The 144179-nt window shown below is 36.0% G+C and overlaps 5 protein-coding genes and 2 pseudogenes across 6 annotated transcripts; 5 read left to right on the top strand and 2 right to left on the bottom strand.

Moving 5' to 3' along the window:
• The first annotated feature begins 1598 nt into the window (after positions 1 to 1598).
• LOC127176554 (B-cell receptor CD22-like) lies at positions 1599 to 24334 on the top strand (annotated as a pseudogene).
• On the top strand, positions 24313 to 28305 carry LOC127162868 (B-cell receptor CD22-like; annotated as a pseudogene).
• Positions 28306 to 32185: 3880 nt separating this feature from the next.
• LOC127162845 (B-cell receptor CD22-like) lies at positions 32186 to 41176 on the top strand. Its single transcript, XM_051105724.1, has 7 exons — positions 32186 to 32226; positions 32634 to 32693; positions 34390 to 34743; positions 34821 to 35054; positions 40499 to 40762; positions 40900 to 40999; positions 41101 to 41176. Exons 2-7 carry the CDS (start codon positions 32651 to 32653, stop codon positions 41174 to 41176), a joined length of 1071 nt encoding a protein of 356 aa, XP_050961681.1. The 5' UTR covers positions 32186 to 32226; positions 32634 to 32650.
• A 3476-nt stretch (positions 41177 to 44652) lies between these two features.
• LOC127169936 (CMRF35-like molecule 9) lies at positions 44653 to 48325 on the bottom strand. Of its 2 annotated transcripts, XM_051117624.1 has the most exons (7): positions 48192 to 48325; positions 46395 to 46703; positions 46086 to 46226; positions 45971 to 46009; positions 45720 to 45878; positions 45550 to 45596; positions 44653 to 45424 (listed from the first exon to the last, which is right to left on the bottom strand). In XM_051117624.1, exons 1-7 carry the CDS (start codon positions 48232 to 48234, stop codon positions 45269 to 45271), a joined length of 894 nt encoding a protein of 297 aa, XP_050973581.1. In that variant the 5' UTR covers positions 48235 to 48325; the 3' UTR covers positions 44653 to 45268. The 2 variants fall into 2 exon arrangements, with proteins under 2 accessions (XP_050973581.1, XP_050973590.1); XM_051117633.1 differs by lacking the exon at positions 46086 to 46226.
• Positions 48326 to 50006: 1681 nt separating this feature from the next.
• On the bottom strand, positions 50007 to 53709 carry LOC127162837 (uncharacterized). Its single transcript, XM_051105717.1, has 6 exons — positions 53583 to 53709; positions 52859 to 53035; positions 52634 to 52756; positions 51784 to 51897; positions 50542 to 50597; positions 50007 to 50390 (listed from the first exon to the last, which is right to left on the bottom strand). Exons 1-6 carry the CDS (start codon positions 53707 to 53709, stop codon positions 50280 to 50282), a joined length of 708 nt encoding a protein of 235 aa, XP_050961674.1. The 3' UTR covers positions 50007 to 50279.
• A 22484-nt stretch (positions 53710 to 76193) lies between these two features.
• LOC127177567 (putative adhesion G protein-coupled receptor E4P) lies at positions 76194 to 141801 on the top strand. Its single transcript, XM_051129941.1, has 13 exons — positions 76194 to 76442; positions 76540 to 76568; positions 76700 to 76768; positions 77417 to 77606; positions 79684 to 79800; positions 79996 to 80186; positions 80315 to 80476; positions 80552 to 80758; positions 80837 to 81069; positions 81239 to 81305; positions 81420 to 81511; positions 139588 to 139750; positions 141561 to 141801. Exons 1-13 carry the CDS (start codon positions 76307 to 76309, stop codon positions 141663 to 141665), a joined length of 1761 nt encoding a protein of 586 aa, XP_050985898.1. The 5' UTR covers positions 76194 to 76306; the 3' UTR covers positions 141666 to 141801.
• On the top strand, positions 108994 to 127163 carry LOC127177836 (putative DMBT1-like protein). The gene is given in 9 exon segments (XM_051130376.1): positions 108994 to 109044; positions 109528 to 109581; positions 109677 to 109715; positions 110684 to 110728; positions 112969 to 113274; positions 116375 to 116526; positions 116528 to 116681; positions 124433 to 124484; positions 126987 to 127163. Coding segments are annotated over 8 exon segments (858 nt in total). The 5' UTR covers positions 108994 to 109044; positions 109528 to 109553; the 3' UTR covers positions 127069 to 127163.
• Positions 141802 to 144179: the final 2378 nt, after the last annotated feature.

Raw genomic sequence — 144179 nt, 5'->3', positions numbered from 1 at the left:
CCATTTACACTTTGACTGCTAGTGAAGGAAGCTACTGCAAACAAGGTAGGAGAGTTTTATTTGATAAAGAGTTTGTGAAATGCAGGGTTGTGAAAGACAAGAAATTGATAGCTTTTGGTACAAAATGTTTGTGGTTGGGTCACTTCTCACTTATGTGATCCCAAACAAACCTTAGTGGACCTTTATATCGCAGGGCCTGAGGATGCTGCACTTTAAGCTTGGTAAACATGTAGATATTTAATATTATGATGAATATGATTTGGTAACAGTTCAGCTGGGCAATGTATTAAGCTTTAAGCTCTTATTCATTGTTATTGTCCTGTTGACTCTAACTGTGCCGTGCCTACTTAGACGCGGGCAGTAAAGCCAACAGAGCCCATTATAATTAGTGATATTTTCTATACTGGATGTGGCATGAAACAATGACATGACATGAAAAATCCCTGACAGTAAACTGATGCCATCCATTGTAGACACGGTGTTAGAATGTTCTAAACATAATATGTAATAATAATATCTGATGCCGCAAAAAGAAAAGACAACTGAAAAGGCCAGAGGAAAAGGCGTAAGCTAGTTTGAGGCTAATTTTTAACATGCATCAGCAATGTAACCACAATTGAGCAGTGCAACACCACTGCTACACCCCTGGTCTTGTCAGTTATTTGGGTGATAGCGAGTCACAAGACAGTTTCTGTGCTATTAAAAATGGCTCCTTAGTACAAATTAGGGGTTATCCCACACTTATCCCACGAGACGAGACACAAGACTGGGTTCACGAGAACGAGACGAGACAAGATTTTTAAACTTTTCTTAATTCTCAATGATGACATATATAGGGACAATAGTCTTTTATTCAACTGAAAAAGACAAAATGCAAAAAAAAAAAAAAAAAAAAAAAAAAATGTACGTGCATTTTGAACTTCTATTTTATGAATTATATGCAGTAATAAACAACATTTAAACAAGAGCTTCATGATTCTGGATAAATTTAGAATCCCAGTTATTTTTAATAAATTGGAGACCATGATTCTTTCACAATTCTGGAGAAAAAAGATTAGAAAACTAAACAAAATAATGTAATTTACTAGTGGTTCTGACAAACTGTTCATTGCTTAAGTCTTTTAAAAATATATATTTATTTAAGTGTGAACATAAAGAAAACTGTGTCCTTAACACTGGGGTGTAACACAGAAATAATGATTATAATGTGGTTGAAAAGACTGTTTGTGTTGCTCTTTCTGCGTTCACATTTACCCCGACCCTCTGATTCATTAACATGGGCAGCGACAAAATGCTGCTTCTCACGCTCCACTGACATTCGCGATGTGAAACAGTCCTAATATACATAGCTAAATGGTTGTCATTTGGGAGTAAGATCGCGTGGGTGTTTGAATCAAGATCTTGATATTTTAAGGATGAATTGTGCAGTTCTAAACACTGCAAAATGTTTTATGGGGATATCGTCATATCCCTAGTACTAACCAAATACAATAACAAACCCTTTTCAGAAACTTTATTGCTAGATGTGGTGTTTATACAGTGGATGTGTGTGTATTTATGTTTATTTACAGAGCTGTGATGGTTCAAGTGCTGATGAGTGTCAGAATGACTATTCTTTCTCTGAACTTTTTGCTCTTGATATCTGGTGAGTCACAGTTGTCATAGTGCTGTAAGCGTTCTTGTGTTTTTTTAAACGGGTCATCGGATACAAAGCTCAATTTTACATGTTGTATGAACATAAATGTGTGTTGGCAGTGTGTGTACACAACACCGTATTATGATAAAAATCCACCCAGTGGTATTTTTGTAATCTTTATAAGAAATATCCCCTTTTTCAAATCAAGCCATTCTCAGCTTCTTGTCGGTGTGATGTCATACCGACAAAGGACGCTCCCATGATAGTTAAATAACACGACCGTCTTACCTTAGACCTGCGAACAGTGAGCTGTGAACAGTTTTTTTGGGATCAATTTTTTATTGGTTTTGCATAGAAAGGGTCATATACAGTTGTATACAATTGCTTCTTTACAAAAAAAAAAAACAAACAAAAAAAAAAACAGCTCAGTCGGACCCTCTGAACCCCTTCAAACGCCAACCCGCCCCCCCCCCCAGTGGTCCCCCAAGTCCAGGCCATCTTATAATAAAATTGCAATCAAACAAAATAAAATACATACAATAATAATATTATAAAATAAAAATAAATAAATGAATACAAAATACAGATGCAGATATTGTATGTGCAATATAACAGACAGATAAGTAGAGTAACACATAAATCATCAGAGGTTTGCAACTTCAAATTATACCCCAAATTAAATTCTACCATCTTGAATTTTTCTGTTAAGCCATCTGCAACAGCTTTCCATGCAGCTGTGAATAGTTTTTATGCATCTTTGCAAATCGCCTTAATAATGTGCTAGTTAGCAAGTTTTGCAGCTGAATGTGGCTAAAATAAACAGTCTGGCTTGTCACCCTACAGAAGAGAGGGGTGGGGTGAGCAGAGCTCATTAGCATTTAAAGGAACATGCAACAGAATGGCTCGCTCTGAACAGGGCTGATTTTGACAAGGTAAAAAGGGTGTTTTCTACACTACCACTGAGAAATTTTAACCAAAGTATGTTATAGACTTCTCATTAAGACCCTAAAGAATCATATCAGCTTGCAGAAAATGGGCATCCGATGACCCCTTTAAAGCATGCATTAAGCATCCATTCTACACTTCTTCAAAAGCGTCTCAGCCCGTCAATCATTTTTGGTTGGCTGACATTTACATGGCGGAGCTTTGGAGAAAGTGTGTGTGGTTATGTTGGCAAAATGGCTGAAATCTCTTTAAATTCAAGGGTGGTTGATTGTGATTTCACTTTTTAAACTTTACGTTAGTGTGTAATGTTGCTGTTTGGGCATAAAAAATATCTGCTAAGTTATGACGCTGAAAGTTCAATGCAAACAGAGATATTGTCTGTTAAAATTATGGCAGTTTAATGCCTACAAAAATGGCTTGTAGGGACTACAACGAGCTACTTCCCGGGTTGGTGACATCACAAACCTACAAGATTACATAAACCCCACCCCTAGGGGAGCCCCGCCCACCATGGAGCTGAGGTGAGGGGTGTGACATTTCTGAACAAGCTCTATAAGCGTTTTAGCGAATCAGAACAAACTGGGCCAGCTAGCCAATCTGAGCCCATTGCAAATTTCTGAGGGAAGAGCTTCATAAAACCAGGAAATCATCAGAGCGTTCATCGGAGAAATAATGCGTTAAGCATTAACACATGTTAGACTGTACCCCATAAACACAATCTTAAGCTTAGAAAACACCCAGCCAACCATCCCTTCAAATGGCAGATGTATTCAGTTTGCACAGTTCTGTGTCGGCATGATCACTTCTGCTTTTCTGCAACACCCTCTTGCAGTACTTTTTACAGTCTTCACACTGTGTGTGTGTCATCTCTCCAGCAGCAAAAAAATTATTTGTATTCAGCTACATGTATAAATAAGCTTTGATGCTCTGTGTTTTCTATTTCAGGAGTTTTTGGAGAGAACTGGAATGTGATTTATGAAACTAAATCAATATGTGCTCTTAAAGGATCCACAGTAAACATGTCATGCACATATACATACCCTGAGCAGTATCAATTGATTGATACATTTTGGATAAAGATGCCAGATGTAGAGATCAAAAGTTTAAAAGAAAAAGTATAAAGACAGGATTGAATACATTGAAGACAGGCAAAAGAAAACTGCCATCCTCAGACTGCACAACGTCACTGAACATGATGAGACAATGTATTGTTTCAGATTGGAAACCAAAACTGAAGGGAAAAAATGGATTGGTAAAGAAGGAATTCATCTGAATGTTTCTGGTAATTCACTTCTATTACACATTTAACAAAAGTTAGTACTTTTAGAACTTGGTTAGAAGATCTTATCTTTACATTTGCCAAAACTGTACAAAATATCAGACGGTAGATGTGTTTTCTCTTTCAGCTCTTCAGGTAAAAGCACCACAGCTGGTGCTGGAGAAACAAACAGTCAATCTGACCTGTGAGACAACATGTAATCTGACAGACGGATTCATCTGGTACAAAAATGGACAGGCTTTAAACATCCACAACGAAACACTCCAGATTCAGTCAGAGCGCAGTGATTCTGGCAGTTACAGCTGCGCTGTCAGAGGACATGAACATCTGCCCTCTCCTGCTGTCAACATCACTGTCATGTGTGAGTAGGTTTCCTTTTATCTTTTTCTTGGCCTCTGTAAAGCGCAATAAAAAGTTGCCTTCAACCTGTCAGAATAGCCTCATCAGCCCTCTGCTGGTAGATCCTGTCACTACACCATCTGACTGCTCTTTCTCAGTTGAAGTACTGTACATTTTTCTATTCATTAACCATGCATTCCGACTAAATACATAGATGTTGCAAATATTATACTATCATATAGATGTTTATTTTTCTGAAGTGCTTTTAAAAGCATGGAAATGGATATGAATAGCTTACTCCAGGTCTTGGTGTGAGTTGTGGCTGAAGTGACAAAAAAGATAATATTGCTTACTGTTTAAGCAAGTCTAACTCTAAACTTTGTAGCTTAATTGTGACCCTGGACCACAAAACCAGTCTTATGTTGCATGGGTATATTTGTAGCAATAGCCAAAAATACATTGGATGGGTCAAATTATTGATTTTTCTTTTCTGCCAAAAATAATTAGTATATTAAGTAAAGATCATGTTCCATGAAGATATTTTGTAAATTTAAAGGTGATTTTCTCAATATTTAAATTTTCTGGAACCATCAGATTCCAGATTTTCAAATAGCCTTATCTCGGCCAAATATTGCCCGATTTTGTGGTCCAGGGTCACAAATATAATTGTATAAAACATGTTTGACCATTTTGCTTGAAGTTCAAATTAAAGTTCATAAAAATCATGTTTTACCTCTAGATCCCCCTCAAAACACGTCAGTGTCCATTAGTTGGTTTGCTGAAAAAGTGGAGGGAGATTCAGTGACTGCAGCAGTGATTCAAACCCTCCTGCTCTGAACTTCAGCTGGTTTAAAGAGAATCAAACCTCAGCTGTTGGATCTGGACAGAGTTTCAGCATCTCCAGTGTTAACTCCAGTCACAGTGGACATTACTATTGTGAGGCTCAGAATAAATATGGATCTCAGAGATCAGCGTCTGTTTCAGTCACTGTTAAAGGTAGAGCAGCTTTTTTGCTTACATTACTTTTTCTAAAGTGAGACAAATTCCAGTTTGACGTTTTACTCTGTTGTCTCAGTTGTAGAACGTCTGGCAATGTTATACATATCCATTGGAGTGATTTGTTGTGCTGCTGTTATCATCATGATGTTGCTAATTTGGTAAGATGTAATTCCAGATAATAAACTGCATTTATAACATCCAATATAAAGGATGAATTTACTGGACAGACTAACTTTCAATACTGAAAGTCTGAAATGTGATCAAAAGTACATTGTAGCTCTGAAGACTAAATGGCACTGTCAAACACTTTACATTCCTAGTTTTAAGTACCAATTAGACTGGTTTTGTTGTGCAACATAGACACGCGATGAGTGCGCAAACAAGCCAAACCCCTCTTGTGGATACCTGTTTATACTATTTACCACCTCAGTTGTGAGTATTAAATGTGAAAGAGAACGCTTTTCTAACCTACAATTCCTGACGGTCCTGAGAATCAAACCTGTGACTTTCGGGTTACAAGTTCGACTCTCTAATTAGGCCACAACTGCCCCAAAATGCACTGTGGTTCTGTACTGTTTCCAACTGGAAATAAACATTGATTGCAGGGTTGCCAGGTTTTCACAACAAAACCCACCCAATTGCTACTCAAAACTAACCCAAAAGTAGCCCAATCATGTTTTTTTGGTGGGGTTCCCCTGGTAAAATTAGCATTCCAGGGGCTACACACTACCATTGGGGTCGCTTCAATCCAAGGACATGAAAAACAACCCCGGCAACAGTGTTAAAGTAGCCCAATTCCAAGGGAAAACAGTGGACTTGGCAACACTGATTGAATGTGCACTATAGTGCCTTTGTGAGTGAGGCCATCTTCGTTTACCTCAATACCACCAACATTTACCCATCCAAGAAGTGCCATATCCTATAGTGCAGACAGACTATACAGAAATCTCTTTTTTTTCTGGGCTATCAATACCCTTGTCCATTGAGTGGTCCATAATCTCTAACATAAACTATTTAAACTAATGTTTTAATTTGTTGTACTGATTCACTTATGGCTGTAATTCTTGTACAGACAAATTACTTTGAACTGGAAATATTTCATGTCACATCTCATGTCATATCATAACACTTTTTAATTGTTCCCACTGTTATATTCATTGTTTTTAAGGAGAAGCAGGTGGATGAAAAAGAGCAGTGATTCAATGGATCCTCAGGTTAGAAAATGGGTTTGGTTATTGATAGTTTACTCATCATGCAGGAGATGAACTAGCAACTCACACATTCCTGACTTAAGTTGTTTTCAGACACTAGTTATTTATGATCTCTCTATTTTGTTTTTAATGGACAAGATGAATCATCCCAGATCTCATCATGACAAAGCTTGTGACATTACTGAACCTGTGTATGAGAATATAATGGTAAGAGTGCAAGAATAAACCTTTAGTTAGAAGAAATGAAATGCTCTTGGATGTCAGTGTGAAAATGTCAAATGTCTATTGAATAAGTATGGAAATTCAAATAACGCAAAAAGCTTGTCTGAAAAGTTTTTCTTAATAGTTATGAATGTTTTAATTTTCTTTCTTTCTTTCTTTCTTTCTTTCTTTCTTTCTTTCTTTCTTTCTTTCTTTCTTTCTTTCTTTCTTTCTTTCTTTCAGCTTAACAGGAAGAGGCCGTGAAACTAGTGAGCTTAAGAACCTCAGACATTTCAGTCTCCTGAGATACAGATTTGTTTCTCTCACTGAAAGGAGATGCATGAAAAATCCACTTTTCACATTTGTTCCTTTCCCCTCATGTCCATCCCCTTACCCATCTCCCCTCACTTAGCTCACACAGAATGGTCAATAGCGTGATATAATGTTATACATGAACGCAAGTGATATTCACACCCTTACCAAAAAGAAGTATACTTTAAGTTTATTATTAAACTTATTACTTAAGTATATTTTTAAGTATACTCTATGTAGTAAGTTTACAAATATCAGTGTACTAGTAGTATACTTGTAAGTGTACTATTTCAGTACTTTTTGGGACTAAATTGGCCCTCTTTCTAGTATATAAAAGTATACTTTTAAGTATACTTTAAGTATAACCGTAGTAAACTTTGAGTACACAACTAATTTACATCTATGTTTTTAGTTTGTACTGCAACTATACTAAACGTGAACTAGGTATACTGAAAGCTTACTAATTAAATACTTAGCATTTTTAGTAAACAGTCTCAGTAAACTACTAGTTTAGTAGCTTTATACTGCAAGTATACTCGTACGTTTTCTTTAAGTGAATTTTACATCATACTTTAAGTACACTACTATGTTCCTATTTAATTATTAATTTGTATATATATTGTTATGTGAAAATTTGAACGTACAAAACATCAAAAGAAAGAACAGGGAATCTGCTTGTAAACAAAAAATATATATATTCTAGCTTCATGCATTCTTTTATTATAAACATCTGAATGTGGGTAAGTTTCATACATAAAAAAAAAGAAAAACATTAATAAATATTTTGAACAAAAAGCTGAAAAAAGACTATGAATTGGATTCAGAACGATAATCAAAATGTAAATGGATTTGATTCACACTTGACAGCTTGACAGTCATTAATTATTACCTCTTTATGGGTCGACATTTTATTCCATAACGTATAACAGTTTTGATGCTGTTTTTTATGTCTGATGATCCTGTTAGATTATGCGTGGAATCACGTTTCGGTTTCATTTTTGCTTATGTTTTGGAAATTCTGTACAGAGGATGTGTAATACCGTATACCATATGGTACCATATAACAATGAAAATACAGATTCTAGGAGCACAAGTATAGCTCAAATATATTTCGAAATTTTATAAGTACAAGTCAAGTATACTTAAATGTCATTTTAAGTATATTTCTGAGAAGTACAAAACACACATTTCTGAGAAATACATAAAAAGTAGACTGAAAGTATACTTTCCTATTTTTAGTTTAAAAGAAGTATACTAATAGCACACTTGGATAAACTTCTTTTTCGTAAGGGCTCAATTTTTTCAAGAGTTAGACTAAAAGGTAATACAGATCCTAAGAGTTAAGAGATATTTTGCTTACTGCAGAGAGTGTCAATCTTTTACTCTTAGATTTATCTTTGATAATTTTTATGTCTTGTACTGATGATATTAATATTTACCTGACTGATAATAAATTGTTACAGTTGAAATGATTCTGTTTACTCATTGTGAAATCACTGACTCTAGTAAATCACATTGTATCCTTGTTAGGTTAGTAAAGGATCCGACATTAGTTCATGTACTTAGAATGTAATGGCTAAAAAGGGAATTTCCATTTAGATCACCTGAATGTTGTTCGACCAACCTAAATTTGGTTGGTTGGCCTTACCTCTGTTTATTGTAATATTACTCTAGCTAAGTGTACTTGGGAAACCATCGCATGATCATACCTTGTTATAATAGTGACCATTATATCTGTAGTAGTGGTCGTGACCTCTGACTAGGGAAAATGTAGCTTTATTCAAGTGTGTACAGATCTGTGGGGACTGAATAAAAGTTCTTTCAGAATGGAGTGGCCGTCTAAATAGTATTAGTCAATTACCTTTGATCAGGGGCGATTCTAGGATTTTTATATTAGGGGGGCTCAGCCCCCAATGAGGGTATAATAATAATAATAATAATAATAACTATATAAATAAAATAAAAATATTTAACTAATAGGGGTGGTTTACTAAACTTAATGAAGTATTCCACTTTAGCCTAGATAGGTATATTTGAGTACTGAATAAGCCAAAAGCAAGTCTTCTCGATCCCTCTCTCTCTCTCTCTCTCTCTCTTTCATTTTGTTTACAAACACAAACACAACATTTTACTCTTTTCATTTCTAGTACAACCCCCTTTCTTTAGCTCAAGTATGCAAACCTCTTTGCCAAATGCACTGTATTATGTATAAAATTCAAATGAAAATGGCAACATGATCGTTTTATAAAGTATGCGTTCATATGTGTTAAAGGCTTAATTTTTGCTGGAGAAACAGCTGTGGTGTGACGACGGGTAAACGTAGTGAATGGTAAAAATGAATCTTTCCAGACCTCATCATATGACAGATGACAGATGTAAAGCTTGTGTGTGACTGAACATGTGTATGAGAATGTAATGGTGAGCGTTGTCTTGTACAGTAAAGTCAGGAGGTCATTTCACAAATATGGAGAAGTTTTTTTTATTTCAGTTGAGTTACATTCAAAACACATTTGCATAAAAAAGGGAAGTTATTATAATCACTTATCTTACATGTTCTGCCCGAAACAACATTTGCTCTTTGTGTACTTGTGAAAGCCACTGTGAACAAGGTATGAGTTTTTACATATTATTTAATAAAGATCTTGTACATTTCAAATGTGAATTTCAATTTAAGTCATGTAAATATGTAAACATTAAATAAATGTTCTTTCTAGATGATAAAACAAACCTTTTTAGATGCTAGTCTTTGAATACAAAACAAGTCACAAGACAGGATTCGATACTGTCTGAACACTGTTATTCATGAAGTGTCTATTGATCTCTGACACACGATTTGATATAATCAAACTCTTTAACAGAGCAACACATAAACCTCTGTGGACAACAAATGAATTGCAACAAATAAATGATTTGATTAAGGATAAATGACCTGCTAACAATTAATATATTTATACTAATGTGCATAACATCACTAACATAGACTGACAGTGATTGTTACCATCCTGCATAGTATACCTAATGACTGTTAAGTAATTTCATTTGTTGTAACTGTAAAGATTGCAGTGGTGATGAAGATCAGAATGACTCTTTCTCTTCCTCTCATTTTTCTGCTCATGATTTCTGGTGAGTCACAGTTGTTACAGCATCACTTTAAAATGTTTTCTGCAATAGTAAACATAAAATATCCTCTTATGCTCAAACTGCCATCTTAGGAGGTCTGATATTTTTCAGCCAATCAGAAATGCTCTCAGCCTGTCAATCACTGTGTGTTTTAAATGCTTCTCAACAACTGATTGGTATTATTTAGTTACAACTGCAAAAACTCAAGAGTTCATCATTGATCTATGTTTTTGTGTTTCAGGAGATTTGGCACAAAACTGGGTTGTGAGTTATGAGAAATCAATATGTGCTCTTAAAGGATCCACAGTAAACATGTCATGCACATATACATACAGTCAAGAGCTTGTACTGAATGATACATTTTGGATAATGTGTGAGAAACGGAACAAAATCAAAAGTTTAAAAGAATACCCTGAGTATAAAGACAGGGTTGAATACATTGAAGACAGACAAAACAAAACTGCCATTCTCAGACTGCACAATGTCACTGAACATGATAACAGAGTGTACTGTTTTAGATTACCTAAAATAGTTAAAGAAAAATGGATTGTTCTAAAAGGAATTCAGCTGGATGTTTCAGGTAATCCACTTCACTCCTTTATGTTTGTTAATAATCAGAGGTGGTAAGTCCAGGTTCAGAAAATAAAAGTCCTCATCAGTATTTTGCTTCAATCACCTGAATTTGCTAATTAGCACAGTGTTTTAGCCAGGAGATCAGAGATGATTCATTTCAAGTCACAAGCAAGTCTCGAGTCAAATCCCAAGTCCTTAAAGTCCTTAAAGTTAAAGTTAATGAGATAATTAGGTGACTAATTAAATGATGATTGTGCATTAGTGATAAACAAGCAGCATCACTGAAGAAAAGGGAAACACAAGAAATACAACTGAGGCCACATTTACACATAGCCGGGTATTTAGAGAAACGAATATTTCCTCCCCTCCGTTTTCAATAATAACATTGTGCACACAAACTTCATTTTCAAAAAACTTGTCATTTATATCAACCCGCATAAATACGCCGTAGAGCGCCATAATAACTATGCCAAACCTATGGGCAGCAGTATAGGGAAAAGAATAAAGCCATGCAAGCCAATCAAAATCCAAAATAAATAGGGCGCTCACATGACATTAAGCATTTTCTGGCGCATAATGTGATGTTTGAGAACCTAAAACCCCGTTTCCACAGCCTTGGATGAAATCAACTGACAACAAAAACATACATACAAACAAACAAAAAACATTAACCTTGCATCCCAATGTGCATACTATCCACCCTATCTGCCCTAAAAAGTATTGAAAATTGTGAGTATCACATAGAATTTAGGATGGATAGTATGCACATTGGGATGCAGGCACAATCTTTCAAGATCTGATTAAACACCAGCTTCACTCATTACTAGCCAAAATGACTTTTTAATACTTTAATACTTATTTTAAGTCTGCAGAATTTCTCATTGAGAATTAACAGAGGTTTAGATGTTGATGTTTTATTGGCCAAGAAAAGGAAGAAAAATGTGGTCATGGTTTGGTTTAGTTTGTCTCTTGACCCTTTAGTAATTGGTTCTAAGTGACTGTAAAACTGTTTGTGCACATTTGTGCATTGCTGAATCAAAAGCTTGAAGTAGATTAACTTATGCTTTCTACTTAGAACTTGTTTGAATGGACATCATGAAGTGGTTTTCTCTTTGGTTTATTGACTGATATTCAGCTATTACAGAACTGCAAAAAAAAAAAAAAAAAAAAAAAGTCATATTAAACAAACACCACTGTATTGCTTCAGTCTTTAAAAAAATATGTGCTGATGATTCATATGCTGGTTCTTGATGTCTGTGTGTATCTAGATTGTGCATGAATTTAAATTGTGTAGATTTAAAATGTATTCACTATAACTATTAAAACATCACTTTGCTTGCATCCTGTAGTTTCGCAGGGTTGGTAATGCAAATGCTAAACCTAAACATAAAAGAGAGATCTAACACAAGAAGTCAAGAGTACAGAGCCCAACTAAAGCAAACACAGATCTCCATGATGGTGACATCATTTTAATCACTAAAACCAACATCTGATCCTCTGTAATTCTCAGTAACAGCAGGTGCTCATCACTAATGCACAATCATCATTTAATTAATCACTTAATTATCTCATTAACTTGCTTAACTAGATTTTCTGGGGCACGTTCAAGCTCAAACAGGTGTGCAATGTTTTGCTACGGTTTCCGAGTTGAACGACATGTTTCCTGGAAATGGTATGCAACGGTGTTTAAGATGCATGTGTCAAAAACGTCATCCCAATCAGCAGCAACAAGTATATAAACCACGTGGTATTACAGAGACAGGTCACACAATGGCTCCAAGTAAAGTCGTTTACAAATATGACCGCTGCAGCTCGGTATACGCAACAATTTAAAGGGGTCATCGGATGCTAAGTTCACTTTTTCATGTTGTTTGAACATTAATGTGTGTTGGCAGTGTATGTACAAATCTTCCCTATAATGATAAAAATCCATGCAGTGGTTTTTAATTAATCTGTAAAAATAGTATCCCCTTTTTCAAATAGAGCCGTTCTCAGATGCCTGTCAGTGTGCCGTCACACCGACAGAGGTCGCTCCTACGATAGCTGACTGACATGAGCTCTTACCGTAGACCAGCTGTCACAGTCCTGTAACTTTCCATGTTTTGATGCCAGAGCAGGGATGTAAATTAGACAAGAATATCTCTGATTGAGTGATTGAGGTGTTGTGTTGCTGGATGTAATAATGAACATAGTGGTCGTCATTTCCTCCGACATCTGAGCTGCTGAAGATGCAGTAGATTACATTTGTTTGTGAATAGAATGCGCCTCCCAATCTACATATATCTGTCTATGTTCGCGCGAATCATTCATGATCCAGCTTCACTTACAGCAGAAGTGAGTATGAATCTTTGCGATTGCCTTTCCTTATAACGTGGTAGTTAGGAAGTTAGCGGCTAAACGCGGCTAAATGCGGCTAATGTAAACAAGACCGTCTTTCCACAGAGAGAAGAGAGGGGCGGAGTGAGCAGAGCTCATTTGCATTTAAAGGAACAACCCCTTAAAATGAGATGATTTTTGCAGAGCTGATTTTGACCAGGTAAAAAGGGTGTTGTTTTACAAAACCACTGAGAATTTTCTTTAAGACCCTAAAGAATCATATCAACTTGTGGAAAATGGGCATCCGATGACCCCTTTAAGATATTAGAAGACATGTTTGTCGTAAGAGTTTTATAGTAACAATATAGCATACCAACATGATGGTGTAGTTGTTTATATTTTTAGCTTCATTGCAAGGCAAGTTTATTTATATACCAAATTTCGGTAACACTTTACAATACGTCTGCACAAATATGCATTAATTCATGCTTAATGCACAAATAATCACGAGTTAATAATTCATGAAGAACTAAAACATTTATTAATGATTACTACATCAGCAACTATTGAACATTCTATATGATTCATAGATTAAGTAATCATTAAACTGTTATTAGTTAAATGTGTCATAATGTATTCATTCCCTAATAACTAATTTTTTTATTAACTAATGATGTAAATTCATATGTTAATTACCACATTGCTCAAAGCTATGTACTTCAACTTCTAGTTGGCTGCTTTAAATACTCATTAGTTAATGATTTGGAAATATATCATTATGTTGTGACTTTACTTGTTAAGGCACAGACCTATTAACTACTTGTTAAGTAATATGTCAATGTGGTTATGGATATAGAATTGTTTAGTTATGTGCCTCAATGAGTTGGAGCCATGCATTCAACCTCCAGTTGTCTGCTTTAATTAATCATTACCTAATGATTTGCAAAGATATCCTTATGTTATGACTTTATTTGTTGAGGCACATGACTAACTAATTCTAAATTCTAATTCTAAATAAATGGCAGGACTTTTATTTTCTGACCCCTGGATTTTACACCTCTGTTAAAAATTTCATTTCTTGGACATGGTTATAAAGATGTGTTTTCTCCAGCTCTTCAGGTAAAAGCACCACAGCTGGTGCTGGAGAAAGAAACAGTCAATCTGACCTGTGAAACGACATGCAGTCTGACAGACGGATTCATCTGGTACAAAAATGGACAGGCTTTAAACATCCACAACAAAACACTCCAGTTTCAGTCAGAGCGCAGTGATTCTGGCAGTTACAGCTGCACCGTCAGAGGACATGAACATCTGCCCTCTCCCTCTGTCAACATCACTGTCATGTGTGAGTAGATACTTTAAAAAAGACATAAAATCTGTCTGCATTTGAATCCTAGGTGTTTTACTCACTAGCCCCCTGCTGGCCAGTGCTGTATCTACACAATCTGTCTGCAAAGAGCATTATTTTCCATTGACAGACGTTCATAGAAATGCATTCTGATGAAATATGATTTTGTGTTTGTGTATGAAGATTTCCAAAATGGAACGAATTGCTTGCTTTTAATTCAAAATCTAATTATAGATAGTGTTGTTTGAAATATACACAAATGATTCAGAAACTGGCTCTTGTCTCTACTAATGAAGATGGATAAAACACATGTTGTTTTACCTCTAGATCTTCCAAGGAGCGTCTCAGTGTCCATCAGTCCATCTGCTGAAATAGTGGAGGGAGATTCAGTGACTCTGATCTGCAGCAGTGATTCAAACCCTCCTGCTCTGAACTTCAGCTGGTTTAAGGAGAATCAAACCTCAGCTGTTGGATCTGGACAGAGTTTCAGAATCTCCAGCTTTAACTCCAGTCACAGTGGACGCTACTATTGTGAGGCTCAGAATAAATATGGATCTCAGAGATCCGCATCTGTTTTAGTCACTGTTAGAGCACAAGGTAGAGCAGCTTATTTGCTTACATTAGTCTTTCTAAAGTGACTCAAATGAATCTGTTCAGATGTTTTCCTCTGTTGTCTCAATTGTAGGACATTTGGTGATACTGTACATATTCATTGGAGTGATTTGTGGAGCTGCTGTTGGCACTGCGATATTTCTAATTAGGTAAGATGTCAGAAAATCTCTCACATGAAGTATATGAAGTAGAGGAAAGTATTTAAATCAATGGCACAAGATGATTTACTAGTAGGCTGTTTACTGATATTTGCGGCACTTTTTAACGCCCAAAAAGTACGTCTCAACCCGCACGTCCTGATTTTGCAACATATTTTGTTGACCCTGGAACAACATTTTAATCCAAAAATTGAATCTTGACTACATCCCTACACCTAAACCTAACCTTACCCATGAGTAATCCCTAAAATCAGAGGAAATGATAGATAAATGACACTGATGTACAAGCACCAAACACTGATTGTAAGCCTAAACTTCACAAAAACTATAAACTAATAATAATAATAATTGTATCATATGTATATGGAAATACATTGTCTGATTGGTTGCATTGATTAATTTATGGTTATAACTGTTCAGGACATAATGATGTAGGCTAATACAGACATTTTTGTTTCCCACAGTCTTTTTAGTCAGCTGTTAACACTTTGTTTTTTGATAACATATTATATATTCTACATAATGTACTCACTGTTATATTCATTGTTTTTAAGGAGAAGCAGGTGGATGAAAAAGAGCAGTGATTCAGTGGATCCTCAGGTGAGAAAATGGGTTTGGTTATTGATAGTTTACTCATCAGGGAGGCATTAGTTATTTATGATCTCTATTCTGTTTTTCCATGGCAAGATGGATCATCCCAGACCTCATCATAACACACGCAAAGCTTGTGATGTGACTGAAACTGTGTATGAGAATGCAACGGTAAGAGTTCCTCATTCATAATAGATGACACCCTGTTCACCTTTAGCCAGAAGAAATTAAATGCTCTTGAATGTCAGTGTGAACACACCAAATGTCTTTTGAATAATTATGGAAATTCATATAACACAAAAGCTTGTTTAAAAGGTTATCAAATTTAGAAATGGGCAGGATTTAATGTATTGTTACTAGAGTACAGTAACTAGTGGGCCAGGCAGCAGCCGCTTGTGCTTTTAATGGGCACACTTTAACATTTACCTTTACATACTTCAGAATTATTTAAAGTCATTTTTGACTGTCATGTAATTTGGAGCAGGTTAATGAAAAAGAGATACGATTCAGTTGAGTCCTGGGTGAGAAAATGATTTTGATGAACAGTAGTTTACAGATCTTGGAGATGCATTAGTTATAATCTCTTCGTTCTGTTTTTCCAATGGCAAAGATGAATCATCCCAGACCTCATCATGACAGACGTAAAGTTTGTGATGTGACTGAACCTGTGTATGAGAATGTAACGGTAAGAAAGAGTAAACCCTGTTCACCTTTAAGCCTGGCTCACACTACAGGATTTTTTAAAAACACACATAAGGAGAATCTTTGCAGATTATCTTCTCTGAAATCTTGAACATACACACACTACAAGATTTAAAAATTGTGGCGCATTACACACTACACAGTAAAATTCACAGAGTAAAATTAACTCTATTCAGAGAACATTTGGTCCCTCTCTAAATAGAGTTAAATTAACACTGAAGCAGAGTTAAAGTTAATGAGATAATTAAGTGATCAATTAAAAGGTGATTGAGCATTAGTGATGAACACCTGCTGTTAACAATAAGTGATTAAATCTCTCAAGATCTCAGCAGATGATGATTAAACAACTCCACAAACAGCATCACCAGCTTCACTCATTATTAACCAGACTGACTTTATTTCTGTCACACGTCTACAGAAGGTCTTATTGAGATTTACAGAGGATCAAATGTTGATGTTTTAGTGGTTAAAATGATGCCACCATCATAGAGATCAGCATTTGCTTTAGTTTAGCTCTTGACCCTTGAGTTTCGGGGTTAGATCTCTCTGTTCAACTGTGCATATGATGTTGTAAAACAGAGTGGTTAGTGCTTTACATTAAGCACATGTTAACTGATTTTATATGAGGGGATGTTTATTTTGAGCTGATGTAATTAAATCCAGGATAACTTTTTCTCAATTTGTGGTCTTTGATTTTGCATGATCTCACAGAACTTCAAAAAAAAGAAAACCTTAAGAAAAAAGCGTAGTAAAGATTTATTTTAGATTCTTGTAAAGTGTAAGTAAACACCACTATTACTCAGAGACACACAGACATCAAGTACCAGCATATGAATCTCAACAATGGTGACAATGAACAAAATGCTTCATGCTGCAATGCATGCTGGGTAACAACATAGTAAAAACTCCCATCATGCACTGCAGTATGAATAATTATTGTCACCACTGTTGAGGATCATATGACAAGTGTTCACGTCTAAAGTCCTAAGTAGATGTACCTCCCCCCCCCCAATTAAAGCTTTCTGGTGGTGATTGTTTAACAGGACCTTTTTTTCAGCAATATGCCCATCAATAAACCAAAGCGAAAGATCGCTTCATAAAGTTCACACAAATGAGCTGTAAGCAGAAAGTGTAAACTAATCTGTTGTTTCAACCATTTGATTCAACAATACACAAATGTTTGCTGTGAAACAATATTACAATTGCTTAGAAACAAAATTATTGTAAGTTACTAAAAGGGTCAAGAGACAAACTAAAGCAAACATTGACCACAATTATGGTGGCATTATGTTTATTATTATTATTATTATTATTATTACAATAAAGCCAGTCTGCTTAGTAATGAGTGAAGCTGGTGATGCTGTTTGTGGAGTTGTTTAATCAGATTTTGAGATTTAATGTCTTTTATTTCAGTTGATTTAATCTGTGTCTGAAGTCAGTTGTAGTTCTTGTGTTTCTCTGTTCTTTATTGGTTCTGCTTGTTAACAGCAGGTGTTCATCACTAATGCTCAATCACCTTTTAATTGATCACTTAATTATCTTATCAACTTTAACTCTGTTTCAGTGTTAATTTAACTCTGTTTAGAGAGGGACCAAATGTTCTCTGAATAGAGTTAATTTTACTCTGTGAATTTTACTGTGTACAAGATTATCATGCCGGAGGGAGCGCCTCACGTGATCTCATGCAACAGATCATCATTTCAACAACTAATGTTTACAAATGTTAGCTAGCGTGCTAGCAGCTTTATGCACTGTTGAAAACTGAGACGATTTCACTCCAGAGCTTTCCTTGCTCCATGCGGTTGTGGTATGTTTTTAACATATTATACAGACGGTGTTACTACAAAAACACAAAAAGCAGTTTCCTCCATCCCCACTATCTAATGGACCGCACAGCAGCTGTTTTGTGGTCGTGCATTGGCTGTTGTGATCATCCCGATTTAAAATTCTGAACATCAAACATGTTTGATATGATCGGGCGGCCCCGATTTGTGTGAGAACAGATCGGGAGGTGCAAGATTCGATCTGTGAACGTCTCACATTACCAGACAGTCCTTCTGAACATTGGGACCGATCAAGGTGCTCGACAAGATTTTTGCTCTGATTCTAAGGAGGGGAAAATTGGGGCAAAATTGGCCCAACACCGGGCTAAAAATCCTGTAGTGTGAGCCCGGCTTTAGCCAGAAGAAATTAAAGGGGTGGTTGATTGTGATTTCACTTTTTTAACTTTAGTTAGTGTTGCTGTTTGAGCATAAACAATATCTGCAAAGTTGCAAGGCTGAAAGCTTAGTGCAAATGGAGATATTGTCTTGGCAGTTTATTGCCTACAAAAACACCAAGAAGAGGAAGAGTTGTTGCCATGTCGTCAAAACTAGCGGCACACGAAAAAAATCTATTCATATATGAATCGCGATTCTGTCTTCTAACGATTCTAATGGATTCATAAGTTTCAAAATCAATGTTGTAAAGAAGCAGTTCTTAATGTTGTTTCTCGCATGCTTCCTGCTCTGCATCTCTGTGTGTGTGTGTGACTCGAGCCCTCCTGCCCCTTTGAGCTCTGACTGAACTGCCCTGTTGGTCCGGTCTAGGTGCCCCGGGTTCACGATTTCTGCCAAAGGGGACCCGCGATTGTGCCTTCGTACTTTACACTTTTTACACATAGCTACGAAAAGCGTTAAACATGGACGCACATGCACACTGTAAAAAATTGCACTGTAAAATAACAGTAATTTACTGGCAGCTGTGGTTGCCAGCATTATACTGTTATTTTAAAGCTCTCTACCGTTAATTTACAGCTCTTCATTTTTACAGTATGTTACCGTTATTATACCATGTGGTAACTCATTTTATTTTGGAAACCGATTGCTTCAAACCATTTGAGTTTTAAAAAAACTATTGTTTATATGTTGTTAGTACAGTGAACTCATTTAATTTGAGTCCACTAAGAAGAATATTTCTTAATATAAACCCACAAACACTTAAAGTGTAATAAAGAAGCAATCGACTTTTACTCAAATCTTTATAGATTGTCATTAACTAACAAAAGCACAAATTTGTGTAATAAAGTGCTTAGTAAAGAGATTGTCACTATATCAGCAATTCCACAATTACTGTCTTTAAATAAAGCAGCAAAACATCAGTGTTTGTGGCTCATCATTGTCTGAAGCACAAGCTCTACTCTCCAGCACAATGGTGACCCACAAAACTAAATTAAACTGACAGATCTCTCTTGTACAAAAACACATCAGTTAGGCACAATCAAATATTTACTCTCCTTACCAGTTAATGACTTTGCATAATTGTTTTTCTATGAACATTCACTAATATTTTAGTGAAAATAAATTGATTTGCTCGGTAAATCTGACTGTTATGTTTTACAGTATATTACTGTTTTTTCTTGAATTAACAGTAATCAACTGGCAGCTCGGTTGCCACACTGTAAAAAATTGCACTGTAAAATAACAGTAATTTACTGGCAGCTGTGGTTGCCAGCATTATACTGTTATTTTATAGCTCTCTACCGTTAATTTACAGCTCTTCATTTTTACAGTATGTTACCGTTATTATACCATGTGGTAACTCATTTTATTTTGGAAACCGATTGCTTCAAACCATTTGAGTTTTTAAAAAAAACTATCGTTTATATGGTGTTAGTACAGTGAACTTATTTAATTTGAGTCCACAAAGAAGAATATTTCTTAATATAAACCCTTAAAGTGTAATAAAGAAGCAATCGACTTTTAGTCAAATCTTTAAAGATTGTCATTAATTAACAACAGCACAAATTCGTGTAATAAAGTGCTTAATAAAGAGATTGTCACTATATCAACAATTCCACAATTACTGCCTTTAAATAAAGCAGCAAAACATCAGTGTTTGTGGCTCATCATTGCCTGAAGCACAAGCTCTACTCTCCAGCACAATGGTGACCCACAAAACTAAATTAAACTGACAGATCTCTCTTGTACAAAAACACATCAGTTAGACACAATCAAATATTTACTCTCCTTACCAGTTAATGACTTTGCATAATTGTTTTTCTATGAACATTCACTAATACTTTAGTGAAAATAACTTGATTTGCTTGGTAAATCTGACTGTTATGTTTTACAGTATATTACTGTTTTTTCTTGAATTAACAGTAATCAACTGGCAGCTCGGTTGCCAGCATGTTACTGTTTTTCTACAGTGTGTTGCCGTACATTAATTACAGTTTATTACTGTTAAATTACATTTCATGCTGTTTTTTTTCCATCATACATCTTTAACCCTTTAAAACCCACAGCAAAATCCTTAGTTTTAAATGAACACTTATAATGTGTCAACACTACAGAGTGTTTGAGTAATACTGAATTAGTGCTGAAGTTAATGAGATAAGTATATGATTGATCATGTTCTGATTGAGCATTAGTGATGAACACCAGCTGTTAACAAACAAAATTGCTGAATGAAAGAATAACACAAGAACAACTGACTTCAGCCACAGCCTTAGATGACATCAACTGAAATAAAAGAAGACATTAAATCTCTCAAGATCTGATTAAACTCCTAAAACAGCATTAGCAGCTTCAATTATTACCACACCGACTTTATTTCTGTCAGACGTCTACAGAAGAGAGTTGCAGAGGTTTAGGTTTTTTTTCTTTTCTTTCACTACCATGGTAGAGATCAGTGTTTACTTTAGTTGGGCTGTTGAACCTTGACATTTTAAGGTTAATTTTAGTTGTTGTAATTGTGTATGTTTATAACATGCTTGTTATGACAAAAAAATGTATATGTATTTATATATATGTATATATATTTACATAGTTGACATCAACTGACCAGCATTGCTATAACTAATGCATCATAAAAACCCAGTTACAGCAAATATATGTATGTTTCAATGTCAAGAGTCAGGAGCCCAATTAAAGCAAACACTGATCTCCACAATGGTATTGTCAAACAAAACAATAAAACATCATCATCTAAACATCTCTTCATTCTCAATAAGATCTTCTATAGACATCTGACAGAAATAAAATCAGTCTGGTTAGAAATGTGTGAAGTTGGTAAAGCTGTGTGTTGAGTTGTTTAAATGTTCAGTTGATTTCATCTAAGGCTGTGGCTGAAGTCAGTTCTATAGTTCTTGTGTTTGTCTTGTTTCTCTTTCAATCAGTGATTCTGCTCATTAACAGCAGCTGTTCGTCAGTGTCTGAAGTCACTCATTAGTTTTCATTATCTCTGTAAGGTGGACTATATTAGTAAACTCATGTAGGGAACAGTGAATGAGGGTGTAGAGTTTGATTTTAAACAGTCTCTGAGTGTCGATTTTGAACGCTGTTAATTCACGATACATAGCAGCAGGCTACTTTTTCGAAAATGACAAATAATACCCAGAATGCACAGTTTTAATGGAAAACAGCATGTTACTGTCAAAATTTGGCCGTTTTTTTACAGCAATTTTTAACAGTGCAGTTGCTGTGGTATACTTGCTGGCAAACACTTTTTACTGTTACAAAATAAACCATTACTTTACAAAACGCAATCATGTATTCTGCTGTATTAAAGCTTTAATCAGGATAAATCCGTAACGTAACAGTTATATTAAAAGCTATCTCACAGCGTATCTAAAAGTATGATACAACAACAAACAAAAACACATACCATTTTGAAACGTCCTGTAAGAGCTGTTCTTGCACAGGTTCTGGCGCGATCAACTTCACTAATATTCTCTGAGTCTCATTCGGGCTCAAGCAATTGACAAGCAATTTTGACAATGTCATTGTTTACAATACAACCGGATCGTATGTGAGGGGCGTAACATTTCTGAATGCGCTCTAGCAGTTTAGCGAATTACAACACACTGGGCCAGCTAACCAATCTAAGCCCACTGCATATTTCTGAGGGAGGGGCTTCACAAAACCTGGAAATCATCCGATCGTTTATCAGAGAAGGGACAGAACGGTGTAGAATAAAGCTAAATTATGTGAAAAATTACCCAGTCAGCCACCCCTTTAAATGCTCATCAGTGTCAGTATGAAAATATCAAATGTCTATAGGAATTCAGATAACACAAAAAGCTTGTTTGAAAAGTTATTTTACACCACCAGTAATTTGAAGTATACTGTAGGCCTATTATTTAAAGAGAAGCAGGTGGATGAAAAAGAAATGATTAAGTTGAGTCTTGGGTGAGAAAAGTGAGTTTATCAGTAGTTTACAGATCATAGACATGAATTGGCAGTTAAAATTAATGACTCAAGCTGATTTCAGACATTAATTATTTATGATCTCTCTACTCTGTGTTTTTAATGGCAAAGATGAATCATTCCAGACCTCATCACGGCAGACATTGTGATGTAAATGAACCTGTGTATGAGAATGTAAGGGTAAGAGTTCCGCATTCATAACCCTGTTCACCTTTAGCCAGAAAAAATTAAATGCTCTTCAATGTCAGTGTGAAAATATCAAATGTCTCTTTAATAAGTTTGAAAATTCAAATAACACAAAAAGCTTGTCTAAAAGTCTTTAAATTTAGAAACTTTAGCTAAGGCAGCAGGGTGGGGCTGAAATTTACTGTTTTAGATAAAGCAACTTCAGTCATTTCTTTCTTTCTTTCAGGTTGACAAGAGGAGGCTGTAGGACTTGTGAGCGTGATGGTTTTTCAAAATAACGTTTGCTATCTTAAAACTCTTTTAATGTAGCCTATATCTCCTGTTTGAATGTGATTCCTGTAAGGACATTTAAACATTCATACATGTAAAGCCTCTTTAAAACAATTGTAAAATGCCATACAAATAAAATTACCTTGAATTGACATTTACAGTAAAGGCAGTAGGTCATTTCACAAATATGAGTTATTCAAAACACATGTCCACAGAAACAGGAAGTTATTATAATTACTGGCGGTTTAACTTGTCTAACATGTTACAAACTGGACATTTCCCCCTTGTGCGCTTTTGATGGAAGCCACTGCGATTGAGGTATGAGAGTTTTTATATGTTATTTAATAATATGAGCTTGTACATTTTACATGTGAATTTTAATATGCAAATATGTGAAGAATAAAGAAATGTTCCTTGTAGATGAAAACAGATCTTTTCAGATGCTAGACTTTAACTACAAAACAAGAGCCACAGTACACTATTCAGTATTGTCTGATCACTGTTATTCATAAAATGTCTATAGATCTCTGACACATATTATCTGATACTGTATAATCAAAGTCTAATAATGCAACACATAAGGCTCTGCATGACAACACATGAATTATTAAGTTACCTGCTATTAACAGTGTTTATTACTATACTAGCATGCATAACTTCACTAACACAGACTGACAGTGCTTGTTAGCGTCCTGTATACTGTAACTAATAACTGTTGTTGTGGCTGTGAAGATTGCAGTGGTGGTGAAGGTCAGAATGAGTCTTTCTTTTCCTCTCATTTTTCTGCTCATGATTTCAGGTGAGTCACAGCTGTTACAGCATCACTTTAAAATGTTTTCTGCAATAGCACGCATAAAATATATTTTATGCTCAACCTGCCCTCTTAGAATGATATTTTTTAGCCAAGCTTAAATGCTTGTCTTCAGAGGGCGGGGCTTAAAAGAGACAAATTGTGGTTGAAATGGTGAAATTTAGAAATTAAATGATGGTTATATCAACTTGTTTAGTGCTGTGTTGGATTTAGTTGGAATTCATATTTTGTTCTGCATGCTGATGTGCTTCTTGTTCAACATCATCATGATAATTTGTGCTTTTTGGTAATACCTTTCATACTCATCTGCTTTTACTTTTACTACATTACTCGATTCACAATAACTGACCATATATCTGCTATATGTTTTGTGTTGCAGGGGGTTTTGGAGAAAACTGGAATGTGATCTATACAACTGAATCAATATGTGCTCTTAAAGGATCCACAGTGAACATGTCATGCTCATATACATACCCTCAGCAGCTTAAATTGATAGATACATTCTGGATAAAGAGATGGGATGGAGATATCAAAAGTTTAAAAATTTAACAGAATATCCAGAGTTTAAAGACAGGGTTGAATACATTGAAGACAGACAAATCAAAACTGCCATTCTCAGACTGCACAACATCACTGAAAATGATGGGACAGAGTATTGTTTTAGATTAACAACTGAAATAGATAAAGAAAAATGGATTGGTAAACCAGGAATTCAACTTACAGTTTCTGGTGATCAACTTCACTCCTTTATGTCTTTTAATAATTTAATTTCTTGGGCATGGTTATAATAATGGTTATATAATGGCTTTTTTCCAGCTCTTCAGGTAAAGGCACCACAGCTGGTGCTGAAGAAACAAACAGTCAATCTGACCTGTGAAACGACATGCAGTCTGACACGGGGATTCATCTGGTACAAAAATGGACAGGCTTTAAACATCAACAACAAAACACTCCGGTTTCAGTCAGAGCGCAGTGATTCTGGCAGTTACAGCTGCGCCGTCAGAGGACATGAACATCTGCCCTCTCCTGCTGTCAACATCACTGTCATGTGTGAGTAGATATTTTTCACTGAGAATAATTAAAACTGATATCAAACAACTGAGTAAAAATATGGTTACATATAACCAGTCTTCAACCAAACAATCAATCAGAAAAGCTCTCTGGAAGTGAATCCAAGGGATTTTGCACATGATATTTCTACAAATAAAAACTGAGGAAGATTTTATTAACTAAAATTAGAGGAATTGTGTCCAAATTAATTTACTATTATAATTATAGTCCTACTTATGTGTTGCTGGGCCTAGCACATTCTATGTTGATAAAAGGCCCATAAGTATGGAAAAATAGACAAGCCCATATGGTTATTATTTTTTTAGGGCCCCACCAGCAGAGCTGTATCTCATGTTATTTTAGGGGCCACTAAGAGGCTGTTAAGGAAAACCATCTGTTTCCCATGGAAGTGTTTACCTTAGGGGGCACCCGCCCCAGTGATTTAGGTTGACATGCTTGCGTGACTAGACCAGTATAAAAGCTATCCTCGACCAAGTAAAAATTAGTTCTCTATAGACAACTCGGCTTGATTGTCCTCGGCAATAAAGTCTATCTTTTGGCATCCAAACCCAAGACTCAAGAGTGATTCTTAGACGGGAAAGAGGGGAGACCACAACAAAACCAGACTTACTGCAGTAGTCTGGTCTCTGCATATTGACAGATATATCTGCCCATATTTTGGTCCACATATACTCAGTCATCTTTATGTGATTTATTGCTAAGTGTCCTTCATCAGTTTTATTAATAATATATAAGCCTGCAGTCACCTTCCTTAAAAGATGAAATGACACGAAAGGTGAACGTTATTTTTAGGATCTGCAATGATAAGACATAATGATAAGAGATCCTCTGGAAAATTGTGAGACAAAAAGTAAAATCATGCTGATTTACTTCTAGATCCCCCAGAAAACACCTCAGTTTCCATCAGTCCATCTGGTGAAATAGTGGAGGGAGATTCAGTGACTCTAAACTGCAGCAGTGATGCAAACCCTCCTGCTTTGAACTTCAGCTGGTTTAAAGGGCAAACATTACTGGGATCTGGTGACACCTACAGAATTACTAACATTAAGTCTGAGGCCAGTGGAAACTATCATTGCTCTGCAAGAAATGAACATGGACCTCAGGCCTCTGCTGCTGTGACTGTAAATGTCATGTGTAAGTCTGCCTTTATTTTTGATCAGATATGGTTGATCATTTTCCTAATTATTTTTCATAATGCACGTCATTTTATACTTTTGTCTTTTCAGATCCTCCAAAGAACATCTCAGTGTTCATCAGTCCATCTGGTGAAACAGTGGAGGGAGATTCAGTGACTCTGATCTGCAGCAGTGATTCAAACCCTCCTGCTCTGAACTTCAGCTGGTTTAAGGAAGGAAAGTCTGTAGGATCTGGAAAGATCTACACCATCTCAAAGATCAGCTCTGATCACAGTGGAGAATACAAGTGCAGATCCAGAAATAAACATGGAGAAAAGGACTCTGATGCTGTGATACTGAATGTGATGTGTAAGTGAACACTGATGTTAAATTCTCAACTATGATAATAAAATGTCCAGTTTTATTGATTTATCAAATAATTTATCCAATCAGTTTTATTTTTATTTCTTTCAGACAAACCAAGAAATGTTGTGGTGAACCTTAATTCATCTGGTGAAATAGTGGAGGGAGATTCAGTGACTCTGATCTGCAGCAGTGATTCAAACCCTCCTGCTCTGAACTTCAGCTGGTTTAAGGAGAATCAAAACTCAACTATTGGATCTGGACAGAGTTTCAGCATCTCCAGCTTTAACTCCAGTCACAGTGGACTCTACTATTGTGAGGCTCAGAATGAAACATGGATCTCAGAGATCAGCATCTGTTTCAGTCACTGTTAAAGGTATTCACTGTAAACACACACTCTTGTGCTCTTCTTGTTTAACTATATTTATCATCCTGTGTTTAAAGACTTATATATAAAAAAAAAAAAATCTTTTCATATAAATAATTCTTTCTCTTAGGTGTTTCAAATAGCTTGTTTATCATTGCTGTCTGTGTCACTGCTGCAGCTGTAGCTGGATTTGGGCTTTTGTTTCTCATCATCATCATTGTGCACAAAAGGTCAGTGGGCAGAATATAACATTTAAAAATATGCAATTTTAATGTATTCAGAAACTTGACTGGAGTTAGTAAATCACAAACTGTAAAGCAATGGTCTTTTTCAGGTATGTTTAGTTCTGAACAGTGAAAATAAAAAGGAACTATTTTAAAGTGACATTATCTACAAATGTTCACATTTTACCTGCTGCAGCCATTTTTTTTAAGTCTTTGTTTTTAACAACTTTTATATATACATTTGTCCTTAAATATTCAACAACAGGAATAAGAGAAGAAACAATGACTCTAGGGACACTGAGCAAAAAAAGGTGGGTAAGTCACATTCTACAGTGTAAAAAAAAAAACTGATAATATCTTGGCAGTAAATTACCTGTATTTTCTGTTAAATGCATAATTTAAAATATGGGTAACTCCTGTAAAAATCTAATTAATTTGGAAAAGTCCTTCATGTTAACAGTATATTACAGGCTTGAGTGCAGCTAAAGTTAAATTGCTTTATATTTCATTGTATCATAGAATTTGTAGATCTAATGTGACTGGACTGATATTTTTCAGCCCTTTCTAACAGATTTAACCTTGTGAGATATCAACAGCTTATGAAATGTCACAAAAGTTTCCTTTAATATTCACTTGACATTGTTTTGTAAAGTATAAAAATACAAATGGATACAAGATATTTAATTGAAAATACATTATTTAAATGAATTTCTATAGGTAGCGTGTTAATTATACACTTTTAAATATTACAGCTGTGCAGAGTTGAATGTTCATGGATTGTAGTATCAATCACAAAAGAAGTTCCAGTTTATGCCGCAATGATTCTATTGCAGACTTCTGCAGGAAAAGCCTCCGAATCTGGAGATGCTGAAAATGCTTCTGTCCAGGATGGCAGAGATATAGACGCAAAGAAACCTGAAGAGGAGGAGATTGAGTACGCCAGCATTACAATTCACCATCTTGCTTCTAAAGCCAAGTGAGAAAACAGGAATTATTCTGTCTTAGTAAAAATCATTGTTATTTGCAAAGTGCTTCTTATAGAAAACAGTACCATAAAGTATGTAATAAACCAACAGATCATATTATTGTTTCATGAAATTAGTCCAGGACATTCATTAAAGGCCAGTCCTTGCACAACGCCTTTAAAAATCTGTTTGGCTTCATCAAGTTTCATGCTCTGTGATGATCTCACTCTCATCTATGTATTTGTCACTTTTGCAGATCTGCTGCAAGCCAAGAGGATGTATCTGTGATTTACAGCAGCCTCAAATAATCTGGACTGATCTATATCCAGACTTTACGATAACTTTTTCTTGCTTTAGTGTTTTTCATTTTTCATGTACTGTGAGGTATTTGTGGTCAAGGGTACAAGGGTCTCTCGCTCTCTCTTTTAAAGGTTTTGGCATTTTGATGTTTTACCCTGCTGTCTCAGTTGTAGGACGTTTGATGACTATGCTCACCCCAAATTATTAAAATATTTTAGGTTTCATCTAAAGACTGTGGTTTTGTCATGACTGATACGGGAGACTCAAATGCGGGGCAAAAATGGGTTCATTGAAAAAACACAAAAAAACACAATATTCAAGGAAAATAGTCCTCCCAGCGCTCCTCCCTGGAGGTGATCTGGGGAAAGCAAAAAAAAGAACTCACAGTCCAAAAACGCACAGGGAGGAAACTTGACCCATTAGGCAAAACTCACGGAGGATGACGAGGCACGGGGAGAGAATCTCGACCCGGCGTTGAACAATCACAGCAGTAACAAACTGAGAATCCTCGGGGAGCGATCTCGACCCGGCGTTGAACGATCACAGCAGTAACAAACGGAGAATCTTCGGGGGAGCGATCTCGACCCGGCACGAGGAAGCACACTGAGGTTGACACGGCACGCAATGCAGAGCTGCAACACCATCAAGCTGACAAAGCGGAACACCAGCGGGTACTATGGGCAAAGAGCAAAAAATAACAAAAGCCAAAGGCGCGGAGAAAAATTGCAGAGAATAAACAGGACTAGACTAGACTTGGCAAGAGATCAAAACGGACTGACACAGGACAGAGGGGACGAGAGTTTAAATAGAGAGGAAGAAATTAGCAGAGAACGAAAACAGGTGTGAATGTGAAAATGGGAAAAGAGAAACAGCTGGAGGGAGACACGGGGTGGGGAGAGTGACGTAGTCACAGCGCACGTGGCGAGATGACAACAAAACCACAAACAGACACACAGGCAGGAAAAACCCAGACAGAGCCAGGATCACGACAGGTTTTGTGTTTACCCGCGTCTCCTCGCACCTTTAGTAGGCGATTGTGACACTTACGTTAAAAGATGACTCGTGGATTCATCTTAATGCCAGCAATATGAATAATGCTCAGAATTCAGAAATTCCCTAACTTTATGCAAATTAAGAGCGACTTTCGGGAGCGACAGCCAATAGGAATGAAGACAGTAGAGCTCATGTGATCATTCTCCTGTCATCCCTAGATAGGCAATGGAAAAAGTAGGCTCTGCTTCTCATTCGTTTTTGTTTGTAAGTACAGATTTAATTTATATTTATATTATATTTAGTCTTTTGCCTCCAAAATGTTTGTAATTAGCGGCAAGAAAACTGATTCGCTATGCAACCAGTAGTGAGTACGTCCACTAGGAACCTCGTCGCCAGCCACTGGCAATATGCGACAGACGTCGCTGCTAGTGTAAATGCAGCTTAAGGCGCTGGCATTTTCCAGATGACAGCAAAAAGAACTTGAATTGCTCCATCAATTTTGATTGGACACATAAAAGTAGTACATCACCTGAATCTGTAGAAAGTGTACTTTCATTTGTGTATGCTCAATGAACAATGAAATGAACGCCCACATCGACTCGTAAACAAAGCGGCAACGTGTTTGTGTCGGATACTTTCGTTTTTGGAAGAAGACGCTGAGAGGAAAAAGCCTTGTATTTACTCCAGATGAGGACGCGCTGAGAGGAACAGGCTAAGCTTGTTTATCTCACAAACAGAACGCGAGCGCGGCTACAGGCAGATGACGAGGATCTCGTATACAGTGTAAGTAATGTTTCTTATTGACATTAGATAATGTGTTGTTGTGACATAAACTTGAACGCATTAACTAGTTGGACTTTTCCAAAGCTATCATTCCTGACTAAAATGTGTGAAATCAAGTGCAACATTTTAAAATATCATAGGCAACTTTTCAATGCATCTGTAAGGCGTCAGGAATGTTTTATGTTTCATAAACAAATTGACATAAAAGTAGGGCTAATGTTTAGACGATATAAAAGTAATGTCTAAGAATGCTTAGACTAGTTACTACTAGCTAATCAAACGTGTATGTGCTTAATAGTAATTCAGTTTCTCAGATGTTGTTTTTGTTCTGTATAATAATAAATACACAGCATGTGTACATATGATAGCTATAAAATCACACGGGCAATATTAGTGATTGCTAACGTAAATATTGCTCCAGGCCTATCAACATGCTCACTGATTTATTCATTTATTTATTTATTTTAGTGACCAGATACCTATATGAATATTTTTGGGATAGAACTTATAGAACTAATGCTTGTATTTAGCAAGGATGCTTTAAATTGCTCCTGATATTAACATGCTCACAGGTGTTTTTTGTTTTGTTTTAGTTGTTTGTGATCTGATACCTGCACAGCAGATGAATCCTGCAAACTTTTCCTCTGAGCGCACTCTATGAACATCAGATTTTCATCTACACGGATATTCTAATGATAAAACAACTTCCTTGACTACTGATGATGATTTTTGCAAGCACTTAAAAATCAGGTATGATTTACTTGTGTTACTTGTTGAAAAGAATTCAGAAAACAGTTTTCAGAAATTACACAATGTCTGTTCACATCTCTGTGGTTAGATCAGTGTGCTTAATAATGTGTATTTGACCTTCATAATGTATGTTTATATTATACTGTGTTATAAATAAAATACAGATAATCTAAAACCCCAATCTCTGAATCTTCTCACATTGTTTCTACCTGACAGTCAGAGTCTCATTGATGGGCCATTAGGGGAGGGTCTTTTGTCTCTCAGGTGTGAATCACTAAATATTCAGTGCCCATTGTCACTCCCTCGCATATTCCCTTTCGATCACAAAAGACGTCTTAGAAAATTTAAATAAGAATATTGTTTTTTGTGAATGACTGAACAAGATGACTTTCACATCATTTTGTAGAAAAAACTCTAGTCTACCACATCCAGTTCCTAAAGTCTTGTGAACTGTTCAGTATGTGAAATGTTCAGTATGTGTTTCTTGAAAAAAAAATTGATTTTCACTAACCACGCATAAACATTGTTTTCTCAAAAACACAAACATGTACATTCATGTTGCCTACATATTATTGTAGCCCAGTTTGTGCTGATTACAATGTAATTAGACCTCAGCCATTAATATGTTTTTAAGATACTAAAAAAAGCACCAATGTCAGGGCATGTCAAAACTTCTCCAGGGCCCCAAAACACCCTCAGACCCCAGAGGGTTAATGTGATAAAGGACTATTTGATTGCCACCTGATCACTTGTGAGTTTCACCTGTGTACTGGCAGGCCATGACATGCTGTGAATGATTTGAGAAGTATTACGGGTCTGTAGTGTATGCTCTTGACAGGCTAAATAACACTCACATGACAGCTGCCTATAAAGTGCTTCACTTTCAGACTGATCTAGAATTAGCTCTTAAAAATAAAGGTTCTTTATGGGCATCAATGTTTCTATGAAGAACCTTGAACCTCCATGGAACCTTTCAAATGCGAAAAAGGTTTTTTAGATTTTTACAATTTTTCAAAATGGTTGTTTTAGGAACTGATCACTGAAAAGTTCTTTGGGGAACCAAATATGGTTATTCTACGGCATCACTGAAAAAACAGCCTTTCGGAACATTTATTTTTAAGAGTGTACAGAGAGATGAACTGATCTCAGATCTGTGGGAGAAAGCTAACAATGCCACTTTCATTCTTGAAGTGAACTAATCCTTTAATGCAGCCTAAATCTCTTGTTTGAATGTGAGATTCCTGTTCACTATATGGCCTAAAGACATTTATACACTGACATATATGCAAAGATTCTTTAAAACGATTGTGAATTGACATTTGCAGTAAAGTGGGTAATTTTACAAATATGGAGAAGTTTTTATTTCAGCTGAGTTCCATAGAAAGCATTTGCATAGAAACTGGAAGTTATTATAATCCCTTGCAGTTTATCGTAACTTGTCTGACATGTTACAACATTTTCTTATTGTGTACTACTGATGAAATTCACTGCGAACAAGGTATGAGAGTTTTTACACATTATATAATAAAAAGCGTGTACATTTCAAATGTGAATTTAAATTCAAGGTATGAAAAGATGTGAAGAATAAAGAAATGTTCTTTGTAGATAAAAACAAACTTTTCAGATGCTAAACTTAAATATTGTCTGATCTCTGATATTCATGAAGTGTCTAAAGGTCTCTTCAAACTCTTTAAAAGAGCAACACATAAACCTCTGTTAGACAACAAATTAATTAGAATGAATAAATGATTTGACTAAGGATAAATGACCTGCTGTTAGCAAATAATTTTATTAGACCAATGTGCATAACTTTACTAACACAGAATGACTGTTTGTGATTGTTACTATCCTGTATACTGTAACTAATAACTGTTGTTAAGTAATCTCATTTGTTATGGATTGCAGTGGTGGTAAAGGTCAGAATGACTCTTTCTCTTCCCCTCATCTTTCTGCTCATGATTTCTGGTAAGTCACAGTTGTTACATCATCACTTCAAAATGTTTTCTGCAATAGCAAACATAACTTAAAGCTGCAAGCAGCATTGAAAGGGCCCCTGCATCCGGGCTCACCACCACCCGGTGGGTTTAGGAAAATCGCAAACGGTAAGCAATATGCATTTAAGGTGGTAAATATAAAAGGAACATGTCAAAGTCTTTTTATATGTGCCAAGCTTCTTGAACATTGAACATGATATAAACATGATTGAAAATTGAACATGGTATGTTTGAGTTCAAAGCATGCAAAGCATCACATATCCTGTTGCCAACAGGTAGCGGTATAATTATAATCGAATGCTGGCCTTTAGATGTCTTCAGGTCAGGACTCTTACCAAACATGTGAAGTTTGGTGCAGATTGGACATTGCATGTTTAAGTTAGTGTAAAACAAGTAATTTCCTGTTGCCAGCAGGTGGCGTTATGATTATAACAAATAATTGTTTTTAGATGTGTTCAGGCCAGGATTCTTATTGAACGTGTGCAGTTTGTGGCAGAGCAGACATTGTATGACTGAGTTACAACAACTTCTATTACCATGGCGAAAATCGAACTTTGTCAGGCCGCCACGGAACGAAAACTCAAGATCTTTGCAATGTAACATGGCAAAGGCCTTTACAGTAGACTGACCAAATATAATGTTGATATCATTAAATGTTACTTCCTGTTGCCAGCATGTGGTGCTATGGCTATAACTGAAAATGGCCATGTGTTCAGGACAGGACGTTAATCAAACATGTGGATTTTGGTGCAGATTGGACATTGTATGCCTGAATTATAACAACTTCTTTTATCATGGCGAAACATCAAAGTTTGCCGCGGACATGTCCTTCAATGAAAACTGGCAATTTAATGCCACAAATGGCTTTAGATTAGACTGACCAAATTTGGTGTTGATCTGTTTAAATCTCTAGAAGGAGTTTGCTTAAATACAACACCTGAAAATGGCAAAAACTGCACAAAACTTGCAGAGAAAATTCAAAACAACAGACATCCTGTTGGGTTTTGGACTTCGTACCATGGGACTTTTTATAGGTATTGGTGTGTTTCATGTGTCTACTTAATTTAATACATGTATGTGAAACATGGCTCGAGGGGCACTTTGTTGAAATTTTATAGCACCCACCCATATCAGATGTAAATTTTCATCACTTTTGGTGTGTGTGCAAAGATTTGTTAGTTTTTGAGCACGTTTAGGCATTTAAAAATGCGATTCACTTTTGAGAATAATAATAAGAAGAATCTGAGCGATTCCAAATCGGTCCCTTATATTCAAGCAGCCTGACATTTTGTTTTTTTTAGCTAATCAGAAATGTTCTGAGCCTGTCATTCACTTTGCATGTTCATAGTTGCTGAAATTAGTTTGGCTCCCATGTCTTTAGAGGGTTGGGCTTAAGAGAGAGGAAGTGTGGTTGAACTGGTGAAATTTGGAAATTAAATGATGATTATATCAACTTGTCTAATGGTGTCTTGCATTTAGTTGGATCTTATATTTTGCTCTGCATGTTGATGTGCTTCTTGTTTTGGATCATCTTGATATATATATATATATATATTGCAACATTCATCTGCAGGGCTTTTAAAACGTTTCACAACAACTGATTGGTATTATTTAGCTATGTTTGCAAAAAATTAAGCTTCACCATTGATTTATGTTTTGTGTTGCAGGAGTTTTTGGACAAAACTGGACTGTGAGTTATGAGGTTAAATCAATATGTGCTCTTAAAGGATCCACAGTAAATATGTCATGCTCGTATACATACCCTCAGCAGTATAAACTGAGTGATACATTTTGGATAATGTGTGAGAAACAGAACAAAACAGAAGATATCAAAAGTTTAACAGAATACCCCGAGTATAAAGACAGGGTTGAATACACTGAAGACAGAGAAAACAAAACTGCCATTCTTAGACTGCACAACATCACTGAAAACGATGAAAGAGCATATTGTTTCAGAATACTAACTGAAACAGATTTACAAAGATGGATTGGTCGAGTGGGAATTCTGCTGAATGTTTCAGGTAATCCACTTCACTCCTTCATGTCTATTAATAATTAGATTTATTGGACATGGCTAAAGATGTGTTTTCTCTTTTAGCTCTTCAGGTAAAGGCACCACAGCTGGTGCTGAAGAAACAAACAGTCAATCTGACCTGTGAAACGACATGTAATCTGACAGACGGATTCATCTGGTACAAAAATGGACAGGCTTTAAACATCCACAAAGAAACACTCCAGTTTCTGTCAGAGCGCAGTGATTCTGGCAGTTATAGCTGCGTCGTCAGAGGACATGAACATCTGCCCTCTCCTGCTGTCAACATCACTGTCATGTGTGAGTAGATATTTATGCATCTGAACAATAAAAAAATATTAAATAACGTATTGAGTATAAATATCAGACTGAGTTTTTGTCACACAGTTACAACCAAAAAATCGATCAGAAAAGCTCTCTGCCTGTGAATCCAAGGTCAATGCTGTAACTACACCATCTGTCTACAAAGAACGTCTTTCTCCATTAATATCCATTCAAAGCCTTAATGCAATAGTCTGGTCTACATATTGATGAATATACATATGCTACACTACCCACATATACTAAATCAACTCTACACTCTACATAGTGTTAAAGTAACACTGAAGCAGAGTTAAAGTTAATGAGATAATAATTAAGTGATTAATTAAGTGATAATTGATCATTAGTGAAAAATAAATCTCAAAATCTCAGCAAACAATAACTAAACAACTCAACAAACAGCATTATCAGCTTCACACATGACTGACCAGTGTGACTTTATCTTTGTCATATGCCTACAGAAGCTCTTATTGAGAATAGAAAATAAGACAAAAAAAATGTTTCTGCAATAGCAAACTTTAAAAAAACCCTAAACATTTTTTAGCCAATCAAAAATGTTCTCAGCCTGTCAATGCATTTTCCTTTAAAACACTTGTCACTATAAAATGATTAACTTACAGTTACAAAAACTTCAAATCATTGTTGGTTATATATATATATACACAGTACTGTGCAAAAGTCTTAGGCAACTAGTATTTTCACCAGCTAAAAAATGGTTTAAAGTCTGTCTTTTGCTGTGTATCAGTAGGAAATATCAGTTTACATTTCTAAACATTCATTTTTCCATTAATTGTAATAATCCAGGGAGATTTTTGTGTGGAGCACAGGCTGTTGTGCAAACAGAGATCTGATCTCTCCATCATTCAATCCAGTCTGTTTTAAGAAACAGAAAAAACGGAGACAGACTAAATCCAGAAGAACTGTGGCAACATCTCCGAGATGCTTTAAGAGACCTATACCTACAAAGCTACAGTACTGTTAAAATTTTTAGGCAGATAGGCACATAAAATGAGGATGCTGTCAAAAACAATGTCATAAATAGATTTTCTTTATCAATGAACTTCTATTAACTAAAATAAATAAGCATCTGATGTGACCATCCTTTGCGTTTAAAGCAGCTTTTGCCCTATGTGCACTTGTGCATAGTTTTTCAGGTAGCTTTGCAGGTAGGTTACTTGAAACATCTTGGAGATGTTGCCACAGTTCTTCTGGATTTAGTCTGTCTCAGTTTTTCTGTGTCTTCATGTCATTCCAGAGACAGATGGATGATGGTGAGATCAGATGTCTGTGTGGAGTCTGTTGTCAAACAAAAATCTCACTAGATTATTACAATTAATTGGCAAACAGAATGTTTGGAAATGTATACTGATGTTTACTACTGACACACTACAGCAAAAGATAGAAATAACTTACTTTAAACCATTTTTTTAGCTGGTGAAAATACTAGTGGCCTAAGACTTTTGTACAGTACTGTGTGTGTATATATATATATATATATATATATATATATATTTTTTTTTTTAGTTTAGAAAATAACTCATCGCTTCATACGATAAGATTACATAAGGTCCCTCGGCTGGGACTGTTTAGAGCCCTTTGATGCTGCATTGAAACTGCAATTAGGACCTTCAACCTGTTGATCCCCACTGAAGTCCACTATATTGAAATCCTGGATTTTTTTTTTTTTTTTTTTTTTTTTCAAAAGCCTTAATTTCTTTTTGACCGAAGAAAGAAAGACATACACATCCTTGATGGCATGGGGGGGAGTAAATTATCAGAAAATTTTCATTCTGGAAGTGAGCTCATCTTTTAATACATGCACCTAAAATCTCCTGTTTGAATCTTGATTCCTGTTCACTATATCATAGAGATGTAACGGTATGAAAATTTCTGATCACGATTATAGTGATCAAAATGATCACGGTTATCAGTATAATCACGGTATTGTTAAAATGTACTGAAAATGTTCAAAATATACTGACACATAAATCACTTCACCAAGTTTTATATTTAAAATCAACAAACAACAAATAAAATGACTTTTTATTTGCATAATCACTAAAACAACAACAGTAGCCTACTAATGATATCTGGATTTTAAATGACAACATGACTGACAACAGTTTAACTACAGCAGTTCAACTAATAGCATGTTCAGTTATTGAATCTAACTGTTCAGATAGAGCTATAAATAAAAATAAAAGCCAAAGATCACATTTCAGCCTTTAAATAAAGAAAAGGGTTAAGTCAAAATGATAATCGATTTAATAAATTATTATATGTATTTTATCTGTTTCATAAATAATCTAGATAACTGGTCTGACTTATTTAAATGTGTAGAATCCACTTGAGCTTGTTTTTCATCAGTCGGTCAGAATTTATGCTACAGCAGGGCATGCAAATTCGGTCTGTTTTTTGGCCAGACAAAAATGGCACACAAGCTGAATGTAGCATGAAGGCAGCATTGCGGCATGAACACTACTTTAGATACTACATGAATGCAAACAGAGAGGATTCTTGCTGCGACCCTCTCATAATGCACTCTTGACATTTACTATTAAAATAACGCCAAAAACGGCTTCAAATGAACTATGAAAAGGAGAATAAAGTCGTAAAAGTTGCAATGCATTTCTTATTACTTAAAATAAACGGAGACTATCTCGTGTTTTTCCATGTGTGCTTGATTATTTCCGTGGCGATTGGCGCCTTTTAAAACATCAGTCGTCTTTCCACACAAAACGAAACTACTCTGCGTGCCGTGCGCAAATGAGACTGTTACTTAAAACTGTGCTTTATTCTGTACAGTATTTATTTATCATCAGTTATTCAAATCGCGATAATCAAATACGGTTTTAATGATAATTAAAATACGAAACGGTAATACTAACCGTGGGGAATTTTATCATGATTTATCGTCAAACCAGTAATCGTTACATCCCTACTATATGACCTAACAACATTTATACACTAACATGAATGAAAAGTTTCTTTAAAATGATTGTGAAATGCCTTACAAATAAAAACTGACTTTTGAATTGACATTTGCAATAAAGTAGGTCATTTTATGAATATGGAGAAGTTTTTATTTCAGCTAAATTACATACAAAACACATTTGCATAGAAACTGGAAGTTATTATAATCATTGATATTCTTAACTTGTCTAACAAGTTCTAAAGTGAACATTTCCCGGTTATGTACCACTGATTAAAGCCACTGTGAACAAGGTATGACAGTTTTTACATTTTATTTAAAGAGCTTGTACATTTTACATGTGAGTTTCAATTTAAGGTATCTAAATTTGTAAATATAGAATAAAGATGTTCTTTGTAGTTAGATGCTAGACTTTAACTACAAAACACAAGTCACAGTACAGGATTCAATATTGTCTGATCAATGTTTTATCATGAAGTGCCTATTGATCTCTGACACACATAATCGGATATAATCAAACTCTTTAATAGAGCAACACACAAACCTCTGTCACACAACAAACGAATTAGAGCAAATAAATGATCTGATTAAGGATAAATGAATTTTATTATACTAATGTGCATACCTTCACTAACATAGACTGACGGTGATTGTTACCGTCCTTTATAGTGTACCTAATGACTGTTAAGTAATCTCATTTGTTGTGGATGTGAAGATTGCAGTGGTGATGAAGGTCAGAATGAGTCTTTCTCTTCCTCTCATTTTTCTGCTCATGATTTCTGGTGAGTCACAGTTGTTAAAGAATCACTTTTAAAATGTTTTCTGCAATAGCACCCATAAAATATTGCTTATACTTAAGTAGCCCAATTAAGCAGCCTGACATTTTTGACATTTTTAGCTAATCAGAAATGTTCTCAGCCTGTCAGTCACTTTGCATGTTCATAGTTACTGAAAATAGTTTGGCTCACACGCCCTCTTTAGAGGGCAAGGCTTAAGAGAGAAGAAGTGTTGAACTGGTGAAATTTATTAATTAAATGATGATTATGTCAACTTTCTAATGATGTCTTGGATTTAGTTTTTCATATTTTTGCTCTGCATGTTGATGCTTCTTGTTCTACATGATAATTTGTGCAATTTTCAACATTCATCTGCATGGCTTTTAAAATGCTTCCCAACAAATGATTGGTATTATTTATTTATTGTCTGCAAAAACTCAAGCTTCACCACTGATTTATGTTTTGTATTTCAGGAGTTTTTGGAAAAAACTGGAATGTGAGTTATGAAACTGAATCAATATGTGCTCTTAAAGGATCCACAGTAAACATGTCATGCTCATATACATACCCTCAAGATCTTAATTGAATGATACATTTTGGATAATGTGTGAAAACAGAACAGACCGGAAGATATCAAAAATTTAACAGAATACTCTGAGTATGAAGACAGGGTTGAATATATTGAAAACAGACAAAACAAAACTGCCATGCTCAGACTGCACAACATTACTGAACATGATGAGAGAAAATATTGTTTCAGATTAGTAACTACAACAGATAAACAAAAATGGATTGGTCAATCAGGAATTCAACTTAACGTTTCTGGTAATCCACTTCATTTCCATTAATAATTTTATTTATTGTACATGGTTATAAAGATGTGTTTTCTCTTTCAGCTCTTCAGGTAAAGGCACCACAGCTGGTGCTGGAGAAACAAACAGTCAATTTGACCTGTGAAACGACATGTAATCTGACAGATGGATTCATCTGGTACAAAAATGGACAGGCTTTAAACATCCACAATGAAACACTCCAGTTTCAGTCAGAGCGCAGTGATTCTGGCAGTTACAGCTGCGCCATCAGAGGACATGAACATCTGCCCTCTCCTGCTGTCAACATCACTGTCATGTGTGAGTAGATATTTATACACTAGAACAATGAAAACTGATATTAAACAACATATCAAGTATAAATATCATGGACTGAGTATTTGTCACATAGTTACATATAACCAGTCTTCAACCAATCAATCAGAAAAGCTCTCTGCCTGTGAATCCAAGGGATTTTGCACATGAGCCCCTGCTGGTCAATGCTGTAACTACACCACCTGTCTACAAAGAGTGTCTTTCTCCATTAACATCCATTCAAAGCCTTAATGCAGTAGTCTGGTCTACATATTAATGAATATACATATGCTATACTACCCACATATACTAATTCAACTCTACACTCTACATAGTGTTAAAGTAACACTGAAGCAGAGTTAAAGTTAATGAGATAATAATTAAGTGAATAATTAAGTGATAATTGATCATTAGTGAATTATAAATCTCAAAATCTCAGCAAAGGATGACTAAACAACTCAACAAACAGCATTATCAGCTTCATGCATTACTGACTGGTGTGAATTTATCTTTGCCATATGTCTACAGAAACTCTTATTGAGAATAGAAAATAAGACACAAAAAATGAAACCATGCTGATTTATTTTCTAGATCCTCCAGAAAACACCTTAGTGTCCATCAGTCCATCTGGTGAAATAGTGGAGGGAGATTCAGTGACTCTGATCTGCAGCAGTGATTCAAACCCTCCTGCTCTGAACTTCAGCTGGTTTAAGGAGAATCAAAACTCAACTACTGAATCTGGACAGAGTTTCAGCATCTCCAGCATTAACTCCAGTCACAGTGGACTCTACTATTGTGAGGCTCAGAATGAATATGGATCTCAGAGATCAGCATCTGTTTCAGTCACTGTTAAAGGTATTTTCTATAAACACGCACTGTGGGCTCGTCTTGTGTAAAGGCTGAAGTCTATCCACTCCCTACATTTATCATCCTGTTTGTAAAGACTTTAAAAAAAAAAAAAACAAAAACATTGTCATTGCCTTTTCTCTTAGGTGTTTCAAATAGCTTGTTTATCATTGCTGTCTGTGTCACTGCTGCAGTTGTAGCTGGATTTGGGCTTTTGTTTCTCATCATCATCATTGTGCACAAAAGGTTAGCAGGCAGAATATATATATATATATATATATATTACAGTCTTTAACAGTTTAACAACTTTTAAATATATGCATTTGTCCTCAAATATGTAACATTAGGAGTAAGAGAAGAAATAATGACTCTAAGGACACTGAGCAAAAGAAGGTGGGTAATGAATCATTAAAATTCACTTGAATTCTACACTGTAAAAAATCTGAAGAAATATGATAATGTCTTGGCAAAATCATAGACTTTATAGATCTAATGTCACTGTACTGACATTTTCAGCCTTTTCTAACAGGTGGATTTAACTTTTGGAGGTATCTGCAGCTCATGGAAAACTTTGTTTAATATTTACTCAATATTGCTTTTTATATACGTTTCAAAATTAGTAAATTATCCAGATATTAATGCTTATTTATAAGTGAACAAATGGTAATATCTCATGAAATTACATTAATTTAAATGAATTTCTATAGGTAGCATGTTAACTATACACTTTTAAATATTACAGCTGTGCAGAGCTGAATGTTCATGGATTGCAGTAAAATCACAAAAGAAATACCAATTTATGCCGCAATGATTCTATTGCAGATGTCTGCAGGAAAAGCCTTTGAATCCAGAGATGGTGAAAATGCTTCTGTCCAAGATGGTAGAGATACAGACACAAAGAAACCTGAAGAGGAGGAGACTGAGTACGCCAGCATTACAATTCACCATCTTGCTTCTGAAACCAAGTGAGAAAACTATTCTATTTATTCTGTTTTAGTCATAAGTCATTGTTATCTGCAAAGTGCTTCTTATAGAAACAGCACCATAAAATATATGATAAACCAATAGATCGCTCTTTTGTTAAATGAATAGAGTCCACAACATGCATTTAAGGCCAGTTCTTGCACAACACCTTCAAAAGTCTGTTTGGCTTCATAAACTTTAATGCTATGTGATTGTGACAGATCAGCAGAAGCGTTTGGATCCATTTGCAGCTTTATTATCGAAGTAGGGTACAGACAGGGTCAAATCAACAGCAAACAGGGTCCACGGGGAATAGACAGACTCAGAAACGTAAGCCAGGCGAGGTTTCGGGGCAGGCGGCAGAGAAACAAATCCAGTAAACAATCCAAGGGTCGAGGAACACAGAGAAGAATCACAAACGGGTAACAGTCCAGGTATGCAATGAGAAAACAGTCCAGTAATATCCAAAACGCTCAGAAATGACAGCCGGGGCAAATCAAGACTTTGCGGAGAGGAGATGTGTGCGTGTGTGTTTTATACTGTGTGTGTGTACTGAGGTGCAGGTGAGTGAGTGACGTGTCAGTCCCAGGTATGAGGGGTTATGGGAGTTGGAGTCCGAATGAGACCGAATCAATATTCTGGCGAGGGTTCCCTCTGGTGGTGCGGAGGAGGCGGTCCGGAAGCCTCCTCTGTAACAGTGATGATCTCGCTCTTATTTATGTATTTTTCATTTTTGCAGACCTGCTGCAAGCCAAGAGGATTTATCTGTGATTTACAGCAGCATCAGATGATCTGGACTGATCTATATAGAAATTTTCTTGCTTTAATATTTTCATTTAATCATGTTTTTGAGTGTGCATTGTTTATTAAGGATCTCTGATGCATTACATCTCTTGTAAACCAAAGCCAATTAAACATGCAAACACAGTGTGGTCCATGTACTGTGAAGCATTTGTAATCTCTCTCTCATTCAAGTTGCAGCTTAAATGTAATTTTGCAAAGTAAAATACATGTGCTTTTATTTACCTGTGCTTAAATCAACACCAGAGCACTGCAGAAGCATGAAGACATGTTTCAGAAATTGTACAATATCATGTTAAAATGTATGTTTCTGAAGTTTCATCATTGAATGGTGAGTTCTTTGAATGCTATGTCGATGGATAATTGTTGAGTTAAGTTGACCATCTGACAAGGCATCACAAGTGAAGGAATTAATTGATTCATTTTAAGAGAGAACCGACCTTTAACCGTATGCAAATACTGTATGTAGCAATGGAGTAAAAAAACTTTCGTTTCGTTTACAAAAATCATGAAATGTTGTTTGTTTGCTGCAAACATCTTATTTTATGAGCCCTGTATCCACATGTTTCCTATGCCCCATGAGGCCCTGCGTCAAAAGTGGGAGCGTCTTCCGATTCAAAGTAAGCAAGCGAGATGTGACACCCATTTGTTTAGCAGTTGACAGGAGTGACGGGCAAATGAAGCCTCGTGAAGCACCGAGACTTTCCTCTGACTGTTTTGGGAAAAGATTCAAAGCTTCGAAAGTGTTGAAAACAGTGCGATATGGTGGTTAGTAAAAAAATAAAGCAGCCAAAAGACTAAAGCTCCGTCGGAAGAAGCGTTCTCCACAATTTCCATAGATCGGTCTGTTATTTGCACAAATAAAAGCCTAACCGCGTGTGTGTTTGTTTGTTGAATTTCTGACTCTGATAAATTAATTTACCCATTGAACTGTGCGATTAAATGCCAGTACGAATATCAATATGATGGAATAATGAACAGAAGAATAATGTACACATTATACATGTTAATTGCATATGGCACATATTTAATTTTCCTGAAATAATTTGTATTCTTCATATTACTTGTTTGACTGGGTATTTAAAATGTAATTATTAAATAGGTCCCAAGAAAGTGAGGCTTCTTCGAAAGGGATTTCTACATTAACAAGCCACGAATTGAGGCTTCACCTGGCATGCCCTTTAACACAAGCTCATCAGCACATCAGTCTCGGTTTAAATGTCATTTCACTAGTTGACAGTCATTCAAGATTTAGCGATCCAAACTTGCTAATGAAGTGGGAACACAAATTCGAAAAGCATTTGTTGTCCATAAGAACGTAATGACATCTCTCATAACGGTGTGCATCTTTACAAAGTACACAATGGTCTAAATAACCCTTAGCCTCTTCACTAATTAGCACACAAAATACCATTGGTATACTACATCCGCTGCCTCACCGGAAGTTTTACCCACGTTCTTTTTTACAGTAGCGCCCCCCCGGAAACTTGTGGATTACTTTCATTGTTTTTTTGAAATGTTGTAAGTTTCTGATATTTAACATTATTTTAATTTATTTTACTCTTATGTGATTTCTTAGTCTACAATTAAATATGAAGCTCAGTACATTTGAGATGTAGTGTTTTCTCAGCTAACTGAACATCAAAATATTGCAGTTAGAGCACAATGTGAGTTTGTAGTTTTTTTTTTTTTTTTTTTTTTTTTTTTTTTTTTTTAAATGAGCAAATACTGGTCAGTATTTCATCCCTTTCATCGATAAACAAAATTACTTACGTGTTCAGTTATTTCATGCTGTGTTTCTAGAACTGACCATGTTTGGTTACAACTTATGTTTCAGACATTTTTTTTTTTTTTTTTTTTTTCAGGCAAAAATGTTTAGGGCTGTCAAACGATTAGTTGCGATTACACACAGTACACACAAATATATTAGACAAACTCAAACTTTTATTTTATATGCGATTAATCACAACTAATCGTTTGACAGCCCTAAAATGTTCATGAATTAGAGACCAAAGTTTTGGTTTGTCTTCAAGCACAGTTGATAGAGTCGTGATTCATATTATTGCGGATAAGATGGGTGAGTCTACAACTAAAACATGCATCTTAAAGTTAACATGAAGTCATATTTTATTTACAGTTGTAAGTTTATTATAAACATTGGAGCCATTATTCCAGATAGAGAGACTTGGTTACAACCTTACATATCCAGATGTTATTTTTGCCATGATGGCGAAGACCTACAGTAAATATATGAAGCCTGATAAAGAGAGCCTGGGTCTTGCATACACTGCAGTAAACCAACTAAGAATACTTAACCATAACTTAAGGTCTACTCAAGGAGCTTCTTTTTTGGGCAGATGATTATGGGTAGATGCTGCAAAACAAAGTCATATCACTTTTCAGATGGTATATATGTCTGGAAGTCATGGTGAGTAAAAATGTGCTGTACTCATTCTAGATCTGGATACCTCTCAGCAATGCACAACCAATTTAGCAGTGAGTAGATGATGTACACACAACACAGTAACAGTTCTTGACTATTTTGAGTCTTGTTTTAAACTCAGGAATGGCTTCAACCAATTAAGTGCATGAGTCTTTAGATTAAATAGCTCTGTCAGAAACTTTAAAATGAAACAGCCTAGAAGTATTGCAGCCCTTCATTGTTGTTTCACATGTAAACTTTACATGCAAAAGCGATATTTATTTACATATAATGGTGTGAAAATATATATTAAACGTATATATATATTTTTAAAGATTGCCGTAGATAGCTTCTTCCTGGGTAGTGTTGAAGTGTAGGTTCTGGTAGACTGGGTCTGATTGACTCTCATCCTTAGACATAGTGCTGGATTTCTTTATAGTGGCGTAGGGTCTGTCATCAGTAGCGTTCCGATAAACACCATTAGCCTAAATAAAAGACATAGAGCATCATTCTGTTGCTAATAAGCTGATGAAGTGACTTACAAAGCAAGGAGAAGTTGTGTGATTTTGATGGCTCAGATCTTATAATGATGTTCCTGTGCTCCACTCACCTCCTCGCTGTGATGGGAGTTGTATGTAGATGTTGCAGTAACACATCCTGAAAACAAAGAATACAGCTTTTTTTTTTTTCCAATATGCAACAAATTCATGTAATATAAAAAACTTTTATTTTTTTATTATTATTTATTTTTTTGCATGTAGTATTTAAATGTTCACACACTTGATTTATTGATTCTCTTTCTGCACTGACAAACAGTGACCAGTCCAAGTACACATATGATCACCAGGATGGCCAGACCAGCAACAATGTAAGGAATATAATATAAAGGCACTGGGAATATATTATCGGCAGATGAGGATGTGATTCTGTGTTCAGCACCTGTATATTAGATAAAGACCTTTTGGGTCATACCATTTTTAATTTGCATTGCATAATATATGTAAAATGTCAAAGTAGGGGTTGTAACTTGCCTGTTGTTTTGTCTGCTGGACCAGAAGCTTTGGCAAATCCTAGAAAAGGAGGACGTAACAACATCAGTTAACCATTGCGATAGAATCCAGGCACTGAAACAAGACGTTTGACTACCTGTTGTGTTTGAGAGTGTGCTGTCCTTAGTAGTTGAAGATACGAAAATGGAGTGTCTCGTTTTAGTCAAGTACATTTCAGTGCTTGTTTGTGTTTCTGTCATCCTGTGATGAATCACTTTATCCACATTTCCAGTGTTGGCTATTTGTAAGTGTTAGAGTAATTTCAAAGACATGTCTGTATTTCTGGGGTTAGCCTAAAGAATAGCTCTAAAACACTTCTTAGTTGCCATTTAATATGAAACATGGTAGTACTGCAACTCTTAACTGGCAATGCAATGAAATGCATAATAATGTTCATCATTCTTACCTTTAAAGACTGTCAGTTTGACATTCTCAAATGTGTCAAAACCAAATCTGTCCACTGCACACCAGTAAATCCCAGAGTCTGACTCCTGTAGATGAGTGATGTGCACGGTGACGGTGCCATCTCCAGAATCCTTCAGTGTGTATCTCCCTGTAGGTGTCTGGTCAGATTTGACTAAAATGTCCAAGTGTCCACATGGATCTCTGCAGAAATACTTTCTGTTGTTTGCAGCCCAGCGGTGGGAACATGTAATTGTGATGTTTCCTTCACTATATCCTTCTTTAGAAATTGCATCAGTAGTTGAACTGAATTCTGTTAGATTAAATATGATTGTTAGGGTTGGGGATTTTGTTGGAAATATTGTGTTTGTCCTGTCAGTTCCTCTTCAAGACTCTTGGGTTTCAGTTATTCATTTGCAAAACTAACTTTCTGTTAAACATACTGTACTTATGGTCCAATAATGTTACAATAGGAAGTGTGAATGCTTCACAACCACTGTACTTATTTCCTATAAATGTGTTATTTATAGTACAAATGTAAACAGACAGATATAATCAGTGGAGGAGCTATTTGCTAACTAACACACATTTATGACCTTTCTCTGTTTGTTAACAAATAATTTCTAAATTGAACTCATGTAATCAAGTTATACCTGTTTTTTTTTTTTTTTTTTTTTTTTATCACTTGCTTAAGTAGGATGGATAAAGGTTTTATCTTGTTAACAATTATTTGTATGTTTATTAGTTTAGTAACACTGATTGCAAAACGTACAGAAGCAAACAAACAGTATAGTCAATCACCGTTTAATTTCAGGCACTGAAACACATGTAAATATGAATATGACTATATATATATATATATATCACACACACACACACACACAGTAGTAAGCATTTCAAGTGGATCCAAAAAGTTAATCAAAGCTGTCTTAAGAAAAGAACATGTATTGTTTTGGTTTTAGGACAACTTTGATGAAAGGTTTTGATCCACTTCAAAATTTGACTACTGATATTTTATAAGACAATAGTACTTAAGTTTTTCTTCTTCAAAATTTTGTTTTAATCAGCGTATTATTAGCTGTTTCAAAAAGTAAAAAAAAAAAATAATGTTGTATTGCTGTTTGTGATATTCACTAGCAATTTTTGAGTGAAATTTTTTTTCACACTAAATGTTAACTAGCCTAAATTACTTTAATAGCACAATAACCTTGAAAAAAAAAAAAAAAAAAAAAAAAACCCTAATGTGACCCTGAAGAAGATCAGGCCTTTTAAAGGTAGAGGTCTGTGGAAAAACTTGCATGCTGGTTTTTGTTGTTGCTCTTATTTGCTTTCATCATGCCCAACAAATGGAAAATTTCTCATATGACCCTGGACCACAACACCAGTCTTAAGTAGCAAGGGTATGTTTTGTAGCAAAAGCCAAAAATCTTTTATGCCAAAAATCATTAGGATATATGGTGAAGATCATGTGCCATGAAGATATTTAGAAAATGTCATAAATATATCAAAATTTAATTTTTTATTAGTAATATGCTTTGCTAAGAGCTTCATTTGGACAACTTTAAAGGCGATTTTCTCAACATTTAGATTTTTTTTTGCAGCCTCAGAATTCAGATTTTGAAAGTGTTGTCTTGGGCAAATATTGTCCTGTCCTAGCCATAAGAAAACTTGTTTATTCAGCTTATTCATTCAGATGATGTATAAATCTCAATTTCTAAAAAAACTGACCCTTATGACTGGTTTTGAGGTCCAGGGTCTCCTATTCACTAGAGTTTCTATCACACATCTGTAGACAACTTACCTGACAGAAACATCCAAAGCCAGAGAGCACAGAAGAATTTCATTTTGAAAAGTGATCCTTTTATGTCCAGTCTGTTCCAGTTTTCGTTTTCTATGCTTTGATATTGACTGACTGATGGTGATGATGAAGCCCTGTTATACCATCAAGTAGTACTAAACATGTATGCCTATGTCGTCCTGTGCACTCTTTCTTACATGTAGGCTGGTTTCTAGACGCCCACACACTCATATCCAGAACCTGACCACTTCCTCTTGATTAACTTTTGGTTTGAATGGACATTCCCCTTTTATACAGAACCAGGGTCAGGTTAGTTTGCCTGTCATTGTTGATAATGTAAGGTTTGAGGTGTTCAGTCTGATTCTACACTCTTAAAAATAAAGGTACTTCACAATGCCATAGAAGAACCTGTTTTGTCTAAATGGTTCCATAAAGAACCTTTAACATCTGAAGAACCTTTCTGTTTCACAAAAGGTTCTTCATGGCGAAAGAAGATTCTTTAGATTACAAAAATGTAAGAAAGAATTTTTTTTTTTTAATGAATCTTGGACTGAATGGTTCTTTGTGGAACCAAAAATGGTTTTTCTATCGAATCGTTGTGTAGAACCTTTTAAAGCACCTTTATTTTTAAGAGTGTAGGCCCATGTGAAATTGCCCCTTCAGACAGAGTCATGTGCTGTCTGTCTGAATGATATTTCAGTAGTTAGGAAGTATACCAAAAGCTGTTCTCCAAATTCAAGTTTTACAAGCAATAAGCTACATTTTCCAAGAAAATATAGTGACAAAACACTACAATGTTCTTTTTCTACAGTATTGTTAACCTCTTGTGGTCGATGGTAAAATAAGCTCCATGATGGGGCTGTTTTTTTTTTTCTTGAATCCATGGAAAGAAGCAACAAGCACTTTGGATGTACCAGGTATGGTTTACTTGTTTCAACAGTTGAACAGGATCTATTTTTAGGATTGGCACAAAGATGCATCTCTGTGACAATAATCTGTCTTTGACCTTCAGTATATACATATTTTGATTATACTGTGTTGTAAATTAAAAATCCATCTTCCAAACCATGTCTTTACCCAAATACACATTGATAAACTAATAAAAGCATTATTTGTGTGTGGGTGATTAACTAATAATGACTTGACAAGGACAGGAACAGGAATGACCAAATATGGGCAACAGATGGAGAAACCAACTAAACAGTCCACAGGGGTGTGACAATGTCACATTATGTCAGAAAAATAAGTTTTAATGAAATCAGTGTTTTTCATTTTGTTTTGTAGTTATTTCATGCTGTGAACCTACTACTAAACTAAATGATAAAAAAAAAGTTAGCTTTAGTTAGTTTAGCTTTCAGACTGCTATCAAAAGAGTAGCTTGGAAAGCCACAACATTTACTACCCACTTCCCTCAGGTGCTTATGGTCACACTTTCACTTTTCTTTTCTTTTTGGTTTTTGTTTGGTGTTTATATACATAGCTTTAGTCTCTCTGATTGTTTGCAGAAAATTTCACTAATTATTGAGTTAAACCTTTCTTTTCTTAACATATGTTTAGAAACCATGAAATCACCATGTTTATGTTCTTTGGGACACTAAAGTTTATTCATGTAGCAGATTTTTTTTTCAAAAGCCAGATACAAATGATATACAATAGCAGATGAACAGAAGTGATATACCGTTAGGTATTTAAGAGCAGCACATTTTTAACTTAGTAAGTAGTTTAAAATTATAAAGCAACCAGTGGCGTAACACACATGATGCATGTATACATGGAGCAACAGTAAAAAAAAAAAAAGAAAAAAAAAGTCTTTTAACATGACAGTTTTAACAGATTTACAAAATGGATTACAGTGGATTGCAGGCATGTGTTTGACTTTTGTTCAGTGATATACAAATATAAAGCAAGATATTGATATCTAAAGCCACTTTTTAGATTGACTGACTTGGTCTTTAGCTGTTGTTTGAGGGATGCAGCTCTTCTGATTGTATTTTACAGACTTATTGAATTAAATGTACTTGTCTTGAACTTGAGATCTGGGATTGTTGGTCTAGAGACTGGTACTCTGAACCTTATTAATGACTGCTGCAATCAGAGATTTCCATATATTTCATTTGACTGGACCATTCTGAGGTTTAGGGTCTGATAGACAGAAACTGAGTGGCCTTCAGTCTCGTCAGTGGATTTCATCTCTGTGCTGTTCTGTGAGAAAACGAAAGCACATTGTTAATATGGCTGCCAGGGCTTTGCAAAATGATATAAAGATTACACAGTTCGACAAGATCAGATGTGAAGACGTTCAGTTCCTGGTTGTGTTTAGTAACTGCCTTGCAGAATCACTTGCATTACTCACCTCTTCAACCTCTTCACATGTATTGTTTCTGTTGACAGACGTTGCTGTTGCGCAACCTAAGAAATTTGTGAAAAGAAATAAGAGTGTTGGCTTATTTTTTTTTTTTATTGAAATCTATGGGATTATTTTTGTGCCAATAAGAATGAACGTAACTTTGTAAAACTGAACGTAACTTTCCAAGAAACGATCAAAAATATGCCACTGCAAAAGAAGAAAAACACAATGAAAATGAAAAAATGAACTCAGTTGCACGAATTTAACATGCTCTTTAAATATGCTTCATTCTTTGTTAATGATTTTCAAAGAATCGTTTTCGCGAATCATGGATTATGAATGCGTTGCCACAGCCTTTGCTTACGCTTCGCAAATTTTCGTTTGCTGTTTTAGCACAAACCTCTCGTGGGGGCGGGCTTAACAGCGATCTACTGATTGGCTAATGAGCTTTTGATGGACAGTTGCTCTCTGACCTGGAAGCACAGACAGTGACGTCAGTGGCGCACATATTGGAAAGTTGTTGCGGTGTGCAATACGTCGTGCTTTGTTTATAGAAACTATCAGAACTGTTGCACACTGTACATGAATAAAACTTTTATCGATGTTATTGATTAACGTTACTTTAGCAACACGAACTTACTTCAAGCTGCCCTGAGGGACAAGCTGAGGTGGAAGATGATGCCGCTCCGTGTCTGTCCTGGGAGCTCATCTTTAGAAACTAAGAGACGACCGTAGGTGAAATACTAATGACATTAATACTTAATATAAACAAAGCACGACGTATTGCACACCGCAATATGCGCGCCACTGACGTCACCGTCTGTGATTCCAGGTCAGAGAGCAACTGTCCATCAAAAGCTCATTAGCCAATCAGAGTAGATCGCTGTTAAGCCCGCCCCCACGAGAGGTTTGTGCTAAAACAGCAAACGAAAATTTGCGAAGCGTAAGCAAAGGCTGTGGCAACGCATTCATAATCCATGATTCGCGAAAACGATTCTTTGAAAATCATTAACAAAGAATGAAGCATATTTGAAGAGCATGTTAATTTTGTGCGACTGAGTTCATTTTTTCATTTTCATTGTGTTTTTCTTCTTTTGCAGTGGCATATTTTTGATCGTTTCTTGGAAAGTTACGTTCAGTTTTACAAAGTTACGTTCATTCTTATTGGCACAAAAATAATCCCATAGAAATCAGGCATGGAGTTATTATAATTTAGCCCAGTCTGTGTGTATACACATGTGCACATACTTTCTGAAGAGTCGACTCTCTTTCTGCACTGATGAACAGTGGCCAGTCCAACTAAAAATAAGGTTGCTGCTATGACCAGACCACCGACAACATATATTGAAGAGTGGGCAGACACTGAGGAAATGAGTGAGAGAGAAAATTGGCATAAAAATACTTGCAGATCAAATAGGAATGCTTGAAAGCTTCATGTTATATGAATCTTTGGTTATCAAACCTTGCAATCTTGTAACTGCAAAATTTAAATGTTTCTTTTGCGGAAACTTTTCTAATCAGCAAATGAGTTGAATGCATCTAAGATATGTAGTGCTGGGTTTAAACCACTACTGCTATACATCAAAATAAATTAAATGTACATTGTTGCTTACACATGTACATTTTTATTGAAAGATGCAGATATATATATATATACATGCCTTGGTAACAGTGGTAGAGCACAAGTCGCTAGTCCAGGGGTGGCAAATGTCGGTCCTGGAGAACCACAGCCCTGCAGAGTTTTGCTTCAACCCTAATCAAATGCACCTGAACAAGCTAATCAAGGTCTGAAGAGTTACTAGAAAGATACAGGCAGGTGAGTTTTAATTAGGGTTGGAGCTGAACTCTGCAGGGCTGCGGCTCATCAGGACAGGAGTTCGCCACCCCTGCGCTAGTCAACTGATATTCCATTGCCATGGTGTTTCCAGACAGTTTTAGATGTCTCACCAAATAACGAACCTGATTCAGCTTTTAAGTAGTTAAATGAGGAGGCATCTGAAACATTCTGCGAGGCAGATGCCATTCTGGTTTATTTTTATCCTTGGCAAAGGCTGCTAAATGTACTGTGTTTGATTTAAAAAAAGGCTGAAGTTGTTACCTGTTACTAAGGTGGAAAGTTTGAGGGCATCAGGACGTGAATCTCTGGAGGTTAGGCTTGCTGTGATAGATGAAGAATCTGAATGTGCTGCTGGTGTCATTGTGTATGATTCCAGGCATGTTTGTGTAAAAATGGTGATGTTTTCGTTTGGATCTATGTGAGAGAAAAGACAAATAAATACCACCAAAAAAAAAAAATGGAAATACATTAGGGAAAATTTGTCATTCTTGCCTTTAGATACTGTCAGAATGACTTTATCATATGTGTCTTTAACAAATCTCTTCACTTCACACCAGTAAATGCCAGAGTCTGACTCCTGTAGATCAATGATGTTCACGGTGAAGGTGCCATTTCCAAAATCCTCCAGACTGTATTTCCCATTAAATGACTGATCAGATGAGACTAGAACACCAGTTTTATATGTGCATGGATCTTTGCAGAAATACTTGATGTTTTTTAATGCCCGTTCATGGGAGCATGTAATTACAATATGTTTTCCACTGTATCCATGTTTATTAATCTCTCGTGTGATTGCGATCCCAAATCCTGTTGGATGGATGGAAAAAATGGAAAAAAGTTAAATCATTTTAAAAATTTAGCATTTCACTTTAGTTTAACTTCACACTGAGTGATAACTTAAATCAGATTTACATGTTGCTCCACTGTAGAGACAATACACAGTTTGTTAAAGAAACAAATAATTTGCCAACTTACTAGAAGGGAACCTGAAAATGAAAATAATCATGTTGTCTCTTTCTTTCATTTAACACAAAAGATATTTTGACAAATGAAAAGTCAGTGGGGTCTAATCTTATTTAGGGACCCATTTTCCCAAAGTTCCCCATTTTTCAAAATTTTTGTGTTGAGCAGGAAAAACAAAGTTACACAGGTTTGAAAAATTATTTCTTTAAAATACTTCCCTCGCACTGTGAATATGGAGAGAACTGACCTGACAGAAAGATCCAGAGCCAAGCAACACAGAATAACTTCATTTTGAGCAGTAATCCTGTTGTGTGTGAGCTTTCAGCTTTAACTGAGTAGCCTTTAATCTTCAGATAATGGCGATAATGGGGCATGTTTGTGTCTTCACAGCCTTGAAATACCACAGATGCATGCAGAGTTCAATGACCACTTCCTTTGTAATGCTTGATGTTTTGCATTGGTCTGAGCTGTAATGTCTGTATGTACTGAAATGTCAGCAAACTGAACCCATCTGAAAGCTTACTTTCAGGACCTTACTACATCCTGTAATTGGCATTAGTGGTTTTGGTTTAAGACAGACAGTGGCCACTAGCTAGTGTGGAGCTAATTTTGTCCACCCAGAAGCCTTTTTGTTTTTGTAAAAAGAGATATATTTTGAGCTGGTCCATCTGCCTTGAAGCTTAATTACTGTATGCACTGTAAAAACAATTTGTTGAGTCAACTTAAAACAATTTGTTACCCAGCTGCCTTAAAATTTTAAGTCTGGTCAACTCAAAAAAGTTTAGTCAACTTGAAATATTAAGCTGTACTAAGTGATGACTTGGATAAGGCAGCATGGTAACAAATTATTTAAAGTTGACTCAATAAATTGTGGAACATCAAATATTTAGCAAAAAAAGTAAAATAAGAGAAACAGAATCAGACATAGTGCCCCTTGAGGTCATACGAGGAAGTACAAAATACTTAGAATGTTTTCATTAATGGATTTGTTTTTTTTTATTCTGCATAAACTTTTTGCTGGACATGCGTTTTTGATCTTATAACCATCAAAGATTTCCATGGAGTTCTTGTAAATTCTCGTAGACTGAATACATTTCACTGTTTTGCACTTGTCTGGTCATGGTCCTGTTAATGGGTTTCATCGGTGTGCTGTTTGTCTTAGGAGCTTCATTCTCATATATACAGTCATCCTGCATCAAAAAACAAATGGAACACTTGTAATATGTCTTCTGGGCCATCGCAAAATAATATGAAGGGTAATGTGGATCTTTTCAAGGTCAGTGAGTGATGCACAAAGTCTTTGGCATTACTCACCTGTTCAGCTTTACTTTCATTAGGCAGTGTGATGCCTGTCAACAAGCATATGGAAATATTAATGCACAGAAACAGGACAAACATAATGGTTTTATTTAATTGTATTTTAAAAATACATTGGTGAAATCTACTTTTTAATTGTTGAAATTAGACAGGGCTTTTTTAAAAAATATTTGTGCACGTACTTGCTGATGTCTTGACATTTTTCCTGTGTTGATGAACAGCGACCAGTCCAACTGCAAATACAATCACTGCTATAAGCAGACCACCGCCAGCATATAGTATATATACTGTAGTGTTCACAGATGCTGAGGAGGAGAGAGAATAAGATTCTTGTATCATTAAAGTAGCTGTATGTTTTACTGGCCCTGAAAGTACAGTCAGTCAGATACTACTATCATTTGCATTGTTCTGCTTCAATTAAAGGTGTAATTAAAGTACTTATAAAGAGGACTAAATATATAGTACTATAAATATTTGCTTAAACTGGGACAAGTATGTTTAAAATACACCTGTGAGTAGGGTGTGTCATGTCTTTAGTCCATGTGTTTTCAGGCTATTCCTTTAGAGTGTGAATCCAAAAAAAAAAGCAAACAAAAAAACAGCTAAATAAGTTATTACCTGTTGCTGAGGGAGACAGTGTAATGTCATCAGTCCTTGAATATCTGGTGATTTTGCTTGCTGTGGTAGATGGAGTTTGAATGTACTGCTGGTGTAGTTGTGTGTAAATCTGTGGATGTTTGTATGTCTTTGTAGGGTTGTGTGGGTGTAGTGATGCTTTTGCTTGGATCTGTGTATGGAAAAATAAAAATAAAAAAGATTAACACTGGCAAAAAAAAGCAAGATGCTACAAAAAATGTCTGTTATTCTTACCTTTAGATACTGTCAGTTTGACTTTTATATATGTGTCAAAACCAGCTCTCCACACTCCACACCAGTAAGTTCCAGAGTCTGACTCCTGTAGATCAGTGATGTTCACAGTGAAGGTTCCAGTTCCAGAATCCTTCAGTGTATATCTTTCTGTAGGTGACTGATCAGATTTCACTAAAATATTTTGTCTTCACATGGATCTCTGCAGAAATACTTTGTGTTGGTCCAGGCCCAGCTGTGGGAACATGTAATTGTGGCACCTTTTCCAATGTGTCCATGTACCTTAATTTCATCTGTGGCTGAATTCCTAAATCCTATTAGATGAAATAACGTGGAGCTATTAGTTTTTATTTATTTATTTATTTATTTTTTTTTTTTTTGAATTGTCTAAAAAGCTGTGACTAGAATCTTCCATACATTGGGATTTATAGGGGTCCTATTATGCTCTTTTACAAAGTCTTGATTTTGTTTTGGGGGTGTACTAGAACATGTTCTCATGCTTGGTGTGCATTATTTTTCACATAGCTTACATTATTACAATCCCTTTTTTCCCCAGCCTGGCACAAAAGGCTTGATTAGTTCCGGTTTAAAAAAGGCCCGCCTTCCAAAAAACTAAATGTGTTCAGCTGTCCCAGTGCATTGTGATTGGCGAACAGCTTAGACGGTGTTTCAGTACTGCCACGCCCCTAACCAAACCAGCAAGTTCCGTGTACAACTTTTAGCGCAGATTAAAATGAACCTTACATTTTAAATATGGATATTTTTTTTACAAAAACACATTGACTCGCTACAGGAGACCTTTAGTGACTCCCCCAGAGCCGCATGAGGCACTTTTTTATTATGGATAGATGCACTTTATTGGACTTGTTTTGGACTGATGAAGAGAAACACCCATCTAAGCCATTCTAAAGCTTGGGAGTGCCAGGATAATTTTTAAAATAACTCAGATTGTATTTGTCAGAAAGAAGGAAGTCATATACACCTAGGATGCATGGAGGGTGAGTAAATAATACGCTACAGTAGTGTTGTAGCTCCAAAGCAGCCACCGGAGCAGCCACCGGAGCAGGCACAGGAGCCATTGTGGCACATCTAGTCAATGCTTGTGTTTATACCCACCACTCCGTGGCTCGTTGAAGTGTCCCAGAAGCTGCTCTCTGTGCTGCATCACTAAAGTTAGGCTAATCCCCCACCTCATCCCTACCCACCCCCCAACCATTCGAATTTCAGTAGGCGTGATTTATTTTAATGATATTCTAATGGACCGTGTAGTGACATCATAACATCCAGAAAACAAACGCTGTAGTCCAAAGAAGCCATTCATTGTAGTTCTTGAAAAGGATTTTTTTTTTTTAATGTAATATCTCCCATTGGAAATAACTTTGTAGATCTTTTTTATGCCCAAACATACACACCACACAGTGACTAAAATTCAAAAAGTGAAAAAGTATAATAGGACCCATTTAAGAGTCAACATGGAAAATCTGAGATTAATGACCTAATTTAAACCATGAACCTTGCTCCAGTGCTGTTGTCACTGCAAAAAGCTTATTAAGTTTCCTTCCTCTGCAGCATCTTGCTGGTAGCTCAGTGTGAATGAAATCTCACTAGTTATGCTTTACAGTACATAGTTATATATTAAACAGCAGATATGTTTTAGTTGGATGTAATTTATTGCATTATGTGTTGTGGACAGACAAATGAAGCCTAGCTCTTCTTATTGTTTTTCTCTAGAAACCAGCTCTGACAACCCATAGACACTTTGGTCTAATGGCCACTTCCTTTGTTTCTTACATTTGTTGCATGTCTAGCTGTTACCCATTAACACAGAGATAAGTTTTGTGGGTGATTTCAGTCATATAAGTTCAGAATCTGTGCTGAAACATCTGTGCCAGATCAGTATTTTAAGTTGGAACATTCATATTGATATATAAACATGATCTTTTAAATGCACTTAAAATTTTGTTTTCAATCAAACTAAAGTCCCGGATGAACAGACCAGTATAATGTGATTCGTCCAGCATGTATACATCTACTAAATATGTGCATGTCGAACATTTGCTCCAAAAGGTTGTTTCACAACAAGTATTTAAACCTAGAAATGTGCATAAAAACATGCTGATCACACTGCAGAACGAAGTGATTGTATGAAGAAAAACCTGACCTTGACAAAGATTAAAAATAAGTGTTTTACAACTATTATTTAAACCTAGAACTGTGCATGTAAACGGATTTGATTTTCATTTTACAGTGTGATCAAACCAGTAATTTACGAAACAAAGTAGGAAACAAAGACTGACCTGACAAAAAGGTCCAGATCCACAGCACGGGCAAGCACTTCATTTTCATCAGTACTCTTTTAAGTCCCCAGTCAGTTTAGTAGTTTGAAGTTTACCTGATTCTGTATTCGGAACCTTTTCAAATACTATCTGCTAAAAATGCAAGCCTCGTTTTAATATGAAGGAAGTCAAAGTTGCTAAATGCGTATGACATAGGTGTCAAACTAATCACCCGATCTTTAATATACTGTTGATGACTTCCTCTTGTTTTAACACTTAACGTGTATACTGTGCATGCTAACCATTTCACACAGTTCTGAGGTTAGTGTTGGTGCTTTCGTTCATGATTAGAATGAGTCTTTGAACATTGGGCTATCTGATCCTAAATCAGTGTGAAATGCTTGTAACAGTGTGCATACTAAGTAAAGCCATTTTTGACTGCTCAAATAAGACACTGAGACATTCAACAGTCTGACGCCCCACAAATATATTTATTTACACAATGAAAAAAACATTCAGACAGTTCAAACATACAGGTTCTAGTAGGGCTGCAAGATTAATCGCACGATGTCGTGAGGCGCGTTTAGTCAATGAAGCCGGTACTTTGATTAGTAGTAAAGCTCCATCACATGCGTTCAGCTGAAGCGGTAATTAATACACAGAGCCGTACATCACTGACAAGCTACGCCAAAATCGAATTCGATTTGCGCGCGATTTGGCGTAGCTTGTCAGTGCGTTAAAGTGAAATTTAACATTAGATTGACAAAACGACGAATAAAGGTGCATTTATATCGCTTACCTTCGGCTTAGCACCCGTCCGTCTCTCAGATGACCGTTACAGACCGTTACTGTTTACATTTACAAATAGCTGCGTTGCGTCATGAAGGCTGTTCGTTGGTCAAGTTGGGTCCCATCCTCTGTAGGTTTTATAAAGTGTCCTTAACGTAAAGTTAAATAAATTACACGACGGATCTATCGTGGTGGTTATATCTTCAGTCTTTGGTAATACACAATATCAATATCTTCCGTCTTCGCGGCTGCTTGCGCCATCACGTTTACGTCACTACGTTAATGCCCCTCACGCGAGCGCACGTTTAAATAGAGATCTATTTATTAAATTAAATTTAAATGTATTTATTAAATATATTATTATTATTAAAATATACAATAAACAATAATATTGCGTTAATATTCTGTATTATTATTCAATATTTAAATATATTTATCTATTATATTTAAATCTCTTTACATCTATTTAACTTAAACTTTAACTTAACTTAATCACACATAGATGTAAGCGGCTGTTTCTGTCAATGTCCTAGTGAAAAATACTACACATAAAAAAAAATAATAATACTAATACTAATAATATTAATAAAATAATTAAATGGCCGCATTATGTTACTGACATGATGTTTTTATACAAATATTACACTGTTTTAACACATAAATGTTTTATAAAAATGATATTAACATTTTTTTTAAGTCAGAACTTTGTCATGTTTAATTGTATAAAAAGTTCTTAAGTCGATTTCCTGAACCTGTTCTGCACGTTATACAGACGTCCAGGAAAACCCCTTAATAGACGTTCAAATTTTGAACTGCATATCTACGTCCAAGGGACGTCGTAGTCCGACGTCCAGATACTGTACTGGATTTGCACGTCGTGTAGAAGTACAAATATGGTCCTGGACCGACCGACGCAATATAGACGTGATCTGCACGTCGGGTGGACGTCTCATGTTTGTTGGGGGGTATCTCACACCTGTCGCCACGTAATGGTTGCAGGTGTGTGCCTGAGGCTGGCGTGAGTGTAGAAGAAGTTCTAGTGGTGGTGGGAAAAATAGTTGGTTTTGAAAACATTCTCTCGGCATCACGAATGAATAAGGCAGTCATCGTATTCTTAAAAACAGAGCAGTAAATCAGATCACGGAAACTGGATTGTGGATCAAAAAAACATTTGTGCCCGTAACTCCGTTAGCAGCCCCTGCAACTAAAGTTACGATCTCAAATGTACCGCCATTTGTCTCTAATGAGGCTATTGTAAAAGAGTTAAGTCGTTTTGGTAAAATCGCTACTCCTATTAGGAATATACCACTAGGATGTATAAACACTGCGCTCAAACATGTTTTGTCTTTTAGGCGGCAAGTTCTAATGTTTCTTAATTCACCGGAACGCACGCTGGAGATTTCGTTTCGTGTGAGTCACGGTGAAGGCTCATATATGTTGTATGCAACTACGGACCACTTTAAATGTTTTGAATGCGGCGATATAGGCCATAAACGACAATTTTGTCCTCATAAGCAAACGGAAAATGAACAACAACCGACGGCTACACCTGAAAACGTATCATCTAATAAGGACGCTAGCGAGAGTGTGGCCGATACTGCAGGAGATACAGTAACATGGAAGAAAAAACAAGTAGCAAAGAAGCGGAGGCTGCTGCAGGAGGATAACGGGCACAAACAGGTGAGTGAAAGCGATGATGATGCTGAGAGCAGTGAGCAGGCTGGAAACAGCGCTGCTGTTGTTATGAGTGTAAGTGATGTTGTTGCAAAGGTGGTGGAAAATGAGAATGTGACTGATGTACACACGGTAGAAAAAGATGATGATTTGGATGGATTGTCTCAATGTACTGAAGACAGTATGAGAGATGATGAACAGTGGTCAGAAGGTTTAGAGATGTCTAAGGTGGCGAGTGAGGACTTATAAACTGTGGATCAAATTAATGAGTTTCTTAATCAAACTAAAGGAAAAAGTATTGAAGTCAGTGAGTTTTTTCCAGATTTGGAGAAGTTTATCTCATCTGTTGTGAGAGCAAGGAAAGTTTGTAGTTTTGAAGAGCTATCGCAACAGAAACGTTTTAGACTAAAGAAACATATCACTGAGATCCGAAAGAGAATGAATGTTGGAAAAGGGAAACTAAAGAAGGGGACTTTTTAACTAATCACTATGGCAAGATTGTCTTTTTTTCTGACTGTGATCTTTCAACTCTCTCTCCTCCTTTTGGAAGCAATACGGGTGGGATCCTTAAATGTTAATGGGATGAGGGATAGGAAGAAGGCTAACACAGTTTTAGAATTTACCAGGTTAAAAAATCTGGATGTGATTTTCTTACAAGAAACCCATAGTGATGTGGTTAATGAGGTAGATTGGCGACTGTGGTGGAGAAATGAGTGTTTTCTTAGCCATGGAACAAATCTGAGTGCAGGAGTTGCAATTCTTTTTTCTGTCAAAGCTAAGATTCTGTACAAAAAAGAAATTGAACCAGGAAGGCTGTTAGCAGTTAAAGCTGAAATAAAAGGTTTTTCTTTTGTTTTTGTGAATATTTATGCACCAAATAAAGAGACTGATAGAATAAATACTTTTAACGAACTTGGAATATTTTTAAAAGAACAAGAAAGTGATTTAATATTTTTAGCTGGTGATTGGAATTGCACACTCAATGCATTACTTGATAGAAATGGAGAGGAACCTAATTTTCAGTCACCTAAAGTGTTGACTTATGTCATTGAAACTTTTAAATTTACAGATATATGGAGGGAAAATAATCCTTTAACAAAACAATATATTTGGGTAAAAGTGAATGATGGGAGAATCTCAGCAGCACGTCTAGATAGATTTTATTTATCAAATAATATGAAAAATAGAGTGACAAGTATAGATATCATCCCTACATCTTTTAGTGATCATAAACTTATAAGTGTTAATTGTACATTGGCATCAAAGAAACATAAAAGTGCTTACTGGCATTTTAATGTAAAATTATTACAAGATAAGAGTTTTTGTGAATCTTTTAAACATTTCTGGGAAGCCTGGAAAAGTGAGAAAAGCAGATATGAAAACACTATTCTTTGGTGGGAATTCGGAAAGGTACACATTAAGGAATTTTGTTTACAATTTACTTCTCTTTCAACCTTGTGTTTGAAACGGACTTTAAAGAAGCTTGAAAAAGAAATTTTGGTCATTGAGAAGAACATGTTGGGAGATTTTTCTGCTAACATAAAAGAGTGGTCTGAAAAGAAACTGGAACTGAGCTCCTTCTTAAATGAAAGAGTTAAAGGAGCTCTTGTGAGAAGTAAATTTGTGTCATTGAGAGATATGGATGGTCCTACCTCTTTTTTCTTCAACCTGGAATGCAAGAGTGCAAAAGAAAATCAAATGCACAGTTTGAAAAACAATAATGGACATTGTACATCTGACCCTATGGAAATGCGACGCTTAGCAGTGGACTTTTATTCCAACTTGTATTCGGCTGAGAACATAGATATTCAAACTCAAAATGAACTTTTAAAAGATCTTCCACGTTTAAATGAAGAAGAGAGAAATGCTTTGGATTTTGAACTTACTTTCGGGGAATTAACTGAAGCTGTTACAGGACTCTCTATGGGCCGTACTCCAGGCATAGATGGACTTCCTAGTGAGTTTTATAAACATTTTTGGACAATAATTGGAACTGATTTATTTGAAATGTTGCAGGAATGTATTCATACAGGCTTTTTACCTAAGAGTTGTCAACGGGCTATTTTAACTTTACTTCCGAAAAAAGGAGATCTTACCTTATTGAAGAACTGGAGACCAGTGGCAATTCTCTGCACTGAGTATAAACTTATATCAGAGTGTCTTGCGAATAGGTTAAACAAAATATTGTATAAAATTATACACAAGGACCAGTCGTATTGTATAAAAGAAAGATGTATTAGTGATAACTTACATTTAGTACGTGATGTCATTGATTATGCTATGATAAATAACACAAATGTGGGAATTTTATCATTGGATCAGGAAAAAGCTTTTGATCAAGTTGATCATCAGTACCTCTTTAGAGTATTGGAGGCCTTTGGGTTTGGAGAGCCATTTATCAATATGATAAAACTTTTATATAACAATGCCACATGCATGATTAAGATGGCAGGTGGTCTCAGTGTACCTGTTAAAGTACAAAGGGGGATAAGACAGGGGTGCCCAATTTCAGGTCAACTCTACTGCCTGGTTATTGAACCTCTGTGTTATTGTGTAAACTAAGGGAGAAACTAATGGGTTTACAAGTAACTAGTTCTTTCACTAATGACCCTGTTAAACTTTCGGCTTATGCTGATGATATTACTGTTGTTTTAAGGAATGCTGAAGATGTTGAAGTTTTAAAGGATATGTTAATGATTTATGGTAAAGCTTCATCAGCTAAGGTAAACTGGGGAAAAAGTGATGCTCTGTGGTGTGGTTTAAGCCAAAGTAGCCCAATACTTCCTGGTAATCTACAATGGAGTAGAACTGGTTTTAAATATTTAGGGGTGTTTTTAGGGAGAGAAGATTATAAAAGACAGAATTGGGTGGGTTTAGTGGAGAAAGTGTGCGCTCGGTTGTCTAAATGGCAATGGCTGCTACCCCAGTTATCATATAGGGGAAGAGTCCTGATCTGTAACAACCTTGTAGCCTCAGCTTTGTGGCAAAAGATGAGTGTTCTAGAACCACCCGAAGAACTTGTAAAGAATATTCAAAAACATGTAATAGACTTCTTTTGGTCTGGTCAACACTGGATAAAAGCACCTGCTCTGTTCTTACCCAGACCGGAGGGCGGTCAAGGACTAGTGGACATTAAAAGCAGGATAATGACTTTTCGACTCCAAACAGCAAAAAGACTTCTCTATGGTGTGGATGTCAGCTGGTCTGATGTCGCTTGTGCCCTACTCAGAAGAGCAGGAAGGATGGGACTAGATCGGCACCTGTTTCTTATGGACATTCATAGTATTGAGCTCTATGGATTGACATCTTTTTACCATTCAATGTTGAAAGCCTGGAAGATTCTGAGTGTAAAAAGGAATATAGAAGATGTACGGAACCTATGGTTTAAGGAAGAACCCCTACTGCATAACTCTGCTGTGGACTCTGAAATGGTAAAATCCCCATCAATGAAAAGAGCTCTAATGAAGGTGGGAGTTATAAAAATTGGACATCTTTTAACATCAGATGGCTGGATGTCGGCAGAGACATTGAATGCTAAGCTCGGTTTTAAGTCAGTGAGACTGGTGCAAAGACTCTTAAATGAGATTCCTGATGTGTTACCAGTGAACTTAAAACAGCTGTTGGAAACAACCCATGGAGAAATGGACTGCTCCTTCCCAGAATTGGAAGTTGTACCAGCCGTAGGAGAATTTGAAGAAAAAGAAGAGTTTCTACTCAGTTTTAAGACTCCTGAATTGGACACTTTTAAAAAGAAAAAAGTTCTTTATATTACGTGTGTAAAAGTTTCTCACATTTGTGCTTTAGAAGGACTTCAGGAGTCTAAATGGCACGTTTTTTTTGGATCAGGCTCCTCCCCCAAGGGATGCTGGAGGACCTTGTACAAACCTCCCATTGAAAAAAGGTCTGGAGACCTTCAGTGGAGAATAGTGCATGGTTTAATAGCTACAAACAGATACAGAGCGCACATCGATCTCCAGGTAGGGGATGGGTGCCCTTTTTGTGGGTTGACTGAATCGGTGTTTCATTTATTCTTACAATGTGGTAGACTTGTGCCTTTACTCTCCAAATTAGAGGAATGGTGTGGAATTTTAGGGGAGGTGTTTTCACCAATGCTTTTTATTTATGGGCCTAAATACAATTTTGAAAGGTTTAATAACATCAAGGTTAAAGGTAGAATATGCTTTTTATAATGTAACCAAAGACCTTGAAACTTTTAATTGCATTTGGGGTGTAAATCAGTGTATATGTGCAACAGACACTAGTGGATGTTTGGAAATTTATGTATAATTTTGTTTTGTGTCTTTTATATATATTTTATTTTTTATATGTAAAAAAAAAAAACAAACAAAAAACAAAATAGATTTTGAATGAAGGAAAAAATGCACAAATAAAGTGTGTTAAAAGTCAAAGTCTCTCTCTCTCTCTCTCTCTCTCTCTAAGAAAATAGAAAATTAAGTTTTCTACTTGGTAAAAGTGCAATGCATGACAGCAACAAAGGATATGTACACAGTTACAAATGAACAACAAAAAGACAAAGGGGGTGCTCTGATTAATTGGCTAATTGATCGCTATTGGCCGATAATTGCTGTGGAAAGTTTGATTGGCGGTCTCTATAAAGGCCTCAAATACCAATCTCAAGCAGTAGCATGGGTAAAGTAATTATAAATGCTGCAGGTGAGGTACAAATCATATTTCTTCATTAAATAACACATAAAGTAATTTGAAATATTTCTGTGAGATGTAATTTCCCAAACTGCGTGAGTGAATCACCCTGTGCGCTCTTTCTTTCCCTCTTCAAATCACCACATTGCGTTTGCACTATAATGGCGTATTCACACGTGGCGTCAGCATCAACACCTTTTGTTTACTTTGAATGGAGTGACGCCAAGTATTGCGAGGTCCGTTGTGCAGCAGAAGTTGAAAACTTTTTAACTTTTCAAGTTAAATCGGCCAATCAGATCGCCTTATGCACATATACTAGTGCAGAAACTGGCCAACCGCGTTCATGCAACACCAGAAAAGTAATGTGATTGGCTGTTGTCACTATGATGGTTGTGTCAGCACCAAGCTTCAGCCATGCCCTCCGTCAAGCATTGACGTCTGCGCCCATGTGAATGTAGCGTAAGAGCGCTGTCACTTGCATAATCTACATAGTGTCACATCATCACTAAAGCTTATCATTTGCATTTATTTTTAAGTCTTGACAGTGTTTAAACCATTCAGTTTTTGCATGCAGCTGTCCCCCTCAGTAGAAAGAGATCCATTCCCATTTGTAGAAATCACATTTATTGTTATTAATTTATTGTTAGCGCGCCCCCTCGGTATCTGTAGATCAATACCCTTTGGTAGAAATTGCATTCCGATTTCAATTGTGTGGGTGCACAGACCAATGCTGAATGCAGATGGCCAAAGTATACTTTGTGCTTAAAGGAGTATTTTACCCAAAAATGAAAATTCTGTCATTAATTACTCAACCTCATGTCATTTTAAACCCGTAAGACCTTTGTTCATCTTTGTAACACAAATTAAGATATTTTAGATGAAATCCGAGAGCTTTCTGACCTTGCATAGACAGCAAGAATACTACCAGTCACTTTTTGCCCAAAGAAAACTGGTCTGCAACTGTTTTTTTTTTTTTTTTCTTCACAAAAATAATTACTATTCAACAATTCTTTTCCTCCAAGTCACCAACAAGAATTGTTGAATAAAGTCATTATTTTTGTAAATATTTTTGTATTTTTTCTTTATAATGATGTAACACAATAATATAATGTAATAAGCCTATAATATAAAACACACTGAAACATTTAAACTGATAGAATAGAGTAGAATACAAATTGAAGCATTTAAACTGAGATTTGTAAGCTAAATATTTACAAAAATCATGAACGTGAATTTTCCTAAACAGTTATCTATACATCCCCATGTAGTAGAGTTTGTACTGTGTAAAACACCTGTATAACTGTAAATGTTTCGTCTGCAGCCATTAAAATATTTGATTTCAACAGTGACTTATTTGGTGCAGTCATTGTCTTTCTGTGAAACCTGTAAACCACTTTCACTGGTTCTAACTCTGTAGTGACACCAATTATATCACATTTACTACAATTCAATCAAATTGCTTTCCCAACTCCTTTTTATGTGTCCTGTGCGCAACACATTTCTTCTGCACGCATACACAGCCACGGCCACACTTCTTACGTCATGAGCGTGCGTGTTCCCTTAGATTGAACGTTGGTTATGAGAGTCTAATGGCCACTTCCTTTTTTTTAAACCACATTTTAGTTGAGCTAAATATATAGTATATCTTTTTAGTTGTCATATAAACATTGGCTTTTGGTCAAAGGTGATTTGCAACAATTTGTTAAATCCAGTCCAGAATATATTTATTCACACAAGGACGAAAGCACATTCACAAGACCTTAACTACTTACACCAAACACATCCACAACTGACTGGAGCAAATTGAGAGTAGCTTTTGGAAAAGGTGTCTTAGGTCAGGTATTTTCTGACACAATGAATGTACTTAATCCACAACCTTTAGCATGTATCCTAATGGCAGCATATGTAACTGTATCAGCATTGGGGTTTGAAGCTCATTTTGTACAGCTGGGCCCTGGTTAGATGGAGAGGATGGAGTATAGGGGAGGTTCTTGGATCTCATTGGCTGCCGTGCTTTTATTCACAGCAGAATAAATGGTGGTGATTGTGTGTGTTTCAGTCCGCTGTTGGGTCTCCATGATCTCATCATAATCACCAGCAGTCTGTGGATTTGGTAATAAAGTATTGTATTATAAAATGAAGAAACTAACTACATGTTTAATAAAAAAAAAATTGCTACTGTATTGGAACAATAATTAATAAATTAACTTTTTGTTAACTATAATGTTAGCTAGAAGACTTTATTGACAGTCAACTACAAAGTGCTGGGACTTTTTTGTTGTTAAGGTGTAATCACATTAGCGATATTTTGGCAACATTTCATGGGGCAGAAAAGGTCTATTGTCAGTAACATTGAGACAAAGAGGTCGCTTTTTTGGTCAAGGTGGCAATTTCACATGGCCAAAATGAATATGAGTGAAATCTGTGTGCAAAAATAACTTTTCCACATGATTAGTTTAGGTTCGTACAACAAGACTTAATTAAACAACTAATGTTTGGCTCTTGATTTAGTCTTGTTGTATGTATCTAAACTAATTGTGTGGAAAAGTTGCTTTCAGACAAGCTATTTTTTAGATAGGTAACAAAACACATATTGATATGTTAATGATAATTCATTCATAGCTGTAATATACCATAAAAGTTAAGCAAAGAAAACTGATCTTAAAACTAGCATTAGCACAGTTATTGGTCTTTACATGAATCATGAAGTCAATGAAGCTGCCAGCACCCTTAGCATGAGCGCTACTCTTCCACACAGTGGTAACCTCAAAACATTTTCTAATCTCCAAACCTCTTTTATAAAAACTCACCATTACATGTATAACTAACATGTCATTTCCTATTATTATATTATTATTATTATATTGTTATATATCTGCAAAGTTGTGAAGTCGACAGTGCACACAAAATAAAGTTATTGTCTATATATATAAAAAAAAAAAAAAAGAGTCAATCGCCTGAACGAGTTATCAGGAATTCAAATCTTTTCCTGTTACGGCAATACGTCACAAAATAACATGTGGTTTATGTCATATGGAAATTCACACTTACATTATAGAGAAGACGCTGTATCCTACGCTGTGAGTAAATTTGTTTTATATTCACTTCAAAAATATGAATCTACAAAGATTGTATTTTCTAGCGATCGTTCAAAATACGTAGTTGTGTATGTTATGTTGTGTAACAACCCTGCACATGTCTTGCTAACCGGCTAAATCACGCTTCTGTAGTTCTGTTGTTCAGCTGTGGACCCACTGTAGTCTGACAATTCATGATTGATGCAGCTTTACTGTGTCTGTCTCATTAGTTAAAGTAATGATAAAGGATGGCACACGAAGTGGCTTTCACACCAAATGCGGAAGGCCCTGAGCTATGAAACCCATTCGTTTCAATTGCTTCCGTGCGAGGACGGCTTGTTTCTGCCTCGACCAAATGAGTTGAACTTTTGCTGCTGCGCTCTGAAGGGCTGTACTGAACCCACTGGCCAGCACAGCGCTTTCTACGTTCGTTGTGAAAGCCGCTTAATGCATTATACAATGCTGAAGTTTACAACATAGAGATGTGCCCGGTTCGCTTACATAAGCAAATTGCGAGCACTTTCCACGGTAGACCGTGCTAACTTGTCCATCAGCCATTTCAGCCGTTTCATCGTCAGACACTGGGCTCCAATTGCTAAGGTAAAATCGATGCCATCTTTTCTATGTATTGACAAGTATCATTCAGTTAAGACAATGGGCGTTTCATTTTCCAACACACGCTGTACGTGGTAGACCAATCATAAAGGACTGTGCCATCTGACCAATCACAGCAGTGATGGCTCACGGAAAGGAGGGGTTTCAGAGAGACTGATTCTTCGAATGAGTCGTTTATGAATCATTTAGAACTGAGGTAAAATTAGATCTACTTTTTAGGAAACTAAAGTGTTTTTTGACCTTGCATACATGTAAACCTGTTTTGGGAGTCTCATAAAACAATATTAGCAACCTTTAAAATGGCATAATAGGAGCACTTTAATGCAACCCCATGCAAAGCATGCTGGGAACTACACATTCACTTTTCAGTCAGTTGTGTCAGCAAAAATGATTCAAGTAGTCTCAACACAGAATGATTAAGCGTAATTAATTTATAACAAATTTAAGTGGACTAAACAAAATGAAAATAAGTTAGGTAAGAAAATGTCAAGAATTTTGTTGTTTTTGCTCATTTTAACCAAGTAATTTGAACAAGCATTAAAAATCTTTTTTTTTTTTTTTTTTGAGTGATGGGTAACTTTATCACCCTTAGCAAACCTCTCGATCTCACAAATTCCTATTGAAATGATTGTATTTTAAATTTCGCAGAGCAGCAGTAAATGAGAACCTGCTTTAATGTTGTATATCATCTGCAATGGACTTTTACCATCAGATTTGGGCAATATTGCACATCCGTTTTGATTTCAGATGTGAGCATTTTTAATACTGTATACCAGACTATTCAAATGGCGACCTGCGGGACCAATCCAGCCTGTCAATCATCTTCATTCGGCCCAAGGGAAGAGTACACACAGGTCACACATAAGCCTTTAATTGTTTTTGCACTTAGTTTGTCCACAAGGTGACAACACTGGCCTCGGCCATTGTTTTACAGCCGAAACAGAAAAGGGAGGGGACGCAGCAACAATATACTGGAGACCACAACATCAGTTGACGACGCACTTGTGTGAGGTTATGAGATATGCCCAACTCTAGTTTAAACCAGTACAAAGACAATGTTATCGGTCATAACGTCTGGCGAGAAATAGTGCAAACACTGGATGAAGATGATTATCAAATGAAGTATAGATTGAATGTCTGCACATAGCGCTTCAGCAGACAAAAACACACAATTGCGTCAAAATACATGATTTTTTTGGAGAGTGACCTTGTAAACGCGGTCTTAAATGAGTCATAAAGTCGGTAAAGAGTTAAGGGAAAATTGGATGTGTCTGGTTTGCATCACGTGCATCAGGTTTTAAAGAAAATGTGAAATTAGGACAATATAAATATATTAATATGTGATTAATCACGATTAATTACAGAAAATGTGTAATTTTTTATAAATTAATTTATTTTTTTAATCGACTGACAGACAGCGCTAATGTTAACCTTTTATAGATGTTGGTGTTGGTAATGTAATGCTGCTAAATATACATTTAAAGTGAATTTCTAATTTTATAGGCCCCCCAAAAAGAGATCGGGACTGCCCCCATCCACCCCTCCACCCCCATGACCCCTCTCAAATTTTCACCTTAAAAATCCGGCCCTCAAATGAAGCTAATTGGATGGCCCTGCTGTGTATACTTTTTCAAAGAATCAAATAAGCCAAAAAGCACTATTGTAAATTCACATACTATAAGTTATAAAATGCAATAAGTGTTCTGTGTTTCTTACCTCTGTGGTATTTGTAGTGCCTTGGATTTCAGCATTAACTTAAATTAGAAATAGGGAAACGCTTATTAGACGTATTGTGGGCTATTGCATTTAAAATAATAATAATAATAATAATTTGCATTTACCATTGGAGCTGTGGGACTTCCTTTTTTGCTTATTCCATATACAGAGAACCGCTCCAAATATAATCACCATCACAGTCAGACCGACGGCTGTGAATATCAGAGGATCTAAAACATACAGACACATAGGAAACGTGACAGACTGTCTATGATATTAGTCATGTGATTGTCGAAACACTGATGTTACCATAACATCTCACTAGTCAGTCTCCCTGAATGAAAAACAGAATGATTATGAAGTATTCTTAAAGGAAAGAATGTAGCGTGGAAACAGATTACGTGCAAAGAGATGCAGCTGATATCTGTTAATTTTGTTTTGTGGTGTGCAGGGTAACAATTATGAATTCATACCTGAGGAGAGTGAAGATTGTGCGTTCTCATAAAATGCTGGTCTGGATGAAATGACAGGATCTAAAAGAGGAACAACATCATCCCTTAATTTGATACATGGATAAATACATGTAATATCCTGTTTAGCTTAGTGTTACCTGTTGGTGATGATGAGGTTGTGATGTCACCAGATGCTGTAGATGTGGAGAATGAACTTTGTGTCATGGAGGATTGAGAATTTGCTGCTGGTTTAGGAGTTTGGGGTCTGTTTGTGTTTGACTCTAAAATAGTTATTAACATGTAGATGAGTATTTTACATTTCATTTAATCTACACCACATATTATGTATCATTCATACCATTAAGTACTGTCAGTTTGACTTGCATATACCTGTCTAAACCAAATCTCTCCACTCCACACCAGTACATCCCAGAGTCTGACTCCTGTAGATCAGTGATGTTCACAGTGAAAGTTCCAGTTCCAGAATCCTTCAGTGTGTATCTTCCTGTAGGTGACTGGTTAGATTTCACTAAAATATCTTTTTCTTAGCATGGTTCTCTGCAGAAATATTTTTGATTGCTTGCAGCCCAGCTGTGGGAACAAGTTATTCTGACATCTTTTCCAATGTATCCATGTATATCAACTCCATCTGTAGCCAAAATCCCAATTTCTGCTGAACACAATAAACAACATCATATATATCGTTCAAAAGAGACATGCTGTTCTCATTTCTATGCCTGATGTTTTATTAATATCAGATCAATAGATATTTTTAGATCAGTGCACAGTTATACATATCATGGTGGCATGTGTGCTAATCTGACAGTCTGCTGGTATATTGTTCTCTCAAGTTGTTACTGTCACATGTTGATGTTCATGGCTTTCGGTACAGTAGTTTTTGTCTACTTGTTGACTGTCTAGTCTTGCATAGACGGAATAGTGAGGACAGCACACATTGAATAGCGTCTACTATTAAAGTTTGAAAGGTTTGAGTTCATCAGTAAAATTGAAATATGAGCATGAATCGCATCTGATGTGCGGCTGTTTGGGATACTCATTTTAACCAGTTAATCGTTAACCAACAGGAAGAATTTTGACCGAATAATACAATCAGTTAAATGGTTTAAAAGTTTTTTTTTTTTTTTTTTTTTTAATTTTAGTAATTTATCTAAATATTTTAAAATGTTTGCTGGATGGTTAAAAAAAAAAAAAAGTTGTATTTATATACAGAGTTGTATTTATGAGAGAGAGAGAGAGAGAGAGAGAGAGAGAGAGAGAAAAAACACATTTGGACACAAATCTAAATGTTTTCGTATTCGAGATGTATTTGAATGCCAAAATAATATTTATTATGTAAACCTGGTTTTGTAGTTCACTCGCATTCCAATATCCACATAAAACAAATTGTTTGACATAATATCACAGCAGTAAGTTGTTAACGATTAAGCGGTGTGTTTTTTCCATATTTTTGGCTGACTGTATTTTGCATTGTCAAGTTAGCAGTTTAACTTGTGCAGCGCTGACACAATTTATTTATTTTTTTTCTTCTGTCTGTGGAAACAATTCCTTCTAGTTATACAGGTAATCAAAACTGTAAACGGTCTGCTTTTATTTAGGGTTTGCTTTTATTTGCGTACATTCACAATAAAAACAAATATTTGTTTGTAAAACAAAGAAAAATAGGATGCCACTTTCAACTGTCTTCCTTTTGTTCAGCACAAAAATGAACCAAAACTTTCCATACTAGCTACTTGTTGCATTTTTTTCTTTAGTTTTGTTAAGTAAAAATAATTAATAAAGGCCTATTGATTCATTTTATATATATATATTGCCTAGCTTTATGTTTTTCTCCGTTCGCAGAAACGCTGCAGGTGCGTGATGTGTCTATGTGAATCCTCATGTTCTGTTGTTTGCTGCTTTTTGCACATGTAAAATTAATCCCTGGAAAACAAATTTTGGTATTTTAATGGGCCACAGACTCTTATCCTTTCTAAAGTAGTTAAATTCTAATTTTAAGTAATCTTGTTGTTTAACGGTTAATAATAAACGAGCGTCGGCTGTCGGCTGTTTTATTAGGAAAAATAACTGAAATGAACATCCCTAGTGGCTGCACCATGTTATAAATTAGTCACACCCAATGGGTTGTGGCTAGAAGGGATACAGCTCAGACCGGAAACTATCAAATGAAATTAACTGTTCTATTGGATTGTGTTTTTTTTTTAACGTCTACACCCTCCCCAACCCAAAACTTAGCCCTTACTATAAAACAAAAACAGTTTTATTGTTGTACAGTGTGACAAAAAAATAACGTTAGATTGATGTGCGCATGCCCAGAAGCTAGAGCTGTATTCCTTCTAGCCTTATGCTGCGTTCACGTCATGTCGTAATTCCGAGATGAAAACACGTGACATTCTACTGTATCTGGAATTGTGTGTTTCTATGGGAACACTATCAACACCAAGGCCCTCACGTGCTCCTGAACCCGTAATTACAAATTGTAAACTCTGAATGTTCTGATAGGTAAGACTTGGATCAGTGACAGTTGTACCACGTGACCGCTGCCAGGTTAATTTTCGCACTACTTAGGCGCTACCTCTGAGTCAGACAGCATGGAAAGCTATGAGTAAAATGTCACATGTTGTCATCTCAGAATTACGAGAATTACTACGTGGCGTGAAGGCAGCATTAACCCACCCAAAGATACACGCTTCCTCTTCCTCTTCCTGGAGTAAAGAGATATGGCACCATAAATTTGCTTAGTAATATGTTGTGACCAACTACATTGCCGCCCACTAATATTGGTATCCTTGGTAAATATGAGCAAAGGCAACTGTGAAAATAAATCTGTATCATTTATCTTTTTGATCTTTCATTAAAAAATGCACAAAATTCTAAACTTTCATTGAGATAAAACAATTGAAAATAAATTTAAATTTATGGAATAAATGTTTTTTTTTTTCTTTTTTTTTTTTCCCCAAGGCATGTTGGCTACCATTATTGGCGCCCCTAGAAATTCTACATGACCACATGTTGTTCAAATGGGTTTCAAGAAAAAAACCCTGGCTCATCCAAAAACAAACTCCAACATATTTAATTGTCAGACACAACTGGAACTGAAACATATAAAAGAGCTTTCTCTGGCATCATCAGGCATTATAGGAGAAAACTCATAACTGTTATCTTGGGAAAAGGCGTTGCAATAATTGGGTGCCAATAACTGTGGCTATGTGAACTAGACAAAATGTGTTTATTGACTTCCTCACTCTAACACTGATGAGACATAACAAGGGTACCAATCCAACTGATTATTTTAAGTAGAGGAACAAACGCATACTGAAGACAAAGTTACTAAACATGACAAAACAGCAATGTAAATGCGGAAAGAACTCACTTGACAGACAAATCCAGATCCCCAAAACATAGAAGAACTTCATTTTCAATGTGTAAACCTTGTTATATTCCACTGTAGACCACTTTGCATTAGCATTTCCTAGTTCAAGTCACTATTATACTCTTAGCAGCCTTGAAGGCTCTTGCTGGTGTGCAAAGCCTTTGTCATAATTAAAAATGCTTGTCTAAGTTTAATAGACTTTTTTGTTTTTTTTTATCCATAAATGTACATAAATGTACTTGTACAGCATCTACTTCCTTTAACAAATGCATGTGGACAAGTTTCTTCACAGAGATCTGAAGTCTGTGTTTTTGCTTCCTGTCATATTGCTTGTGAAAGAGATGTGACCTGAAGTCTGATTCTAGATCAGTGCTAAAATGGAGGGATGTGCATTGTTGTCACCAAGTCTGTAGACCACAGATGAGTACATGCATGCAAAGAGTAAAACTAACTTGTGATTTTACCATGCTTGCAAATTAATAACTTATTAAAGAGCATATTCTGTGTTGACAGCCATTCAGAAACATGTTAGCTCAGTGTTTTGCAAACAAAATTTAAATAGCTAATATTTTGTTTTAGTATAGGAGATGTTTTGGAGGCTCATAAAAGTCTGAAATGGACTTCTATTTTTTTTAGATTCATGTGGTTTACTGGCAATGACGTGAGCATAAGTCTGTGTGTGGTTAAAGGCCTCAAGCGTTTTCATACACACACTGATAAAGCTAATGACCACATCCTGCTGGCATTGTTAGCTTTCTCATTAACATCTGAGATCAGTTTGTGGTGATTGTCAGTTGTTGTGGACCACATTTGAGCTCAGTAGATCAGTCTGAAAGCAAAGCTTTTATTAGGCGACTTTCACGTGAGCATGAGTTAGCCTGTCAAGCGCATGCACTTCAGATCAGTAATGCTTCTCACATCATTCACAGCTTGTCATGGCCTGCCAGTACACTGGTGAAACCCACAGACCCCTAACATAACATTTTTGTGATTGTGTCAAAAATAGATCTTTCACACATTAGAAACCCAAGAGGCATTGTGATTAGACCGCTGAAACTGCATTCACAGATGGTCATTAGTTTTTTCTCTTCTTGCTCAGGTCAGGAACCAGTCCTTATGATACATGGGCTAAGAAAAATGAGTCAAAATGCACTCAAAATAGTAGATGCTTATTTAAATCACCAGCTCTTGCTTTCCTATTATTTAAATACGCTAGTTATACAGAAGACATGTTTCTTTGTCAGAACATTTCCAACTTGCTGTCAAACAACATAACCATTTATTGAGGCTCGACATCTTCCTGAAATTATGAAAATGATGTTTGACAGAAGCACTGTCATAAAAAGCCACTGTTTTGTTTATGTGAGTTTTTTTTTAACTAGAGGAAGAAATGCAAATGCATCTTTCCTAGGAGTTTGTAGAAGTGTTTATTTCAGTGAACAGCAGTTAGTTTGCTATACAGCAGTGGATGGTGGACACTTATTCTTTTTAGAGGATTTTTTTTTTGTCAATGCAAAGCAAAATGAACATCATCCTTCATTTAACTGGTAAGTATCCTAGCTCATGTTACTATACTACTCCTAAAAGCTATTATTCATGTAAGATTAACTGTCTGAACTGGGCTTGCGTCAACATGCAAAATGAGCAAAACTCGTAGCCGATAGCCTTGTTGCGCTTTGAGCGACTCGAGTTGGAGTCCTCGGTTTTGGTCTTTTCCCAGTCCTTTCCATCTCTCTCTCTCATACTTTGCTTGTTGCAAATTCTCTAAACCATTAAAAAAAAGAATCATGTTTAGTTACTAGTACTGTATTGTAAATTAATTGGCAGGTGTAACAGAGCAACTCATGACACAGTCTTGTGCAATTTAGCAAGAGTTTGCTTTTTTTATTGTTCTCCATGAACTTTCCAGTAGTAGATTTTACTGTAGTAATTCTCTAATGATAAAAGACACACTGTAATGTAGAAGTGATACAATAACTGATGGATTTATCTCTCTAGCGCTGCTGCTGATGATTATCCTAAGTAATGTAGCAATCAACAAATCTCAAAGACCCTGGTACTGCTCTCCTCTGGCTAACACAAACTACTGCGCAAATTCCAGTTACGTGGACTGTCGTGGACAAAATGTCTCTTGCATGGCCTATTCCTGCATCCCTCAGATTCCCGGCTGCTCCTGCATGATTGGATCCTACAAATGCAGTGGTAACTGCAGCTACACAGCTTCTCCAGATCTCTGCAGTTGCAATGCAGATACTTGCAGCTGCCTGAACGGTGTGTACAGCATTTTCCTCATCAGCTGCCCTTATGTGTCATATGCCGTTTTTATTCACATGCATCCTTATAATTTACCCCAATTCTTTCATTCCAGATGTGATTAATAATCCAGACAAGAAAGAGGTGTGTGGAAACAAGTCTCTAAAAGACAGTTGTTACTCTGTAATTGTTATACAATCATTATTTAAAAACTAAGGATAATTAGGATTAACTATGGATCTTTTTTCATCTTTTTTTTTTTTTTTGAGCTGCAGAACACTACAGAAAAAATCATGAATTTGGTTGAACAGATTGCAAATATGACAGGTCTGATGTCTACGGAAGTAAGTAATGTTTCTTGACCTTGACCAATATAGGGGTCATTCTCAAAAAAAAAAAAGGTTTTTGTTTGAATTCAGTTTATTTTTATTTTCTAAAAGTCTATTTGTTTTATGTTTTGTCTTTTATATTTTATCTCACACTTTAGGATTTTTTTTTTTTTTAAATACCCGAGCTGTAACTTCAAAATATTTTTTTTTTTAAATGTAAATCTTTAACACAAACATTAAGCAGTTTAACACCAATAACACATATTTAAATTCTAAAAATTGTAACATTTTCAACATTGTGGAAAATCCCCATATGCACATTTGAACAGCCTCTTCTTACATTCTTCAAATTATTTATATTAGTTATTTAATTTGATATAAATAAATAAAAAATGATCAGACACATGATATTTTCAATAAATAATAAAATAAAAAAAAAACTGTTTAATATTTTATAAACTCTTATGTGATATAAATATGCCTTACAATGAGTTTTTTACTATTTGAAATCTTTTCCATGATTTTGAAGTCAAGGGCCAGGTTTCTAATTTAATTTTGAGAATGACCCATAGATTTGATAAATCTCTTTTGCCATAGAAATCATTTTCATCCCACAGAAGTATTTTCTTTTAGTATTTAATTTTATTTTGGCATTTAATTTAGGCAGCAGAAAACTATTTGAAGATTGTTGATGCCACCCAGTTAACAGTTTCAACGTCGGTCAGTGCTGAAGATGAAAATAAATTGGTGAATTATGGAAACACTTATCTGAATGCCTTTGAGAACCTGGTGTCTGCACTGGTGGTGCCAACAACAAATTACACCTTGCAGAATATTATGCTCAACAATACAGGTAAAAGGCCCTCTTTGTATTTGTGTTTTTGACATGTTCCAGGATCAGTCACACTGTGTGAGTCATATTCAAATAGCTTCTTCTCCAGAAGGGTTTAATAAGCAATTGTCTAAAAGGGGATTTTGCTGGGATGCTGTTTTTTGGGCTCCCTAAACCTTTCATTGAACAGTTTGTTCTAGTGTTAGAACCTTAGAGGAATTATCGTTTCTGCAAGTTTACGTAGTTCTACACATCCACAGATCTTGCAAAACAAAATAAACTTAAAAATGCATACATGATGTACTCAAGCTCTTTTTAACTGATTTGTGTACAGATCTTATGAAACAGGAGAAAATTCCTTTGATGCTTTGAAATGTTTTTCCAGTTTACCAGTGACATTGATTAATAATGTAATCATAAATGAAGCACTAAAATTTGAAGTTCTACTTTCAGCAGAGGGAGCAAAACAAATTATAAAGTTATCATATAATCCAATAAATCATATGTTTTAACTTTATATTGTTTTCTTTTGCATCATTGAGTTCAATAGAGAAATATGCAAGCAAAAACTAGGTTTGTCCCCAAAACACTGCTTACATACAGACAGTTGGCCTACTGACACTCAGCCCTGCAAGAGTCTGCTGGTGAACCAGCATCACCAGCTCTGTTTTGCTTGAGAACAGCGTGGTCCACCAGCACTATACCAGCCCTATACCAGCACTAACCAGCATAGACCAGCAATATAAACTAGCATAAACCAGCCTGGACCAGCTTGGAATCCATGCTGGTTTATGCTAGATTTTTCAGCAGGGAGGACCAGAAGTCCACGTATACTCTTCGGGAATGACAAACCTGAGTGTAAAAAAATTATGCGAGTGAATTAGCTAAATTGTTCCATGGTTGATGGTGATAACTGTTGCAGTGGATGAAATGAACAAGCCGATGTCAAACAGACCTGTGCATTAAATGGGTCATCGGATGCTAAGTTTTTTTCATGTTGTTTGATCATTAATGTGTGTTGGCAGTGTATGTACAAATCTACCCTATAATGATAAAAATCCATGCAGTGGTTTTTAATTAATCTGTAAAAATAATATTCCCTTTTTCAAATCGAGCCATTCTCAGATCACACCAACAGAGGCCGCTCCCACAATAGTTGATTGACATGAGCGTCTTACCTCAGATCAGCTGTAACAGTCTGCCCTCTTTGTTTCGATGCTGGAGCAGGGTAAGTTAGACTAGAATATCTCAGATTGAGTGATTGAGGTGTTGTGTGCTAGATGTAATAATGAACATAGTGGTCGTCATTTACTCCCGACATCTGAGCTGCTGAAGATGCAATAGATTACGTTTGTTTGTGAAGGGAATGTACCTCCCGATCTACATATATCTGTCTATGTTTGTGCATGAATCTTTGCAATTTTTAATGAATCTTTGCAATCGCCTTTCCTAATAATGTGCTAGTTAGCAAGTTTAGTGGCTAAACACGCTAAATACGGCAAGTAAACAAACTCTCCGAGCAGCTCGTCACTCCACAGAGAGAGAGAGGGGCGGGGCGAGCAGAGCTCATTTGCATTTAAAGCAGCCTCCACCAGAATAAGATAATTTTTGCAGAGCTGATTTTGGCAAGGTAAAAAGGGTGTTGTTTTACACAACCATTTTTAACCAAAATTTTTAACTTTTCAAAGTATATTATGGACTTTTCATTAAGACCCTGAAGAATCATCCCAACTTGTGGAAAATGGGCATCCGATGACCCCTTTAAGTGATGCAGAGTCAATTTAGAGTAACAAAACTACAGCAGCAACAAGTCTGTGTTGACTGAATATATTTAGCAGCTTCTGCAGTTAAAAATAAAACTTAAAGCAAGAACTTAAATGTCTTTTTTAATGGTTGAAAAATGTAGTTTAAACTAGTAGTAGTGAACTAAAATCCTAATTTTTATTTGACAAATATCCTACTGATATGCCAAATGTGTAATAATTTGGAACATGTATCTCATTAAAATAAAAAAAAAATATATATATATATATAGCAATTTATAGGAAAACTCTGGCAGTGTGACTCACAGTCCCATTTTGTTGTCTGTTTTTCTTAGAAGTGACACTTCTTGTGGTTGGAATAAACGCATCTGAAAAACAGATCCCTTCAGTCAGTACAGAAAAAGCTCAAATGGAGATTAACCTTTTTGAGATTGCCAAGAACAGCCCTTCAGGTGTGTGAGAAGTGTGAATGTGTCCTGAGTGCATATAAAAATACACACATAAACAGTAGCTTTTTGAGAACTTTAATTTATCATTGTGAATGCCCGATGTTTTATGTTTGTCTGAATGATGTTACTTTGCAAACTGATTCTATTTTTTTTTTTTTTTTTTTACTACATTTTATCTTGTGTTGGACTGCAACACAGGATCAGCTTCTGTGGGTTTCATAAGCTACAATGAAATGGGCAATCTATTAAAACCCAGTTTCTTCAAATTATCAGAAGACACAGTTAAGACCATGATGTCCAATGTGATCTCAGCTACTCTTTTCAAAACCACCAACACTATACCAGTCAGCTTGACTGAACCAGTTAACTTCACTCTCAAACACCTCAAAGTAAGTTACTTTCATTGACTCCTACTAGCCACTGTTCTAATCTAGCAAATTTTCCTGCGAACCCAGAAAAGGATGTTGGAAAAATAAATTTTCTCTGATGTGCTGTATGTCGTGTCTTCCCTTTGCAGGAGTTTAATCCCAGCGCTTCTCTGTCGTGTGTGTACTGGAATATCAACGAGTGGATTGTAGATGGTTGTTCTGTTTTAAAGACCAACAGCAACTACACTGTGTGTTCCTGTGTTCATCTGTCAACATTCGCTCTCATCATGCAAACCAGTCACCCAGCAGAGGTACGAGAACATTTCTGTTGAACACTAAAGAACAGCACAAATTCGACACTCATGTACTCTGACATGTTTTCTCAGGACGACTCACTGCTGGAGCTGTTGAATTTGGTGTGTGTGATCGTGGGGCTGGTGTTCTTCAGTTTGGCCCTGTTGAGCTTTGCTCTTTGTCAGTGGAGTCCTGGAGTGAATAATGTGGCTCGAATCAACATCTGCATCAGTCTTCTGTTGGCTCACCTTCTGTTCCTGCTCACACAGCAGTTCCTGAGCGTCATACGGCCTCAGCAGGTGAGAATGATGAAGGAGCCCTACAGCTCAGCACAGCCTCACTGAGAATCATCATAACCGTCTCTCATTGGTCTCCAGGTGTTGTGTGCCGTGATCTCAGGCCTTCTGCACTTCCTCTTTCTCTCCGGCTTTGTGTGGATGTTCATTGAAGCTGTGATGCTCTTCATCTGTGTGAAGAATCTATCACAGATCAGCTCCAAAAAGAGGGAGGTGCTTAGCAGTGGATTCCTGTGTGTGATTGGATATGTGGTTGCTCTCTTTGTGGTGTGTGTGTCTGCTGGTCTGGTTCCTGAAGGCTATGGCAGCGAACAGTGAGTTGTGTTTGTTTATGAGGTCATTCGTTTAGAAGGAAGTAAAGCGCTTAGGGCTGTTTTCTGCGATGTGATGAAATACTTTTTTTTGACATGCTATAATCTGATTTCAACATCTGAAATAGCAATATTTGATTATTTCTGTTATTATTTGTTTTCCTCTGAACAGATGTTGGATTAAACTAGATAAAGGTTTTATCTGGAGTTTTCTGGGACCTGTTTCTGTCATACTAGCAGTAAGTTCTAAATATAAGCATTTTTCACATGGGCTGTTGGAGCCACTACATTTTGATTAAAAAAATGTGATAATTTCTTTTTTCTTTTTTTTTTTTTTTTTTTTTTTTTTGCAGTTAAACACAATTCTCTTCATCAAGATCTTCATCACTCTGAACTCAACTCTCAAAAAACTGAATGCTGAAGTTTCACAGATGAAACAAACCAAGTAACAAACATGATCAAAACACTGTATAAATAAAGAACATGTAGCCAATGAAGACACGTTAACTCTCGTTCTTTCTCTGTTTCTTTGCAGGGTTATGGTGTTTAAAACACTGGCTCAGTGTGTGGTTCTTGGTTGCCCCTGGATTCTGGGTTTCTTCTCTAAAAGCAATAAGGTGCTGGAGATCCTCTTTCTGATCTTGAACTCCCAGCAGGGAACCTTCATCTTCCTGATCTATTGTTTCCTCAATAATGAGGTCAGACTTTTTTCCATCCCTACTCTATAAACACAACAGTAAACCGCTAGACAGTAGTAGTACAGTAGTTTCTTAGCTGTTTATTATAAACAATTTCCATCCTGGTTCATTAGTTTCAGAGGTTAAATTGATGTCATGAAGTCACTCAGCTCCTCTCATCTCATTCTTGTTCAGGTCAGGCAGCAGTACAGGAAGATCTTTAGATGTCTTTGCTTTGGACGCAATAAAAAACTCTGAGGACAACAGCATCATGTTCAGGAAGTACTGCTGAAGTGCCATTATTATACAGGTGATGTCGTTCTTACAGTAAAATACAGAATTCATGTTATGGATGTTAGCTGTAGTTTCTGTTCCTTTCTGTAAATGGTAAAAATGGACTTTTAAAATGACAGTTTTAAATGCTATGAATGTAGAATGTATAAGTCTTTTTTCTTGGTGGTGGGTGGAAAACATATTTTTTTACAGAATCCACAAATTTTAAAAAACCCTCCTGAAAACTTTTTCATGTGTGCATGGTAAAGGGAAATAAATAAATGATATTTCACACTTTAAGTAATGTATTTATTTATTTTTTGTTTTAATATGAGGCTTGTGTCAAATAGTTAATATTTTTAATATTAATTATTTAATAACCTTGCACACTCATATTTTTGTTTGCGGTTAGAATATTATTACTTATATTACTTTAAATATTTATATGGCAAAATATATTTTCAGAATGGATTGCCACAGATTTTAAAGTTGTTGTGGATTTAAACTGCCCTTCAAAAGTTTGGAGATGCCCTAGAACAGTGGGGTTTTGGACAATATTGGCATGCATCCTTTTTAATTTGTGATAATTTTGCACTGATAAAGGACAACACAAACTATGAAAACATGTTTTATTACATAAACAGTTTATACATAGAAAAAAACGTACATTTTTGATTCATCAAAATATCCACCATTAGCAGCTGTTACAGCTCTGCATAATCTGGGCCTAAATTGATTGTATTCTAAACTTAATTGGCAATCAATTGTTGAAGCTATTAAGGTGTGTTGATCAAAAATCTTTTAAAAACCTGGGCCAAGTTAAAACAGTAACCAGGCCTCACAGCTGCAAAGGGGCATGTCTGACTTTGACATGTGCATATATTGCCATTATTATGTAATTAAAATGAAAATTATTATTGCTGGTCTTCATTGATAATGTCAAGTTACTTTAATGTATTTGCACCAAAAAATAATAAAGATTTATGCTGATATCGTCCAAAACCACACTTTGCCGGGGGTGTTTCCAAATGTTTGGAGGGCAGTGTACCTTTATAAATAACCTATTAAAATAAAGGAACAGCTAATGTCTCATATTTAAAGTGAATATGTATTGTTGTATGACTTGTAATTTTGTATGTAAACACGTGAATGATGACTGATATTTTCTTTCACTCAGGTTTTCATAATTTTAATGCATTATTTTGTTACAGTTTTGTCTTAATAAACAGTGAGATATAATAAGTGCATCTGTGAACATGTTTTTTTCCCCCCCAAATTTCACAAAACACTGAAAGAGCTCCATGTAATTAGACTGATTCTAATTTGAGCCTAATATCCTAATTTACAATATGGGTAACACCTTACAACAAGATTCATTAGTTAACATTAGTTAGCTACTTTAGATAACACAAACTAAGAATGAACAGCCATCTGCTGTTTTGGAAGAGGAAGTTGCTCCTTTGCATTTGTGAGAAAATCTGCCTGCACACATTTGTGAGAAAGGCAAGTTTTCCTCATGATATATATTTCAGATAGTTCCTTGTTTGTAAACGAATCAGCGGTAAGATTAATTCAACAAAGGACCGAGTTCCTTCTGATGCAGTCTGGAACTTCATTAAAAATAAAGTTCATGCACTCTTTCCTAATGGTGGGATCAGAAGAAAGCAACGCAAAGACTGTTTTTCCATCTTTACAATGCGCAGCAGAAAATCGAACAACTGATGCTAACACCCTTATCAGTGACGAATGAAATACACTGAAGTGCATGTGCGCAAAATCAGAGTAAAAGGGAAAAAAAAAACTACCTGTGACAACCGGTTTATGCTTACGCTGTTTCTGACCTTACTCCGATAAAAGAAAACAGGTTACCGCGTTTACATGACCACATGCTTTTTCGGCTTATTAAGCATAATCGGCTTAAGAATGTGCATGTAAACATGCTCAGTGGAACAGTGACAAGGTCGGTTTCTGGGGTAGGATTTCCCACACCCCAGAAAAACTTAATTTTTGCATTGAAAATTGACATAGGAAGACCTGTTGGCAAGAGGAATGGTGAAAAAAGATACAAAAAGGTGTATATGAGGGGATAAAGAGAATAATAAACAAGTATTTGCTAATTGAGCTGTTTGCGAAATGGAGGGGTTCGTTGGTGTATTCAATTTTGAAGGTGTGAAACCCAGTAGGCAGTTTGTCAGAACTGATTGAGTGTCTTAATTGAAGAGAAGCACTCAGCGGGGTTGGTTGATGACTGATTTACTGAAGACCTTTTGGGGTATGCATATGTGTGTGGTTTATGAAATGAATTAACTAAATAAATGAACTTATTGATATGAATATACAATTGCAAATGTTCCACAACAAATATATATCAACACTGAATGGCACACAATATAAATATAACAACACTATCATGACTAGCCTGACACACCTGGACATGTACTAAGCAAGTGATTGTTACATGCAAACAAGAGCCGTCGCATAACGCGCGCACACACAATAATAAAACGGATATTCAATAATAACACAATGTTCAGCATATACATATGAGTATCCCACATTGAGGAATATCACAGAAATATTCGCGAATGCACTGAATCGAGCAGGTAAAACATGCAGTGCTATGTTAATCGGCCTCTCAGTCAGCTGACAGCTGATCACTTAACAATAACAGTAAATATATAAACAGCGATTACTTACTTCAGATGTACACACACTGTAACCTAGTATAAACTCAAAGTCTTTACAGTAACGCTGAATGAACTTTAATACAGCTGCCGAACTCTCCTCTTCTCACATGTGCTGCATCTCTCTAACCTGCGATCTAGCTCCGCCTCCAGAAGTGACAACGCTGCCATGTTGAACACTCTGAGTGGTCAGAATCAGCCGGGACTTAGAGACAACTGGGCCTTTTGTACAGTTTGCGTCCTGATGTCTTACCTTAGAACTAGTGATGGGAAGTTCGGATCATTTTACTGACTCTGACCTTTGAGTCTCGTTCAGCAAAATGAACAAATCTTTTTTTCGAGTCATTTCGTTCATTTTAGCAAAATATAATTAAAATGTTACCTGTTACCTCCCTAACTCATCTACTGCTTACACAAACGTTGATCACACTTCAAACAAAACTATAATGCTATAAGAAACAGAAAATATTAATTCATTGTTTACCTGGGTCTTTAGTCTATGATTCGCTCACCTCGCCTCTTATCTGACAAGTTTTCGGGTTTACCTGACAGCTGACAGCCCAATTCGCTAACCAACGTCTGAGCCGGAAAAAGAATTGATTAGTTCATCTCTCAAGTCTTCGGGTTTGAGTCGTTCGTTCATCATGTGACAGCCCATAAGGTGAACGAACGACTCTATAAACCTGACGACTCGAAACAGGTGAACTAATTCCAGTACAGAACCTAACAGGATGTTGCGCATGTGCGACTGAACGAATCACTCCCCCGAGACGACTCGTTCGTCCCGAGTCACATTAAAGATTCGTTCAAAATGAACGAATCGTTCAAGAACGACCCATCACTACTTAGAACAGGAGCATCAAACTCAGTTCCTGGAGGGCCACAGCTCTTTAAAGTTTAGATTCAAGCCTCACACCTGAAGGAGCCAATCAGGTCCTTCAGGCAATATTTGAAAACATGGTATGTGTGTTGGAGCAGGGTAGGAACTAAACTCTGCAGGGCTGCGGCCCTCCAGGAATTTGACACCCTTGCCTTAGAACATTTAAGATCTGTTACAACATGAACTCTTGTGCACATTTTCTGTTATTTATTTATTTATTTATTTATTTATTTTAACAACATGAGTCAATAAACAAGGTTTGAAACTTGAAATGCCCATCTTATTAAGAAAGGTAAGAAATATTAGGTCACACTGAGCTGAAAACCTAATTCTAAGTTTCCAGCAGCTATTATGTGAGTTTAAACTGTCAAAAACCTAACAGGAAATTATACATATGTGTGAGAGCTCTGAAAATGCACTACCAAAGAACTCGGTATGTGGTTTTGTTGTTGTTGTTGTTGGGTGTGTACATTTGTATTTGAATTTGAATTTGAATTTGAAGTAGGTGAACAATGGATTTGGGCTCATGTTACCTTACTGGAAAGATGAACAGATAGCATGTCTATAAACATCTCAACATACAAATTAGTCTTAGTTACGCAGTCATTTGTGTCGGTGAGGGTAAGAAGGTAAGATCATCTTTCTGCTCAATGATTCTCATTATTATTTGCAAATCAAACAAACTGCAGTGTGTTAATGCGTGTTGATGTGTCGATGTACAGTTATGTCTTGATGTATGTTCATGTGTGATTTGTGTGTAGTTTTAGTGGAGTTTTTTTAGATTAATGTTCTGACAAGATCAGGGCTCTTAAACCCTTTTATGCCTTGAAATAAGGTCCAATTGTCACTGTTAATAAACCATTAACTACGGCTTTTGCCTTAATAAACTTCTATTTTACTGCTTATTAACAGTAAGGTAGTTGTTAAGTTTAGTGAGAATTGTTCCTTAAAGTGTTACTGTGTTTTTTTTTTTTTGTTGTTTAACTGTAAACTAAACAAAGCTTGGAGTATAAATAAAATTCATTTTCAGTCTTTCTATTTCAAAATTGTAAGTATAATTTCATGTGTTTCTTGCTGATTCTTTGTAATATTTTGAAGCTCACTAGCAATTATAGAGTGAGCTTTCATGGGGATTTTCAAATGCAAACAAACGAGAGTTTTTTTGTTCTTTCTCCCCGCCCCACCCACCCCCACCCCACCCACCCCCCAGCAGAACTGTAAAGGAACTCTGACTTTTGGATAAAGAAAAATCTATCGGACTGTCAACATTTTCAATGGCTTCCTCTCTTAGTAAAGGTGAATTTTCTTGCCGCCTTTATGAACTGCAGTCATATGATGAATGTAGTTTTATCAAATTTAAAATTGCAATACCGACAACGCATAGTCTCATTTGTTGTTTCATTGTTTCTTTACATACTTCATGACAGGTTTTATAAGAGCATTGACTATCATCTCTGTTATGCTGTGTAAGTATAAAATTTTTTTTTTTTTTTTTTTTTTTTTTTTTTGCCCTTTGCCTTTACTAATGATGTGACCTTTTACACTTCATGTCACTTCATTTCCGGAAAGCAAAGGGCACAGCAACCATTCCCAGAAATCGCACAGAGATATTTAAATTCCCATTTGACAAACTGTGGGGTGTACAGGCATTCAATTTAAATAATTTGCATGAGATAAATATTCTGCTGACAATTACAAATAACTTCAGGCTTCTAAAATTCGTTTCCGAATTACAAATCATGCAGGCTATTATATTTTATTATACAACAGCAAAATCTGACTAAACAATTCAAGTAGTTTGCATCACTGGATGTTCCTGCCAGTCTTTAAACATTTTTATCATAAGATATGTCAGACATATCTCAATACGTACCTCAGTTTTTCGGTTCTGATATCTTTTTTTTTTCAACAAATTAACAAAATACTCCCGTAAACCTCTGTACACTGGAAAAAGCTTTTAGTATAGTTAGTATATTTAGTATATGTCTGCTTAATTTTTCTTTTGAGACAGGTATTATTTTTTCAATTTTAACACAAAATAGGATGGGTTTCATTCATACTGAACACCAGAGGGCGCCATCGTGCAGAAAATCCACATATATGTCAAAGAAGTAGCGCTGATGACGTTCTGCTTTAGCTTCTCTAATATAGATAAAGGCATCGCTTATGCTGTAACTGAATAAAAACAAGATATAACGTTAAACGTTTTGAATGATGAAATGTAAGGAGAATAAACACTCGTCTGCAATAATATATGGTTTGTCTGTGTTCTTCAAGCCATCTCGTGTATTTTCATAAGCCATTGCTAACTGACATACATAGAATATGAGTATAGAATTTATTGTTTGCCTCGTTCTGTGATTAGAATCCACATCAGATCACATAAGAAAGTTATTTCAAACACTCCACTATGCTTTTTTTTTTTTATAACTTTTGTTTTTATAACTCTTTTGTTGGACAACAGGTTTAGAAAGGCTTATCACTGCATGTCATTAGAAGGGAAGGTGCTCTGCATGTGTTGCTTTTTCAAATATAAGTGGGGAAGCATTTCCTCATCTCTGCCAGGGGTGTGGGTTGCAGGGATGAGGTGAGCACTCAAAATGCAAGAATATGCATTCTGAATATGCAAGATAAGGCTCTTATTAACAAAATAAATAAAAAATAAAAACAAACCAAAACTACCCTGTATGGGAAACAGACAGCTAGCAACTGGCTGGACAGGCAGGACAGGGCAAGACACAACAGGGTAAACACACTGACGAACACACACTGGACTGCAAACACAAGGAGAATAAATGGGGAGCAAATGAGGAGGGTAACAAGGGAAGACAGGTGGGGCAAATGAACCAATAATCAGGTAACAAGGTAGGTGGGGTTAGACAATAGATAGCTCACACAGAACACGAACACACAGCTAATGAGAACACTCATAAGCCGCGTGTTCACACTAGACATGACAAACAAGAATAAAACAAAAGAAAGCAACAGAATAGAACAACGAAGTCACAAAACCCACAAATAAACTAGACAGAAGTGACAGAACCCTGACAATCTCAGCACGTGAAATGGCGGGCACACATACAGCAAACTCAGAGAGAAATAAAACAAGGAAGTTATTTAAATGCAAAACTGAAAAACTGCAATTCACAAGCGAGTACTGAACCGTGGATGTCGTACCGAACAGTTCAATATTATATTGAGAACTGTGACATCCCTAGTAACTGGAAATATTCTCTTTTGAGTTCATAGCTGAAGCTGGGGGATCGCATAAAATCCTGCCACGTTAATAGCGAAGGTCCAGCTCAGCTACAAACAAAGCCGTTGACTGTGGAGTCAAATCCATGTCACCTATACTTTCAAAAGAATGAAAGTACTGCAAAAGAAAATAAAGTTTTGCAAACAAAATGGAAGTATTCAGAAAAAAAACAAATGTGTGAATGTGTGTAAGTCATCAGTGATCCTTTTTAGTTCTGGGGGGCGCTGTTGAATGTTATGTCGGATGATAGGAAGTTATTTAGGGATGTTTGGTATGGATGCTCATTCTCTCTCGCTCTCTTTTGCTTTCTTTCCCCATTATCGGAACGCGCAGTGTGTTGCGCTGCCGTGAGTATGTTGGGAGCATAATTCACTTGCTTGTTTGCTGTGAAACCCTCTTAATGTTAAACTTTGTCACCGAAAGTTTGATGGTGTTTAAAGGGGTGGTCTAATGGATCTTTTTGAAGGCTTGATTGTGTTTATGGGGTACAAAGCAACATGTCTTCAAGCCGGTCGATTTCCTGTTTCTGTAAAGGCTCTCCCTCAGAAGTTCGCAGTGGGCATCGATTGGTTAGCTGGCCGAGTGTGTTGTAATTGGCTAAACCGCCTCTAGTGCGTGTTTAGAATATCCCGCCCCTCACCAGCGGCATGTGCTAAGGTTATATTGTAAACAATGGCGTCTAAATTGAGGGGTATATAACTGCAGCTTGCAGATCTCCAAATGGGGGCGGAAACTCCAAAACAGGGTGTGCGCTCCAAAATAGGGCATGGCTTCCTCCCTTTGACAGACAGGCACATGACACGCATGCCCAATTTTCCCCCCAATCCACTTCAGCGCAAACTCCGCCCCACAGCTAGTTCTAAAGATTTTATTGGTTGTGTCAATCGCAGTGTTGATTACCTACACTATGCTACACAAATGCTAACCCCTAAACCTACCCCACACCTTACCCTAACCTTCACCAATGAAATTGACTGCACAGCGGGATTGGCGCTGAATAGCATGGCAGGTAATAAGATTATGCGATATGAGATCGTCGGGTCATTCTGTAACTCCCCAACTGGACCTCACCGGAAAATAGAACCTTTTTAGTTACATTCAGCGTCACTACCCCGTCCTACCCTGCGAATTTCAAGAACCGGGACACCCCCGTTGCTTAAAACAAAGCGATAGAGTAAAACTTTTCCCCTGTACTTCACTGGGACGGCTCACGGGAGAGCTTGTGGATGATTCCCGTTTATCTGGCCACGAGCTTTGGGGATCTGCTCTCACTGAGCACATTTATTTATATAGCATAGTTTATTTTATTTAAGATCAACTACAAACAGTTTATTTTATAAAGTTTAGTTTTGAAATGTAAGTCAATAACAATAGGCTGAAGCCAGAGCCAATGGGGAAAGTCTTTGTGCGACGAGACCCCGCCCCATTTTGGAGGTTCTGCCCATTTTTGGAGTTCCCACCCCATTTTGTAGATCTTTGGTCTGCAGTTTTATATACTTAAATCCCGCTGTGCAGTCAATTTCACCGGTTACCCTCCTGGCCAATTGCATCTTGTAATGACAGGAGCAAAAAGAACCTAAAATGCTCGGTCATTTTTGATCGTACACATAAGACTAACACATCATTTAAATCTGTAAAGGGTCTACTTTTATTTGTTTACACTCACAATATCAACAAAACATTATGCTTTTGCAAAACAAAGAAAATAAACAGGGTGCACATTCAGCAGTCTCAGTCTCCACAGATATCATTTTGAAATGCGTCATTAAAATGAACTGAAACTCAGCGAATACGTGACACACACACACACATGACAGATATATCCATAGAAAGCTTGATATTTTACTTTAAGATGAAGCCCCCTCTTATGAAAACAAATATTCTCTGATAAAGTAATCTGTATGAGACCAACACGATGTCCAGTGTGCTTCATTATTTTTAATTAGATTACGCCCACGAGCTGCTTCCACATTTCATATTATAATCGCCACATGAGAGTGTGCTCCAAACGCCCACATCACCGTAAACAAAGCACAGAGACTTAGGGTTAGATAGAGTAGCATAGTGTAGGAAATTGACACTGTGATTGACACAACCAATAAAATCTTTAAAATCTGCTGTGGGACGGTGATCTCCATTTGGAGATCTCCAAACTGCAGTTAAACCCTTCTCCAATGATGGACGGCCTTCAGATTTTTCGATCACTGATATAAATATATAACACATTGTTTTTCGTTAATGGATTTTATAATACAAATAGTAATGTGTAACATTTTACCAGAGTTAGTGCAACAATTCATTTGTTCCTCACAAAATAATGTTTTTTTTTTTTTCACTAAATGTTTGGATTTCTAAAACTAATGTGCACTGATTTTTCTAGAATAACTTTTGCTGCTCAATTATCCACTAACCTAGTTTATGATATATTTTTGTCATAGATTATGAATGTACATATGTTTTTCCATATTTATTATCACAAACAGAGATATATAAATTGTACATTTATTTAAATGGAAAAAAAAAAACATCACTGGTATTGGATCGATATCAGTATTGGCCAATACCGAACCCTAGCTATCGGAATCGGTATCAGAGGCGAAAAAGGTGGATCGGAGCATCCCTAGTTATATAGTTTTAGCAAAGCTGCAATAAATAGATGTAAATATCTTCATATGCACGTCTAGACAGATTTTATATTACCATCACATGATAAAAAGCATGATTTTTTCTTTTCTTTTCTTTTTTTTTTTTTAAATAAATGTTTTAATTAACAGCTAATCTCTCTGTGGATCCCTGCAACAACTACACTGTGCTGGACGAACCAAGGAGATCCATCAATAATACAAATTACTTACAATCACCACCATCCTACAGCTGTGACACCTCAGTCACCTGGAGCGGCTGGTATCGTCTCTTCATTAACGGTTTAAATGCTCATATGCCAGAGACGTGTGTTGCAAAGGGTCACTGTGATACTGCTACCACACTGTGGATTCGTGGTGGACACCCAACAGTTGAGGATGGAGTTGTCACTCGAGATGTTTGTGGTCACTGGAGCAATTACTGCTGTTTTTTCTGGTCTTTTCCCATTAAAGTCAAAGCCTGTCAAGGCAATTATTATGTCTATGAGCTGATTAGTCCAGCTGTGTTCTGTTCAGGATACTGTGCAGGTGATTATATTTATGTGAGCTATTTCTGTATAGTCATGATGTTTGTGTTTCTGTTCATTCATAACTATTCATCCAACCTTTTAGACATTGGCAACATTAACATCAGCTCTACAGCTGTCACACTAGTGACCATCTCAACTGGTAGGTAACTCATTGTTTCTCTATTGGCTTATTTTTCTGGCTTGATTAATGTATATTGGCCCAGTAATGTACAACACAATGAAAAAAAACAAAACAAAAACAACAACAAACAAAAACCAAAAACAAACAAACAAACAAACAAACAAAATCCAAATAACTAAGCCACAACACAACAAAAATGCTCCCATTGCTAACACTGAGGTAGTGGTGTGATGAAATTAAAATTTGATCCATTTTTATTGTTCTGTACTGTCCTTTTTTATTTTTATTAAACCTTTAACTACATTTATTACTTTAGAAATTTGCAAGTCAGTCATAGGCATATGCAAATTTAAAATGTCTTTTAAAAAGATTGATGCAGTAAAATCATATTCTCTTGTATAAAGCCCAGTTGTTAGCTTTAATGCATCCTCCACATGACTGAGAAATGACACTACGTGATGCTTTAGCTGATTAAATAGTAATAATGTGTGCCATAATGTTCAATATAAATCATAATGTTAAGAGATCTTAACAGAGGTCTGTAAATAAAAGTGGTTAGAATATGACAAAATTCTAAATGTATTTTCTCAAGAAAATCAAGGAGTATATTATGATGAATGCATCACTGTATCAAACACTTTTAAAAAGAGATCGAGCCTCAGCCAGGCCAGCAAAAGCGATGAAAAAGTAGGATTACTTTTTTTTGTAAAAAGCAACTACTTTATGTAATACAGATAATACCCACTGTTGTAACAAAGAGAAATCAGCTAAGCAAGGTGTTCAGGATTGCTTGAAAATTACCTTTGAATGTATGTTGAAGCTGGATGGAAATTAATTTTGCAGGACAGTGAGTCTCCAGAAGCAGACTTGAAGATCTCTTTTGTAATGCATTACTTTTAAAAGTCACTTTTCCCAAAATTGACTGTAACCTGAAGTTTAATGTTTTAGAGTTGTGTTTTTTTTATATACTCTCGTAACACAAACTCAATAGTTATTTACTTAAAAACAAAATCTCTGCTATGTAAAACTCTAACCACTTGTAGTAGAATTAATTTTAAGGAAAATTATTACAACATTTTTAAACAACAGAATTTTTATATATTTTCATTGCAGTTTATCCCTCTGTTGACCCTTGCTACAACTACACTGTACTGGACGATCCATGGAGAGCCATCAATAATACATATGCTTCAGTCAAAAAGTGTGACAGGTCTGTCACCTGGAGCGGCTGGTATCGTCTCTTCATTAACAACATGAGCGCTCAGATCCCAGACACGTGTGTTGCTCAGTACAGCTGTGGCACTGATATCCCATTGTGGATTCGTGGTGGACACCCAACAGTTCAAGATGGAGTCATCATTCGCGATGTCTGCGGTCAGTGGAAGAATTACTGCTGCTTTTACGGGTCTTTTCCCATTAAAGTCAAAGCTTGTCAAGACAATTATTACGTCTATGAGCTGGTTAAACCAACCTCCTGCGATTATGCGTACTGTGCAGGTGATTACATTTACATGAGCTCTTTAAATTTGAGTTTGTTTGTTGATTTATTGATATTATTTAGTCTTTTTTCCCCCAGTTGTTCATAACATCAGCAGCACCTATACAACAGTCACACCAGGGACGACCTCAGCTGGTAATGTAGACTGATGTTTTCTCTGTTGACTGCGTTTTGGCTAGATGTTTGTGGATTTGTAGAACTGAACTGATATCTGAGTGTGTTTGTGTTTCTAAAGACGAGGAGTAAGGGCTATTATAAGGCTGCTGTTAAAGCTACACTAAAAATAAACATAAAAATAAATAAATAAATAAAAAATCAGTTGTTTGCTCAGTTTACTTAAGCTAAAACAACAAGCAACATTTGCACTAAATTTTATTACGTAAAATGAAATTATATTTGTAAAATGTTGTTCATTTAAACCATTTGCGTTGGGGCTACATGAATCTATTTCATTGCACTGACTGAAACTGGGCAGTTGATTTATAGTTAGGGATAGATCAGAAGAGTAAATATGGAAATTAAGTGTTGTTTATTTGGGTCATCGGATGCAATGTTCACTTTTTCATGTTTGAACATTAATGTGTGTTGGCAGTGTATGTACAAATCTAACCTATAATGATATATATTTTTTAAGTTTTTAATTAATCTGTAAAAATAATATTCCCTTTTTCAAATCGAGCCATTCTCAGATGCCTGTCATTGTGGCGTCATACCCACAGAGGCCGCTCCCACAATAGTTGATTGACATGAGCATCTTACCTCAGATCAGTTGTAACAGTCCGACCTCCACTGTTTCGATGCCGGAGCAGGGATGTAAGTTAGACAAGAATATCTCCGATTGACCGATTGAGGTGTTGTAATAGTGAACATAGTGGTCGTCATTTACTACCAACATCTGAGCCGCTGAACATGCAGTGGATTACATTTGTTTGTGAAGGGAATGCGGCTCCTGATCTACATATATCCGTTTATGTTCGCGCGAATCATTCGTGATCCAGCTTAACTTACAGCAGAAGTGCGTATAAGGGTTTTTTATGAATCTTTGCGAAGAAAGAAGGGCCTTATCTAGCGTAACGATCGGTTATTTTCATAAAAATAATACAATTTATATACTTTTTAATGTCAAACGCTCGTCTTGTCTTGCTCTGCCTGGACTGATTTTTTCTGGTTCATGTCAGTTAGGGTATGTCGAAAAACTCTCATCTCATGTTCTTCCTTAAACTTCAAAATTGCCCTATATCGCTGTTGTACCTTTATTGTTAAGAGTGTTTGATCTTCTTTGCATGTTTACTTTGCAAAGACTGGGTCAGTACTTCTGCAGTGATGTAGGATGATTTTGAAATGATTTTTGAAGTTGAGGGAGAAAATACTATTTGAGTTTTTCGACATATCCTAACTCTCTTGAGCCAGAATACACAGAGTTTACGCAAGATGAGCGTTTGAGATTTAAAAGTATTTAAATTGTATTTTTTTCAAGAACAAAAAGTTCATTTCGCTAGATGAGATTCTTCTTCCTCGGGTGGGATCGTTTAAAGCCACATTTAAACTGCATTTTGGAAGTTCAAACTCGGGGCACCATAGCAGTCCATTATATGGAGAAAAATGCTGAAATGTTTTCCTCAGAAAACAGAGTTTAGCTCCAACCCTGAAAAACACCCTCACCTGCCTATATAGCCCTAGTAATCCTCAAGACCTTGATTAGCTTGTTCAGGTGTGTTTGATTAGGGTTGGTGCTAAACTCTGCAGGTCATCGGCACTTCAGGACTGACATTGCCTATTCCTGAATTACATAATAGTAGATAATAATTAGATATAATAATAAAAATAATAATAACTTACTGTTATTAAGCATAATGTATTTACATGCTATTTTGGGACAGTTGTGGCAGTTTTGGCCTAATGCTTAGAGAGTCGGACCCTTAACCCAAAGTTTGCACGTTCGATTCTCAATACCTGCACTGTAAAAAATAAAAAGCACAATTTGTTGAGTCAGTTAAAAATAATTTGTTACCCTGCTGCCTTACAATTTTAAGTACAGTCAACTAAAATAAGTTTAGTCAACTTGAAATGTTAAGTTGTACTAAATAACAACTTAGATATTTGTGTTTGCTAAACTTAACAGATGGGTAAGTAACCCAGCTGCCTTAAAATTTTAAGTTGATTCAACTCAATATCTAAGTTGTCACTTAGTATAATTTAACATTTTAAGTTGAATAAACTTTTTTTTTGAGTTGACTGAACTTTAAATTTTAAGGCAGCCAGGTTACAAATAATTTTAAGTTGACTCAACAAATTGTTTTTACAGTGTGTATGAATTGTAAGTGGGATGAACAGTGCTCTCTACCACCTTCAGTACACGCATCTGAAGTGCCCTTGAGCAAGGAACCAAACTGCCAATTGCTACCTGGGAACATCAGCAAAAATGTCTGCACTCCGACACTGCTGTCTGTGTGCAATTTGATGGGTGAAATGCAGAGCACAAATTCAGAGAAGGGTTACTATACTTTGCTACACATCTTATCACTTTCACTTACTGTTTGTTTTTTGACTTGAAATTCTTTTTTAGCTGTTAGTTACATCAGCAGCACAACAGTCACACCAGAGACAACCTTACCTGGTAATGTAGTCTGATGTTTCCTCTGTTGACTGTGGTTTGATTTAATGTTTGTGGATCTGCAGTATTGAATGTTTTTGGCTTAGGGTAAAGGCTACACTTAAAAATTGCTGTAAAAAAATGGGCACATTCTATTAAAACATATTATTTTATATAATATATATTTGTAATAACAAATATTACCCAGAATGCATTGTTTTTTTAATGGGATTTGAACTGTACATGAACTGATAAGGACAGTAAATATTTAACTGTATTAATATGTTTTTGCACAAGACAGATTTGTTAGTTTAATTTAGTTTTGAGGGTAGAGCCTGTGCTTCAGTCAATGATTAGCATCAAATTTTGATGTTCTGCTGCTTTATTTAAAGAGAGTAACTGTAGAGTTGCTGATACAGTGGTGATTTCTGTGTTAAGTTCTTCAGCACATACATGTGTGCTATAGTGAAATGTGAAAGTTGCAGATTTTTGCAGCCATTTTCATGAATGTCTGTTTGGAAGTTATTTGTTTACAAATTGTTATGCCTTTAGATTAAAAAGTGATCAGCCCAAAGATCTTTTTCATTAGCTTTATTTTGTTTTATTATTACCTTCATGCTGATTTCTGTCATTGCAGTTATAAATATAACACTGCAGGAAGGATGCAGCGTAAGTTGAGTTTCTGAAATTGATGTTTTAGAGTTGGACTCACAGCTTCTATCACTAATAGTCCAAAGATATATTAAGACATAGGAATATAAGATGTGCATTGTGAATATTTGAAATATGATTATGCTTTTCTATTTACTTTAGAAGCAGTGTTGAAGTTAATGAGATAATTGGGTGATTAATTAAGTGATGATTGACAATTATTGAAGACACAAAGACACATGATGTTACCGAGCAGAATCATCAAAGAAGAAAATCTAATTTTAACCTCACCATTATAGTGGTCAGTGTTTGCATTAGTTGAGATCTTGGCCATTTAATATTTAGTGTCTTTTGGAGGGATTTTTTACAAGCTGGTCTGATCAAAAAACTTTTCTTTTAGGCACACAAAGACATAAGTATTCAACATATGAATCTCAACAATGATGACAAACAGCATATTTAATAAACGTGTCACTTCTGAACATCACAAAACAATCCAGTAAAAGTTGAATAAAACCAGCAAAAACAAAATAAGAATAAAAGAAATTGCAAAGACAACTCAACAGAGGTGGAAAGTCCAGGGATCAGAAAGTAAAAGTCCTGCCATATAATTATTCCAGTCATGAACTCAGCCAGCATATTTTACTAATTAGTTCTACCTCTTGCAGAGGTGGGACCAAGCCTTTCCTTTCAAGTCACAAGCAAGTCTCAAGTCAAATCCCAAGTCCTCAAAGAGTTAAAGTTAACAAGACAATTAAGTAATGATTGTGCATTAGTGATGAACACCTGCTGTTTAACATTGCAAACATGAATTTAAAGCTTCAACAAGCCAGCAGATAGATCGTCGTATAGAATATTTAGCATTTTAGCATTGTAAAAGTACAATGAGAGTATCGTAGAAAGTAATTTCAGAATGTTTCCTAGCATTTTAAATGGTCAGAATGTATCTATGACAAAGAGTTCTAAAAATATGGCTTCTTATAAAAGTGCTCCCATGTCTCAATTTGCCATGATACAGGGGGTGGCTCAACTTACCCCACTCTCCCCTACTTCCATTGAAGATGAGGCACAAACAGGCTCATAGAGTGAGGGAGAGCCCCTCTTATCAAAACATACAATAAAGTCGGAAATTTTTACAAAATGTGCTGTCTTCTCTTTTAATTGTATATTTGTAACAACTTGTGGATCATTTGTATTAAAGGGGTTATCGAATGCAAACTTCACTTTTACATGTTGTTTGAACATTAATGTATGTACAAATCTACCCTATAATGATAAAAATCCATGCAGTGGTTTTTAATTAATCTGTAAAAATAATATCCCCTTTTTCAAATCAAGCCATTCTCAGATGCCTGTCGGTGTAGCATCACACATGATCATCTTTTCTTCTGGTTTGTCTGTTTGTCTGTTATAACTCAGTTAACAGCAGCCAAAAAAATCTAATATTGTAAATTTAAGCGTCAGGATCCCCAAAAAAATGCAAACAATGAACACTATAATGATTATTTTAACATTTTGATTTTCTCCTTTGGTGATTCTGCTCGTGTCTTCAATAATGGTCAGTTATAACTTAATTAATCTGAGTCTACACTCAGAGTGTTAAATTAACAATGAGGATTCCACTGTGTAAAGCTCTATTGTGATTTCAGAGTCAGACCTCTGGAGGATGTTTTAACAGTCTTTTTGAGCAGATAGAGAACATTACCGCTCCAGTGCTTCCTTTGAATGTAAGTCTTCATATAAAATGATAAAATAATCTAATCTGTGTCAGTTACATAATGATTGACATAGCAGTGCTGTCTTATTGGCTCTGCTGACATTTACACATACAGTAACTCTACTGAACTGTATTTTTCTGATCAATAAATTAGACTGTGACCAAAATTTTGACTATGGCCTTTGAGGCTTCAGAGATTTTAGAGACACCACCATCATCATCATCATCATCATCATCATCATCATCGTCATCATCACCATCATCATCATCAGCCAACCAAGCTCAACTAGCCTCTAATGGAAACCGTGTGTTAAAAACCAGTGAGAAACTAATTTCAACATTAGTGAAGCCGACAGACACAAGTGACAAAGTTAATTTTACTCTTCCTACTGTAGGTAAGTTGAGACACAATTATTTTGTTGGCTTGCTGTTTTACATGAATGTACATTCATGTAGCAGGTTAAAAAATGTTTTAAAGTTGACCTGAACAGTTCAAACCACATCAGAGATGAAAAACGCAACAATGAATATTAAGATTATGTGTTTGTCTGTAAATTCAATGATCGAATTAAACTTATGTAATGAAAATGTGTCATATTTTAAATACATTAACTGCTTGTTTGTGTTTAATCAGAGGTTCAAGTCTTCATGGTTGGACCACAGGTCACCTTAAATAAAATCCCTCCACTTGAAACAAGAAGTTCTTCTGTGGATATTGATCTCATTGGGATCGCCAAGAACAACAATGAAACAAGTATGTAAAGTGTTTCATTGTGATTAAAACAAACAAACAAACAAAACAAACAAACAAAACAAAACAAAAAAACACAGCATACCATTCCCAGATAGCAAGACAGCAGGTGTTGATTTATCAAAGTTAATGGTACTGAATTTCACATTTGCACCCACAATTAATATTGAAAAAATCTTTACATTTTAACTAACATCAGTGTTGATAGCCTTGTGGTTAATGTGCCAACATGTAATACAACAGTACTCACAGCATCCTGAGTTCGATTCCAAATACTAAAAGCAAATACTGATCACAACAATGGTGGTTTGTTGAAATTTCAGCATTTATTTAACATTAATAGCAGATGCAAAACTGATGTTAATTCAATCTCATTAACACTGACAAATCAACTTTTTTTTTTTTTTTTTTTTTTTACAATTGATTCAATTGTTGCTTGCTTTGCTTTTTTTTTTTTTTTTTTGATTGTTGTCGTTTTAACATAGGATTGCTTTTCTGTTTCTGTCACACAGGATCAGCTGCTGTGGCGTTCATGAGCTACAACACGATGGAGAATCTACTGAAGCCAGAATTCTTCAACACATCAAATGACACGGTTAAAACCATGATGTCCACTGTGATCTCAGCTACTCTTCCCAAAACCACCAACACTAAACTCACCAAACCAGTCAACTTCACCTTCAAACACATCAGGGTGAGTGAAATGTGTTTTTGTCCAACCTGAGCACTGATGAACATCTGAAAGCATCTAATATTCAGTGTTTTGATATTTTCTTCTTTGTTTTTTATAGGAGTTTGATCCCAATGGTTCTCTATCGTGTGTGTACTGGAATATCAGCGAGTGGATTGTAGATGGTTGTTCTGTTTTAGAGACCAGCAGCAGCTACACTGTGTGTTCCTGTGATCATCTGTCGACATTCGCTCTCATCATGCAAACCAGCCGCCCACCAGAGGTACAAGAACATTTCTAGTAAACACTGAAGAACAGCACAGATTTGTCACTCATGTACTCTGACATGTTTTCTCAGAAAGACCCACTGATGGAACTGTTGAATTTGGTGTGTGTGATCGTGGGGCTGGTGTTCTTCAGTCTGGCCCTGTTGAGCTTTATCCTTTGTCAGTGGAGTCCTGGAGTGAATAATGTGGCTCGAATCAACATCTGCATCAGTCTTCTGTTGGCTCACCTTCTGTTCCTGCTCACGCAGCAGTTCCTGAGCATCATACGGCCTCATCAGGTGAGAATGATGAAGGAGCCCTACAGCTCAGCACAGCCTCACTGAGAATCATCATAACCGTCTCTCATGGTCTCCAGGTGTTGTGTGCCGTGATCTCAGGCCTTCTGCACTTCCTCTTTCTCTCCGGCTTTGTGTGGATGTTCATTGAAGCTGTGATGCTCTTCATCTGTGTGAAGAACCTATCACAGATCAGCTCCAAAAAGAGGGAGGTGCTTAGCAGTGGATTCCTGTGTGTGATTGGATATGTGGTTGCTCTGGTTGTGGTGTGTGTGTCTGCTGGTCTGGTTCCTGAAGGCTATGGCAGCGAACAGTGAGTTGTGTTTGTTTATGAGGTCATTCGTTTAGAAGGAAGTAAAGCGCTCAGGGCTGTTTTCTGTGATCTGATGAAATACTTTTTTTGACATGCTATAATCTGATTTCAACATCTGAAATAGCAATATTTTATTATTTCTGTTCTTATTTGTTTTCCTCTGAACAGATGTTGGATTAAACAAGATAAAGGTTTTGTCTGGAGTTTTCTGGGACCTGTTTCTGTCATACTAGCAGTAAGTTCTAAATGTAAGCATTTTTCACATGGGCTGTTGGAGCCACAAAATTTTGATAAAAAAAAAATTTGATATATATATATATATATATATATATTTTTTTTTTTTTTTTCAGTTAAACACAATTCTCTTCATCAAGATCTTTATCACTTTGAACTCAACTCTCAAAAAACTGAATGCTGAAGTTTCACAGATGAAACAAACCAAGTAACAAACACGATCAAAACACTGTATAAATAAAGAACATGTAGCCAATGAAGACACGTTAACTCTCGTTCTTTCTCTATTTCTCTGCAGGGTTATGGTGTTTAAAACACTGGCTCAGTGTGTGGTTCTTGGTTGCCCCTGGATTCTGGGTTTCTTCTCTAAAAGCAATAAGGTGCTGGAGATCCTCTTTCTGATCTTGAACTCCCAGCAGGGAACCTTCATCTTCCTGATCTATTGTTTCCTCAATAATGAGGTCAGACTTTTTTCCATCCCTACTCTATAAACACAACAGTAAACCGCTAGACAGTAGTAGTACAGTAGTTTCTTACCTGTTTATTATAAACAATCTCCATCCTGGTTCATTAGTTTCAGAGGTTAAACTGATCTCTTGAAGTCACTCAGCTCCTCTCATCTCATTCTTGTTCAGGTCAGGCAGCAGTACAGGAAGATCTTTAGATGTCTTTGCTTTGGACGCAATAAAAAACTCTGAGGACAACAGCATCATGTTCAGGAAGTACTGCTGAAGTGCCATTATTATACAGGTGATGTCGTTCTTACAGTAAAATACAGAATTCATGTTTTGGATGTTAGCTGTAGTTTCTGCTCCTTTCTGTAAATGGTAAAAAAATGTTACAAGACTTTTAAAATGACAGTTTTAAATGCTACGAATGTAGAATGTATAAGTCTTTTTTCTTGGTGGTGGGTGAAAAACATATTTATTTACAGAATCCACAAATTTTAAAAAACCCTCCTCAAAACTTTTTCATGTGTGCATGGTAAAGGGAAATAACATGACATTTCACACTTTAAGTAATGTATATATTTATTTATTTATTTATTTATTTATTTTTGTTTTAATATGAGGCTTGTGTCAAATAGTTAATATTTTTAATATTAATTATTTAATAACCTTGCACACTCATATTTTTGTTTGCGGTTAGAATATTATTATTATTTATATTACCTTAAATATTCATATGGTAAAATATATTTTCAGAATGGATTGCCACAGATTTTAAAGTTGTTGTGGATTTAGACTGCCCTCCAAAAGTTTGGAAACGCCCTAGGACAGTGGGGTTTTGGACAATATTGGCATGCATCCTTTTTAATTTGTGATAATTTTGCACTGATAAAGGACAACACAAACTATGAAAACATGTTTTATTACATAAACAGTTTATACATAGAAAAAAAACATACATTTTTGATTCATCAAAATATCCACCATTAGCAGCTATTACAACTCTGCATAATCTGGGCCTAAATTGATTGTATTCTAAACTTAATTGGCAATCAGTTGTTGAAGCTATTAAGGTGTGCTGACCCAAAAATCTTTTAAAAACCTGAGCCAAGTTTAAACCAGTAACCTGGCAAAGGGGCATGTCTGACTTTGACATGTATATATTGCCTTTATTATGTAATCAAAATGAAAATTATTATTGTTGGCCTTCAATGATAATGTCAAGTTACTTCAATGTATTTGCACCAAAAAATAATGAAGATTTATGCTGATATGGTCCAAAACCACACTTTGCCGGGGTGTTTCCAAACTTTTGGAGGGCAGTGTACCTTTATAAATAACCTATTAAAATAAAGGAACAGCTGGTGTCTGAAATTTAAAGTGAATATGTATTGATGTATGGCTTGTAACTTTGTATGTAAACACGTGAATGATGACTGATATTTTCTTTCTGATTCTTTGTCACAAAGTTTTGTCTTAATAAACAGTGAGATATAATAAGTGCATCTGTGAACATGTTCTGAAAGAGCTCCATGTAATTAGACTGATTCTAATTTGAGCAGAATATCCTAATTTTCAATATGGGTAACACCTTACAACAAGATTCATTAGTTAACATTAGTTAGCTACTTTAGATAACACAAACTAAGAATGAACAGCCATCTGCTGTTTTGGAAGAGGAAGTTGCTCCTATGCATTTGTGAGAAAATCTGCCTGCACACATTTGTGAGACAGGCAAGTTTTCCTCATGATATATATTTCAGATTGTTCCTTGTTTGTAAACGAATCAGCGGTAAGATTAATTCAACAAGAGTTCCTTCTGATGCGGTCTGGAACTTCATTAAAAATAAGGTTCATGCACTCTTTCCTAATGTTGGGATCAGAAGAAAGCAACGCAAAGACTGTTTTTCCACATCTTTACAATGCGCAGCAGAAAATCGAACAACTGATGCTAACACCCTTATCAGCAACAAGTGAAATACACTGAAATCTCTTGCTCTGAAATGGCCTAATCTGAAATCGTTCAGAAAGAAAATTTTACATGCACATCAGTAACTTAACAATGCAAGTAAGCTGCATTAATAAGAAGACTTCATTAATAAATCAGGTTATTTCCCTGTCATGACATCAAAATATAATCACTTGCATATCTGACTCTGTGTTTTCCATACATTAGTCAGTAGTGATGTTAAAGGGGTCATCGGATGCCCATTTTGCACAAGTTGATATGATTCTTTAGGGTCTTAATGAAAAGTCTCTAATATACTTTGATTAAAAAGTCTCAATGGTTTTGTAAAACAACACCCTTTTTACCTTGTCAAAATGAGCTCTGCAAAAATCATCTCATTCTAAGGGGTTGTTCCTTTAAATGCAAATGAGCTCTGCTCACCCCGCCTCTCTCTTCTTGCTGTGGAATGACAATCTTATTTACTTTATCTGCATTTAGCCGCATTTAGCCACGTTTAGCCGCTAAAGTTGCTAACTAGCACATTATTAGGAAAGGCGATCACAAAGATTCATGAAAAAACCCTTATACTCACTTCTGCTGTAAGTAAAGCTGGATCATGAGTGATTCGCGTGAACATAAACGGATATATGTAGATCGGGAGGCACATTCCCTTCACAAACAAACGTAATCTACTGCATCTTCAGTGGCTCAGATGTCGGGAGTAATTGATGACCACTATGTTTATTATTACATCCAACAACACAACACCTCAATCGCTCAATCTGAGATATTCTTGTGTAACTTACATCCCTGTTCCGGCATCAAAACAAGGAAAGTTACTGGACTGTTACAGCTGGTCTGAGGTAAGACGCTCATGTCAATCAACTATTGTGGGAGCGGCCTCTGTCGGTGTGACGGCACACCGACAGGCATGTGAGAACGGCTCAATTTGAAAAGGGGGATATTATTTTTACAGATTAATTAAAAACCACTTCATGGATTTTTATCATTATAAAAAAGTTGGTTGATGACTGATTTACTGAAGACCTTTTGGGGTATACATATGTGTGTGGTTACTGAAAAGAATTAACAAAAAAAAAAAAAAAAAGAACTTATTGATGTGAATATGCAATTGCAAATGTTCCACAACAAACATATATCAACACTGAACAGCACACAATATAAATATAACAACACTGTGTCACTATAAAGGGTGGGTGCTTATGCTCTAAATGTCCACAAGAGGGCGCTCCCCACGTGAATGCAGCATGACGGCAGCTTGACATGCCTGGACATGTACTAAGCAAGTGATCGTTACATGCAAACAAGAACCATCGCGTAACGCCAGCACACGCAAATAATAAAACAGATATTCAATAATAACACAATGTTCAGCATATACATATCCCACATTGAGAAATACGGGGGTGTCCCGGTTCTTGAAATTCGCAGGATAGGAGGGGGTAGTGATGCTGAATGTAACTAAAAAAGTCCAATTTTCCGGCGAGGTCCGGTTGGGGAGTTGCAGAACGACCCGACGATCTCATATCGCACAATCTAATTAACTGTTTATCTGCCACGCTATTCAGCGCTAATCCTGCCCTGCAGTCACTTTAACTGTTTAAGGTTAGGGTAAAGTGTGGGGTAGGTTTAGGGGTTAGCATTTGTGTTGCATAGTGTAGGTAATCAACACTGCGATTGACACAACCAATAAAATCTTTAGAATTAGCTGTGGGGCGGAGTTTGCACTAAAGTGGATTGGGGGGAAAATTGCGCATGTGTGTCATGTGCCTGTCTGTCAAAGGGAGGAAGCCACGCCCTATTTTGGAGCACACACCCTGTTTTGGAGTTTGCCGCTGGTCCTCACGTCTCTGTAGTGGGTAATTAGGAGGTATAATGCGTTTTGGGTAAATCTAACAGCTCATTTTTGGTCTCGTGAATCTATTACATATTCCAGGGCATATGGTTTTGCCTGAGGACAAAGTTATGCTTCATAAATTATCAATCGTAATTCAACGCTGACTTTTTAGCATGCATTTGACTGAATTGTTTGTTTTTGTCTTCATTTCCGATTACATACGTCTCTTATACGTTATACTTATAGACCAATTTCGAGTAGACCTCACAGTGATGTCATTTGCAGCTGCGCGCGCATAGTGGTTGCAGAAAAACACTAGTAGCAAATGGAGGTAAACGGGTAAACTCCATGAAATAAGAGAAAAAATATATATTTTTGTGCCTTTTGATGTCAAAATCGGAATGCAAATAATTTTTATACAATACTGTAGTCAAAGACGCCATTTTGAAACTAAACGCAGACGTTTAAACGGACATACTGTGGATGAAAACTATGATTACTCTACTTTTAAAGCATAAATTTGATTTAAACAATAGGTCTACATAATATTCACATATGCTGTTCATAGGGGATGTATTGTATTAGCTATACAGTTACAGCATGAAATATTATTTAAACCTATTACTATTAACATTTTTTATTTTTTATTATTTTTTATTTTATCTCACAGTTCTGATTTTTGTTTCTCACAAATGCAAGTTTATATATCCTAATTCGGACTTTATAACTCGATTGAACAAAACTAGTGAGTTTGTTAATTCTGAGGGAAAAAAGCAGTAGTGTGGGATATAAACCCTGAGCCGAGGGGAAAAGAGAGAATGACCAGTTGTTTTTCCTCTGGAGTTGTGGGATATAATCTCGGAATTGCGAAAATACAGTCAGAATTTTGAAATATAAAATCAAATGTACCTTTTTTACTCTTTAATTCCATGGCTCCATAGATTGCCACTTGAACCGCCCATAAAAAAACGTCATTCCTGTTTCGAGTATGTACGACTATCACTATCTAACGTCAATTTCGTTAAATAACATTCCCAGCTGGCATTTTAAGGTGGAGTCAGCGTTGAATCAACGTCAGGTGTCAGTGTTGGATAACCGTTGGATTTTGGTCATGGTTGTAAAAATAATGTTGATTTGACGTACAACTCAAATTTTATTTATATTTCTATGTTGAATCCATAGTTAGTTAACAACACCATTTCAACCATTTGGTATTCAACGTTGTTTTGACGTTGAATTAATGTTTTTTCATAAACTGACATTATTTCAACCACATTAACGTTTAAGGTCGGTCGAATGCCAGCTGGGTTGCTTATGGCTGGCTGACAAGCTGTTGTAATATCCGAATAACATTTTAAAAATGACATCTAATCAATATAATCTATACTCTTTTTAAATCGAAGTATTTTGTGCCGTATCCTTGTAATTCTCCAGCTGTAAAGGCGATCTCTCCGATCTCTCCGATCTCTCCGCGCATCCCGAATGTTTACAAACAGATAACTGGTCTATACTTTTATGATGGCTAATATTGTTCATTAAAACTGACATTTAACAAAAAAGGCAGAGTTATGTTATGTGTTATGTAAACATGTGAGTCATGTTTCATTTTATTATATATAAAGTAAAGATGTATTATACACAGTGCACATATTGCCTAAATCACATATTAATGTTTTATTTATTTATTTATTTATTTTAAATAAATACGAAAAGAGGGTTGTGGTTTATATTTTGAAGAAAACAAAGAGGCAGTGGTGTTTGATATCACTTCGTTTTATTGTAATGCGTGTAAGCGTTGCGTGAACCACATTTTTGTCGCTATTAATGTTTAAATGAAACAGAAAAGAGGCAATGCTGTTTGATATAATATTTCGTTTCACTGTAATGTTGGACATTTCCTGAACTACATTTTTGCAGCTATTAATATGGTTAAATGAAAACGAAAAGAGGCAGTGGTGGTTGATACCATATTTCGTCTTATTGTAAATACATACAGTGAAGATAACCGGAGTAGAAAAGGCGAGCTGACAGACGTTATCAAGTACGCTGCTGTTCCATTTGCGCGAGTTCGTACTCCCAAGTCAAACTACCAAGTCCGAACTACAAAGGACGCAAGTCCGAACTTTGCGTACTTGGTATTGAGAAAGTTACAGTAAGGCTGAATGAACTTGAACACAGCTTCCGAACTCAATCCATGTATCATTCGTCCATTCTTTTTTTTTAATTTAATATTGAAAAACGAAACCTGAGAAAACGGCTCCTTTTTCGTTTTTTTTTTTTTTTTAATTTATTTTTTTTCCAGAAAAACGAAAAACAAGAATTCAGCTTAATTTTATTTGTTTTTCGTTCAGGGGTGGAGAAAATGAATAAACAGCTTGAATATTCGATTTCTACATGTGGGCGGAACGAAACGCCCCTTTCAATAAATTGCAATGGGTTAAATAAACTCTAAGCAGATAAACGGCCCTGTCAAGTGCAGACCAGTAGTGAAGAGTAAATACACAGCAGTCATAACTTTTTTGCTGAGTTTATTTCATTAATATCGGGTATTAATTGTTGTCAAATAATTGATTAAATAAATGTGTATTATTTTCTCTGCCAACTAAACTTCCAAAACAGGTTGTTGTGCCTTTTCTCCACGCTGCCATTGTACACATAAACATTAGCATTTACTTCACCTCACTTCATGGCAAATCCTTAAATCAATGGTATTCAGAAAACAAACAAGAATAAATGCGATTTACCTGCTAAAATATTTTTGTAAAGAAGGCTTCTTCAGTCGGGTCCCAATAATATGCAAGTAAAATAGTAAAACAGTCAGCAGCTATACAAGTGATGATACCTTTAGCCTATAGGCTACCGTACAACAGACACATTTAACGGCGCAACCATCAAATCCGGCGCCACGTCCTGACCGCACTGTCTTTACTGGGTGCTTCTAGGGAATATTTGCATTTATCCAAACACGTCATTATGCTATATACCTGCACTACACCACTGAATAGCATTGATAACCCAAAACAACATGCGGATATAACGTTAGGTACTAAAGAAAATAGAAAATAAGCACATCCTAAAAAATATCCTACTTACCTTTATGAAAATGTTGAGGGTAAACGAACATAAACGGAGATATGTTGGCAAATATGATGATTTTGCAAATCACTGCTGCTACCAGTACTTACCTGTAGATCAAAAATAGCCTTAAACCCCCTTTTTTCTTTAGTTTTATTTAGTAACTTTCAGGAGGGTGTACTCATTTTTCACTTTGATAATAAAATCTTATTTTGCTGAATAAATTTGACATTCTTCTTTGGTAATTGATCAAGCAGGCTGGTTGAAACATATCTCCAAAAAAACTCTAACATGTCTTTTAAGTAAAGAGTAATTGCTGATTGTGTTAAGTTTTAGAGGGAGTGTAATCATTTATGCTGTGCATTGTTTTAAATTGCACAGGAAGGTCACTTAAAATAAACTTAATGGGAACTAGACATGTAAAATATTGTTAGGTAAACTACTGATAAACATTTGCATTTGAATTTGAATGTGAGAAGGGAACAATGGACTCAGGCTCATATTTCCACAGAATGGTGATGAACAGATATTGTAAACGTAAACATCTAAGCAGTCGGTCATGTTAATAAGGATCACTGTATATCAGCTCACATCAGGTAAGATCTTCTTTATGCTCACAATGATCCTCATCAGTCTCTGTAAAACAAACAACCTGTAGCATGTGTTAATGTATTGGTCATGTGTTGATGTGTGATCATGTGTAATTTGATTGTGTCAGGTCTCTTACTATGAGTCTTTCAACATTTGTAGGGATGTCTAAATCTTTACAAAATACTGCAGCGATATTGTAGATCTACACATATTTCCAGGTGTGATATTTTTGGGGAACAGCTTGAAATTCTACAATAATTTGTAATAATTTCTGTGATCTTTTTAGGCTTTTTGAAATGTTCATACAGTATTTAATGATACATCTTGGAAACATTTGAAATCTCTAATCCTTTTGTGCTTTATTGCATTATAACTTGTTTAATGCAAATTCACACATTCAGTGGAATTTTCTGTTTGTTTGATGCAAAGAGGGAACAAACAGAAGGTCATGCAACAGTACCAAATCTATTTGTTTTTTTTATCTTCAGAACTGTTGTATGTTTGAAGATAAAATATGAAAATGGCTTCTTCTCTTCATAAAAGTATGTATTTTTTACATTTTGATTCTTGGCCACATCCCACATTTTTTTTAATAACTTTTTTTCCCTTTAATTTTTTCCTTTGTATTTCTTGACAGGTTTTATAAGAGCACAGACTAACTTCTCTTTGATGCTGTGTAAGTCTAAGCAGTTTTTTTTTTTTTTTTTTAATTACTATATTGTTAGAAATTGATACAACCAGGGCTTAAAATAAATAAATAAATAAATAAAGTTCACTACGTTCAGAATCTAAATTTTATCATATTCATATTATATGGCGTTCGTTATTAAACATTGCCATTACAAAAATATTTTGACTAAAATTAAAAATAAATAAATAAATACAGGTCATAATGTTATTTCAATTTAACTTATACATTACACTTTATACTAAATTTTCACTAAAACTATACATAACGCATGATAATTAAACTTTAACATTTAATGCATTACATAACAAAATTACTTAGATTCTGTGCAAATACACTGAAGCATTATACAGCTTCAACTGAGGGTGCTCTTGATTTTGTTTGAGGCACACCTGTGGTGGGAAAGTAATACAATGGTATAAAACTGTACATTTCTTCTCTATTACCACCCACTGCCACCCAATAATATTTCAGCTAATTGCTGACATCACATGTTGCCACAGTCAAATGAATTTCACGGTCAAAAGTGAAACTCTTACTTTAACCTATCAGATTTTGAGTTGGTGACACTGGGGCCATCTAGCAGGCATAAGATAACATCAGCATTTTCAGGCACTTTGACTGGATAACTGGACTTGCAAAAGGGCTTGCAAAGCACATCTGTAGCAAACTGCACAAGCTAAAATATATTCCTTTAGATTTAACAGCTGTTTTTTAATCCACACTGGCTGACAGAGAAGAAGAAATTGATTTAGTTGCAGATATACTTACAAAGCCATTTTCAAGACGGACTGTTTCTGAACTGTTTATTGTATGTTCCATTCATACTCGACGCCAGAGGGCGCCCTCACGCGCCCTGCTTTGTTTTTGTATTTGGTCAGTCGTTTCAAATGTGATCTCTTTGTATTTTGTTGATTAATTTATATTATTTTTTTCTTTCTTTTTAATTTCTTCAGATATCTTGGCCTGTGTATTTATCACACAAGAGACGACTACAGCTGGTAATGTATTGTGCTGTGGTGTTTTTGCTGTAAATGAACAGATCTGTAGATTGGCATGTTGAGCCTCTTGCTAAACTCACTGAACAAAACAAAATTGCACATTTTCTTTATTCATGTCTGCATAAAATGTAAAAAAAAAAAAAAAGTAACACTTAATTTATAAGGACCAATTCTCATTATTAACTAGTAGCTTATTAGCATTACTAGCATGTTGGCTGTTTTTTAGTACTTATTAGGCACATATTAATTTTTAACCTCAAATGCTCGTCTTGTCTAGCTCTGTGTGTTCAACCTTACTCTATCTATCTTGAACTGGAGTTCACACAGTACACACAGAGCTAGGCGACATGAGCATTTTAGGTTAAAAAGTATATGAATTGTACACACACACACACACACACATTCCTCCTGGCCTGGAATCATTTAGAGCACTTTAAAGCTGCATTTAAACTGCATTTTGGAAGTTCAACCTCGCAGGCACCACTATAAAAGTCCACTATATGGAGAACATTCCTGAAATGTTTTCCTCAAAATAAATAAATAAATTAATTAATTAATATGATTCAGAGATAAAAGCCATAATACTAATGTTGTCCACAAGAGGGAGCCACATGATAGCAAATCCTTCAAGATCTAAGATTTAAATAAAGATTTAAATACTGAAAATGGATCACTAAATTGACTTGAATTTATTTTTTACCTTCATTTTAACGGTATTGACAATATATTTGCTAAGTTGCCAGACATATCTGAATGTATGTCCTACTGAAGAAGGGACACTAAATTATTGCAAATAAGTTCCCATAAGAGCATCTGGAGATTTGGCCTGGTCCTCACACTGCACTTAGTGTGACCCATTAAATGTAACTATGAAAATAAAAAATAATTAATAATAGTGCTAATAAAATAAAATGTAAATAAAATAATAAATAAAATAATAAAGTTTGATAATACCTTTTTTTTTTTTTAAGGCAGCATTAAATAACAATATAATTATATTATAGTAAACTTAGATTCTATAAAATGCTAATAAGTAATATTTTACTATGTTGTTGCCCACAACGCTTTGGTGACAGGACTTTGAAATAACAAAACAATAAAAGGCATGACTTACATCACACCCAGCCAGCCAACTCTGTCCAAGCTCCATTCGTTTTTTTTTTCTTCATTTGAATGCCCTGTAAAAGGATTTTTGTAAAGATAAAATCAAATTTACTTTCATCTGAAGAGATATTGTATCTATTTGACAGTCGAGAACGGTCCAATCACATGAGGTCAGAATATATAAAAGCAATATTGATTCGCTAAGCTATTTTTAATAGGTGCAAACATGACCAGTCAAATAGTATGACTAAATAATGCAATTTTGTGATTATTTTGCAATATATTTAACTTATTTTTAACATGTTGAAGTAGGCTTCTTCCTTGAATAACTAGATGGGGGGCATCGCCTCAGTGCCTCCTGTTGACCAGCCGGCACTGAAAAGAAGTCTAATCATTTTTCTGTCAGTTAGTTTAAATGACAAATCAGTGCACAGGATCAGTTGATACTGTACTGCACTGACAATATAACATTATATAATTATTTCACAACCGCTTATAGATTATTAAGTGTTCATTTAAGTTTTATATATCCTATTAATTTTGAAAACATATTTGTCAAGTTGGCAATGGTAAATATGTTGTTGTCTAGTGAAAATGAAGAGACAATTTTGTTTGTGACTATATGTATATATATATATATATATAATCTTCAAAGTCACACACAAAATTGTCTCTTCATTGATCCAACAGAGACGCCGGACCAGATTATATAATCTGTATTATTATTATCTTGTATTATATATATATATATATATATATATCTTGTATTATATAGGATTATATATGTGTATTATATAAGCACCCGCCCCAAAAATGGATTTGAATTATTTACTTTTTCTCATATGTTGTCTTTTCTAAAATGTTGACAACTGTGCTATTCTATGGAAACAAATAATAATAATAAATGTCATACCATTAATTAACTACTACATGGCTGTACAGTTCTATATTTTTTAAAAAGCTGTGCAATTACTGGTTATTACAAACTATGTTTCCAGGCATACTTTTTTATGGGGCTTGAGCTCATCATCACTGCTTGCAGCTATATTTACTACTTTATCTCTTCAAAAATACAAACAAACAAGCAAAATCCTAATGACCTGTTCTTCTATCTTTATATTGTTTGTGATTAATAGCTGTCAGGTTGGTGAATGGATCCAACCCTTGTTCTGGAAGAGTGGAGGTTCTCTATAATGGAATATGGGGAACAGTGTGTGATGATATATGGGACTCAGCACATGCAGCAGTGGTGTGCAGAGAACTGGGTTGTGGGAGTGTTATAGAGGCAAAGAGTTTTGCTTATTTTGGACAAGGTTCTGGACAAATATGGTTGGATGATGTCCAGTGCTATGGGAATGAATCTACACTGAAGAACTGTTCATCAGGAGGATGGGGATCACATAACTGTGGGCACCAAGAAGATGCTGGAGTCATCTGCCAAGGTGAGTCAAACACATTTATACAACTGATGTATAGCTGTGATGTTGTACCGTATATTTTGTCATTAACAGTGCAGTGGTGTTTCATCTTCTAAATAACATGGTCTGGCCTTTTTTGGGCCAGCGCCCCCCTACCCATTATCCAGGTCCCTCACCGCCCCCCATCAAATAAATCGTAGTCTAATTGTCCTCACTGAATATTAAAGTAGAGTATAATTATTTTGTGTTTATAATGAGGACTGTTACTATATTTACAATAATTCAAATGTATGGAGTCATTATGATTTTTATGAAATTACTTTATTTCAAGGATGCATTGAATTGATCAAAAAAGACAGTGAAGTACTTTTTTACAGTAAATTATTTTAAAATTGTGTGTAATAACATTCATTTACAGAGTTTTTAAGCATGTTGGTGGTTTTCTTTGCTACAGCTTCAGTGTTGTTGAGATGCGAATATATTTTGTTGCCCCAAATTTAAAAAGACTAAATAAAAATGACATAGTGCACATTGTTATTTTGGTGAGTAAATATCACATTTACACATAAACCCTACTTTACTATATTTCATAGATTTTGTGAGAATATGTCAAAGTTTACTTAAAAAAAAAAAAAAAACTAAGTACAACCCTAATTCTGGAAAAGTTGGGACATTTTGTAAAATGATAAAATCTGTGATTTGTTCATTCTATTTATCTTTTATTTAATTGACAAAAGTACAAAGAAAAGATTTCCAAAGTTTTCAATGACCAACTTAAATGTATTTTGTAAATATAAGCATATTTATTTAGAAAATATTTATTTATTTATTTGAAATATGCAGCACACTCCAAAATTTTGGGACAGGGGCAAAATAAAAGTGAAAAGGTTATAGAATAACCAAATAAACTGTTTTGAAACACAGCAAGCAGGTGAATTGGTAATAGGTGAGGGTGTCATGTTTGGGTATAAATGGAGCTTCTCAGACTTTGCAAGCAAAGCTGGATCATGGCTCAAAATTTGTCTATATTAACAAAATAAAATTAAGTTGGCCAGTGAAAACATTGGATTATTTTCTGTGTACTTAAGTCAATTAAATAAAGGCTAAAGAGAACAAATGACATATTCTTGATCTTATGGCATTTCACAAAATGCCCCAACTTTTAATTGGGGTTGTAGAAACATGGGAAACATATGCTCCTCATTTCCAAAATAGTGACTATTTTAGTGCTGTCCTGATTTATATATTTGTTATAGTCAATTAAATTTCAGATCTTGCTTTTTTTGTCAATGTGATGTGCCAGCTATAATAATAATAAATGTTTCTTAAGCAACAATCAGCATAATTTCTGAAAGATCACGTGACACTGAAAGCCGTAGTAATATACTGTAGCTTAGCATGAGAAGAAAACACATTTTAAAATATATTCAAATAAAAAAGCTTTTTTTTTCAAATGGTAGATTTACTGTTTTTACTGTAGGCTGTTTTATAAAACAAACAAACGCAACCTTTTTTATGAACCCATTAACAAATCATACTGACCTTTTTTAATGGTAGTGTATATTATAGGCTATATTTTATTTATAATATATAGGGCCGTTTTGAAAGCATGTATTTTAACCCCAAAAAACAGCCATACATAATTTTATTTATTTATTTATTTTAATGTCATTGAATGCCACATGACATTCATCACATTTTTGATTTATCATTTGAAATATCATTATCATTAGAAGCAAAAAAGGAGCAAAAAAGCCAAGTGGATATAAATTAGACTATATTTGTGAGCTTTGAATAAACTCTTTAGAAATACTGCATTCAGACGGCCAATCAGCAAACAAAAAACTTTAATATTAATTTTTCTAAACAAGAAAAAACGTATCTTGCTTTATCGTGTCTAAATGCTTGCTATTGTTTTGACGCAGCTAAAGTCAAGCAAAAGTACTTAAGTCGTTGCTAAGGAAATGATACACCGTCAGGTCTAGGAGCGGGAGTATTGGTGTAAACTAGCAACTAACACCACTACTACACTGGCCGCAAACAGCGTGACACGTTGTGTTAAAGCACATCGATCCCGTTATAATCAGTCGTTCAGTAATAACCGAGCGCGAGCGCTACAGTAAACGGATGCCGCGATCTATTTCTGCCTGCGGGATTTCACGCGCCTGCGCTACCGACAAGTTGAGAAATAGATATAGAAAGTGCACTTTGATGTATCCAGTGTGTAGAGACAGCGTTAGGGAGTGGCAGACATTTTTCTTTTGCAAGTTTCAGCTCATACATCTTTGGTGTAAACTCGTCTTGACCAAACGCCCCCCAAGAACAGCTCAGTGCCCCCCTTTCAAAAATATTGCTTCCAGCGCCCCCCGATGCTGTCCGAACGCCCCCGTTGAGAAACACTAGTCTACTTGAAAGGACCAATGTATCATTAGAGTATTTCATTTTGTTTACATTTTCAATTGCACCACTTTTTATTCCGTTTTGGTTTTGCTTTCTCTCCATTTCCATTTGTTTTGCCTGTGTTCGGTTCACTGGTTATTTTCATTTTTTAGTTAGTCCCACACACCTGTTTCTGTTCTGTTGTTGTATCTAAACCCCAAGTTTTCATTTATTCCCTGTCAGGTTCATTTGTTTATTTTGGACCAAGTATCACTAAGAGCCTTACACCAGCTGGAGGTTGCAGGTCTTACGAACAAAGAACAAACTTGCCAGTCTAAGGTTATTCAGATGAGGCAGAGTGAACTGATACATTTAATAATAATACATACCATTAATTAACCACTAAATTGCCATACAGTCCTAAAATTTTTTTAAAAGTTGTGCAAGGTTATTACGAACTGTGTTTCCAGACATTTTTTTTAAATTGCATTTGGATGTGTATTCAGACTTTTTATTTATTTATTTGTTTGTTTATTTATGTATTTATTTATTTATGTATGTATGTTGATTTCTTGTTTAAAATGATCTGATTTCATCACTCTTTAGGCTCAGCTGATACTACTTGGGCTTTGGCTCATCATGGCTTCTTGCAGCTATATTTACTTTATCTCCTCAAAAATACAAACAAACAAGCAAAAAGTATAATGATCTGCTCTTCTATCTTTATATTGTTTGTGGTTAATAGATGTCAGGTTGGTGAATGGATCCAACCCCTGTTCTGGAAGAGTGGAGGTTCTCCACAATGGAATATGGGGAACAGTGTGTGATGATCTGTGGGGTCTGACAGACGCAGCAGTGGTGTGCAGAGAGCTGGGTTGTGGGAGTGTTATAGAGGCAAAAGAGTTCTGCTTATTTTGGACAAGGTTCTGGACAAATATGGTTGGATGATGTCCAGTGCTATGGGAATGAATCTACACTGAAGAACTGTTCATCAGGAGGATGGGGATTACATAACTGTGGGCACCAAGAAGATGCTGGAGTCATCTGCCAAGGTGAGTCAAACACATTTATACAACTAATGTATAGCTGTGATCTTGTACAGTATATTTTGTCATTAACAATGTAGTGGTGTTTCATGTTCTAAATAACATGATCTATTGAAAGGACCAATGTATCATTAGAGTATTTCATTTTTTTAATACATTTTCAACTGCACAACTGACATGTATTCTGTGTTTGTTGCACTAGTTATTTTCATACAGTATTTAAATTAGTCCCACACCCCTGTTTCTGTTCTGTTGTTGTATCTAAGCCCCGAGTTTTCATTTATTCCCTTTCAGGTTCATTTGTTTATTAGGGACCCAGTATCACTAAGAGCCTTATGCCAGTTGGAGGTCGCAGGTCTTACGAACACAGAACAAACACCCCAACTAACACTAACTAACACCCCAAAATAGTTTTAAGACCATACCCTTATTGATATTTACACTCTTCTGCTCCAGAGAAGCATTTCTTAAAACAGCCAATTCCTGATTAAAATTATGAATATTAAAATGATTATAAAAACACTCAAATCATTAGAAAGATCAAGCTTCTTGTCAAAAGAAATATGACACTTTTTAGACTGCATCCCCATTATGGACTTCACCCCTTCCCATGCAGAATGTGAATTTTTAGAACGTGATACACTGATTGTCCACTGCATTCCAGAAATCAACACTGTTTAACGCTGCAAACACTTGTTATAAATAGAAACTCTGCGTATGCTTACGCATGTTTATTGTTTTTGTTTTATATTAGTTGTTCTTGTTGCTTTTGTGCAATACATGAATAGCAGTACAGGTGTTTTAGATATTTTATGTTTAGATATTTCTATTTTGCTGGAGTTCCGCAAATCATTTTATTCTGTTGCTTCCCGCACACACGAGTCTGCCCGCCCGCACCCGCACTCACACCGCTCTCTGTTGTGTCGAGTCCAGTACCAGTGGATTAGAGACCCACACTCCCGCTGGACCCAACGCAACAGAGAGTGGCACGGGACAAGACTTGATGGGCGAGTGCGGGTGTGGGTGGGCAGAGACTTATGTGAACACAATAGAAGTTGATGCGTTGCTCTCCGCACCCGGTACGTTCTCAAGAAGTTTTAATGTGCCGTTTCATGGTTGAGAAGGTTTTCTTCCCCTCTAATTGACAACGCACAATAATGTTCTTGCCTTTGACAGAAATAAACTTAAAATAATGATTGCATTTCCAGCTACAGAACACGTACTTTCCTCTCTCCATGCTGACTATGTTTTCATTGGTAGTATCCGCCTCACAGGTGCTTTCCAGTCAAAGTAGGTCTCGGGTAGAGGACGTTGCGTGTGCTAGCCAACACCCTTTTTACAATCTAGATTCTACATGATAAAACACATTCTGTTGGCAATCATGTAACGCAGCGGTGACGCATGCTTGTAACTATACTCTAATTACTCATTTGGCAATTATAACGCATTAAATTACTCTGTTACTAAAAAAAAATAATCAGTTACAAAGTAATGCGTTACAGCCCAACACTGTTCCCCAAAACCATCAATTTCCTGATCAGAATAGGAGTCTTGTTCCTTGAGACATTTTTCAGTGAGCGCAATAAGACAATTCAATTCAATTTTCAATTCAAATTTATTTGTATAGCGCTTTTCACGATACATATCGTTGCAAAGCAACTTTACACCAAATTAACGCAATGACGTAATCAAACAGACAAAGAACACTATAAATTAGTAGCAGAATTCGGTAGTGCTGTATGTTGTTTCAGGGTTGGCATCATCTGAAGTCCTCTGTGGGGTTGGCATCATCTCTTCTTAAGTGTTCTGGATCCAGACTGGAGCTTGTGAATTCCTAGTTACCACGGGATGTCAATCCCATGGCAAAAACAGAGAACAAATAGGAACATAATTAGCGTAGCTGCTGTTCAAACTAAGAAAGGAAAGATTTATTAAACCAGAACTAAAAGATTAATAATGAACATTTGTTTAGATATAATTGCAGTAAAAGTTTATGAGATGCATTATTTGAATGCTTGGCTAAAAAGATGAGTCTTTAATCTAGATTTAAACAGAGAGAGTGTGCCTGAACCCTGAACGTTATCTGGAAGGCTATTCCAGAGTTTGGGAGCCAAATGCGAAAAAGCTCTACCTTCTTTAGTGGACTTTGCTATCCTAGGTACTACCAACAGTCCAGAGTTATGTGACCTTAGGGAGCGTGATGGATTGTAGCGTGGTAGAAGACTAGTTAGGTACGCAGGAGCTAAACCATTAAGTGCCTTATAGGTAAGAAGTATTATTTTATAGCTGATGCGGAACCTAATAGGTAGCCAGTGCAGAGACTTAAAATTAGGGTAATATGATTATATTTTCTTGACCTGGTAAGGACTCTAGCAGCTGCATTTTGGACTATCTGTAGCTTGTTTATTGAAGATGCTGGACAACCACCTAGTAGTGCATTACAATAGTGCAGTCTAGAGGTCATGAACTAGCTTTTCTGCGTCAGAAACAGGTAATGTTTCGTAGCTTGGCAATGTTTTTGAGATGGAGGAATGCTGTTTTTGTAACATGAGAAATGTAATTTTCAAAAGACAAGTTGCTGTCTAATATAACACCCAGACTTTTGACTGTAGTGGAAGTAACAGTACATCCGTCTAGTTGTAAATTGTAAGTCAAAAGATTCTGTGTATTGTTCTTTGGTCCAATAAGTAATATCTCTGTCTTACCTGAATTTAATAGCAGAAAATTATTGGTCATCCAATCTTTTACATTTTTAACACACTCTGTTAACTTCGATAATTTAGACGTTTCATCTGGTCTTGTTGAGATATATAGTTGAGTATCATCAGCATAACAGTGGAAACTAATCCCGTGTTTTCTAATAATATTACCAAGGGGTAGAATGTATATTGAAAATAGTAGAGGACCTAGGACAGATCCTTGTGGCACTCCATACTTTACTGGTGATAATTGAGATGACTCCCCATTTAAATAAACAAAGTGGTAGCGATCAGACAGGTAGGATCTAAACCATCTTAAAGCCTGCCCTTGGATACCTGCATAATTTTGTAGTCGATCTATTAGTATGTCATGATCTATAGTGTCAAACGCAGCACTAAGATCAAGTAAAACTAGCAATGAGATGCAGCCTTGGTCTGATGCAAGAAGCAAGTCATTGGCGATTTTAACAAGTGCAGTTTCTGTGCTGTGATGGGGCCTGAAACCTGACTGAAATTCTTCATAGATACCATTTTTTTGCAGGAATGAGCACAGCTGAGCAGATACAACTTTCTCTAAAATTTTAGACATAAATGGAAGATTAGAAATGGTTCTGTAATTTGCCAGTTCACTAGGGTCTAGTTGTGGTTTCTTAATAAGAGGCTTAATAACCTCCAGCTTGATTGGTTTAGGGACGTGACCTAAAGATAACGATGAGTTGATAATATTGAGAAGCGGTTCTTCTGCCACAGGTAACAATTCTTTTAGTAATTTAGTGGGAACGGGATCTAATAGGCATGTTGTTGGTTTAGACACAGTGATGAGTTGATTTAACTCTTCCTGTCCTATAGCGGTAAAGTACTGCAGTTTTTCTTTGGGTGTGACGAAAGAAGTTGACATGTTAGATGCAGTAGAATCTACATTGGTTATTGTATTTCTGATGTTATCTGTTTTATCAGTGAAGAAATTCATAAAGTTATTACTAATAAACTGTAAAGGAATATTTAGATCGGGTGGCGTCTGGTTATTTGTTAATCTAGCCACTGTGCTAAATAAAAACCTTGGATTGTTTTGGTTATTTTCTATGAGTTTGCGGATATGCTCGACCCTAGCAGCTTTTAAAGCCTGTCTATATCTGGACATTCCGTTTTTCCATGCAATTCTAAAAACTTCCAAGTTAGTTTTTCTCCATTTGTGCTCAAGATTACGAGTTTCTTTCTTGGGAGAATGGGTATTACTGGTGTGCCATGGCGCAATATGTTTTTCTCTAACTTTTTTCAATTTGATGGGGGCAACAGCTTCTAACGTATTGGAGAAGATGGTGCCCATATTGCTAGTCATTTTGTCTAGATCCTGCGTATTAAGGGGTACACAGAGCAGTTGAGATAAATCAGGCAGGTTATTTGTAAATCTATCTTTGGTGGCTGGAACAATAGTTCTGGCAAGACGGTAACGTGGAGCCATATAGTTAATATTAGTGATACGCAGCATGCACGATACAAGGAAATGGTCAGTAACATCATCGCTTTGAGGTACGATATCTGTATCAGTAAGACCAATGAGTGGGCCCAGTGACATTTTGCTTGACTCCAAAAGAGTTTATTAGGTCAGTAAACTCAAGTCCTAACGCATCATTTGTATTATCAACGTGAATGTTAAAATCTCCAACAATTAGCGCTTTATCAAAATTAACCAATAGTTCTGAAAGGAATTCTGCAAATTCTTTTAGAAAATCTGTATATGGCCTTGGCAGTCTATACACAGTAGCTAAAACAATAGATAGGAGAGATTTCTTTTGCATATCTGGCAGAGTAACATTAAGCAAAAGTATTTCAAATGAATTAAACCTGTATCCTGTTTTCTGAGTAACATATCATATGAGTAACATAGAATATCACTATATATTGTTGCAACACCACCACCACCACGACCACTCTGATGGGGCTCATGCTTATAATAGTAGTTTGGTGGAGTAGACCCATTTAGACATTAGGTTTTAGCCAGGTTTCAGTTAAGCAGAGTACATCAAAACTATTATCTGTGATCATTTCATTCACAATAACTGCTTTGGGTGCAAGTGATCTAATGTTTAGGAGCCCAAGCTTTAAAAATGGTTTCTGTTCATGTATTTTGCTTTTTTGCGTAGCGTCCTGGAGATGTTGTCCGACAGGAGTTCTGCTCCGACTCTGCTGGGGTGCAGGCCATCAGCATGGAAAAGCCTAGGACATTCCCAGAAAAGACTCCAATTATTAACAAAGTGCAGTTTCTGTTCTTTACACCATGTCAATAACCATTCATTTAGAGCAAAAAGACACATACTGCTTTAAAGTTTCATGGAAGCTGGTTAAAGTTACAGTCACTGTAGCACATGGATGAGAATGCAAAAAGTTACTTTTATTGAAGGCTCAATATGTGGATCAAGGTGTGGTTACTATAGAACAGGGGTGGTGAACGTCGGTACTGGAGAGCCGCAGCCCTGCGAACATATGTCAAACAGTCTCCATATCTATAAAAATTAAAATTCCTCAACGAACAATTTGTATAAACATTTAATCATCTGGCACAAACAACAATATATATCTCCTCATATGCAAATATAAAGTGTCACACACGCACACAGTCCATATAGCAAATAAACCAGTCAATGCCGTCACTGCTCTCTAGGCCTCAACTCTCCTTCAAATGGCTTCCACAATGACCATGTGCTCAGAGAAGTTGTTAGGTGACAGATAATTAAAAAGAACAATCAGTATCGCCCCCTAATGGCTCGTTCCCTTCATAACATGCACTGTTGTACTTCCCAAAGCTCATCCAGTTTATCACGGAGTGACTTAACATCATCCAACATTTCTGTAGGGAGAGGTATATTACGATGGCCTTGTCTTTCCACCCTCTGACACACGCCACCCCAGCTTCCCCTGTCCCTAACCCCTTTCACCTTGGATACCTATCCTCAGTTCACTGCAGTAAAATCCGACCGAATAACCTCTGCTGGAAACACTGCCAGAGGGTTCACACTACCCACTCCAGAGTTATGCAGTAGTAGGAGAAACTCAAGCTTATACTGTAGAGCAAGGTTTTTCAAAGTCTAAGACAGTGGGCCTCCCTTTTGACACAACTTACCCCTTGGCGGACTTCGATGTGCAGAAGGAGCAGTTTGTAATGCACTCCCAATTCATCGCATAAAATGTGGAAAAGACGAGCATTTAGAGGTTGTGCTTTAATCAGGTTGACAATTTTCACAGCTTTGTTGAGGACAATCCAAAGATTTGGCATCTTCTTGGCAGCTAATGCCGGTCTATAGATTGTGCAGTGGGTCCACACGGCTATCAGAGCTGCCTCTTTAACCCTCGATATGAGACCACTGTGGCAGCCCGTCATTGATTTTGCCCCATCACTGCATATGCCACAGCAGCATTCTCAGTCTATATAGTATTATCCATCTTATTCCATGGTCATTTGCCAAGTTAAAACTAGACAAGTTAAAACTAGTATTGCTCTTTGCAGCACAATATTTGTCCGGACGTGTAAAAATTATGGTTATTTTCAACACTTTCCATATATGCTGTAGTTTCACAGAGTTGGTAATGCAAAACCTAAACATATAAAAGGAACAAAAAAAAAAAAAAATAAAAATAAAATAAAATAAGGATGTAATCAGGGCAGTTCATAATGACAATCTATATGTAAAAACAGCTAATAGCTGTTCACTGTGTAGCACTAATCTCTCCGCTTAACAACACCACATCAAATGCTACATGGCTTGAGAGATTTTGCAAGATTTCCTGTGTTCACAGTCGGGCCTCTGGTTGAAAATTTGTTGGTATGTGGTGTGTTGTCTTTGTCACTTTGTGGCACACCACACACTTAAGGAGCAAAACTGTTCAATCTGGGATTTTTTTGTCCTCATATTTGTGGTCTCTCACATTTTGAAAATATTTTAAGCCTTCTACACACTGCACAGTTTTAACAATCCTACAAGATATCATTGCTGATCGCACTGTGCGACATGGATCTAATAAACTTGGGTACAACATGCATGTAGATTGTATGGTGATGACACCTATTGACTCGTATAGGCTATGACGCAAGTTACTATAGCAGAATAAAATGTCATCAGCATGCGTTAGCGGTAAACAAAAAGAGCATAATGAATCACACTTTGGCAGTTGTACTTTCTATGTGTGATGAAAAAAGTGGAAGAGCAGTTTTAAGTTTTAGCGCTATGTCACGTTGATTTCTTGTTGCATTTTTATTGGCTGGTCAGTAGACGTGGGTCGTGGCAGCACGCAGGCCATGCAATGATTAGGCTAAATTTCTGACACTGTCACAGGCTTTCTGTAGTCACAAGACCATGACAACGGCCATCTTTGAACCTCTCTCACTGTACGACATAAGACCACGGGTTAGGAGCCACAATGATAGAAATCGCCACAATGTTTCACAATGCCAATCTTTCATCTGGGGCAGCCGAAAATCGTGCAGTGTGTTTCAGACTTTAGCATATACCCAGCATAAAACAACAACATCTGATCCTCTGTTTTGACACATGTCCAAGTGCAACCGAGTTCGATGAGTGACATGATGGAAGGCAGATGTGAAATTAAAGAGTTTATTGCTAAATGAGGAGCTGCCTCTACAGTCTGGAACTGGTTTGGTCAGGGCTATACAAAGCGACAAAAAAAAAAAAAAATAAATAAATAAAAATAAATAAATAAATAAATGTACCATATTAGCATTTGTGTGATACAGTTTTGCATGTGTATGAGCCGGTTTACAAAGCTGTTGTCGAACAAAGATATCATTTATTGACATGCTTTTTCTCCAAATTAACTTCACAGTGTTTGAAATAACTTTTTGTGATCAGATGTGGTTTCATCATATCACAGAATGAGACAGAAATCAGGCTATTTTATAGTATTATATGAGGTGATAAAAACTATGTTGATTAGCATTGCATTATAAATATACTTATCCTTATAAAAATACCCAAGATATGTTTATTGTTTTCAAGTTTCCTCAGTTAAAATTTCTCTATTCTCTATTTGCGTTTTATTTAGCTCTAGCGATAACTGGATACCTTTGTCCATATGAGGGATTTCCTGGAGTATTGTGAGTACTATTACTTCTGCTATGCAGTTTCTGCGCAAGGGCGACCTTAGGCTTCCAGTATGAATTACATTCATTACATTACGTGTGTACTCAGTAATGCTCACAACACCCTATTTTGGGTAAATATAGAAAAGGTAATACTTTGCTCTAAAGAAACAGAATTCCCTGAATTATCGCCATTGATGTCATTATCACAATAAATACCAGATATCATTGTGATATATTTTTAAGCCCATATTGCACATCCCTAATTAAGTGTTCATTTAAATTTTATATATCCTATTAATTTTGAAAACATATTTGTCAAGTTGCCAAACATAAATATGTTGCTGTCTATTGAAAATGAAGAGACCATTTTATGTGTGACTTTTAGGCTAATATTTTGTAAAATGTTTCTTCAATAACACCATATATGATTTAATATTGTAACAGTATTTTGAACTAACTTGCATTTGGGACATTTCCTACGTTCCGAGTCTGCACTTGCATGTACAAGCAATTTCCCCTGACAAGACCTTTTGATGATTTATCCTACTTGTGGATTATTGTTTGATTTCCTCTGCTGATGTTTTTTTTTTTTTTTTTTTTTTTTTTTTTTTTTTTGGTTTGTTTGGCCATTGTTTGTACTGATATAGTTTCAGAAGGTCTGCTCAAAAATGGAGTACCCATATATGGTTTGAATGGAAGTCTTTGAAAAATCATGAAATGTGGACTTTGCGTATGTTACATTTCCATATAAACAAGAACTTAAAAAAACAAACAGGTTTGGGTAAACTCTTTATTGGTGAAGCAGAGTATACTGTGAAGTAATACAGTTGATCCCTCCTTCAAAAATTTGTATACATGTTTTTCTTGTTTGAGAGACAGAGATTCAGTTATAATATAATTAAGTCATACAGACAGCACAATCTTATACAATCTCACATCAACTCAAAAGCACCCGCAGCCCAAAATTGTTTGATTTATTTACTTTTTCTAATACGTTGTCTTCTTTTCCAACTGTGCTATTGGATGGAGATGAATACATACTAATATTAAATGTAATACCATTTATTAACCACTAAATGGCTGTACATTCCTATTAATAAATATTTAAAGTGCTCCTATTATGTCTTTTCAAATATGACCTTTCATGCAGTGTGTCATGTCGCTGTATGTGAACATAAACTATCTGCAAAGTTGTGAAGCCGATAGTGCATGATAAATAAAGGTATTGTCTATCAAAAAAAAAAAAAAAAAAAAAGGAATCGGCTCACAGTCTCCCGAACAATTCATCAGGAATTCGAACCTTATTCTGTTACGGCTATACGTCGCACATTTGCATAATGTCTGTCCATGTTCTACGTTGCAAACAACTTGCCCACAAACAGTAAAATTTCCATGTGGTTTATGTCATGTCGAGAGGACGCTGTATTCTATGCTGTGAGAGTAAATTTGTTTTATATTCACTTCCAAAATATGAATCTACAAAGATTGTATTTTCTAGTGTTATGTTGTGTAACAACCCCGCACATGTCTTGCTAACCGGCTAACTCAGGCTTCTGTAGTTCTGTTGTGGGCCCACTGTAGTCTAAAAATGTGTGATTATTGCAGCTTGACTGTCTGTCTGTCTCATTAGTTGGAGTAATGATAAAGGATGGCGCACGAAGCGGCTTTCACACAGAATGCAGAAAGGGCTTCGCTATGAAACTTATTCATTCCAATTGCTTGCGCCGTGTGAGGAAGGCTTGTTTCTGCGTCGACCAAAGCGCATGCTCAGCGAAGCGCACCACTGGCGCACAATCAGCCACTTCAACCGTTTCATCATCAGACTCCAGGCTCGAACTTGTAAGATCGATGTCATCTTTTCTATGTATTGACAAGTCTCCAGGGCTGTCATTCAGTTATGGCAATGGGCGTTTCGTTTTCTGACACGCACCGTACGCGGTAGACCAATCATAAAGGACTGCGCCATCCGACCAATCACAGCAGTGAGGGGTCACGGAAAGGAGGGGTTTAGAAAGACTGATTCTTCGAACTGCTTTGCACGAGTCGTTTACAAATCATTTAGAAATGAGGTCAAATTAAATCTATTTTTGGAGAAAACTAAAGTGTTTTTTGACCTTGCATACATGTAAATCTGTTTTAGGAGACTAATAAAACAATATTAGCAACCTTTAAAATGGCATAATAGGAGCACTTTAAAAATGTTGTGCAATTCCTGGTTATTACAAACAGTTTTCAGACATATTTATTTATTGCATTTGGATATATATTAAGACATTTTTATTTACAGTCTTTTTATTATTATTTTGTATTTAATTTAGAATGTATTGTTGAAATTGATTGTTGTTGTTTGATTAATTTAGTCTTCAAGCTCAACTTATACTACTGGGCCTTGGGCCCATCATCTGCTTGCAGCTATAATTATCATCATTGCAGCTTTGTTATCACATCAAAAATGGAGTCAAACAAGCAAAAACCCAATGACCTGTTCTTCTATCTTTATATTGTTTGTAATAGCTGTCAGGTTGGTAAATGGATCCGACCTCTGTTCTGGAAGAGTGGAGGTTTTCCACAATGGAATATGGGGAACAGTGTGTGATGATTGGTGGGATTCGAGAGATGCAGCAGTGGTGTGCAGAGAACTGGGTTGTGGGAGTGTTAAAGAGGCAAAGAGTTTTGCTTATTTTGGACAAGGTTCTGGACAAATATGGTTAGATGATGTCCAGTGCCATGGGAATGAATCTACACTGAAAAACTGTTCATCAAGAGGATGGGGATCACATGACTGTGGGCATCATGAAGATTCTGGAGTCATCTGCCAAGGTGAGTCAAACACATTTATACAGCTTCTTTATAGCTGTGATGTTATACAGTGTATTCTCTCATTAACAGTGCAGCTGTGCCTGATGTCCTAAATAACATGATCTACACTGTAAAACAAAAACAAAAAACAAAAAAACAAACAAAAAAACAAAACAAAACAAACAAACAAACAAAAAAATGGACATTTCCTTCAACAAAATTATGATGACATCCAGAAAAAATATTATGACAGGCAGAAAAAAAGAAAACACGAGCAGGTACTTGCACAATATTGGTGGTGCACCAAATAGTGGTCACAGACTTCACTGTGAAATAGTCAAGATTCAAAACAATTTTCTAATACATAGGGAAAAAAAGGAATACAATGATAGAGCTGTCATTAAGAACAATTGCTTTAACTTATAGGGCCCTATCATGCATGCTGGTACATTTCAGAATTTCCCTGGAGTGCTTTCTCCAAAACAAATTCCAAAACGTCACTTTAGAAGTAGTAACAAAGGAATGTTGAGTTGCTTCACTGAAAGCTTATTGTATTACTGCAGTAAAGGTCACTGTATTATTTAGAGAATTATGAGAGAGAGAGAGAGAGATGGACTGAGTATGATTAATGTACCTGCATCTGGTACAGCATTCAAACACAGTAATTTTTGGATATTTGAATGGTGTTGCCATGGTGATTAATTACAATAATGGTAAAAAAAAAGCAAACTGAATTTTTTCTTATATCTTTAAAGTGCATTGTCAAAAATTCCTCATAACCTTCTACATATGGAGAACAAGTCATTCTGAGGAAACATGCTAAGTTTAATGCATTTCTAATGCTCTGTGGTCTAACAACAAATTAAAAACTATCAGACATTTCAGCTGACAGATGAAGGCTATAATATTAGAGTTGATAAGAAATATTTGATTTTTTTTCTGTCTAATTCAGTTAGTTTTAATGACAAATGAATGCACAGAATCAGTTGATATGCACTGCGCTGTCAATATGGATTTATATAATTATTACACAACTGCTTTACATCCTCACAGCCACTCAGAAACACCTGCAGCCCAAAATTTACTTTTTCTAATATGTTTGCTAACATATGGATGGAAAGGAAAATAATAGTAATATTAAATGCAAGACCACTGATTTACCATTAAATGGATGTACAGAGCCGTTGATAAATATTTTAAAGACTTGCATTTGGTTATAGAACTTTTTTTTATGTTTATATTTATATTTTTTAATTAGTATTAATTATTATTTTATTGTATGTATTAATTTGTATGTATTTATTTAGAATTTATTTTTGATTTGATTGATGTTGATAGATTACTTTAGTCTTCAGGCTCAACTGATACTACCTGGGATTGGGCCCATCATTGTGCTTGCAACCTTATTTACTACTTTGCTATCTCATCAAAAATACAAACAAACAAGCAAAAACCCAATGACCTGTTCGTCTATCTCTATATTGTTTGTGATTAATAGTTGTGAATTTGGTGAATGGATCCAGCCCCTGTTCTGGAAGAGTGGAGGTTCTCCACAATGGAATATGGGGAACAGTGTGTGATGATTGGTGGGATTTGACAGACGCAGCAGTGGTGTGCAGAGAGCTGGGTTGTGGGAGTGTTATAGAGGAAAAGAGTTTAGCTTATTTTGGACAAGGTTCTGGACAAATATGGTTGGATGATGTCCAGTGTTATGGGAGCGAATCTACGATGAAAAACTGTTCATCAAGAGGATGGGGATCACATGACTGTGGGCACCATGAAGATGCTGGAGTCATCTGCCAAAGTGAGTCAAACACATTTATACAACTGATGTGTAGCTGTGATGTTGTACAGTATATTTTCTCATTAACAATTCAACAATGTTTTATGTTCTAAATAACATGATCTACTTGAAAGGACATGTGTAACAGTATTTCATTTTGTTTGCACTTACACTTCCAATTGCACAACTGTCACGTTCTTGTTTTTGCATTCTCTCTGTTTCCCTTTGCCTTGCCTGTGTTTGTTGCACTAATTAGTTTCCTATTTTTTTTTTTTAATTAGTCCCACACACCTGTTTCTGTTCTTCCTGATTGCTCTTCTCTTGTATCTAAGTTATCTTATCACCAATACAAACAAACAAAATGACAAACAAACAAAATGACATGTTCTTCTGGATCTCTATATTGTTTGTGATTAATTCAGCTTATTTTGGAGGTTGGTGAATGGATCCAACCCCTGTTCTGGAAGAGTGGAGGTTTTCAAACATTTTTATACAACTGATGTATAGCTGTGATCTTGTACAGTATATTTTCTCATTAACAGTGCAGTAGTGTTTAGTGTTGTAAATAACATTATTAATGTTCTTGAATAAACCAATGTATCATTAGAGTATTTCAATTTGTTTACATTTACAATTGAAAACAGTACACTTATTGTAAGGACCACCCACTGTCCCAAAGACAAAATCGAACAGCATGGATAAAGGTATAATGTGTGGTCTTTTAAAAGGTCTTTTACTTGCGCTTCTCCAAAGTTCACTTAATTTATTAAGATTTGGTTTTAATATGATTCTAGCTCCTAACTCCAATTCTCAAGTGATTCATTAACTTTAGACCGTATTTACAATTAAGAAATAATCACAACATTTTATGTATTAATGTAGTAAATACCATTAATATAATCTCTTTAATGTGAATGGTGGATTTGGCTTTATGATTGGTCAGATTGCCCGTCAAGTTGTTTGTGAAGAGATCATCCATAATTAATAAGAACTGAATTAAGAATTAAATTCAGTTACACTCTAGATAAATACATAACATCAATTTCTCAAATGTAATCTAGATACATACCTGACAACAGAGAAACACACAACAGCATGTGAGTGTTCTGGATGTAGAGCTCCAGAGACTGCAGCACAGCAGAATTCTTCTAAATTCTTCATAATAATAGTGACTGCTGTAAAATTGAGACGATTTTATCAGTCACACTGAAACATTTAAAATTACACCGAACATTAAAGGGGGAAAACAGTACATTGACAAGACACATTATATGTGGTATACAGACCTTCATACTTGAACTTAGTGGGAGAGAAGAGTGAGTGGGCATGGCTATAAATAAGGAAGGAGAGAAGTTTGGGCAAGTTGTTGTTCTTGGATCTTTCTTTGGGATCTCCTCTCCAGATTGGTAAGGTTTGTTGTTTTGTTGCATGGCATCTGTTTTGTGAGAGTTCCTAAACTTTGGTTTCATGGTAAGATCAGACTGGCCTTACGTTAGTATGTCCATGAGGAACACAGTAATTCAGCATCTGAATCTGATTTATCATCTGGTTCTATCTATTATCGTTTCAGTTCCTCAACAGCCAATCATCTCCACAACATCTACCAGTTCTGCATCCACAGGTGAGTGTGATGCTGCACTTCTTTTCATCCAAGTCTGTTTTGGTAACAATTTTTTCATCTGTTTAATGTGACTTTTTTTTTTTTTTTTAATCTCTTTATCTTTCATGTAAGCTGCTGATAAATATAATGCAGAGTGTGAGTGTGCTGGTTGTAGAGCTCCAGAGACTGAAGCGGGAGAACAGAATTCTTCAAAATTATTTATAATATGAGTGACTGCTGTGAAATTGAGATGATTTTACCAGTTGCACTGAGACATTTAAAATGACACCAAACATGAAAGGGGAAACCAATAGACAATGTATTCAAAAGATACATCATAAGTGCTATACAGACCTTCATAAATTTCTCTAGATTAGTGAGGTTTATTGTTTTGTTGCATGGCCTTTATTTTGTGAGAGTGATTATTTTACAAATGCTTATAAATGTCACATATGCACAGGTATGAGACCAGAGACTGTAGCAAGTAGAATAACAGGAACGTTTTATTAACAGACTTAGAGATGAACAGAGTGCAGGAGATAATGGCATTCAAGTAGCTTATCTGACAGTCCTTGTAGTGAAGATGTTTGAGCAGTCCGAGGGGAAGAGCAGAGAGGCTGTAGCACACACCAGAGAACTCTAGAGGCATGAGGTCTGGAGCTAGCGAAGGGGATGTGAACGGTAGATCAGACAAGGATTGAGTGGAAGAGAGAGTCTATGATGGGATGGGATTCAGGTGTGTGCAGTCAGAACTCCGGTGATGCAGAACGAGTGGGCGGTGCTGTAGGTGACGTGGCAGATGGAGGTGGCTGTGGTGAATGCCTGACAATAAATCATTAGAATAATTTTAAAATTATATAGAAAATTTATATAGATGTATTTAATTCTCTCTCTCTCTCTCTCTCTCTCTCTCTCTCTCTCTCTCTCTCTATATATATATATATATAGGGCTGTGTTTGATTAGGGCTTCAGCCCTAATCAAACACACCTGAACCAATTAGGATCTGAAGGAGCACTTGATAATTACAGACAGGTGTGTTTGATCAGGGTTGGATCTAAACTCTGCAGGAAGGTAGCTCTCCAGGAACAGGGTTGGGCACCCCTGTTTTACACTGTTGATATTCTAGAGCAGGGGTGCTCAATCCTGCTCCTGGAGATCTACCTTCCTGCAGAGTTTAGTTCCAACCCTGACCAAACACATCTGTCTGTAATTATCAAGTGCTCCTTCAGATCCTAATTAGTTGGTTCAGGTGTGTTCGATCAGGGTTGGAGCTGAACTCTGCAGGAAGGTAGATCTCCAGGAGCAGGATTGAGCACCCCTGTTCTAGAGTAACCCTTTCATAGCTGTGACTCAACAACCTGAATGCCAGAAAGCTAAATGGATGTGCTTGATGTGCATCATTATGGTGAATTTGCTGATGCCACTGGGGCTTGGGCCCGTTATTGCTGCCTGCAGCTATGTTACTACTTTGTTATCTCATCAAAAATACAAGCAAATTAATTCTATCTTTATATTGTTTGTGATTAATAGCTGTCAGGTTGGTGAATGGATCCAACCTCTGTTCTGGAAGAGTAGAGGTTCTCCACAATGGAATATGGGGAACAGTGTGTGATGATCTGTGGGATTTGACAGACGCGACAGTGGTGTGCAGAGAGCTGGGTTGTGGGAGTGTTATAGAGGCAAAGAGTTCTGCTTATTTTGGACAAGGTTCTGGAGAAATATGGTTGGATGATGTCCGGTGCTATGGGAGTGAATCTACACTGAGAAATTGTTTGTCAAGAGGTTTGGGATCACATGACTGTCTGCACCATAAAGATGCTGGAGTCATCTGCCAAGGTGAATCAAACACATTTATACAATTGATGTATAGCTGTGATGTTTTACAGTATATTTTTTCATTGACGGTGCAAAGATGTTTCATGTTATAAATATGATCTACTTGAATAAACCAGTGTATCATAAGAGTATTTTATGTTGTTTACATTTTTCTATTGAAAATAATAAGCTTCTGTTAGCTGCAATTTGTCAAGCCAGCTATAGATCAAATCAAAAGGTCCCACATATTGTGCCACATGCTCCATTCATTGAGCCTTCAATTTGATCTATCCTGGATGCAGATTTGTGGTAATACCAGACTCCACTTAATCTCATAGTTATCATGATTTCAGAAGTGTTAGTAAATAAGCTATGGGCATATATATAAGCCCATAGCTTATATATATGCACATATCTTTATCTTTCATGTAAGCTGCTGATGAATATAATGCAGCATGTGAGTGTTCTGGATGTAGAGCTCCAGAGACTGAAGCAGCAGAACAGAATTCTTCAAAATTATTTATAATATGAGTGACTGCTGTGAACTTGAGATGATTTTACCAGTTGCACTGGGACATTTAAAATGACACCAAACATGAAAGAGGAAACTAATAGATTCAAAAGATAGATCATATGTGGTATACAGACCTTCATAAATAAGCAAGGAAAGACGTTTGGGCAAGGTGGTGTCCCTTGCTCTTTCTTTGGGATTTCCTCTCTAGGTTAGTAAAGTTTATTGTTTTGTTGCATGGCCTCTATTTTGTGTATATGTTTTACACTGTTGATATTCTAGAGTAACCCTTTCATAGCTGTGATTCAACAACCAGAATGCCAGAAAGCTAAATGCATGTGGTCGCTGTGCATCATTATGCTGACGCCACTGGGGTCTGGGCCTGTCATCGCTGCTTGCAGCTATATTTACTACTTAGTTATCTCATCAAAAATACAAACAAATGAATGACATGTTATTCTATCTTTTTATTGTTTGTGATTAATAGCTGTCAGGTTGGTGAATGGACCCAACCCCTGTTCTGGAAGAGTGGAGGTTCTCCACAATGGAATATGGGGAACAGTGTGTGATGATTGGTGGGATTTGACAGACGCAGCAGTGGTGTGCAGAGAGCTGGGTTGTGGGAGTGTTATAGAGGAAAAGAGTTTAGCTTATTTTGGACAAGGTTCTGGACAAATATGGTTGGATGATGTCCAGTGTTATGGGAGCGAATCTACGATGAAAAACTGTTCATCAAGAGGATGGGGATCACATGACTGTGGGCACCATGAAGATGCTGGAGTCATCTGCCAAAGTGAGTCAAACACATTTATACAACTGATGTGTAGCTGTGATGTTGTACAGTATATTTTCTCATTAACAATTCAACAATGTTTTATGTTCTAAATAACATGATCTACTTGAAAGGACATGTGTAACAGTATTTCATTTTGTTTGCACTTACACTTCCAATTGCACAACTGTCACGTTCTTGTTTTTGCATTCTCTCTGTTTCCCTTTGCCTTGCCTGTGTTTGTTGCACTAATTAGTTTCCTATTTTTTTTTTTTAATTAGTCCCACACACCTGTTTCTGTTCTTCCTGATTGCTCTTCTCTTGTATCTAAGTTATCTTATCACCAATACAAACAAACAAAATGACATGTTCTTCTATCTCTATATTGTTTGTGATTAATAGCTGTCAGGTTGGTGAATGGATCCAACCCCTGTTCTGGAAGAGTGGAGGTTTTCCACAATGGAATATGGGGAACAGTGTGCGATGATCTGTGGGATTTGACAGATGCAGCAGTGGTGTGCAGAGAACTGGGTTGTGGGAGTGTTATAGAGGCAAAGAGTTCAGCTTATTTTGGAGAAGGTTCTGGACAAATATGGTTAGATGATGTCCAGTGCCATGGGAGTGAATCTACACTGAAAAACTGTTCATCAAGAGGATGGGGATCACATAACTGTGGGCACCATGAAGATGCTGGAGTCATCTGCCAAGGTGAGTCAAACACAAAAGCTGTGATGTTTTACAGTATATTTTCTCTTTAACAGTGCACACTGCAAAAAATTATTTTCTTACTTAGTTATTTTGTCTTGTTTCCAGACAAAGTATCTTAAAATTCTTTCTTCTTTTATTTCAAGCAGAAACTAGATTATTTATTTTTACTTGTCTAGAAAGTCCTTCTTGATTTAAAAATGTTATGATATTTTGGCTGGAAACAAGACAAAAAATCTAAGTAAGAAAAGCATTTTTTTGCAGTGCAATGATGGTTGATGTTCTAAATAACATTATCTACTTGAGTAAACCAGTATATCATTGGAGTATTTCATTTTGTTTACATTTCCAATTGCAAACAGTAAGCTTCTGTTAGCTGCAATTTGTCAAGTCAGCTATAGATAAAATCAAAAGGTCCCACATAATGTGCCTCATGCTCCATTCATTGAGTCTTCAGTTTGATCTATCATAGAGGTCCAGAGACTGCAGCAGCAAAACGAAAAAAAAAGAATTCTTCAAAATTCTTTATAATATGAGTGACTGCTGTAAAATTGAGACCATTTTATCAATTGCACTGTGACATTTAAGATGACATCAAACATGAAAAGGAAAAAAAAAGGATACATCATATGTGGTATGCAGACCTTCATACTTGAGCGTAGTGGGGGAGAAAAGTGAGAAGAGAGGGGAGGGGTCATAAATAAGCAAAGAGAGAAGTTTGGGCAAGTTGTTGTCCGTTGCTCTTTCTTTGGGATCTCCTCTTTAGATTAGTGAGGTTTATTGTTTTGTCGCATGGCATCTGCTTTGTGAGAGTTCCTGAACTTTGATTTCATGGTAAGATCAGACTGGCATTAGATTAGTATGTTCATGAGGAACACAGTAATTCAGCATGTGAATCTGATTTATCATCTGATTCCATCTGTTCTTGTTTCAGTTCCTCTGCATCCAGGCACCTCCACAACATCTACCAGTTTTGCATCTACAGGTGAGTGTGATGCTGCACTTCTTTTCAAAATCTGCATCTTGGTTTGATTTGACATTTTTTATCTCTTCATCTTACATATGAGCTGATGATGAATAAAATGCAGCATGTTAGTGTTCTGGAGGGAGAACAGAATTCTTCAAAATTTGTTATAACATGAGTGACTGCTGTGAAATTGAGACCATTTTGTCAGTTGTAATGAGACATTCAGAATGGGTGGGTGGGGGTCATAAATAAACATGGAGGGAAGTTTTGGCAAGGTGGTGTCCTTTGGTCGTTCTGTGGGATTTCCTCTCCAGTTTAGTGTTGCATGACATCTATTTTGTGAGAGTGATTATTTTACAAATGCTTGTAAATCATTAAAATCATTTAAAAATTATATAGATTATTAAAAAGGTTTATATAGCATACCCTCTCTGTTTGTGCATCTGTTTTACACTGTTGATATTCTAGAGTAACATGTTCATAGCTTTGACTTAAAAAAACAGACTGCCGAAGAGTTGAATGCATGTGCTCGCTGTGCACCATTTTGCTGATGCCATCAGGGCTTGGGCCCATCTTCACTCTTTGCAGCTATTACTACTTTATCTCATAAAAAATACAAACAAACAAGCAAAAATTCTAATGACATGTTCTTTAATCTTTATATTGTTTGTGATTAATAGCTGTCAGGTTGGTGAATGGATCCAACCCCTGTTCTGGAAGAGTGGAGGTTTTCCACAATGGAATATGGGGAACAGTGTGTGATGATTGGTGGGATTTGACAGACGCAGCAGTGGTGTGCAGAGAGATGTGTTGTGGGAGTGTTATAGAGGCAAAAAGTTCTGCTTATTTTGGACAAGGTTCTGGACAAATATGGTTGGATGATGTCCAGTGCCGTGGGAATGAATCTACACTGAAAAATTGTTTGTCAAGAAGATGGGGATCACATGACTGTCTGCACCATAAGGATGCTGGAGTCATCTGCCAAGGTGGGTCAAACATATTTATACAACTGATGTAAAAGTCATATTGTACAGTATATTTTCTCATTAACAATGCAGCTGTGTTTCATGTTCTAAATAAAATGATCTATTTGAATTAACCAATAAGTAATGTGTAGAGTATTTCATTTTGTTGAATTGAAAATTGTATTCAGCCTTGTGGACGAAGGTACAATGCATGGTCTTTTAAAAGGTCTTTTACTTGCGCTTCTACAAAATTCACTTAATTTATCTACATTACACTTATTACATTTACAGAAATGTCTGTTCACAAGTTGTTATGCTTTTAGATTTTAGTTAAAAAAAGAAAGAAAGAAACAAAACAGTGGTTGTCCAGAATATCCTTTTGCATTTGCCTTATGTTCTTTTATTATTATCGTCATGCTGATTTCTGTCATTGCAGTTATAAATGTAACACTGCCAGAAGGATGCACTGTAAGTTGAGATTCAGATTTGTATTATTTTTTAAAGCTAACTTTTGTTTGCTATTAATATTACAAAACATAATTAACATTAAGAGTTTTATTTACTGTAACGCTCATTTGTGATTTTAGAGTCACTCCTCTGAAGGATGTTTGCACAATATTTTAAAGCAACTAGAGAATTTTACAGCTCAAGTGCTTCCCTTGGATGTAAGTCTTTATATAAATGATAATAATCCAATCTGTTTCAGTTACATAATGATTGACATAACAGTGCTGTTTTACTGTTTCTTGTCAGGTTTACATGTAGAGTAACACAATATATATATATATATATATATATATATATTTTTTTTTTTTTTTTTTTTTTTTTTTACCAATAAAATAGACTGTGACCAACATTTTGACTATGGCCTTCACTTCAGAGAATATTTTAGAGACATCGTCATCATCATCGTCATCGTCATCATCATCATCATCATCATCATCAGCCAACCAAGTTAAACTAGCCTCCCATGGAAACCTTGTGTTAAAAACCAGTGAGAAACTCATTACTACTTTAGTCAAGCCAACAGACACAACTGACAGTCTAAATTTTACTCTTCCCACTGTAGGTAAGTGGACGCTTATTATGTTGGCTTGCCACAAAACAAAACAAAACAAACAAACAAATAATAATAATAAAAAAAAATAAAGTACACCTGAAGCGTTCAAACTACATCAGAAAAAAAAGAGATTATTTGATTGTTGTAAATTCAGTGATTTCATGGGACTTTTATATAAAAAAAAGAAAATGTTTTAAAACAAATTTAACATTTTAAATAAATTCATATAACACATAGCTGCTTGCTTATTTTTAATCAGAAGTAGAAGTCTTCATGGTTGGACCTCAGGTCACCTTAGATAAAATCCCACGACTTGAAACAACAGATTCTTCTGTGGACATTGATCTCATCGGGATTGCAAAGAACAACAATGAAACAAGTATGTGAAAAGTGTGATTAAGAAATAAAATTAAAAAATAAATAAAAATAAAGTAAATCAATATTATGAACAATAAAAATTGACAACATACTATAAAATCTAAACCACATTTGCCCCTTTTACTGTTGTTGTTTTAACATAGTATTGCTTTCCTGTTTCTGTCACACAGGATCAGCTGCTGTGGCTTTCATGAGCTACAACACGATGGAGAATCTACTGAAGCCAGACTTCTTCAATGCATCAAATGACACAGTTAAAACCATGATGTCCACTGTGATCTCAGCTACTCTTCCCAAAACCACCAACACTAAGCTCACCAAACCAGTCAACTTCACCTTCAAACACATCAGAGTGAGAGACTGAAATGTGTTTTTGTCCAACCTGAGCACTGATGAACATCTGAAAACATCTAATATTAAGTTTTCTCATATTTTCTTCGTTTTGTAGGAGTTTGATCCCAACGGTTCTCTGTCGTGTGTGTACTGGAATATCAGCGAGTGGATTGTAGATGGTTGTTCTGTTTTAGAGACCAACAGCAGCTACACTGTGTGTTCCTGTGATCATCTGTCAACATTCGCTCTCATCATGCAAACCAGCCGCCCACCAGAGGTACAAGAACATTTCTGTTGAACACTGAAGAACAGCACAGATTTGTCACTCATGTACTCTGACATGTTTTCTCAGAGCGACTCACTGCTGGAGCTGTTGAATTTTGTGTGTGTAATCGTGGGGCTGGTGTTCTTCAGTTTGGCCCTGTTGACTTTTGCCCTTTGTCACTGGAGTCCTGGAGTGAATAATGTGGCTCGAATCAACATCTGCATCAGTCTTCTGTTGGCTCACCTTCTGTTCCTGCTCACACAGCAGTTCCTGAGCGTCATACGGCCTCAGCAGGTGAGAATGATAAAGGAGCCCTACAGCTCAGCACAGCCTCACTGAGAATCATCATAACCGTCTCTCATTGGTCTCCAGGAGTTGTGTGCCGTGATCTCAGGCCTTCTGCACTTCCTCTTTCTCTCCGGCTTTGTGTGGATGTTCATTGAAGCTGTGCTGCTCTTCATCTGTGTGAAGAACCTATCACAGATCAGCTCCAGAAAGAGGGAGGTGCTTAGCAGTGGATTTCTGTGTGTGATTGGATATGTGGTTGCTCTGGTTGTTGTGTGTGTGTCTGTCGGTTTGTTTCCTGAAGGCTACGGCAGTGAACGGTGAGTTGGTAGAAATGGATTGGATGAAGTAAAGACGTTAGTTGATCTATTAGCTCACAGCTCTTTTGGAGCAATGCTGCTCTCTGTTAGATTCATTTTTTTATTTAGAAGATGACAATAAATTTGGTATTTACGTATTACTCTTTTTCCAGTATTTCACCAATAAGCCCCTGAAATAGTATTTTTGATAAATTCATTCAGTTGTTATATTATGTTTTCCTCTAAACAGCTGCTGGATTAAACAAGATAATGGTTTTATCTGGAGTTTTCTGGGTCCTGTTTGTGTCATACTGGCAGTAAGTTCTGGTTACAGACATTTTTTTCCTATGGGCTGCTAAAGAGAAACAAATAAAATAATCACTTCTTCTTTTCCTGCAGTTAAACACAATCCTCTTCATCAGAATCGTCATCAGTCTGAACTCAACTCTCAATAGTCTAAATGCGGAAGTTTCACAGATGAAACAAACCAAGTATTATGCATTGTTGTTCTCTCAATAAAGCAACATACAAACAATGAAGACACATTAACTCGTATTCTTTTGCTGTTTTTCTGCAGGATTATGGTGTTTAAAACACTGGCTCAGTGTGTGGTTCTGGGTTGCCCCTGGATTCTGGGTTTCTTCATTAATGGCAGTAAGGTGCTGGAGATCCTCTTCCTGATCTTGAACTCCCAGCAGGGAACCTTCATCTTCCTGATCTATTGTGTCCTCAATAATCAGGTCAGACATCATTCAGTTTACCACCATTCCATGTGAAATCTGGAAATGTTGTTTTCATTAAGGTCATGTTCTTATTTTCATAACCTGTGACTTTTAGAGAAGAATGTCAGTTGTATACAGTTCCAGATAGCAACATAGTGTTGGCTCAGATCCAGCCAACATCTTGGACATGTGGATTGATGATCTGGCCCACATGTAGTGTGGAATGATGGCACTTGAATTGACCGCTCCTGTTTGCCAGATCTGGGCCACAACTGGGCCATAGCAATGCCACATGTCAGCCAAGAGCAAACAAATAATTCACACTGGACCTTATCTGAGCCACTGAATCTTCATATATTATGTACAGAGTGCTCTCAGCTTGTTTAAGCTTGTTACCAGGCAAAAGCACTAAAACAAATTAGAGAACAGAAAAAAAGACAAACAGAAACTCGAGAACTACAACTGACTACTGCCACAGAACTTAAATGAAATCAACTGAAGATAAAATACATTAAATCGCTGAAGATCTCAACAGAGAAGGATTAAACAACTCCACACACAGCATCACCAGCTTCACGTATTATTAACCAGATTGACTTTCTGTCAGATGTCTACAGAAGTTCTTATTGAGAATTAAATGGGATTTAAATCTAAAGTGTTAATTTGAGGTTATCACAATGGTGATTAGTGTTTCAATTAGTTTGTTTTCGCTGGCTGCTATAGACCATTTCATCAGATGTAAACATACTGGTCCCGATACACTTCCTGTTTATTTTTTTTTAACTTTACACAAACATCACAAAAAAATACAACCAACATAACATTTGACTGGATGAAAATGTTACATTAGCACCTTTAAGGTGTATTTGTATATGTTAAATAAAATAAAAAATAAAAAACAAAAAAACAGGAAGTGCTTCTGGACCAGTGTTGTTTACATCTAGCGAAATGGTCTATAATGGTTGTGTTTATCAAACACATTTGCAGTAGCAGTTAAAGACAAGGTCAGGTGATGATAGTCAGCTATTGATGTTTTTGCAATCAGTTAATTATCAATAAGAACTTCTGCAAATGGCTGACAGAAAGTCAGTCTAATCATTAAACCTGTGGCTTAAATCTGTTGTAGTTCTTGGGTTTCTGTCTTCTTTCCTTCAGTGATTTTGCTTGTTAACAAGCTTAGACGAGCTGAGAGGACTCAATAAATGACATATGAAGATTTAGTGGCTCAGATAAGGTCCAGTGTGAAATATTTTTTTGCTCTTGGCTGACATGTGGCATTGCTATGGCCTGCTTGTGGCCCAGATCTGGCAAACAGGAGTGGTCCATTCAAGTGCCATCATGTCACACTACATGTGGGCCAGATCATCATTCCACATGTGCCAGATGTGGGCCGGATCTGGGCTGACACAATGTTGCTGTCTCTTCCATTTGCTTCTGTGACGGAATGTTCAAATGATCCCAAACTATTCAAACTGTAACTGTCAAAAAATTAAATTTAAAATGTCTTTGATCTCTCATGCTTTAAAATAACTTCAAAATTGAATTCCCAACTTTGAAGGCAACATCACAGCTTGTTTGTTTGTTTGTTTGTTTGTTTGTTTAGTCCTCTGTAATACGTTCATGCATTTTAACATCCCACTTCGTTAAAAAACTGTTTCAGTGACTCCAGGACAGTATGTGGAAGACAAGTAAAAAATCTGTATTTATTTCTGAAAATGCAATTCTATTTCTCTTAAGGCCATTTTTATTACCATTCTGGTTCTTGAATTTTAGAGGTTAAATTGATCTCATGAAGTTGGTCAGCTTCTCTCATCTCATTCTTGTCCAGGTCAGGCAGCAGTACAGGACGTTCTTCAGATGTCTTTGCTGTGGACGCAAACCCAACAACATTGAAACTGCCCCCCAAAATGCTAGTATCATGTTCAGGAAATGAGTGAAGTGCCATTATCACACAGTAAAATTCCACTACGACAGAATCAATGCTTATTTTATAAATTATATATACATCTCATTTTATTACTGTCATTAATTTTTAATGCAATCTGCTAACATCCTTTTGGAATTAGTTTATTTATTTTTTCTTGATGTATTGTTTTTTTTTTTTGTTTTGTTTTGTTTGTTTTTTTTCGCCAAATTCCATTATTATGATCAGTGATTGCTTTAGTTGGGCTCTTGACTCTTACCTTTTTTTTTTTAAGTAAATGTTCTTTCAGTGCTTGCAATAGTATTTCAGTGTAAACACTTATGCTTTTGAAAAAGAAATGTTTTAAAGCTAAGTTGGAGTAGATTACTTTTTGTGATGGGTGTCAAGCTATAATATATTTGAAAAATAAAACTAAATAATATTGAAGTTGATCTTTCACTATATTCATTCATATAAATGTTCTGTATCACAAAGGTACTGTGGCAGCATACATAAAGATTTAGACATCAACTCATACAAACCTCAACAATGGTGACAATAATCAAACAAATTCAGATAAACAGATCAACTGCAATGCATGCTGGGAATCATGAATGAGTTTTGTACTATGTTGATAGCCAGCATATAAATTGGGGAGTATTTATATACTTTTTGTGATTTATGTGTTTCCTACTTGTCTTTATTATCAACAAATATTTGTTGTGATAAAGATAGTAGATGATTTATAATAATTAGTAATGTTTTTTTTTTAATTTATGTACAGATGTTTTAACCATATATCTTCATATGCACTACTGCAGTGGCTCTCAATTCCAGTCTTCACGTACCACCGCTCTGCATATTTTGTATGAATCTTTTATCACTTTAGACACTTGTTCGACCGTAGGTGTCATGTGAAGTGGACATCACAGGATATTCCACCATGATTCTAGCTTTTGTCAATTATATTCAGATATTTAGAGGGGTATATTAGGTAAAACTTTACGCTTCTCTAGTAAGTTTCATCTGCGTGTGAAGAAACTGCATTTTCTTGGTCCTTAACTTCTTGTACAAAGAGATGGTTTACAATTTAGCAGTTAGTGAAATCTCAGTTTAGCAATTAGTGAAAAATGATTGATTTATTCAGCCATAAACATGACTTTTCTCAAAATATTTTGGACATTTTCAGAGTTCAGTTAGTTTCTTCATCGGTCAGTTTCCAGTCTTCCTTGTTCTACACTGGAAAAAAAAATGTTTTGTTGGCTCTACTTAGAAATTGTACTTCATGTGGTAACATCTACAATAACTGGTCTTGTTGAAATGAAATAAATAATTTAAGATTACTGATAATAACTGAATTCAACCAACCTGAAAAAAAAAAAAAAAAGTTTTATTGAAGCGTTTACCATTTAGGTAAAATTGACACCATTGTTGAGATTTGTGTTCTTGATCTTTGTGTGAGTCAAAAAAACACAGCTCAAAAGACTTTCTACACTATAAAAGAGAAAAATCATAATATCTGCTTGTCATGACATCATGAGACTAACAGCATATCGGACTCCTGATATGATCTGTGAGTCTGACTATTACATGGTGACTAAGTCAATAAGTAATCAAGATCTGATCACAGTTTCTCTCGCACCTGTTGCAATAACAAGAAATATGTAATCAAAGAAAAATTGATGCTGAGTATTCAAGAATCAAGAATCAGTTAAATCAAACACTTATCTCCACACTGGTGACTTCAAACTTGATTATTTTCAATAAAACATCAACATCTAAACCTCAATTCTCAATAAGAAGTTTAGTATGATAGAAATAAAGTCAGACTGGATTGTAATAAGTGTGTGAGAGATACGTTGGTGATTTTTTTTTTTAACTATTTCTTTTTTTTTTTTTTTTTACGGTGGTGCTGATAAGTAGCGCTGTCCATTGTGATTTTCACTTTGCTGCAACTTAAAATATCTAATCATTTCAAATCATAATTTCTCATTGAACCAACATTCACTAATCAGCATGGAGCAGGTGTGCAAGTTTTAAATGTGTTTGTTCTGAGCATTATTGGAAGTTGTGTGTTGGGTCAATGTAATGGATTTAAGTTGAAATAACATTATCTTGTTTTATGTTACATAATCTTGATTATGACTAGGTTATAACAACAAAATTATAATTATAGGTAGTATCAGATAGAAATACCTCCTTAAAGCAACAACTGCACAGGTTCACTTTTTACAGTGTAGTTGTCCCACAGTCATCAGTTACTATAGACATTCATGTTCACAGTCCACACTACAATGCGAAAATGGCGTTTTCAAATTTATCGACTTTTCAAAGTCGTTTTAAAACAGAAAAAGGAGAAAAAACGCTGTTGATAAAAATACCTGCTGCTTACTTGTGGACTAGGCCTCATTGTCTGTAATTGTTCGTGTTTATGTTTGAATGTTATATTTGTTTATGTTATGTTCGTGCTTGAGTTTGTCAAGGCTTTTGAGTTTGTTATAATAAATACCTTTATTGGGAAACCTGACCATTTCTTTTTCACTA

Source organism: Labeo rohita, chromosome 1 (assembly GCF_022985175.1).
Source record: "Labeo rohita strain BAU-BD-2019 chromosome 1, IGBB_LRoh.1.0, whole genome shotgun sequence".
NCBI classification, from domain to species: Eukaryota; Metazoa; Chordata; class Actinopteri; order Cypriniformes; family Cyprinidae; genus Labeo; species Labeo rohita.
Note: the sequence above shows the minus strand (reverse complement) of the source record. Positions and strands in the feature narration are given on the sequence as shown.

What these genes read in the sequence shown, in the direction of transcription:
- LOC127162837 (XM_051105717.1), bottom strand. Translation starts at nt 53,709, where the DNA reads ATGCCCCATTATCGCCATTATCTGAAGATTAAAGGCTACTCAGTTAAA. An exon ending in GCTCTGGATCTTTCTGTCAG is followed by an intron (nt 53,036 to 53,582) that starts GTCAGTTCTCTC and finishes CTGGTGTTCTAG; the next exon opens with TCTCATCTGATCAGTCATTT. An exon ending in CATGTGAAGAGGTTGAAGAG is followed by an intron (nt 50,391 to 50,541) that starts GTGAGTAATGCA and finishes GTTTTCTCACAG; the next exon opens with AACAGCACAGAGATGAAATC.
- LOC127169936 (XM_051117624.1), bottom strand. Translation starts at nt 48,234, where the DNA reads ATGAAATTCTTCTGTGCTCTCTGGCTTTGGATGTTTCTGTCAG. An exon ending in GCTTTGGATGTTTCTGTCAG is followed by an intron (nt 46,704 to 48,191) that starts GTAAGTTGTCTA and finishes TTAATCTAACAG; the next exon opens with AATTCAGTTCAACTACTGAT. An exon ending in CACACTCTCAAACACAACAG is followed by an intron (nt 46,010 to 46,085) that starts GTAGTCAAACGT and finishes CTCCTTTTCTAG; the next exon opens with GATTTGCCAAAGCTTCTGGT.
- LOC127177567 (XM_051129941.1), top strand. Translation starts at nt 76,307, where the DNA reads ATGGCCTATTCCTGCATCCCTCAGATTCCCGGCTGCTCCTGCATGATT. An exon ending in TCACTCTCAAACACCTCAAA is followed by an intron (nt 80,187 to 80,314) that starts GTAAGTTACTTT and finishes TTCCCTTTGCAG; the next exon opens with GAGTTTAATCCCAGCGCTTC. An exon ending in TCACAGATGAAACAAACCAA is followed by an intron (nt 81,512 to 139,587) that starts GTAACAAACATG and finishes GTTTTTCTGCAG; the next exon opens with GATTATGGTGTTTAAAACAC.
- LOC127162845 (XM_051105724.1), top strand. Translation starts at nt 32,651, where the DNA reads ATGACTCTTTCTCTTCCCCTCATCTTTCTGCTCATGATTTCTG. An exon ending in CTTTCTGCTCATGATTTCTG is followed by an intron (nt 32,694 to 34,389) that starts GTAAGTCACAGT and finishes TTTGTGTTGCAG; the next exon opens with GAGTTTTTGGACAAAACTGG. An exon ending in AATTCTGCTGAATGTTTCAG is followed by an intron (nt 34,744 to 34,820) that starts GTAATCCACTTC and finishes TTTCTCTTTTAG; the next exon opens with CTCTTCAGGTAAAGGCACCA.